Source organism: Ciconia boyciana, chromosome 6 (assembly GCF_034638445.1).
Source record: "Ciconia boyciana chromosome 6, ASM3463844v1, whole genome shotgun sequence".
NCBI lineage: Eukaryota > Metazoa > Chordata > Aves > Ciconiiformes > Ciconiidae > Ciconia > Ciconia boyciana.
This window is the reverse complement of record NC_132939.1, coordinates 55,498,316-55,642,494: the sequence shown is the minus strand read 5'-3', so window position 1 is coordinate 55,642,494 and position 144,179 is coordinate 55,498,316. Positions and strand designations below refer to the sequence as shown.

The 144,179-nt window shown below is 43.2% G+C and overlaps 2 protein-coding genes and 1 non-coding gene across 13 annotated transcripts; 2 read left to right on the top strand and 1 right to left on the bottom strand.

Annotated features, from left to right (window-relative positions):
* Nucleotides 1–34,334: 34,334 nt before the first annotated feature.
* On the bottom strand, nucleotides 34,335–41,682 carry GLRX5 (glutaredoxin 5). The gene is made up of 2 exons (XM_072865039.1): nucleotides 41,334–41,682; nucleotides 34,335–35,730 (listed from the first exon to the last, which is right to left on the bottom strand). The coding sequence occupies exons 1-2, from the start codon at nucleotides 41,644–41,646 to the stop codon at nucleotides 35,552–35,554; spliced, it is 492 nt and encodes a 163-aa protein (XP_072721140.1). The 5' UTR covers nucleotides 41,647–41,682; the 3' UTR covers nucleotides 34,335–35,551.
* Nucleotides 41,683–41,956: 274 nt separating this feature from the next.
* Nucleotides 41,957–127,330, top strand: SYNE3 (spectrin repeat containing nuclear envelope family member 3). Of its 11 annotated transcripts, none has more exons than XM_072865032.1 (19): nucleotides 41,957–41,974; nucleotides 42,814–43,134; nucleotides 80,934–81,091; nucleotides 84,023–84,195; nucleotides 84,636–84,945; nucleotides 90,078–90,239; nucleotides 90,985–91,329; nucleotides 92,501–92,637; nucleotides 94,562–94,709; nucleotides 95,464–95,646; nucleotides 95,914–96,057; nucleotides 97,036–97,170; nucleotides 98,155–98,316; nucleotides 99,037–99,200; nucleotides 100,190–100,304; nucleotides 100,480–100,635; nucleotides 101,305–101,454; nucleotides 102,831–102,869; nucleotides 116,111–127,154. In XM_072865032.1, exons 2-19 carry the CDS (start codon nucleotides 43,068–43,070, stop codon nucleotides 116,306–116,308), a joined length of 2,946 nt encoding a protein of 981 aa, XP_072721133.1. In that variant the 5' UTR covers nucleotides 41,957–41,974; nucleotides 42,814–43,067; the 3' UTR covers nucleotides 116,309–127,154. The 11 variants fall into 11 exon arrangements, with proteins under 11 accessions (XP_072721133.1, XP_072721131.1, XP_072721132.1 ...); XM_072865030.1 differs by lacking the exon at nucleotides 41,957–41,974 and adding an exon at nucleotides 127,177–127,330 and having other exon boundaries at nucleotides 42,005–43,134; nucleotides 116,111–116,327; XM_072865031.1 differs by lacking the exon at nucleotides 41,957–41,974 and adding an exon at nucleotides 42,005–42,248.
* LOC140653783 (small Cajal body-specific RNA 13) lies at nucleotides 44,251–44,523 on the top strand. Its single transcript, XR_012043222.1, has one exon.
* Nucleotides 127,331–144,179: the final 16,849 nt, after the last annotated feature.

Below are 144,179 nucleotides of genomic sequence, written 5' to 3'. Positions count from 1 at the left end.
CTGCTTATCAGTTGAGAACAACAGCATCAATAATGAATTCTCAGTATTAATAAATCCTGCCTCCAGAGTTTTCCCAGAAAGCTTAATAAATATTTCATTGTCTTTCATTGTGAGAAGTAACCTAAAAGAAGACTCTGAAAATCTTGAGGAAAGGCGAAGGAACTGTTTAAAGTGTAATTTTTTGAAATGCTAATATCTATAAGGAAGCATTAGTGCAGTTTAGCTTTGATTGCATCAGGAGTGGAAGAGCTACAAGAGAGATTTAATGAGGAAGACATCCAGCATAGTGCTATTAAATGCTTCTCAAGCATAATAGGGTAATATTCCAAAAACACTGCAACCACCACACCATAGTCTTCAGCAGAAAGAGCATTGCCTCAGTGGGATTTCCACCCACCCCCCTCCCAACATGGGTAAATTAGAACTCAAAATACCACACACACACCATGTTCACCTGAGGAAACCTCGTACCATGGAAAATGTCTCACTCCTCGAGCACAAAACAAAAGGCCACACACCAGGGCAGAACAAAAAGCCGAGAAAAGCATCTTACAATCTGGAAAGTTTAAAAAGTGAGGGTAAACCTCATTTGAAGTTGTAATGAAAAGCTCAGTCTCTAAAGGCTTTAAATGAATAAGCTAACACACACTAGTAAACATTTTAAATATGTATTCAAAGCCCTGTTAGATTCTAATGCTCCTCTGATGATTAAAGCTGATTCTCCTCCTCAGTAAATAATTCAGTAGCAAAGAATTGCTTGGCCTGAAAAAGAGCTGAACAATGGGCCAAGACTTTAGAGCGTTGCTCTTTTCTGAGAGATTTTGGCCTGAATTTTGACTTTGTGAGGAGAGGTTTCTGCAAAAGAAGAAGTCCTGCAAAAAAGTTGAAGTGTTTGTATTCACAACTGCAATTTAGAATCAGCATTTTCTGACCTTTATTCTGTTAGTGGAAGAAGAAATAGCTGATGACATGAAAAGAGAACCCCGCAACATAGTTTATATAATCCACTGCCACAGGAGAGCAATTTTCTTATTCAAGGGAAAAGTACTGTTTTGTTCTAGTTGTGGTCAGAGAGGTTCTTCCTTTGATACAGCATGCTGCTATTATATACTTGGGAGCGCAGATATCTAGGAATCTCGTCTCAAGTAGACTCCAGAAAGCAAAATACAATTCTGTGTTGGGGGGCAGTTTTTGTTTATTTAATGCTAGCACAAAGATGCATCTCTCCAAGCACCAAAGATCAACCTGATTAGGAGTGACACTAACACTAATAAAGCGCTCCTGAAAAAACAGGCAACTCGAGTTTCCTCCCCACTAGAAGCAAACATTTTTAAACCAGAGACTTTAAAGCTGTGTAAAACCTTTCCCAAGTTAATTCAATTAACTCTGATGGGTCAGAACATGGTTTGTCCTAACACACTACTAGGCCTGGTCCAAACCCCACGGGAACCTTTTCAATCAGACCCTAATAAGGGACACACTGGACAAACACATACACACACAAAAGATATTGGTTCTTTATATTAAAAAAATGCAGGAACTTGACCCACACATATTTGCAATATTGCTTTTGTCAGATAATTATATAGATCAAGGAAAGACACCACTGAGTCTGAAACAACAGTCACAAAGCAGAAACCTCTTAGAGTGCACCTGAGCCTTCCTTTCCAGGCAGCAAAACCCCAACCCAACCAGCCTCTCTGAAAAACGGAGCTATTCACAGGCATTTGCAAACTATTAGCACGATACCGCAAAACATTCAAGCCACCCTAAGAGACGTATACACACAGACCAAAAGAGAATTGCTCTAACAACAGAAACGAGATGCACTTTGAAAGAGAGATAACTATGAGCAGCCAGTTTGGAACTACACTTTAAATCTTCCCCAAAAAAGGAAGCTTTGGGTACCTGCAAAGTGAGGAGGAAACCAGAGGCAAGATATCCCAGAGCCTCACCTCATTCATGGTTCGTGGGGTTTTTTTCAAGTTTAAGAGTGTTTGGATCCAGCTTGTCCCTAACCAACTTTAGGAAAAAACTTATTTCTAGACAGCATTTTCCACAAATAACTCTTTAAAAAAAACCAAGAAATTTAATTTTGTAGTACTTCACAAAGAATTTACTATCCACATCAGGAGAACAAAACTACATACATATAACTGACCTGTTTCGTTCAGAGCTTTCTCTGCAACCAGCTTGCCTAGCTGCACAGAGAAGTCTTCATTGGTGACTCCCTTTTGACTGTGATCTTGGCACTAGAAACAAAGAGTGACACAACAAAATGCTTCAATCTGGAGGCATAATACTTAACACTTAAAGTCTAAAACAGATCTGTTCAAGAACCATAAGTGCAGAAAAAGACTTTAAAAAAGAGTAAATAAAAAGCAGCAGTCGCTACAGAGTATCTTCTAATGAAACAATTTTGCACAGGGGAAGACTGCACGCAGTTACTCACAAGCTGTTGCATTTTGTAAACAGAAGCCATCACCAGTTAAAGCCCAGAAGTATCAGCCATGTCTAACCCCCCATTTGAAAAGTCTTGTCCCTAACATCTTCCCTTTATCCCAGCTCCACATCACATCACAAGCAAGTTGGGCCATACTTGTCTCCCAGGAACTAGAGAAAATCTTGTTTGTTCCAGACCAGAACTACTATAGGCTGCCACATTAATTGCATTTAAATGCATCACCTATGGTTTCCCCATGGCACAGCACCCTCACTCAGCCGAAGTAACTTAGTACAGCTGCCCTGAGCCTTGTGGAAGGGCAGCACTTTGCACCAGCTGAACCTCCCTCCTAGCTCCTCTTTGGCAGCAGCAACCTCCTTTCATGTGCTTGCCCTTGTGACTGCCAGGATGCCATGAAGGGGTGCTCCTGCCGGCCGCAGGACCCCAGGTTGGGCTAGTTTTGCCTCTACCAGCTGCTCTTCTTGTAGCCAGCAGCTGCGAGAGGGCAGAGCGTGGACAGGAGGACAGGGGCAGAGGGGCTGGAGATCCAGGGGAGAGTCAGGGTGCCCCATGCCCAACGCACATATGGTCTCAAGCATTTTCTTGCTTAACATTCTTATTAAAACATAGCTATACAGCAGCTCCTTTTTTTTTTTTTCATTGCCATATTGTTTGATTTTATACTGTACTCAGACAGGCTTTCCCCCAGGAAATACTGATTTTTCACCTGGACCTTCCTTGTGTGTTGGGGGGTGGAGGAGAGAGTGACAGACATGGTCTTGGGATACTGCAAGTACATGTGTCTTTGTCCGATGTATTGTAATGAGTGAACAGGCTCTGAAAGATTCCTGCATTTTTGAGGGGACAAGCATTTCTGCAAAATTTCGTGCTGGAACTTCGTATACAAAACACTAGAGAAATCCCATCTGGATACTGTATGCAAGAACTCACATCAAAACAGAGGCATGGAGGAGCTTATGGAGGTGATCAGAGGAGCATTTTTTCCATGACAGAAGGCTAGAAACCTTGTCTTGCACAGTAAAACACAGAATGAAAGAGGAGACAATTGCAGTCTGTAAGGTATCCAAGAACTAAGTACCAGGAGAGAAAAAGAACTATTTAATTTAATAGAGAGATTGACATAAAGATATCGGATGCAAACTTACCATAAACACATCCATCCTGGAAACTAGAAGAAGGATTCCAGTTATTAGGAGGATGAAGTCTGGGAACTCTTTTCCCAAAAGTCATCTTTTACAAAGAGGTAAATGAGGCACAAAAAATTAAGTCCTCTATTCAAGATCATATATAAAGTTTGTGTCAGAGATGGGAATCAGATACTGGACACTTAAATGCCAGGCCAGGTCCTTTAAAACAAAATCAATGTTCTTATCAGTGAGGGTCAAGTGTGTTGAAAAGGTGGTTTGCTGAGCCAAATTTTGCAATCCAATATAGGTTAAGTGAGAAAAGGAAACTAATACGAGAAAACAGAGTAGATTTTTATAATAGTAATGAACTGTTAATAAATAATAAACAAATTGTTAGTGGTAAATCAGTACCACTAATCTTTGGAGTGATTAAAAAAAGATTTTCATTTAAAGAAAAGATTTGCATGTCTGACACCAGGCATTACCTCAGGATGCTACAGAATTAATCAAGATGCTCATGGGCAGTCTTTTCCTTCTTTTGCATGGCAGAGCAAATAATTTATTGATACCTCAGTGTAACCTGTTCTTCTCAGTTGTTTTTTTTTTTTCCTTTTAAATTTTATTGTTGAAATTATCAATACAGTCATGTCCTCAGGGAATAACATCCATGCTTGTAAAGTTCAGTTATAAACAAACAAGCTTAGACAGATCTTTCTTCTGAACTCCTTTTGATTTGGGATTATTGCCTGACTGTAATTTACTTTTTTCCCTCACACAGTTCTTGTCAATCTGTTGACCTGGCTTTTTCTTTCTCAGCGTCATAAGAAATCAATGAGAATTTCCATTTGGAGATTCCCAAGGGTGTCTCCCTTATTATCAATTTTATTTTGTCTCAAGCCCTATACCCTACTTGCTTCATCAGGTTTCTCTAAATCCTAATTCCACTACCAAAATCCCATATTTGTTATTTCTTAGTTAATCCTCAGATGCTCGCTTTATGCAAAGAGAGAGATGTATTTGCTGTTCAGGAGTGAAGATTTTTAAAAGTGGTGTTTGTTTGGTTCCTCAGGTCCCTGTTGCCTCTCCCTGCCCCAGGAACAGGGGCTGTGTTCCAGCTATAAACATGTTGTCACCATCTCCAGGAGGGAGACGGTGACACAGGGTCACGCACTCTCCCCAGTGCTCACCAGGATGTACATTGCCTGTCTTGGGGACCTGGATTCCCAAACAGTATTAAAAATGCAGTCCCAACCTTCTTTTCCCCTCGGCCTTACATGAGGCAGAACCTTTCACATTTTCGGGTAGCTCTAACTTTGTAAAATGTCACCATTCTTCTTGGCTTCTGATTCACACTTCAGTTAGTTAGAAAGTTACCTTCGGTAAGAGCAAGCAACTCCGCGCTCTCGTCCTGACCTCCCAAAACTGGAACCAGGGGTGCACTTGCTTCATCCAGTCATCAACGTGCTGGACAATACTTGAAAGAGAAGTGAGAGGGTGTGCAGGCTGCTTTTACAGGAAAGGTTCGTCCTCGATGGCCACAACCACGCTATTTATATTCCTAGCTTCTCCGCAGCCATTTCTGCCCTCTGGCAGCTCCTGCCAGCAACGTTTCCAGCCTCCAACAAGAGTTTGATCTGAATGATGCCATCTTACTGCTTTTTCTCTGTTTTTTCATACAACATCAAGACCCTTCATTTTTCCCTTTTCCAGCAAAATTGAAAGACCAGCTTCTTACATTCAGTCACTGGGATTGGAATGGCAATTCCTCAACATAACACAGTCGTAAAACAAGTTGTGCAAGGATGCAGAGGTGATGGTTATTCCTTTCTTCCGACAGTTGCAGAGTTGGTGAGTTCCCCTATCTCCTTGGAAACATGTTTACAACTTCTCTCTCTCCCTGCTTGTCTATCAAAGTGCTGCTGTTGACACCCAAATGCCCTGCCTCGGCACCTCATGAACTCCAATGAAACCACAGCAGCTTTGCAGAGAAAAACACTTGAGTAGAAATACAACAATAAAACTTAAAGGCTCAGGCTTTCACGAGGTGTTTAAGTGGCCTGAGCCATGGAAAGATACCAGTGTGACTTCCACATCACCCACCTGCATCACTATAAACCTACATAGCTTGCATACGTTTCTGCCTAAATACCTTCAGAAAGCTGGAGCAGAAAGGATTTAAGTATGTCTTGCATTAAGTTCTTGGGTGATTTGGGGCATTTCTCCAATACAGGGATGCTGAACTTGGCCTTTCCAAGTTAACCCATGGAACTGTCAGAGCATCCTCGCATGCTGCACAGCTTTGTCCCAGCGCAGGGCACAAGCTCCCGGGGACTGCTCAGGGCCTCCAGCGCAGGAGCTGCCAGCATCTTCTGGAGAGGCAGACTGCACTGGGAAGTACACGACTCATGTGTGTACATGATGACAGGGGTAACAACAGGAGCAGCTTGTCCTAGGCACCAAGACGAGGGGGGGTCCCACATCCTCTGCGGGTCCCTGAGCCCTGCAAGCTGTGAAGGCACCAGCATGTTGTTCTCACAAGTATGTTGTGCAAGGGTGGAGGCTAATTTTGCATCGCTGCCTGCAAAACCTGGTGTCACGTTGGTGCAGTACCACAGAGGTAGAGCTCTGCTGCTCGGCTTGAACTGAGAATTAAACGCCGTGTTGGGAGCTGCCACCGGGCGTGCTGAGCTGTCGCTCTTCAAAGGGCTTGGGTTGTGTAAGCGGACCAAGGGAATCGCTAAACCACTGACAATGAAAACAACTTTAAATGAGAGACTAAATGAAAGGAAAAAAGTTGTCAAAATGTCAAGGTTAATGTTTTCATAAAACTAACCAGGGAATGGCTAGACGGTATGAGTGTAAACTTTAAACTTAATTAAAACTTTTAAAGTGTGAATACAAAACTAACTTCAGTCTAGACAGTCAATAAATCTATCCTCCTTAATGAAATACTGGTCCTTTTGGTATTTCTGGTCAATTTTTTTCCTCATCCCTGCAGCTATGTGTAACACTGAAATGGATTCCCGTCTGTCAAAACCAGAGGAGCGGTGTGGAGCGGGACCACAGCCTCCTGCAGCTCCTGCTCCACGTCCTCCTGCAGCCCTGGCTGGGCCAGCGGCTCTGCCCCAGCCCGGCTATGGCTCTGGGATGGGCAGCAGCCTGTGAACACACACGCCGAGCCAGGGAGTGACAAATCCGTGCCCCCACCCCTTAACTGGACCATGATGGTTTCTGCAGAGGACCTCAGAGGCAGTTTCCTCCATCTGCAAAGTGCCGCAGCTCTGCCCGGGGCTGTAGAGACAGCCCAAAGGAAAGGGACCTCCTTGTCTTACGGCCTGGCAGTGGCTCTGCTATTTGGACAGGCAGAGACAGCAGAGATGGAGTCTGCAGTGCCTCTGAGACAGCCTGGCCCCAGCAGGTCCCTGGCAGTTTTTAAGAGATCTGTTTAAAGAGCTCCGAGATCTTGTTTTCTTGCATTTTGTTGCTAGTCTGCATCATCATCCAGAGTTATCTATAAATTATCTACTTAGGCATTTTCCTGATCTTTCAGGCAGTTTTGTTCTTGAAATAAAACCACTTTTTAATTGATTTTAAGAAAGAAAAGGGAAATGGTAGGAACTCCCCATGATCTCAAATTGTTTGGTTATTACTGGCTCAGTGCATACCATACTTTTACATGCTATCCCTCCTGGTGAATCCTAGAAGGAATGTATGTGTGCTCTGAAAACATACAGGGCAGTTGTTCTTCCTTCCTTCTTTCCTTCCAGATGTTGCTCATACTTACTTGTGTGCACAAGCAGAGTTTGGTTAAATTGTCAAGAATTTAGTGGAATCACCACACTTTTTGCTTAGACATTCAAACCTCCCTAGACAGCCCCTTTTTCTTCACCTTTCTAACCTCCAGCATGCCTATTATTGTCTTCCTTAAACAAAAATTTCAATTTTGTGACCAACAGGTATCTTTTGTTTCCTCTTTTTTTAAAATACACCTTGTTCAGACACACTGTTTGGAGCTTGTGCTGCCAGCGCACTGCGGCGTTCCCTGGGGCAGGATCTGGCCTTGCACTGTGCTAAAAAATGATGGAGTTGGGAAAAGGTGCGGGGATGATCAGCATGTTCATAACCAAGACTGAAATCACTGGCTCTGCCATCTGCTCCACCTTATAGTCTTAAACTTGGATTGATATTTGCCTTCATTTGCCTGACTCTACCTCAGCATGAACTCCACAGCTTTACTCCTAATAAGTCCATCAATATCAGCTCAGAGTTGTGAATAACAGCACGCTAAACTAGTATTATGGCTCCGTAACAAAATAAGGATATTGGAATCTTACATCAAAGCCATTTTATTAGGGAGCCATAATACTAATTTAGCGTTCTGTTGTTCACGGTGCTGAAGCAATGCTATTTCACGTGGTTCGATCCACAGAGAGCAAACAGACATAACCAGCACTTCAGCTGCACATGAGCAAATGTGATTCTGGATATTCAGTAAGAATAATTATAACCAAGAAGAGTATAGCACTGAAAGTTTTCTTCAGGAAGGTCACTAACCAAACAGATTAGGTTGGAAGCTCATGTTTTTTCTATACAGAAGACAATCTGAAGTTTAATTTCATTTTAGTAAGACAAAACAAAAAAGTTAACACAGCATATAAAGCCAAGAGCATATTGCAAATATTCCAACTGAAGAAAAGCATAAGCTAAGAGCCAGGATACTTCAGATGAATGTCAAGGTGTTTTGACTTACGTATAGTTTTTAAGTTACCAAAGCTGCCCCCATTAAAACAATGTAAAGATCTTACTTTCTTCCCAAAGAGACTTCAACACAAGCCATTATTTTTTTCCTCTAGTACCTAAAATAATAGACTTAATGCAAGTAAATCCTCTCTGCTTTTTTGCAGTTACTGGTGAGGAATCTCAGACATGCAAGAATGTGTGACAGAGCAGTAAAGAAAAATAATAATCTAACTGTACAGGAGATATGTCCTGGCATAGTAAATAAGCACTGGATGTTCCCAGGGCTACTGCCTGCATTCATGGCTTTCTTTTATTTTACAGTGTTTTGTTAAATTGAAACCTAATTATGTTTTTTAATGAAGACCTTTGCTCAAAAAGATCTTTTTTTTTCCCTTCTTGTTTTTAAAGATAAAGATATGCTTTTCCTAGCTCTGATGGCAATTCTGTACCATATAAACTGCCTGGATCTGTAGGGTTGAAAATTTTACCCCTGCCACTGAGACATGTTTCTGAAGAAAGGGATGCAGAGGTGACTGTGAGGGTGACCTACTCCAGCCCAAGCACATTGCTTTAAAGGAGAGAGCAGTCTCAGAAATACAGAAATACCAACAGCTCCTAGAAATTTCGGCCAGAAGGAAACAGGATGGGGAACCTATACTCCAGTGAGGGACACCCAGCAAAACTCGGGCACATGTACAGCTTTGGGCAGGAGGCAACCTGAGGGGACACGGTCACTGGTTTGCTGCCTTTGGCACGGCGTGGGAGCTCACCCTAGAGAGGAGATTAGAGCACTAATGCGGATGATCACCACCCCAAGCCTCCACACGGCAGCAGATCCCCAGTGCCTGACAGTGCTATTGCAGTGCATGGTCTATCACCACGTGCAGCAGGACAGGTTTCAGAGCCCTGCCCTCTGACCCCAGCATCCCCATCCCCAAGGCTGACTGTCAGTTTAACAATGGGGTTTAACCATTAAAAGCAACTGCAGCTTCCTCAGGAACTGCTGCTTCAGTAAGAAAATATCAGAAAGCAGCACTTTGGACCCAACCTAGTGTGAGCTCAGCTTCTTTACCAGAAGAGCGAGCAGCAGAGCAGTAAAAGACCATGGACATCTGAGGGACTGGAAGCTCTTGACTCCTCATCATTGAAACCCAGCAGGACTTGGCCGTGGAGGTGGCTGTCAGCTCAGCTTTTGGGGCTCACATATACACAAAGCCATCGCCAGACCAGTCTGGGCTGTAGGCAAGACTCAGTGTTACCCTCCTGAAGGAGAACAGTGTTAACTCAGTGTTAACCTCCTGATGGTTAGTGACCTGCTGCGCCACTTAGACACTCACAAGTCTATGGGGCCTGATGAGATCCACCCGAGAGTACTGAAGGAACTGGCAGAAGTGCTCACCAAGCCCCTTTCCATCATTTACCAGCACTCCTGGCTAACTGGGGAGGTCCCTGCTGACTGGAAGTTAGCGAATGTGACACCCATCTTCAAGAAGGGCCGGAAGGAGGACCCGGGGAACTACAGGCCTGTCAGCCTGACCTCGGTACCGGGGAAGCTGATGGAGCAGATCATCCTGAGTGCTATCACACGGCATGTAGAGGATAACCAAGGGATCAAGCCCAGCCAGCATGGGTTCAGGAAAGGCAGGTCCTGCTTGACCAACCTGATCTCCTTCTACAACAAGGTGACCCGCCTAATGGATGAGGGAAAGGCTGTGGATGTTGTCTATCTAGACTTCAGTAAAGCCTTTGACACGGTTTCCCACAGCATTCTCCTGGAGAAACTGGCTGCTCATGGCTTGGACGGGTGTACCCTTTGCTGGGTAAAGAACTGGCTGCATGGCCAGGCCCAAAGAGTGGTGGTGAATGGAGTTTACTCCAGTTGGCGGCCGGTCACAAGTGGTGTTCCCCAGGGCTCTGTGTTGGGGCCAGTTCTGTTTAATATCTTTATCAATGATCTGGATGGGGGGATGGAGTGCACCCTCAGTAAGTTTGCAGATGACACCAAGTTGTGCGGGAGTGCTGATCTGCTTGAGGGTAGGAAGGCTCTGCAGAGGGACCTGGACAGGCTGGATCGATGGGCCGAGGTCAATTGTATGGGGTTCAACAAGGCCAAGTGCCAGGTCCTGCACTTGGGCCACAGCAACCCCATGCAACGCTACAGGCTTGGGGAAGAGTGGCTGGGAAGCTGCCCAGCAGAGAAGGACCTGGGGGTGTTGGTTGACAGCCGCCTGAATATGAGCCAGCAGTGTGCCCAGGTGGCCAAGAAAGCCAATGGCATCCTGGCTTGTATCAAAAATAGTGTGGCCAGCAGGAGTAGGGAAGTGATCGTGCCCCTGTACTCAGCACTGGTGAGGCCGTACCTCGAATACTGTGTTCAGTTTTGGGCCCCTCACTACAAGAGAGACATTGAGGGGCTGGAGCGTGTCCAGAGAAGGGCAACGAAGCTGGTGAAGGGTCTAGAGCACAAGTCTGATGAGGAGCAGCTGAGGGAACTGGGGTTGTTTAGCCTGGAGAGCAGGAGGCTGAGGGGAGACCTTATCGCTCTCTACAACTACCTGAAAGGAGGTTGTAGAGAGGTGGGGGTCGGTCTCTTTTCCCAGGTAACAAGTGATAGGACAAGAGGAAATGGCCTCAAGTTGCACCAGGGGAGGTTTAGACTGGATATTAGGAAATTTTACTTCACTGAAAGGGTTCTCAAGCATTGGAACAGGCTGCCCAGGGAAGTGGTTGAGTCGCCATCCCTGGAGGTATTTAAAAGACGTTTGGATGAGGTGCTTAGGGACATGGTGTAGTGGTGGTCTTGGTAGTGTTAGGTTTACGGTTGGACTCGATCTTAAAGGTCTTTTCCAACCTATGCGATTCTGTGATTCTGTGACTCTGTGATTCTGAGAAGGACCAGGCAGAGAAAGGGAGGTGGTGGCAAGTCAGCAAGTGAGGGAGAGCCCAGGGGAGCTGTCCTGATGCAGCCTGAGGCAGGGGAGAAAACGCCTGCAAGAGACACCCCAGCCGGTCTCTGCCTCCTGGCAGAGGTGAGGCCATCAGGGCTGTTTCACCACCTCCAGCATCCTGCCATCCAAAAACTGCCTGTGCTGAGAGCTGACCTGGGATATGTAATCACTTGTTGGAGTGAGTTTTGCATTTTGTTTTACTAAGAATTGCTCGACTTGGGAGAATTTATACTTGGATATTAGAGAGACATAAACAGCCATAAAAATTCCAGCTCTGCTTGTATGAATGATCCACTGATGTGTGTTAAATGCACTCTATTGCCGCACTAAAGTCAATTTGCAATTGATCATATTGCATTTCTAGTGTCAGCAGATATGAAAACATGTCATTTACCAATGCTTAATGAACCTCTGTGCTGACAAGACATAAATATCAATAAGCAGCTCTCCAGTTAAGGAGGTTAACCAGCAAAGTACTCAGTGAAAACATTAAAGAGGTAATCATCTGGCAATTGCTGTATAGATGGAGCAGTTGCCCTCAAGGATGACTAAACCTATGTAAAGGACCATTACAGGAAAAAAGGAGAAAGAAAAAGAGGCAATTAACTCCATGTTATAAGATGAAAAATTCCATCTGAATGAAAAAAATAATTGCCCCTCTGGATTGCACTTTTACTCTTTTCCACAAGTACTTGAGTATCTTGAGATTACTACAAGTAATCTCCTTAGCAGGGCTCTTTGACCATGTTGGATATTTGGAAAGGAGAAGGCAAAGCAGCAAGGTGCTCCGATGTTGTTCCTCTTAATTCTTCCTGGCAATGCTGATCCTTCCTTCTCTCTTTTTTGAATCTTTGCATTGCTTTCACGGGTATTTTAATCTTAAGATCTTCCCTTTTTTTTTTTTAGGACAAAGCTTTCAGTTTCCTGTAAAGTTAAAGGAACGCAACAAAGGGAACATTACCAGTGCTTAGAAGCACTTCAGGAAAGTAAAACACAGCAGATTAAACTTTGCTTTATAGTTAATGGAGCAATTTAACAGCAGCTACATTCACCACTGGACTGAACATAAATTTCAAGTTCAGTTCAGATTTTAAGCAGATGTAAATGGTGTTTATATTTAATCTATGAAGCCCAAGGCAGCGAGAGTTTTCTGAGCAACCACAGGAGTCCAAAAGCGTTTAACCTCTCACAGCTCAGATATACGTGCTACTCGCAGGACAGAGTATGCACGATACCCCTTTTGCAGTCAGCTCTGACCGTGAAATGGGCCTGTTCTGCACGGGCAAGGAAAAGGACAGTGCAATTGAGGGTGATGCTACGGAGTGCTGTTGGCAGAAATCACATCCCCTGTGTGAGATCCCCTGACCTGGGCATCCTTCCCCCATTTTACAACCATTTGCCACCCCAGGCAGATACCAACCATCCTCTGCCTGCAGCAATCACTAACGCGTACCCCAGCCACGCCGAGGCCAGCAGTCCCTCTCCTTGCAAGCCGCTTTCCCTTGCCCAGACGACCCCAGCAGCCGCCTCGCCGCACCCCTGCGTGCTCTGCCCCCCTCCACTCTGCCCGAGTAGCATCTCGCCCCCGGATCAGGCTCCGAGCTGACATCCCAGCCATGAAGCCTCTTTCTGTAAAAGTCAGAGGGCCACATCAAGCCCACGGGTGGCCAGACCAACCCTGCTTATGTAGGCAGGAAAGGCTGACGCCTCTCAGAGGCCAAAAGCTTCTGGTTTTGCCAGTGCCCGATGCCTGAAGTATGTGAATTAAGCATCTTAAAAAAAAAAAAAAGAAAAGAAAATAACAAACAGAAAAAAGCAGTTATATATTGCGATTAAATAGTAGCAGGCCAGCAGGTTTCAGCAGTGTGTCATTCTGAACTAGCACCTCACAACTTGCAGCTGCTTTGGAAAACTGCTGCGTGGTCACGTTATAAACAGTTACCCGAGGCAAAAGGACAACGGTAGTAAAGCTGGAGGAAGAAAGGGAATATTCCCTTTCCGCAGAAGAAACACAGGGATGTTCAGTGATAGCAGGCATTTAAGGAAGTTGCTGCCTTTTATATATTCAGTAACAACTGACTATTCTAGTGACAAAAACTCCCTGATATTTTAATGTATTGCAATGCTAGCTGTGCAAAATCAACACAGGTATGAGAGAGGAAAAAGGGTTTGTACATCAGAAGAAATGCAATTGGCAGGAAATTGTTTATGCTGTGGTATAGCCTTTGCCATACACACTGATGGTACCATGTAAATCCTTCTCATTCCAGGCATGCTCTCCAGCAAAAAACTCATCACGCAGACCCAGTCCTCCTCTCTCCTGTATACATCCTATCCTATTTCAATGCAAATATGTTGCCCCTTGATAATAACAATCACCCACAGCTCTCATATCACATTTTTCATCAGTAACTGTAAAAGCAAACACCAGACCAACAGAGGTCAGTTCATTAACCTCATTTTGGAGCTTCAGAGAGTGAGGAATGGGAGACGTCCCTCCCTGCAGGCTGAAACAGAATCAGGGCTTCAGTGCCCAGGGATGCTCCCCTGGGATCCTTAACCTCTGTGCTTGCAGTCCAGGCTGGACACACCGTCAAATTTAAATGGCACAGCTGTATTACGCATGTTCTGGGGGAAACCTCTCAGGGCACTCAGCACGGCTTCCCTGTTTAGGCACTAGTATTCCTACGCGTGCTCGGAGGAGCTTGTCTGGTTTTCCTCTGTTTACTGCCAGCGTCCACAGAAAGTTGCACTGATTTGCCTCTACTTGCACCTCTCAACATGCTAATGCCAGTTTTCCATACACAATTAAAGTGAAAATCTTCCAAAATGGAGTAAAAACTCAAATAATTTGCATGGCTACTTTTAAACTATGATTTACATTTTTTTAAGCATTCTGATAACTTCATGATGGCCAAGCTCCAAACCTCAAGTACCAAACATAAGATGTAAGGGAGATGAGACAGACGTTTCCGACACCCCTATTACTGTACGCATTAACTGTTGGTGATGAAATTCAGTAGGTATGATTGTAGAAATGCTTCTCAAAGGGTTTCAAAATGTGCTGAAGAATGCAGTATACAATAAAACAGAATGTCACAGAAGCCTTGATTTCCATTGCTAACAGTTAATTGGATCCCAGCTACTGTTTGGCGAACTACAATTTGAACCAAACATGAAGAATGACAGAATTGCGATCAGTAGCACAATCTTAATATTGAATTAAATATATCCTCCACATCAACCACGGTTATGCACAAACAACTCGGGAGCATTCCGTGTCACACACAGTACTCTAAAAATACATTTGCTTTCAGATAGGATTATAGATGGCCGAGCAGTTTCTTCTTAACTCACACCTGAACTTCAGAGTCTTTGCCCACTACAGTAAGCTTTAATCAAATTAAAAATTTGCTCCCAGGTATGATTATATCTCAACTTTATAGAGATGATATTATTGCTGCTTTGTGTAGAGGAAAAAAAAGGCTTTACGTAACTCCGTGCTTGATTTTTCAGAAATGAAATAAAAGAGGAGGTTTCGTTTGCACTGAAGGATGAGATTTCCCTCTGGATTTGCTGCCCTCTAGATATCTTTCACTATAAAACTGCTGTGCTTTTTAAATGGATTTTGCAATAATCTGCTTTAGCTGAGGATGCAATGGGGAGGGGATAAATGAGTACAAAGGCAGGGAAGAGGCAGTGTTTGAATAGTTTGTCAAGATGCTTTTTACAAAGATAAGGTGTCTTCAGATGATGCCAGTTGTCCAAAGGAAGGGGGGCGGTTATATGTGTCTATGGGGGAGACAAATCAGTGCTAAAGAAGTGCTGGGTAGTTGCTGTTATGGGACAACATGCTCCATTTGCTCTACAGAAGGAGCAGTGAGATTATCAGCACATCATTCCCACATACTGCTCTGCCAATGGGTGTTAGTGCTGATCTGAGAAAACTGATGTGAAGAGGCGTATTTCTTCCCCAAAACCCCCTCGCTATGTGTCTCTTGGATAATACAGCTCTGCAAAGCTTTTGCAGCGATGCCAAGCTCTGGGTTGATAGTGCCACTCCAGACATTCCAGATTCATTTGGTTTTCTCTGCAGCAGAGAATGAAAATGTTTCGGAGACTTTAACAGAATCATATTTGCTAAATTCTCCATTTCCAGCCTAGTGGTGGTTCTGATCTTTCTGGTAGGGATCTCAACAGAAAATTTTTTAGTAGAGGGATGTGCACAAGTGCACAGGTACATAGCGCAATAGGACTTTAAGAGAAAAATGTCATACAAAACAAGAGCAGTACTGCTGATTCATTGTAAGATAATACTAATAAGATGGGGATTAGGTAAGCAGGGCAGCCTGTAAGTAAAAGGTAACCATAGCTGAATTTTTCAGTTTGTTCAGAGCCAATCGGGAAAAAGTTGTTGTTCAGACTACTTACAGCAAAAAGCCCTCTAAAGGTGCCTCCAAATGAGACGAGACAAATAAATTGTTTCAATTATCTCTCTATTTTGTGTCTTAACCAGGGTGTTTACTTCAGGAAAGACTTCAGGAAAAAAACCCACTTTATTATTAAATGGAGAAAAGAACTACTTCATTATTGGATGGAGAAAATAAAGCCCAGCTTTTGGAGCCCCAGATCTTTACACATGTATCCTACCCAGCTTTCAAGTAATTTGAGTCATACACAAACATTTGTGTAGACTTCCCTCCAGACCAAATCCTGTAAAAAAAGTACTTTTTTCCTGAGCCTAGACTTAAATATTCCTATTGATCCCAAAGAAACAGTCATTGCAGCAAGCGCTGCTTGCATTTCAGTGTCTGCAGGATCAGACCCTGTGATCTGACAGCTTGACAAAATTATACAAAGTTGGCATGCAGAAAGCACCATTCCTCAAGGGAAACTAAGGGAAAAACCAGTTATTAACTCTCAAGGTCAATGTAGGGTGATCAATATTATTAATTGCATGTGAATAAGTTGAGACAGCAGTTCAGCACTTTAGCAATTATCTGAGATTCTATACAAGTATTAAATACTAACAGTATTTAATCATGTGTGGTTAAGAAAAGAAGCTCCTAATTCTGCTCACCTTTGGCAGGTGAAAGAAGAGCTCCTTCAGACTAAAGTATTGCTGGATACCCTCAGCCCTGTGCTCAGGCTGTGCTGTGATACCCTGTGCTCAGACCAAGTCTGTACTGGAGTCAGAAAGGTAACATTTTGCCTGTCTTGTCTTTCTTGACACTGGAAACAGAAATCTCCAACTAACACAAAATACCTTGCCTTGGTGACATTTCCAGCCTTACCAGAAGCTGAAAATTCCCAAATTCACCCAGACAGCCTGTTGCCAAGAGATTACAGCATGACTTTATCTGTGTTGGAACAGGAATCAGCAAATAGACAAGAAAACAGGCATGCAGGGAAGAGCAGACTGAAAGGACATACTTGCTTACACAGCACATGGCACCACAGACACTTCTAACTAGGGTCCTACCAATTACTCAGAAGAAAATCCCCTCTGAGTTTCCTAACTTTATCATGTATCCAATCCCAAATCCATCCTTTCACTTATCTGTTCAATGTCAGTTCTAAATCTTATGTTTTTCTACTCAGGTGGGAAGAAAACAAAAATTTCTAATTTTAAAATGCATTAGCCTTTTCTCACAATTTTATCATAACTAAAGTGTTATTCCTGTCCTATTGTCATGCCTTCAGCTGTTTTCATACTCTAATTTACCTGATTTAATCACTCCATTCCTGGGCACCAGCTTCTATGGCTAAACACTTTGTTATGGACACTCGCTCACTCTGCGGCTTTGGGGAATAGAAAGGATGCTGAACCTGCACCCCGTATTTGATTAACCTGGGCCAGCCAAGAGCAGACAAATTCCCAAAGAAAGGTAATTTGTATTACATTTTGCAAGTGTCCTCAAAAACATTAAACGCCTTTTTAAGTCCTTAGCCTGAAGGGCCAGACCTTGGCTGTTCTCACCAAAACTGCTGGGAAGAAAGAATAAGCTCTATATGGTTGTTAGTCGAGCCACTTGTTGCTTGCCTGAAAAGTGCTCATTTGCTATGGTGATAAGCAGACATGAGGAACCTGAACAGAATAAAAGTCTTGCTCTTGCTTTGGACCAGAATCTCAGGTGGATATTAGTATTTATAAATTCAAAGACTGCCACTGGTTCGGAGCTAAATTTCAGGCACTCATCCAAATTGAACCCAAAGCTTAAACCTTTAGACATGAGCTTTCCTCTCCACCAACCATTTGTGTAATTAATACATCTTTTTTTTAAACCCTTAAAAAACCAAACCACAAAACTGTATCAAATGAGCTGGAAAAGTACAGGGAAAAGGAGGCGTTCAGTGAGAGCCCAGAAGCCAGAGCTCTGACTTACATAAGTGAAGGACAAGCTGTGTCTTCTATATAGGACAGTTTATTTTCCTGTCATGATCCAAACTAATAGTGAAGGTGGGTTCACTTGTCAGATGTATTATTCCAAAAGAGGGATGATGTTTCCTAGTGACAGAGTTAGCCACCCGCAATGTGCACGGGGCCATGATTTTCCTCCAGTTCCACTGCCAACATCAACTGTTCTTCCCACCAGCCTAACCTGAGTGAAATCGCTCCTTCCAGCGAACGCCTGCTAAGGCACCTGCTGCCCTGAGGCAGGAGGACCGATCGACGAGGTTGCCTAAGCTTTGTGCTGACGTATGAAAGCTGTGACAGCATCTGGAGGAGTGAAGCGTTGGTGAAATCAACTCAAAGAATTACAAGAAGTGGTAAAAGTGGATGTGAAGGCAGAGGTGTTTTATTTCTTATCTATTTTAATCCAATTCTGCCTATGGAAATTTGCAAGTAAGAGATTTGTGCTGGTTTAAAGAAAGAAAGATGTACAGAGGGCTAAGCTGAGGGAGGCACAGACGTGGAGGGGGAGAAGGGAAACAATTGGTACGGATTCATTAGAAGTATCACATATTCAGCTACACTGCACAACCCAGTTATGTTATCTCCCACTTCAGGATGCCAAAAGTATCCCTGTTGCTTTCTCTCTGTGCGCTTACCTTCAGCAGCTTCTCTAGGATGTGACATCCTCCCAGGCGTTCCTGCAGGGCACACTGGGAGCTATTCAGCCAGCACAACATCCTCTGCTCTGTTCCAACCTCCAGACCATGGCAATAAGTTAGAGCTAGGGAAGACAGCTGGGCCCATACTACGTGTGGCTGACCACCGGGTGCCAGGGTACCTCCCAACAGCGCAAGGCACCCAACAGGAGAGTACTCCTCAGCTGGACACGAGCCCAGTAGCTTGGTGGCCCCAGATGAGAGGAGTTCAGTTATGGGCTCATGCTGCAATCATACCCTATTAACCCAGCAGACCTCCAGACCATCAAGTAGTGATGGCATCACAGTTTATTTGCACAGCACAAACCTTGATAATAGCTTTAGCAGACAGCACTCTGGACTACAGTGACCGGCACGTGTAGAGGGAAACCTGGACTGCCTTAGGTGACTCTGCTACAGAGAGCCTTGTCTTTGTGGTGTAAAGCTGAGACCTAGGAATCTCAGCTCTGTTCTTGCTTTTGCCAGAGAGCTCCTGTGCAAATCCCCTGCCAGTGCTGCAGCACTGCAGCACTTCAGCAGCCTGGCACTGTTCCTGGCATTGTATTTGTTGTGACCCTCTTTTCATTACAACTTGTAAGATCATTCAGGATCTTTTATAAATGAGGCACCACAGGAATACAGACAGCAAATTGTCAGTGTCATGTTGTTGTTTGGTTTACTTAGAAGTCCATACAAATACATAGGCCCCTCTGCATGGATCTAAGCACAGAATAGTGACCATTAGGAAACTGCTAGCTGCCAGGATCTGCTTGGCTCTTTCAGCCCAATAGCTCTATGCACTCTACTTGATAAATAAATGTGCATTTTTCTATGTATATGTAAATCAAGAATAAGTAAGGGGGATCTGTTTAAAGTTCCAGTCATTCTCATCATCTATATACAGATAAAAAGGTAAACTAATCAAAGCACCTGCAAAACATTACATTCTGGGCAATTATGGAGGCAAAATAATATTGTTTAATGATATATCGAGCTGACACTACCGCCTTCTCACCAGAGCCATCAGCCCACACTGGTGAGAGTTGGATTCTTATTGGTATAAGTGAAATGAATCCCACTGGAGTTAACTCAGTTTACACCCATTGAGGATTTACCTATTACTTTGCTGCAATTAATTCCACTTCCCCATGTCTCCAGGGTGATCAGTGAATTGTGGATTTGTACAGTCCCTATGGCACTTTTCAGACATTCATTGTTGCTGCATTTTTTCAGTTGTCCCAGTTTTTCCCTTCCCACCTCCTTTTAAAACTTTGACCATGTAATTCACTTACACTTCTAAATGACCTATGTCTATAAAGAGCATCTGGGTCAGCCAGCCTTAATTTGAAAATGTCGTTACTCCCCCATCAATCCCACAGCAGCCATCACAGTTTGTATGTCTCCCAGACCAACCTTAGTGAAGTTGTGGTCTTTTTGTCTTTCAAAAAGGAGGAAAATAGGGGGAGGAGATAAGAAATCATCACCCAGAGCAGTAAAGGCTGGAATCGTCCAGGGAAACAGAGCAAAGAAGTATTCTCATTTCCACAGATTTTTTTGGGCTGCAAAGGTGTAAAGTTTTATCTGGAGAAAGGAAAACAGGAAGCTTTTAGCTTATGCTTAGCTCAATTCCAACTATCTTTAAGTCAATTTCATTTTGCAAAGTTCAGAAATATTCAAGATGCTCCTGAGGTTCAGAATATCATTACCAGGTCTCCTGCATGGCCTTTCCTGCGGGTAACTGAAGAAAGCTGTTTCTGGGTCAGTGGAGTTAAAAGGATTACATCTGAACTAAAGGTGGGATGCTTTTCACTTTCTTAACCTGAAAGTCAAACAGCTAATATGCCTAGTCTCTCTCTCTAGTCGGTTTGATGAAAGGCACTTTCAGAGGACAATTCATTTCATCCCATAAGAGGTATTAAAAATAGGCTGAATATATTGCCCTTTGGAGCTGCTTGCCTAGATATTTAAATGTCTCCAGGAGCTGGATCTGTATCTTTAGCCATAAGGGACTCGATTCAGTTGGAGGTGAAGATGCCTCCATCCAGGTGTCTATGTGCAAGCGATGTGTTCAGGTTGCCATCGCTGGGAGATTTTGCCAATTCAGTACGCAGAGCCTTGAGAGCAATTCAGCTCACCCTCAAGCAGACAGATAGGTTTGATTGTGTAAATTGACAGCTGGAGGTATCTAATGTGGCCTGCAGCTGCCACTTCAGAACAGCAAAAGTCCTGTGCCAAATCTTCAGCTCTCTATGGATGTCCCACTTACTCCAGGGCATCTCAAATGGTACCAGACACCTATGTCTAAGCAACTGAGCTGAGCCCCAGGTGCTTTCACACCTCTGTGGACCCCTCTGGCAGTACTGACTGACCATCATTGACTGCGATCAGAGCACAGACAGCTGTTTCACATGTAGACACCTCCATGCAGATGCCAGTGTTTGCCTAGCTCTCATGTTAAAACCTGCCCAGGTTTTACACACCAGTTGTGACACAGCAACACCACAGCAAAGTGCTTTTTAGCCTGTGTATTCCACCACACACAGCCCACAGCCCAATTTTCCCAAGGAGGACAGAGAGACAGCACAAACAAACCTAGCGTCATTTGTCACTGGCACTGCAGAAACAGGCTCAAGGACAAAGCATCTTGTCTTTGGAGAAAGCTTGGAGATGCTTGGAGAAAGCATCTTGAGCAGAGTCAGTAACGAAGCCTAAAGAGACTCACGATTCCTGCTCTGGCGTCATGACCACAGCCCCCGTACAAACTGCTGTAAGAGGTCAGGGTCTCCTCCTGAACTATTTGCTCTGCCCTAATTACAAGCCAAAGAGAACGCAAATGCCTCTTTGAATTTCATCAGAAAGTGTACAGGCTTGTATTGTCATGGTAATAAAAGTAATACACATTTGTTGAGCTCCAGTGAGGCGTATCAACAAAAGCATCAGTATGTTTTGAAAAACAGTAAATCACTTTCTTAACAGCTACACCAAACTTTGGATGCTTTCAGCTACACTTCAATGTGGTAAAGAAAATAGGTACTTTGGGTTCAAACTTATTATCATTCAACTGCCTGTTTATAAAGGAATGGCAGGAGATGTTTAAAATATGAGTGCAAGCAAGGGCTCTTCAATCTCATGAGCCAATCTAAAGTTAAGTGAGTGAATCGCTCATCTGTGGTCAACTAATAGGAGGAGAAAATCAACTCTGAGAAACCAATTATAGTTCTATACCTCCATCCTCTAGGATGTGATCTCAAAGTCAAGTAAGTCCCCAGAAACCAGTCTCCAGGACTCGCTGGGAATGTTCTGCATGCCAGAATAGGGTAAGCTTGTTTTCAGAAGATCTAAATGGAGACATCCAGACTGAAAAAGCAAGATGGCAACATAGCGTGGTCAACTGGAAGCAGAAGTATAAAAACCAGAAGGTAAAATTACAGGGATCAGATTGGCTTCAGTATTTGAAATTCCAACCAAAGCAGGACAGTGAACAGAATGAAGTATTAACCCAACTACTGATACAGTGAAACAAGGATTTGCCTACCAAATAAAATTCAAACTGATAGGTTCCTGTCATCCTCTCAGGATACCAGCTCCCAGTACTCTTTAGGGGAGATGTAGAGCTCCATCATGCACTCTTTATGATCTCCACAAGAAAAATGAAGTGTCAAATAATAATCTAGAGGGGACTCAGATGCAGTGTCCTATTTGGGGCTCCATCATTTTGTGCTGAACTTGAGGATTGCACTTCCTTGAGGAATTCAGATACCTCAAAGTGGAAAGGATTTTAAACAGCAAGGTTTCAGTACTTACAATCCCTGAAGTCTGTGAAGTAAGAGGGTCCCTCTGAAAGGGAGAGCCTCTATTTTATCCTCAGTGCCAGAATTACTACATAAACCATCATGGCCCTTTGCCTGGATTTGGAAAACCTAGGCATGATTTTCAAAGTGACCAAGCACCTAAAGTTCCAGCTGAACTCAGCAGTTCTGGAAAACAAACTCACAATAACTGACCAGACAAAATAATACATCTCTTCTGAGAAAAATTTGCTTTAATTTTCCTTTAACTTTGGCTTCTTCAAGTAGAAAACTAGACAGCAATTTCTCCTAGACAAAAGATCTGAAGTTTCACTCTCCCACTCCAGTTTTTTGGGAGGTAAAAAATGAAAACTTGTCCACCAACTCAAAGACCCTACCTTAAGCCATGAAGCGGGGGCGGGGGGGGCAGAGAGAAAATCACAAACTGCTTAGTTACAATTTGCCTTATTCTGGCAGGATGATCAGAAAACATCTATGTTTTTCTGCTAGCTGGAGCCAAGTCAAACATTCACAACTTGGACATCTTAGAAGAGTTCACAAGATGTTATTGATAATTAACTCAAAGCTTTTCCCCAAGACTGTGCCTATAATCTCTATTTCCCACTCCATAGTTCTGCTACTGAGGAGGAAAATTTTCTTTGTCTTAATGAGGAATAAAGTGGTTTTGAGAATTGCTTTAGGCGACCATCACCAACACCGTGTTATCTAGCCCAGAGTAGTTTTGGGTATTGGAAGAGATGTCAGAGCTCTCTGCTATTCTGCTGGTGTAGAAGTAACAAGATCACTGCATGTTGGTCTGAGACTCAGACATGGAAACTAGCTCTAAAGAAACATTTGATGATGGCATTGATGTAAAAGTGGTTCAAGTTTTTTGTAGGGTCTTAGTTCTCTTGAGCTTTGACAGTTATTGGTGTTTTTATAAACAGAAAGGAAGGACCCAAACCTACTGACCCTGAAGTGTTAGCAATTCAACTCTACTGTGGATCTTGCATCTGGAACAGCCCACAAGCCTGCATATCATCAAACTGTCACATCAAGCAGCTGAATTACTGTGTGACAACATGAGCCACAGCATCCCACGGCATTAGAGAGGGGAGACTTTTCTCCTAGAAGAGCAGTGAAAAAGCTGAGCAGCAGAACCCTCGGGACTGTTGGGGAGCTGAGTGAATCAGCCATGCTGCTCTGCTCCATGCTGCCATGGCTAAACCGATTTTGCATCTAAATTAGCTAATTTAAAGGTATCCTGGGCATCTCTGCACCATCCTTTCCTCCCTTCTGTGACTGCACAGAAAATTTAAAGGAAAAGGTGAAACACAGTCTTTCTAAAATCTACATTCTAGTTTATCACCCATAAATATTGAGCTTCTTCAGGCATCTTGTGGCTGAAGCTGCTGCAGATACCCAGTGAAACTCTAGAAATGCTGTATACTGGAGCTTACTGATATGAAAATAATTGTACAGAATAGAGAAGAGAGAAAACCAGCAGGGCTATTCCAGAAGCCCCTAAATCAATTTTTCTTTTCTTTTTACTTTGTATCATTTAATGTTACTATAAATCAGTATTTTCTAATAAGCAGAGCACACTGTGATGTTCAGAGGTACAGATCTCAAGAATGAGGCATAGCATCCTATGCCTTCTAATTAGCTGTGCTGGCATAATTGACTCTGGCTGGGCACCAGAATCAGTCCAGCTGTGAGCTGACAATGCTGTGAGGAGGCAGCAGCAGGGACAGAGGAAGATGAGCAACAGCAGCATCACGTGCCTGGGAAAGGGAGGCAAGGAAGGGGAGAACCTAGGAACGAGGGAAGAATACATGGAAGGAGAGATCAGAAGAAATGGAGGAGGACTGACAAGCAAAAACAAAGGATAAAGGAGAAGTGGAAACAAGGAGGTAGTAGTTCTGTTGTCTGTATAAAAGAGGGAAGAACCACTGGTTGAAGTTTATGAAAACTGCTGATTTCTACTAACAAAGGGTCTGGGCATGAAATATTTGTTAATGTGTTTTGGTTTTTTTCTTAAAACTGTTCCCTGTTCCACAGAATCCTACTGAGATTTTTTTTTCCAGGTAACATGGGCAGTTTGTCAGCCTTCGCTGGCAGCATGGAAGCAGGTGGGTACCTTTGCAGCAGCACATGGGAACAAAGAACACAATGAGGAGGCCACAAATCATCCCAATTTGCATAAAATTAAGATAGAAAAAACCACATTGTTAAGGGTAAAGGTATGGATTCCGATGACATTTTCCTCTCAGCTCATCCAGAGTATTCACTATAAACATACAGGGATGTTGTTAAATGATGTTGATGTTGAAACTGTATCTAATTAATTCATGCATGGCATTTGGGGGGAAAATTAATACATTCCTTTTTCCTTCTTCTTCGGAAGTTAGATTCTTTGCCATGTTCATTTTCTGTTTCCCTTATACCAAATTCCTCCTGTTACATAGCTAATTCAAGATCTCTTTTTTAAAGAAATAGTACTATATGTACCTCTAGTGAGTGACATGACAGTGGTAAAGAGAATTCAGCCAGCCAGCCCCTGGCTTTACCTAACAAGTTGAAGGGTCTTAACTTCAACTTATATTTAATTAATATTTTTCTTTCCCTATGTATGCATCCACCACAAAGCTGCTATCTTGGTGCTACCTGCAGGGAGATCCCCCCACCACAGCTGCCACTGATGCTCCTCAACTCCCAGTTTCTGCCCTCCTGCAGTTCCCCGGAACAGCCTTTACATCCTCTGTAGGACTTAAAATTTAAAAGCAGTGTGTCGTCTTTCTCAACAATATTCACCTTTTCAGACTCGTAAACATAACAGACATACAGAAACAACCTGCGGCTAACCTCTCTCAGAAGCTGAAAACAGATCACTCATCCCCTTTCTTGGTTTCTCACCTCCCAAGGCAGCTGAAAGCAGGGCTTGGTGTCACTTGGGTGGGATCACGCCATCACAGAGTGGGGTCAGGGCTTTTTGGACATGCAGCCTGGCACGGTCACATCATCCAAGAGATATGCAGCAAGCTTCCACTCTTTGATTCACAGTATCCTACTTAGGCCAAAGGTCCTTGAAGTTTATCTAAATTACAGTGGTTGTTTCTTCTTTCTGCATGACGAGACTGGTCCAGATGGAGTTATAACAGATTAATTATGAGGCATGATTTTTCTCTGCAGAAACCTTGCTCTTTAGATGCTGTCATGACACCATCTTCCCTTTTTTGGTTTGTTTTCCTACTTTACATTCTGTTTTCAACCAGTTTATAAAACAGAAATGTATGCCTGGGTAAAGAGAGGCCTTCCTCTAAATTATCTCAATCCTGTTTTTAACTTCTAATATAATTGTTACCCTCCACTTCTCCAATGAAAGAGCTGTTTTTAATTAGGGAAAGCATACTTTTGCTGCAGATCAGCTATTTCACACTAAGCTCCTTCAGAACTTTTCAATGTACCATCTGGAGCTGATGATTTGCTGCTTTTTAAATTATCGATTTGTTCCAGCTCTTCTTCTGACACATCTTGATTACCAGAAAAGAGCAAGTCCCAGTAGGTATTGCTCTGATATTCTCTGTGCTGAAGTGATGCAAAGAAATAATTTAGATTCTCAGCAACGTCTTTATCTTCTTTAATTTTTGCCTTTAATCTTCAGTGATCCAGTTTCTGAACTACCAATTAATTATTCCTACTCTTCTGACTGATAAACCTGAAGCATTCTTATTCTATAACTTTAGCTGTTTGCAGTCCACTGTATTTCCTTTTAATTTCCCTTTCATCTAGTCTTTACATGAATTAATGCGCCAATGTTTTGGTATGCTAAGGTTAGACTTTCAAATTTCGAAAGATTCCCGTTTGACTCAAAAAAGCTCTCCAGCCCTGCCATTCAGTTGCACTGGTTTACTCTTTGCCTGCCTAGTATTATGTTCTTTAGCAGCATACATGCCCTCCAGACTCTATTATTGTTCTTAAGTGGAATTCATGGCATCTTTCAGGATTTTTCTTCCTGTACTACTTTTTCTTCCCGTACTTCCTTTTCTTCTTTCCTCAGAAGCTTTCTTGACTAGCCCTTTCCACGTGACCAAAACCCAGATATTCTGAAGTTCAAATTGCAGTCACTTTTCTGTACTTTATTTCCCACTAAGCTACTGCACCATATTGCATTAATATGTCTGTTAGCAGCTTTAGTTGCAATCTTGTCTTGAATTCCTTCCTGCATGTTGCTTAAGATCAAGAACCCAAAATCAGAATATCAGGATTTAGGCACCTAAAAAAGGGAAATTTTGGTCTGGAATTCCATAGCTACTTATGTCTCTGGCCCAGGCTGAAAAAAAAGGCACCTACCCCCTGTTGTAGACCTGCCGAAGGCAGAAACCAGGCAGTAACTCGCAAACCTGGAGTGTGTAGTCCGTACCAGTAACAACCAGTGGTGGAAGCTGCCTTTCTGCAACAGCACAGTGACTATAGTACTTGCTTCTGGGCATGGAAAGGCTGCACGCGAGAGAGGTCAAGCCAGCATTGCCCATCTCAGATGAAACACCTGGCCACCAGGCAGGGCACCAGGTGCTGGGAGAGAAGAGAGCACATGCTCTCCCACTTGTTGGGGCACAGCTCAGAAAGGACGGCAAAGCTTCTGGGGTGAAAGGAAGCCTGATGCTATAGCTTGGGGGTTTGGGATCTCAGGGGAGAGAGGTCTCCTAGGTTTGAGTCATTGTGCTGATCCTTAGCACTTTATTTTATCCAAGAGTTCAGTGCAAAAGGGTCCCTAAAACCAAACGTGTAACTTACCAACTCTCCTCACCAACCGCTTTGCCACTGGCGGCCACGCTCACTTCAACCACAGAGTGCAACAACCTCAAATATGTAACTGGTGCCCGCTGAGGCTCCCCTTTAATACATAGCAATACATACATATCTTTCCAAGACAGAGATGTGCAGGGCCACGTTGATGGCATTAAAATTGTGGCCTGAGCCCTAAACCAGCTCCTGCTTACCATCTCCACTCACTCCTGAGGCCTGGGTTTGAGCAACATCCAGTCCTAGCCCTAAAACTTGACCGTTCTTCAGTGGAGCAAGCTGAATTGTACCTCAAGTCCACATGAAAAGCAACGATATTTGAACAGCCTTGCTTTGGGCTGCTTTATTTCTGTTATGCTCCTTCCTAAATTGTTAGAAGCTTCTTCAGTAGTTTCTTCTGGTTTCCTGCTGCTGACACACGTAATTACCGCTGGACAACAGAGTTCCTCGACCCCTTCCCTACCCAGCTCCCTCCCCGTGCCTTGCCAAATGATTTGTCAGGCAGTAAAAGCCCCCACAATGTGTCAGCTGAGCTTTAAATCATTTATTGTTAGCAAGTAGTTGAAAAAAAAAAATTCAAAAAGTCAGCCTACCTCTGGCCATGGAAAAGACAACAAGAATTAGTACTGCTCTGCCTGCCACAACCCCTGGCAAGGCTAAACACCGAATTATTGTTGATGGTTTAGGAAGAGAGGAGATGAAATGCAGCACAACAGACATAATCCTCACATCCTTTACTGGCCTCCCTGGTGGGTCCACACCACGTGTGGTTTGGCCATCCTCCCCGTGGATGGCTCTCTCCCCACCAACCGCTTTGCCACTGGTGGCCACGCTCACTTCAACCACAGAGTACTGGGTGCAACAACCTCAAAATGACTTCATAGCAGAACGGCAGCTGCATTTAGTGAGACCTTGTAAACCACCCAAATACCTGCAGTAGGCTTGCTGTCTGCCTCTGCGCCTGAACGTAAGAAGACCTAATTTTGGTAATACCCGTTCAGACAGAAAACAGCCCAGGTAGAAGACTGGGGGAATTAGAGCCACTGATTTATATCACGCATAGAACCCCGGTCACTGCCTGGTTACGCATGCAGAAACACTCAGAGACATAAGCCCTCCTGCAACTGGGGAAAAGGCCTTTACTGAACTTTTCCATTAAATATGTTGTAAATACCCAGTCTGGTGACTTCATGCTGCTACAGCCACTACCGGGGCATCCACTGACCTGATCCAGCTCCTGCTGCTCTTGTCTGGCCAAATTTGAAGCCTCTGAACCCAATGAGAGGACACTAATAAAATAACAAATCAACAGAAAACTTCACCACAATCATCTGACCTCCTGCCACTGCCTGCTGAGACACCCTGGGCTGATAGAAACCCAAATTCCCCATTGCCACCTCAAATTTTCCCATCCCGAACCGGCTGCAGACCCATGTGCTCGCTGCGGCCCGCCCGCACAGGAGGGAGGTGGATGCCTCGTGCTCCGAGACATGGGGTGAGGGTGCCCCGGAGCTGCACGCCCCATCGGGTGCTTGCTGCACCTCTGCTCTGCGCATCCTGCACCCGCCGCGCACCGGAGGCAAAATGGCATCGCGCCCCATGCTCGGCCCCGCTCGAGTCCTCGCCGCGGAGCAACAGAGATGCCCTTGCCCTTACCTTTCCCAGACAAGTGTATTTGGGGACAGGCCACCTCAGAGGCCGGCGGAGGGAAGCTGGCAGGCGGCGGGTCCCCAAGGAGCCCCTGCAAGCGGGCGCGCTGCTCCCCACCCCTCGCCGCGATGCAGCGGGCACCCGGCAAACGGTTGGCGTTGGCACGGCACTGCTCAGGCGGTTGCTCCGATGAGGGCAATGAGCTGTGAAGCTGCTCCCCGCCTCGGTGTTACCATCTCGCCAGCCACGCAGTCCAAGGAAAAAACATCGCCTTCAAGCTCTAGCATCATCTCCATCGAGGGCGTAGGGTTGTCGGTCTGGGAACGGCATCACCTACCAGACCGGGATACGCTCCGGGTTCAACACTGACACCTTCTTCTCCCAAAAGAAAACAAGGACCCCAAAGAATAACATGCAACACAGATGGAAAACAGGGAGGACCGCATTGAGAGATGCTGCTGGGTCAGGGCTGCGCCGCTTCCCCGGTCCGACAGCACCATCTCCTGGGTGGCCCCGGCCACTCCGCCCGGCTGCCGGCAGCGCACCCCGAGAGCCTCTCCCCAGGGAGACCCGCGCAACCTTCCCCTGGAGCCACCCGAAATGTTCAGTTTCTTTCCTTTCCGACGGTATCAGTCGTCTTGCACCTGTTTCCTTTCACGTATTACTGCTTCTCTCTCCGGGAGCATCGCAGACGGATGAGTAAATACATTAAACGCTGCAGGAAAGCACGTCCTAGATTCTGCGTATTTCTAAAATCAGCAGTACGAGACATTCTTGAATACCAGCCCTAAAACTGATCTCTTCCAAGCTGTGAAGGTTTGAATATGTACCCAGTCTTCATGGACCACATCCTCTTTGAAGTAATGAAAAGGCACCACTTTTCAGAGAATACCTGAATTTTCCTTAAGCAAAAAAAAAATCCCAAAACAAAAAACCAAAAAACAACAAAACAAAACAAAAAAAACCCCAACCCCAAACCAAAAACCCAAACCTAAATCTACTTGCAGAGCGGTTTCGATTTTTTAGACGAGTGAAATTGTGGATAAGAACAGAAAAGTTAGGTTTCATAGTATTACCATTCAACTGGGAAATCTTGTTTGACAAGTAGTATTTCGAAGCTACTCACTGTAGTGTGTATTTGAAAGCTCTCAAATGCTTGCTGAGATACCCCTGTAAAAGCATGTGTTTCTTCACTCACTAGATCATAGGTTTAAGACTAAAGGTTCCAAAACTTTATTGTCTCTGTAGCTGTTATAGTACAAGTAGCAAATCACTTCTCTGTATTTCAGTTTATATTAGTCTGCAAAATGAAGATTTGAGTGCCCTACTTCACTGTTTTGAGGCTAAATTGTACATAAATTCCTTCAGGCTTTGAAGAATGTGCTTATATAACAAGCAAAAAAGTGTAGTTCAATGATTTTTTTTTTTCTAATTCAGCACTCCTCCAAAGCCCCTTTTGACTCAATTCACTGTTAAACGTCAAGTACAATTTTACAGAAGCTTATCTTTAAGAGATGCTAAGTAAGCCCCCTGTGCAAGCTTTATGTTAGAAGGGACAACATATAACTACCAAAACATAGACATACATGCCAGCATCTCAGTGTGTGCGTAGGAGCAGACTCATGGCTTTTTATGTAGAACAGCTGCAACAATTTAAAAAAAAAAATAATTGTCCCTCCATTGCTTGTTGGAATTAACTTCTTTAATTAGCAAAGCTGTTTCAAAATTAATATTGAGCTTGGCCCTTGGATTCTTCTTAGGTCCCTACAAACCATCACCACCTGCACATATTCAAGGTAAACAAGGTACTTTGGAAATCACAGCACGTATTTCAACAGCTAGAGAAAAGTTTCTAGTGACTCCCTCTGTCTTTAAGGAAGTCTAGTTTGTTTATTTACTCTGGTTCAAAAGGTCTTAAAACAAAAGGTCTAAAATCATTTGAGAATAAAAGTCACCCTTGAAAGGTTTTCTTTCTTCTTGAGAGGGGAGCACAAGCCAGCAGCCTGCTGCTCTGCAAGCATTTCTGGGGTCTGATCTTTGAAACTGTAAAGATGTGAATGCTTGCTCAGTATAGACAGCACTGCACGTTCCTCTCAGCCACACCCTATGACTACCACGAATTTTTATACAGTACGATGGTCTTTCTAAGTAAAACCACCTTTGGTCCTGGCCTACTCCCTTATTTCCAGTGAAACAAGGCATGTGCAAGAAGCTGGATGATAAGGGAAAGTTTATAAATCAGGATCTTAGCTACTTCAGTCCTATTTTCTGTGCAGCTAAACCCTGTTTTTCTTAAAAGGTATGTTAGGATAGGCCTCAAGTAGTTAAACCAGTCAGGAGTTTCTATAGCCATGATCAGGCCACATAAGAGACAGCAGTGCTGTAAGACAGAACTATCCAAAGAAACAAGCAGCATCCCAACAATAAAGTCAAAACCAAAGAATGAAAAACAGCCTCTTCCAGAGCAGTGTTTTCATCTCGACCCTTTCAGACAAAAAGCAAGCTCAACCCACCACCCAGCACAATAAACAACCCAAAACCTTCAAAGTCTCTTTAGCTTTCCTCATTGTCTTTCCACTTTTGCTCACAGAGACTCTTTAACAGGTAATGCATATCTTGTAACTAATAAGCGTTTTTTTTCTTACACAATCCTGTAATTACAAAACCCTGTGTAAGAAGATCTGGTTTCTGCAGAAGGCACATGCAAACCGGATTAGAGAGGGATTTATTGCTAAGGCTGCAAGCTCTGTCCTTAGATGCAGGCACGGACAGGGCCTTGATGGGATTCTTGGTGCCAGCTCAGGAGAGATTTTCCTTGGTACAGTTCTGCAATTTCACGTTCCCACACTTGATTGTTTTCTATGCACTTTGTTAGCATTGACTGACTCCTGGAAAAATCCTGCCAAAGGTTTCTAGACAAGCAAAGGAGAATATGGCCACATCCAAACATTTGCTAGCAAAATTAAGGCAAGGAAAATGTCACTGGGGCTGAGAAACACACTTGCCATGTAACCCATTAGGATGTCCTGAGCTATTAACAGCTCATTTTCTCAAGGAAACAACTTTTGGTTTAACTGATTTGAGTTCGCCCAAATGAACACTAGCAGCACAATAACAATTGTTTGTAACCTGCTTCCTTCTGCTTCCTGCCAGGACCAGTTCAAGAGCAAAGAAAGCCTACCTCCTCTTTGGTGAAGGTTTAGGACACCAGATCGGTTTTGGAATCTCATTTGCTTAAATCAGATGACCTTGCTTCATATGTAAGAGGCAAGAAGTGTTAGAAGACGCAGAGGATTAGCTTAATTTATGATCTGGTGAACAGGTTGGGCCACTCAGCTCAGCCTTTTACCACAGCAGCAGCACCAAGGGCATCCTCAGAATAAAATGCAAATAGTTATGATAATGGTTTCCAGTTTGGCAAGCATTCATACTACAATCCTATAATAATAGAATAACAATCATAGATAATAGTTTACATGCATTCATCTCATTGTAAGCCCTCAGCAGTGCAATACAGCCAAAATGAGTCCAGAAGCATCTCACTGGATGAGCAGCCAGCCAGAACGCCTGCCCAGCACAACACACTAGAACACAATAGCAGGAATGGGACTACGCGGTATTTTGGAGGTGGTAGCTCCATACAACCAACCTTGATCTGTAGAAGCCCTGCAGGTGACAACGCTCATGCACAGCCCTGACACCCGCCTTGTTCTTATCCCAGCAGACCAAGCTCAAGGCAGCTTTGGTTCTTTCTTCACCAAAGATGGCAAGGGCAGCTCCCCATCTTTGCTCTTGGCTGTCCTTCTCAGCAACTTCAGCCAGCCTTCCCAAGCCATGTTCCTGAGCACTATTACCTCTTCAGTCTCGTTTTACTGCAGTGTGATCAGGGCAGCACAAGCATCAGCACCAGTGTTTTGTCCCCATCATTCCCCTCGCCTCCTGTGACAAGCTGCTCCTCCTGGGGGGGAAAAAGTCACCCTTTCCCCCACAGAACCCTTTGCGTCCTCCTGATCAGGGACCCCTCATGGACCTTTCCAGCTAGCACCAGCCGCCCAGTATCAGCTCAGCACATCCACTGATTGTCACCCTAGACTCCAATATTATCAGTTGCCTTCTCTCATTGCCAAAGAGCATGAGAAAAGCAGGTGCAAATCTCTCATGAATGAGAGGCATGATTTTTTCTCAAAAAACCCAGCTCATTTGCAGCAGCATCCCTTTTGGATTGGAAGCACATGCTCCCTTTTGCCTCTAGTCTGAGGGACAACAAAAGTTGATGAGCAGAGTGCAGGATACTGCCCATCTTCTAAAATGGTCAACCTAACTGAGAACTAGTTTCTGGGGGAAAATACTCTGAGTCAACTCCCAAAATAAGCCTCTTTGTGAGCATCTGAAGTTTTACTATTTAAGTAGACTGTGATTTTTTTATTGCAGTTGGATTAACATGAGCGTGTATATAGATGTAATACGTAGAACAACTGCTCATACACACAGAGCTTGGAAAGATATGGCTTGTATGGGAACGCAGGCAGAAGTCACATTTTATAGTCCCACTCTTGTGGCTTTGTCACACACGCTGTACGGTATCACTGTTGCTTTTACTTGCTCATTCACAACACATTCCAATTGGGCAAAGGATTGATATAAACACTACTATGTATGTTATGCAAAATTTTAACCAAGTAATTAAAAACTAAAAAGTCTAAGGGGAAGGAAATAGAGAAAGTAGAAAAACTTTCACAGTTTTGGTAAAAGCAAGAACTCATGCTGGGAGAAAAAATTTGCTGCTTAGAGGAAAAAGACGACCTGACAATGCTTAAGTTACCTTTATGTTAAACTAGTAGCAGATAGTACTGAAAAATATTCAGCTTTCACAGAAGAATAAAGCTCTATGAAACAGCAGATTTAGGGGTTTGTTTTTTAACAGATTGATTTAGTAGCCAGACTAAAAGTTAACCAATGAAGCAGAAAATAATTTCATTCTCATTACCTTATTCTTTGTTTACTGCGTACATCCATTTCAATAGGTCTTTTGAAACGAATAACCAAAGACTTTTGAAATTCACTTATTTTTCTAAACATTTTACATTCCGAATGGCAAAAGCTACTTGTGAAAGATTAGCCATAAGAAAGCTGAATTAATTAGAATTCAAAGAGAGGCAGCACTAAAATGCTCAGAACTAACCTTCATCTATACCTAAAGCTTTGCATTTCATGAATGCGATGTGGTATATGAACAAAAAAGTCTTGCACTTGTATCTCCATGCCTAACAGTCACAAGTGACTGCCTCCGAGCGTAACTTATTCATACTCAGTGGTAATTCAGTCACCTCTACTGGTACTGGGCAGCTGTCCCAAACAAGTGAATACATAGAGCATGTACACACTGTATTTAATCCTGGTGATACTGATTGCATTAAAACTATACAGTAAGCTTACTGTAACCAGTTTGGCAAATTCTGTGAAGAATGTACCAGTATAGTTTCTCCACTGGACAGATTGCTCAAGTGGACAGGAGAGATTTAGAACTGGAACTTCCATCAAATCTCTCTTGTCTACAAGTTCCAGTCCTGACTTCCTCTTCCACTGACCATTCATAATTTTTCCTTTCTCTAAAACACATTTTCTATTCTATGCAGTGGGAAACATTTTAGGTTTCAAATCAAGATTAGTAACAATTTCATTAGTCATTTAAAATAAAGAGGAACTATTGTAGACAATCAACATAAAATACAGTTTATTTCCAATCATTTGCCTAATTCACATGCAAACTGGTTTATATTAATAAAAGTAAACTGCATTTAGAAACAGCTTGGTTAGCCTTTAACCTTAGCAGTATTGCTGTACAGCTGAAGCTACACTGATTAATATAATTTAACTTAGGGAAATGTGTTTAGATAGGTATTGAAGTCTTCAGGGACTTTCCACAAAGAAATATTTATCTATTCAGTAGCCTCTCTACTGCACTCATGTACATGAAACATTTCATCTGTTAATCCCATGTTTGAAGACCATATTCTTCAAAGCACAGCAGTCAGAACATACTTGGAAATACAACAAATATAAAAAGATAACTTAGTAACGGGCAAATAATACAAGATTACAGTAGTAACTGAAGTATTCTCCCGTACTATTTCAAGCTAGAATACTGAAGCCTTAAACAATTCCCACATTTTAGCACCGACACAGAACTGCAATACAAAGTATATAAGCAGGGGGGAAAAGCTGCTTTGCAAGAGGTAGAAAAGGTTTTATAAAATCTTTAGGCACAATTCTTTGCAATCTTTTAAAAGCCATCAGAATGTTACAAAGTAATAATGACAATTATACATGTATTTGTACAAGTCTGTTTATTTTTACCCTTTGGAATAAAAGTATATTTCATGCACTCTCATATAATCTTTTTTCCTTCTATATTGTTTGAAGACTATTTTTCTCCTACATCATATGCAATTACAGAAGTTTTACAGGCTCTCAAGAAGTCTTATCACCAGGAGTTATACAGCAAAACTGATGCACTATTACTTAACACTTTTTCAAGAGGAGCAAGGGAATACAAACACTGTTTGCATGGGTTTGTGTATCAAAGAACAGAGAAACACACACTCAAAACCCATAAAAATATTATTAATCCTTTTGGTTTACTCCCTCCTCAATCAAGAAGTCAATGCTTTTAGAAGTGAACTTTTTTTTTTTAAACACAATCTCCACAAATGTGTGCTTTACAGTGCAGTGGTTATACTCAAATTTTCACAATATCGATAAATCAAAATACCAAGATCACTACATTTACCATGAGCTAACAGACATTCACAGATAAATCTTAGTGTCAGTTCAAAAAGATGCCGTCTTTGAGCAAAAGTACATAAGGCTTTATTGGTAACAAGTTCTTATCAAAGATTTGCTTTATTCCTGTCACAGCATCTTTTTTTGCTCATTTTACTTTTTGTCTTGGTCTTTTTCTGCATCCAGAAGTGCTGAACGGATTCCTAGCTTCTTCAGCTCTTCTACGAGATCCCCATTCTGATGCATCTGGAGGAGTATGTCACAGCCACCAACGAATTCACCATTGAGGTATACTTGTGGGATGGTAGGCCAGTTAGAGTAGTTTTTTATTCCTGCATAAGAAAAAAATAACAGCATTAAAGGTTTTCCCCCCCTCTCCAAATAGAATGGGTTTTTAAACAGAATACATTGCTTCAGCCTGACAGAACTATTGATATTTTCATTTCTTCCCCACTGAAGCAAAAATGTATCTATATAACAGAAGCACTATCAGAAAAACTACATTAAAGTTAGGTTTGTTTCTCATTCCAACTCAAAGATGTGGGTTGAAAGATATGGAGTCAGCTCCTATACCGACAAACAGGAGCTGGAAAAATGTAGCGTGTCTTTTCCCTCCCAGGAAACAAGCAAACGTGATTTTTCAATCAATTAATGAGAGTCTTGGAAAACACTGAGAACTGTTTACATTCAGTTATCCTTTATATTTCCCAAAGGGACTTTAAAATATTTTATGTTTTTACTGAATTCACGCAGGCATACTTACTACTGCAATTTCAATTGCAGGATACATTCGCCCCTCTAGAAGCCTTATGAATTTCAAATTGCTTTATCTTTCATTGCCAGACCTTACAGCCCATGGGAGGGGCACAAAGGCTGAAGTCTCTTAAAGTATTCACAAAACAAAACAGAGCTCAGGTCACAATTATGAAGTACAGAATTAAAGTTTAAAACTATACTTCATAGAAGACAAGTGTAAGACCATCCAAAAATATTAACTGATCAGCTGGTATAAATTGAATCCCAACTTGCACTTACAGACATCACACAAAAAAATTATACGGAAGAATCATTATATCTAATTTGCCACTTTTTAAATGACCCTTCACAGAAAGCCATTATTTCTGTAGCAGAGGAAACAGTTAAATTCTACATCTGTATGCTCTTATACCAAGTCCACCAGCACTTCCTTAGATACCAAGTTTTGAATTCAACATTTTTATACATTTTCAATATGCAATGCCTGGAATTTTTCTACCAAAGGCACAAAAGCCCATATAGCAAATCTAAGCCTACAGACAACAGAGGTGCCTTTTCAGATCATCAGAGCCCATTCACCTTGGAAGTCAACCCTCTAAACAAGCCTGTGTGAGCTTTAGCACAGGCTGTCAAAGTACTAACAGCAAATATTAGACCTGTGTAGCAAAAAATACAAGGGAATTTGCTTTGCCCTTGGAAAACATTTTAACCTCTAAAGACTGTAAAGGTAAAATCAAAATATTTGAAGTAAAAAAATAACCATATAAGCAAATTATGCTTACTTTATTGGAACTTAAAACACTTTCTTTTTTAATAAATATGCATAAGTGCATAAATATGCAATTACAATTATGATTTTAATGCATAAAAGATGAAAAAGAGCTAATAATTCCCCTTACTCAAATACCAGTGTGTTTAAAAAAAAATCCACTAAAATAACAGTAATCTAGAAAAAACTTTTTGTTGTGACAAAGTTTTCGTAACCATGAAGTACAACATCAGCTAGGAGATTTTATTTTGACTTACGATTTTGTGCATGGACAACCAATGCTTCAAAAGTCCAAAATTTAGCATATAAATTTCAGCATATAAATCAAGGCCAATGGGAACCCAAAACCATCTAACCTAACCTCCAGCATCGCCACCTGTAACTTCTCTAGTGTTTCATTAAAACCTCTCAATTGTTTAGATACAGTTTGCAGAAATTAGTAGTTTTGATGTGAACTTGGGTTTAGCAGTACTTTTCTTAAACACTCCTTGGTCTTTGAGCACTCAAGAGTGGTCTGTCCTAAAAATCTTTTAACCCAGTCGCAATGAAAAATGGAGTCCCAATGCTAAGGAACACTCAAGGATAACCCTATTCAAAGGAGCCACTGCAGATACAAAATAGGGTTTGTTTTTGTTAAGGTATTGTAATGCTAAACATTAATTGAGAACCAAGGGCTCTGCATAATAAACCTACTGCCAGTAAGCATTCCATGGTAATATTACACCAATTACTCTCTCACAGAAATATTTTCTTCAAGGACCCAATTGCACATCCATACAAGCACTGATAGTACTTTCAAGGATCTATCCAACTTCAGATAAAAATACGCATACAAACAAGCTTAGCTGCTCTGTATCAGCGTTTCATGTATTGGACAAGCTGCTTTAAATGCCTGCATGCACGAGGCTCAACCAGATTACAAACTGAACACCTCCTGAAGCGGCTAACCAACTCCTAGCTTACTAGAGCAGTTACTGATACTATTTCAGTAGTGTTAAAGCTGGTTAGCCCGGTCTACACTTGCTGCACTTGGGATGTGCTTTTGGGATGAATCCTCGGGCAGTACAGACACTCCAAGGGATCTCCTTCCCCCTCCCTGAAGCCAGACTTCCCACTGGCTTCAGAAGCTGCAGCTTCTGCTTTGAACCACTGTTTGCTCTGTAAAACCATACTCCACAGATCAGGTTTACAGTTTGACAGCTGAGCTAACACACTTTAAAATGACTGTGAAACCAGCATCGGTGCAAAGTGCTACTAAAAAGGGTACCTAGTGCACTCCCACCCCACTTCCCCAACCTCAGTTACCAATTCTCAGCCTCTCCCTTGCCAGCATTAGCACTAATGAATGATGGGCCACATCAAGGAGATGACAAGCAACCACTCTCACTCCTACCACACCTTCTTCAGAAAAGCAACACATTTTCATGGAGATCGTTAGTACTGGTGCAAGCAGGATTGAGGGAAGGCTAGCCCGAGGCTGGGAGGAAGGATCAAGACCACCCTCTTGGCAGCATCCCATGCTTAGGTAATGTAAAGCAACAATTAAAATCATCTGAGGGTGAACTACCACAACAGTTCAAACCAGTTTAAACCACCGCTTTTCCAGTATGTCATCCCAAGCTTCTCTGCCACCTTAGTGACCTGAACCAGCCTAATGCTGTCCCTCAGCTGAGAGCAGGATCACTTCTGGAAGAGCCAACTTAGAGAAACTTGAATTGCCATGGAGTCCAAGAGAGTGCCAAGGTCTCTTAAACCAGCTTTAATAATGAAGGATGTGTGTCAGGGAAGCATATCCTCAGCTCAAGTTCAGATAAATCACATGAAGTACCAATAACTATTTAGTTGCACATATCTGAGTGTGCTTTTAGGTGAAGAGGCAAGCAGGGGAGTTGTTTTGGTTTTACACCTTGCCATATTTTAGCACAAGGCAAGTTTCAGCAGTTGAACTGTAACAACCTGAAAATAAGGTGTTTCAATAGGTACAGGGAAAAAATCAACCAGCACTTCAAACATGCCTGAACCTGTTTGCAACAGCCTGTTTTGCAACAGCCTGTCTGCAACAGCCTGCTCTTACTACAAATGGTATAAGCATACATATATGCAAGCATTAAATTATGTTCAGCTGACTACGAAGCTGGTGACCAGCTCACATACACTAATCTCCTTGCAGATCAATCTTTAGTTGACAGATGTTTTCATAGCTAAAGGCTCAGCATCCCCTTGCTAACCCCACATGCATACAGTGCAAATTATGTTCACAGAGAGGGCTTAGGAAAGCGTCACATGCTGCATATCTATAACTTTTCAGCACCTGAGGCCAGCTCTGGGAGGAGACTAAGAGGGCGTTCAGGCAGCCACTGCTGAATCACATTTGGCAACTTACAGAGCTACAGCTTCCAGCAGCCCTACCCTCTCCTCTGTCAGAGACTGCCATCCACAGAAGCAGGCATACACGGGCTCTTTAGGGTGCAGCAGGTAATACAGTTGAAGCAATATGACAGTCTGCTGGCCTTGAAAGCAGCAGTGTTGTTCCCCAACTCTTCACTTCAAGGCTCCATGCCTGGTGCTGGCTCTGGCACTCACCTCACAGTACAACAAGCTAGTTCAACTTGCACGCCCAGTGATCCAGTTAATAAACTGAGCTGGCTCTCCATGCAGTCCGACAAGTGCCAAAGCTGGTTCATGAAAGGGAACAGAACAACTTCTTTAAGCACCTGAGAACCAGCAGGATATTGTGCAAGTGTATGCTCCATTACTGCATTCAGTGCGGCTTAGCCAAACAGTCCGGATCAAACCACTAATTTCAATTTAAAGCTCAGGTAGCCAGGAGGACAATAACCTCTCGGATCACCTAGCACAAGCCATTTACTATGCGCAGAAGGGAGATGTTCCTGTTACATAGGAAGAAAATACTATATATTCACATGGTCAAGGCCCAGAGATTCTAAATGACAAAAGCATTGCCCATTCAAGGACTCGCAAAAGCCCTCTCAACCAAAAGTGAAATGCTGATAGTTTGATTTCAAGGTTTTGTTTCCTCCTTTTTAGTTTATGAGTTTGTTCTAGTAAACCGTAAGTTTAATAAATTTAGATATGTAAATAAAGTTTAGAAAACTACCACAATTTGCTCACCCGCCAAAGGCAGTAGAAGGTTTACCTGAACAAAACCAACATTCATTAACAAAAAACGTCATCACGCCCAAATGCCAGTGTTTAAGCTTTTATACTATACCAACTATTATACCTGTGAACTGAAAAGCAAGGAAGGATTGGAAAAATCAGCCTTTTGGCTAAAAGCTAATGAAAAACTTAATTAGTCAGATGACACCAAAAACACAGGAGAAGGAAGTCACCTGATACGTGCCAGCATGTGGATTTAAAGCACATTTTAGTGTATTCTGGACAAGAACTGTTAATGCCATGCACCTGCAAGACTAATTACTACATACTTTTATTTTTTGTTTTAAAACTTTCTCAAATAACCACATAAAACCTTAACAGTCAGTTATGCACACTGAAGAAGGAAAGAAGGAAGAAAAGCATTATGAGAACAGAATACTAGCCTTCTTCAATTAGCAAAAAACCTTACATAGAATAGCTCCTACCACTCAGGGAGTAACGGTGAAACTATTACTAAATATTTCTTGTGCAAATGATTAGCATAGTTTTGTACTTTATCAAAAGAACCCCAGCAGGCAGTGCCAGCAGGGAATACAGCGGTGTAAGCCCAAGCCATTCATGAAGTTTCACCATACTGTTCACAGGGAACAAAAACATCTGACTGGATAGTGAAGCATTTTAGGGGTCTTCTAGTGGAGCTTTGTATCTCTTCACTAGGCGAGGGAGTGTGGCACGAGAAGCCCGATCTCCACGAGTCACCCCGTGAGCATAACTGTGTTCTGCAGATAACTAAGACGCCCTTGGACGCAGAAAGGGCTACCGAAACCAAGCGCGGACGTCCAGGCAAAGCAACCTCAATGGCGCATCTCTGTGACACGCTTCAAATTCCACAAACCCCCAAGCCCCGGGACGTCGGCCTGCTTACGAAACACCACCACAAACCCCAGGAAAGCGAGCAAAGCAAGTTACACCCGTGAGAAGCCAGCAGGGCCCGGCGGTGCCCTGCCACACGGTGCCCGGCGGGGTGCTCCAGCACCCCCGGGCCGGCCAGAGGCCGCAGGGCAGCCCCGACTCCCAGCGCAGCTGCACACCCCGCGGCCTCCCGAGGGCCCTTCCACGGGGAAACCGGTACTCGGGGGCTCTGGCGCTGCCCCGTCAGAGCGGCGTTTCGCGAAGAGAAGCGCGGGACAGGCTCAGGCTACGTGCAAGCGCCGGCAGCGGGGCAGGCGGCGCCCAAAGGTGACCCCCGGCAGCCGCCGCGCCCGGCCCCGGCCCCGGCCCGCCGCTGACCTTGGCGGAGGTCGGGGTCCTGCAGGACGTCGTGGGCGCGGTAGTCCTCCACGCCGTGCAGGCGCAGGATCTGCACGACGGCGTTGCTGAAGCCGCAGAGGGGCTGCGCCGGGCTGCCCTTCATGAACACCACCACCGGGTGCGCCCGCACCAGCCGCTCCACCGCCTCCCGCGACCCCGAGCCCGAGCTGCTGCCGCCCTCGGCCCCGCCGCCCTCGGCCCCCCCGGCGGCCGCCTGGCTCAGCGGCCGCCCGGCCCGGCCCCGCGCGGCGGCGGCGCCCCACCGCCAGGCCGCGCGCACGACGCCGCTCATGCTGCCCGCCGCCGCCCGCGCCCACTGCCGGCCCCGCCGCGCTCCGCCGGCCCCAGCCAGCGCCGAGAGCCTATTGGCGGAGAGCGGGAAAGGCCGCGGGGGAGCGTCTCCTCCGCATAGGCGCAGCTCCCCGCCAATCAGCGCCGGCAGCCAGTGGCCTGGCGATACAGAGAGCCTTGTCCCACCCAGCAACCCCGAGGGTACCTCGTCTTCCTATTTGTAGAGGGAACGGCGCCGCTGCATTTGTATTGGGAGAAGCACCTGTCAATCCGACATGATTTGGTGAATCCCCACCCACTCCGCGGACGCGATTGGTCAGGCCTCCCCGGTGCGTTGTTTTGCTCGGGAAGCCCCGGGGGCGCGTGATTAGCGTGTAGCTCCTTCCGCTTCCGGGTAGCGGCCGCGTTCCTGGCGGCGGGGCCCGGCGCGCCTCAGCCGCCTTCTGCTCGCCCGGCGGCGGGGATGGATGTGCCGCTCCCCCCTCTACCTCCTCTCCCCACCGCTGGCTCCGCGGGGCGGCCGGGGCGCAGGCCGAGCGGCGCGGCGGGGAGGCCCGTCGGGCGGCCGCCGCCGTGCTCAGGCGCTCCCTTCGGGCTTGGCGTGTGAGCAGGGCTCGGGGGCTTCACGGGCTGAGCGGAGCCGTGAGGGTGGTGAGCCGGGGGATATGCCGAGGGATGTGCGGACGCCGCCTGCCCCGGGGTGGGGTTTGGGTTTCGTCCTGCCGGCCCTCTGGTGGTGCAGGCTGCGGTAGACCTCCCTGGGGCGGGGGGGGCGAGCCGGGAGTCAAAGCAGTGTTAACGGCTGAATGAAGTCCAGGGAGAACGGGGCTGCGGAGGGACAGGCGGGTCCGGTGTGTCGGCTGCCTGCGCTGAGGGAAACTGCTGGGCCGTGAAGCGTGTACAAACGTGTGCGCGTCGCAGCGGTGGAAGCGTGTCCTCGGAAGAGCAGCGCCCTTGAGCCCGCACCGTAGGCAGGCGGAGGAGGCAGCGGAGGCTTTATGCGGGCAGCTGACTGTGCTGGATGGGTCTGTCTCCTTGGTAGCTTTGGCTGTGTCTAGTGGCCTGCCTGGCTGCATTCACTTGTTCGGTTTTGGTTGGTTTTTAACGGGATGAAGCTGGCGGTTTATATCACTGAGAGACTAGCAGTTCTTTGCATGCTTTGCTTTAGCACTAGGAGAGGAGACCTGAGTAGCTGGTAGGTGTGTGCGGCTTGGTCTGTCGCTGGAACAGCTGGCGGGGTGGCAGCAAGATGGAGAGGTGGGAGCAAGATTGGGCTGGCTGGCTTCGTGGGCAAAAGGGTTGGTTCAGTTGGTGCTGGACGACATGCAGAACTGCCCTGCATCAGCTAGAGAAGCGCTGAATTTGGAACATGTCCTGGAAACGGCCATGTGTGCAGCCAGCTTCACTTGAGCTCCTGGACAGATGCCGGATTCTTTCCAAGAACTTGGAGCAGAGCGTGGAGGTTTCCTACAGCAGCCAGATCCATCCTGTAAGTAGAAGAAAGTGCTAAAAAGTTTTGCTCTGTACTAAACCACAATCTCTCGCAAATAACAAATCAAAGTGTATTTCTGGGTATCAACGTACATTGCAGCTCTGGCATCTGGGCCTTTGGAATATTAATGGCCATTTGTATTACTTGCATTTTAAGGAAAAGAATTTTTTTCCACCCAGTTCTGCTCGTCTGAGAGCTTTACAAACAAGACCAGCTTGTCTTCAGCATTCAGAAGAGTGTTTGCTTGTTCTTGTTTTTTTGTGGAATCCAGTTGATGCTTGAGTAACCACTCATTTTTCATTTGCTATGAAACCATGGTCAGGCATCACTTCCATTGCTTTTTATTTAAATTTAATTAGAAGGGAGCTGTGGCAAACTTGCAGTTTGTCGTCCCATGTGAACAGCTTATGAATAAAAAAAAGTGTTGCTGCAGTATTTGAAAGTATATATATTTATGAAGAAATACTTTCTATTATGAATCTAAAGGCAAAGCTCACGTATTGTTAATGAACATTGTGGATTTTGTGTGTTGGTGTGTTTTGTTTTCAACAGAACATCGGAAGCCAGGCGCAGTCATGCTGATCAAGACACAGAAAAGCTATGGCTTTCTGTGGTTTATAGGTTGTGATTAACTTGGTGCAAGGTTGTGCAATATGGGAAAAAAAATATTATCCAGTTCGTGCTAGATGAAATTTCAGTAAATTCTGCAAAGCAGAAATACGCTTTTCTGTTTGTTGAACTGGTATGATAGACAGAGGCTTAACAAGTGTAAAGTGTTACAGCCCAAGTGGTCTAGTTTGTCTTTTTAATCTAGCAGGAAGACTCCTGCCACTTTAAGGTCCTGGGGAGTCAGAGGGGAATTAAGTGAAAATTGAGTAAAAAGAAAGAGATCTTTCTATTCTTAAAGATTCTTAAATGTCTTCTTTCAAAAAAAAGTTGGTCTGTGAACAGAACTTAATAGTATTTGCCTTCCTGAATTTCATTCTAGCTAGTTCTACAAGGAGGTGGTTCATTAGACACGATAAGTGAAATAAGGACATCAAACTGAAGTGTAATAAATCCTTGTGAGGATATACTCCTTCCAGAATAACATAACCACAGTTGTAGTTTAGTCCTCTGTAGTCCAAGAGATGCCCTTGGTTGTTAGTACTCTGGGCATACCAGGCTTGCAGAGAGAGCACCTGTGTGAGGAAGCCGAGGCATGCCTGTAAGAGTCGCAGCAGCAACATGCGCAATATTCCTCTAACAGTTATAATTCTGTTGCCACGGAGATAATGACTTATCCCATGTCATTATTGATCTGTCAACAGTAAGAGCAATTTTGCAGTCTGATATTGTTTAGCAAATAGAGTAACATCTGCTGAACACTGAAAAACTGCTATAAATGTTAGAAAGCTTCTCTGAATTCTGTGTACTGGGTTAAATAAAAGTACCCTTAATTTATAGTTATTCACTGTAGTTTTGTCAGACTGGCCTGTGAGATAATATTAAGCTTAACAGAATGCATTTTAATAAAATATTTAGTATGGTCAAATGCTTTTGGATTATGCAATATGCAGCACTCTATTTGTGGATAAACACTTTGCCCTGCTGATAAGACTTCGAACAATTAGTCCACTCTAGAAACAGAGAGATAATTATTTGTTACATGGTCCAGTCTTCTATCAGTCTAAGTGAAACTTCTTGTATTTTCCAGATAATGATTTAAATCATCTGTTCAGAAGAAATATTAATGGGACTCCCATAAGACTCCTGACATTTTGCTGATGTTCCTGTTAGAAGACCTATCACCTCACTTTGAAAGCAGTAATAAAAGCGCCAGTATTCAAACTGCAGGGCTTAAATGCTCACAGTTAGTCACAACTTAAGTTACTTCCAGGCATTCTGCTGCTGAACAGCATTGCTAGTTATGAATTGGTGGTTTGAGGTTTTTATACAGTGCACAAGAAGGTAGACATCTAAGAATGATACTGTCAGCAGAAAGGGGGTTTTTTTGTTTTGTTTTTAAAAAGGGGAGGGCTAAACTAGCTGGTGAGAAAGATCACAAGAAAAGTCTCATTTCAGCTTATCGGAACAGGACACCTCTTCATGTCCAAGTCAGATATCTGTGTGTCTTTCTGACTTGTGATAGTGCCTGGAAATGAAGTCCCTCATTGTGCCTTAACAAGTGAGCTCTACTTAGGCAGTTTTATTGTCTCTTGAAGCTTTTTAGTGGGATGGCTTGAGCTCCAGTTGTTCTGCATGCTGGGTAAATAATTTCAGCATACCATCAAGGCAACATCTGGCAGCACCAACATATCCTCGGTTTTGAGAGCACTAAGAATGCTTAAAATGTACCTACAGTTCTGGACTGCACAGTTAAAATTTGTGTGGGATGCCTAAATTGTGAACGCTGAAGAAACATCTGTGAAAAGTTCCTGGTTATCTTGAAGATGTGCTAGTTTGAAAAAGTTGTGCAACAAGCAGCAGAAATGTAGAAGTGCTATGCGGGTTTTATTGGCCTAGAAACTCAGGTCCCATGGGAAATCGACATTTTGGAATCTGAACTGTATCTAACTTCCTGGTTTGGATCTAACCTGGAGACCTATAAGCAAGTTTGTTTCTGAACGAGATGGGTAATTAAATAATATTTATGGATTTATAGCATAATCCCAAGAGGGTGTTTGCATTGGCTTTAAAATACAACAGTCCATTCATAAATGACAGATGAAGAATATGCATGAAATTACGTAAGTTGGTTTAACTGATGGGTGGTCTACGTGATCTAAGGCAGTTTTTTTACTTAGATCGTGTAAGGATGCCTTTGGCAGAGAGGTCATGCTAAAAATCAAAGGGAAACTGTCTGAGCCCCACATTCAACAAATAGAATGGAAGATCATGTTCGAGCTTGAATGTGGACCTTTAAATGAGATACTCTTCGGACTTCAAGCTTGCTTCTTAATGACACTGATCTCAATATACACCTTTTTGTAGTAACACTCTGCTGTGAATTGTGAAGCTGTCCTGGAGCAAGGACCATATAGTATGGCCTTTGTAATAGAGGAGTAGACTTATTCTTTGGGATAAGCAAGCTTCTTGCAACTATTCTGCCTGACCGCGGAGCCTGTTAGACCCTTGTTCCTTATTTGCAGAGGGTAGTGGTGCTTGAGTCTTTCAGTATTAGAGACGAAGCATAATTTTATATGCATCTAACTTACATGCAGTGCTGACAAATGTTACCTCTAATGAAAAGACCTCTTGCCTCTTTTCACCCAGGAGTTACGAATGCCAGAATCTTTCATGGGCCTGAAAAAAGACTGGGCAAACGCAAGCAAGTAAAACTGATCTGCTAAATACAAAGATACTGTTACTGGATCAGGTCCTGAGCCATAGAAAGCTAGGGACTGGGATTATAACTATATACATGTCCTGTTCTTTGTTTCTTGTGCATTCACTTTTGACCAGTGTTGCAGAAACAGGGTCCTGAGTTTCTTACTTAACTTGGTGTGGTAATTCGTACAAATTGTAATTTACTTAAAATGCTGGAAATGTCTTCTGGTCTTTCATAATTGTGGGAAAACCCCAGGGCACTCTGCCTGTAAGAAAGATTCTTGCGCCCCAGTTAAGTTCCACTGGCATACTCTGGGCACAGCTATGACGACAGTAGTGCTTTTGTTGGCTTAGCTCGTTTTAAGAACGTGCAGTTGCAGTGAGGCAAGAAAAGCTAAGATTAGCGTGTATTTCGTGTCCACGAGGGGGCTCTGACAGCTCTGGTCTCAGCTGGTCTGCCCCGAGTTACACACCGCACTAAAATGGCAGGTTGTAGCTGAACGCTTGTTGCCTCAGAGTGATTACATCTGTTCTTGTTCAGCACTTCTGAATTCCTTTATCTCTTCTATATAAAGTTTAAAAAAAAAATACAGTAAGGTATTTTTCTGTCTCATTTTGAGAAATGCATCTCATGTTACGAAAACTTGCCTCGACTTTAGTAAACAGCACTGGCCATTTGATCCCCTCTGTGGCAGAAGACAGATAGTGCCAAGCATGTGTCATCACACGTGAGTTTCAACTGTATGAGCTATTTCTCCAAGTAAAAGTTCGAGTTTTGCACACATCAGTGTATTTGTAAAGTAGATGGAATTGTTATGGAGAATCTTAATTATATATTTTTAAAATCTTAGTATTTTTAAACTTGGTACTACAATATTTCAATAAAGATTTTATTTTTTTCATCACGCACCTTTTAGTCTTTCAGTTTTTTCTAGGAATGTGTGTGCATGTTTTAACACATTTTTAAGTTCTCATAATGTTCCTTGGAGAAGGAACTATAGTCTAGCCAATGCTATGACCCTAAATAGCATGAATTGCTGTTGTTTAATCTTTGCTTGACAAATCTATATTAAAGTCATTCTGGGGAGCCTGGAAGCTTTTTGTTAAAACATTAGTCTTCAGTTGTTTGTGTTATCAATGTAATTTTATATTAGATATAGTATAAACAAGCTGTCAGTACTGTAAAAATGTTCAGGGTAATTTTCAGCTATATACTGCATGCTTGTGGAAGTGCAGAAGTGATATGTTAAAGCAGGGATGAAGAAGAGCTTAAGTGAGTAACTCAACTAAAATTAATCATTACAATCAATGATATCTGTTGTAAAAAGATGTTCCTAGTCCCACCATTATATAAAGTGTTGTGCAGAATAGCATGACCGTCATCTCACTTGCTTACATCTTTTCATATGCATTGAAGCTTTCAAGTTTTTATGCCGATTGGAGTTGTTTTCACTAAAATTTCCCACAGGAGTTGCACAATGGTTTATGCTCTGCTAAAGAGAACTTGAATTTGGATGAGGCAGATGTAAAGTGTGATGCCTCTCAGAAGACAGCAGTGGTGTGGAATTTGAGGGCTTGAAACTTTACTGAGAACTGATCTTTGACAGGAATGCGCATGTAAATCTGCCCATGTTTAGCTGTGATACGAGGTTCTGCAAACTCTTATTTGTATATGTACAAACTAAATCGAGTTTAAGTTGGGGGTTTTTTCCCACTGTATGTGATACTGTCCCTGTATTTCTGAATTTTTGTGGACTGGGCTGGAGTCTGTTTCCAGTAATTAAGGAGAGGGTGTACAAAGGTCTGGGAAGCTGGGACTCAGACAGGCAAAGGGGAACTGTACTTCTCCTCTGATGTAGATAGCTATGCTGGTTGCTCCTAGAGATGGATGGGACAGTGTCTTCATTCCAAGCCTATTGCAGTCATTGTCTGTCTCCCTTCAGAGTGGGGAGATTCTCAGACCAAATGTGTAACCTCACAAGGCACACTGGGAGTATGGAGGGGAGGGAGAATTGGTCTGACTAGGAACATAGAATCATAGAATCGTTTAGGTTGGAAAAGACCTTTTAAGATCGAGTCCAACTGTTAACCTAGCATGCCCAAGTCCACCACTAAACCATGTCCCTGAGTGCCCCATCTACACATCTTTTAAATAACTATAGGGATGGTGACTCAGCCACTTCCCTGGGCAGCCTGTTCCAATGCTTCACAACCCTTTTGGTGAATAAATTTTTCCTAATACCCAATCTAAACCTCCCCTGGTGCAACTCGAGGCCGTTTCCACTTGTCCTATGGCTTGTTACTTGGGAGAAGAGACCGACCCCCACCTCTCTACAACCTCCTTTCAGGTAGTTGTGGAGAGCGATAAGGTCTCCCCTCAGCCTCCTTTTCTCCAGACTAAACAACCCCAGTTCCTTAAGCCATTTCTCATCAAACTTATGCTCTAGACCCTTCACCAGCTTCGTTAAGCTTCATTACATGGGTACGGCTGTTGCAACTAGGTCTGATGGCACAGACAGCAGAAACTGCTAAGGCGGTGCTGGATAAAATTAAGAATAGAAGAGCTCTAGGTAAAAAAAAAAAATAATAATATAAATTGGGCTCTGCCATGAACAAGATGGAGGGGGATAGGACTGAAAGGGCTAAAGTTGAGTGGCACATGCAAAATAGGCTTTCCCAAGAGCACAGAAATGAAACCTCAAAGCTTTTGGATGAGAATCTAGTGGCAGCGTCTCAGCCTTCTGTGCCACTAGTCACCTTAGTGACTACCAACTAGCTTGTGATCTTTCAGTCACTCCTTGCATAAGTTACCAGAGTCACATTCTGATCCAAGATGGTTTGTGCAAGGCTCAGTGTGAATTTGCATTGTGAAGATTTTTGTTGATTGACTTCTCAGGAAATAAGCATGGATGCAGGTTGTTAAAGGAATGCTCTTAAAATTGCAAAGTCAAGATACTCAAGAAATGTTAGATATAGGATGAAGAACTTTCAAAAGCATGTGCATGGCAGGTCAAACCAAGATGTTGTTTATGATATGACATCTTTTTCTACAGAAACCCTGCATATTCAATGCATAGGCACTGGTTTTCTTGGTGTGCCCTGAGGTTCAAACAAAGGAAGGCTGCTTGCAGGAGGACAGTATTGAAGCCTTTAACATGCCCTCCTTAGATGGATGTTATTTCAATCTCTGCTATGGCTCTTTGAGTGTTTATGGTGATGTAGTTTGAAGGCTGACTTGGAAGAGTTCTCAGCCTTTGCAGTTGTAATTAGAATCAATAGAGCAGAGAGTATGTGAAGTTGGAAAATAAGTACTGCAAAAACTGTTGTGAAAAGTTATGTGTCTTAAACTGGGTTCCTGAAATCAACGGGTGCTTTGAACTTGCTGTGTTTTAAATCCCTGCCTGCTAACCACAGATATTGATGGTGCAGATAAATTGTGAGCTCCTGTATGTTAAGCTCTTTGAAAAAGTGTCCATGAGTGTGGTAGGAATATTTTGGATCACTTGGTTTTCAGAGGAGTTTTTATCTGATGTGAAGAAAATTAGACCCAAAGTACTAACAAAAACTTTAAATGGGAGAGGAGGATTGTGTGTTGGCATACTTGCATTTGTAATACACAGACTAAAAGCTCAAGAACAGACTCAGAAGTATAGCTTGTGGAAAGTAAAAATGCAAATTTTTAAAGGGGAGGCCAGAAACTTGAGTTTTTAGATCTCTACATTTTGCCTATTAAAAACAAACAAACAACCCCCAACCACTTGTAAACCCAGAAATATCAGTATAAAGATGAAGGAAGTCTGGGGGTCTTGGGGGTTTTATATTCTAAAGTGTTTTTTCTCTCCTTTTTTGAAGTATGAAAACCTGTATCTCTTGAAAATCTGACTGTTCTAAGAACAGGTGAGCTAATTGAGAGAGCACTGCCAAATGCCCCATATGGATACTGTGATTGTCTTGATTCTGACTGTTCACACGCAGTGTTTTTAATGCTCATAACTGCATGACAAAAACATACAGGTTGGTTTGGTGGTGGTTACTAACCACTCACTTTTAGAGGGCAAGCAGTTCTTTCACAGAATAGGCAGCTTCTTCACAAATACAAGTTTATGCACCTTTCCTAAATTTGTATTAAAATAATTGCATGGAAGGTCTCTCTAATTTTAATGCTTACTTTTAAGTTAATTTCTTGCAATTCAGTGATTGAAGTTTCAGTGCTGTAGTACTCTAAGCTTTTCCTCTGAAGTTTGTAGTAGCTTTCCTCCCTTGCTGATGTCCATGGCAGCTGAGATTGCTCAGCAGCCTCCTTGGACATAGCTAGCAACTCGCACAGTAAAGAACTTGTACTGCAAAGTTCTGTGCCATTTAATTGTAGCACTTGTTGGGCTTGTACAAAGGCCTGTTTTATAATCAGCTTGACTTCATTTAAAAAAAAAAAAGGCATTTGCACCCTGTGAACAAAAGCCTGGGAAAAAGCTCTGCATTTAAGAACAATCACTTTTCTTGTGACAGTGGGGCACAGATCACTCTGAATCATCCTTGGACTCCCTTCCCCATCAGTAGCCCTTTTGCTCTTTGTCCAGAGATTTGTTCGGATCCTAGTTTTCAATTGCTGCTAGTCCTGGGAGGCACGAGGAGGCAAAGGTACATCCTAGCAGCTGCTTTCTTTCACTGTACTTTAGTTTGAGACACTCGATCGGAGGAAGCAAATCTGCTCTGTTGTGGTTTCATGCTAGACTACTGTGGTGAATGATTTAAGGTCCATGTGCTATGGAAGGAGGAAACTAAAACTAAAGACTTCTTCTAGAACTATAGTCTTTTAAACACTGGCATACAAGAGTTGTTTTGTGTAGCATGTGTTTCCCATCCCTTAAAAGACTAGATGCAAATAAATAAATTGTTTCACGAAGCTGGCATATCTAGAAGCAAGGAGACTAGTATAAATGAAAGTGTAGCTCCAGACTACTGAGTCTCAGGGAAATCAAAATAGCAAAACTGCATTCATGGTGTGAAGGGAAGCAAGGAGAGCCACATGTAGTCACGTGTGATTAATTTTAGTGATAGAAAGTTTATGGAATGTTATATTTCAACAGTTGTCTTTGCTATTTTTCCAGAGGACTCCAGATAATATTTTTTTTAAACCAGCTTCTGGCATCTCCTTCTGTAACTTTAAAAAAAAAAAGTATGTGGAGAAGAACAAGGAAAAAACACAATCCACACTTCAAAAGCAGAAGTCAATGTACCCCTTCCCTCACATGCTTTCCGGTGCAGCTAGATTGTTGCTGCTCCAGAACATCTAGTCGTTTTTTCTAGGCACATTCAGACTCCCTAGCAAACCATGTGTCTGTCTGCAGTTGGAGGTCTCTGGGTGCTACTGTAATACAGCCATTAAACTTTTTTTGGTCCACAGAGAGTTTGCAGCATAAATCAATAATTGCATAAAATCTGAGACTTCTTCAGCTGCTGTCTTAAAAAAGATATGAAAATGCTGCTTATATATAGGATTATTCATAAACCAAATTAATTTTCATACATTTATTTTAAAAAAGTGGATGAGTATTGATTTTTTTTCCCCCTGTTTAAATAGAGTATAAAACACATGCAAAATGGAGAATATCTCTCATTTCAAAATGTGGGGAGATATTTGGACTTGTCTTTATTCCTATACCAGTTTACTATGGATGTCAAGTCTGTGTTCTTTAATTCACTTTTAATATTAATTAATCAAATTCTTGTAGATGAAGAACATGAAGATTTACAGGTGAGAAATGGTTTCTGGTTTTAATATGCCAGCTATAATTAATTCAATTTTTAGACTACCTTTCTCGTCATTTGTAGGCTTGCATAGGATTCATAAGTGGTGTGTGCTCCATAAGTGCAGTGCCCCAAACCACACAATCCTCAGCAATCCCACTGTTTTATCTCATCTGAAGGGAGACATGTTGTATGAGCAAGCATCTCTATTTACAACTGGAGAAACAATTCCGCCCCCCCCCCCCCCCAAAGATACTTTTACACTCTCCTCCAGTTTGCAGCCTCCTTCTATTTCCATGTTAACTTATCTTCCTAACTTAAATAGGTCACTGAGGACTGTAAAGACACTTGGGAAGAGAGAGCTATGCAGAACAGTGTACTTTAAAATACATTGTGAAGAAGGTAGCTGAAAGCAGGGGAGATTTCTCAAAGAAACTAAATAAATTCAATATTTTGTTGTAGTTATGGTTTCCTACTTGTCTGCATGTTGCATTTCCTGCATAGCTGCTAACCTTGCTGATGCCTAAATGTCACAGACAACTTGCATTCAAAAAAGCCTCAAGTTGGCCTGGGGATGGGGGGCACAGGAGAGCAAACTGTGGGACTTCACAGCCCGTGAAGTGCTCCCTGGGGGCAAGGAGAGTCATGTCTCGGGGTTCTGCTCCTACCCCATCTCTGCCTCTGACTTGGTCTATGTTCAGTTGTTCTCTGGTTGACACTTCTGCCTGAAGAATATTTTTTAAAACAAAATAATTGTATTGGTACTCAGATAGTCTTAGATTTTTTCCATATAGAAGCAGTGTAAAAAAAGCTTCCTTTTAATAAAGCCAATATAAGGACTTGCACTACTGCAGATGCATCAGGAAAACTGCACCAGTGTAGTTAAGTGTACAACAACCTTTTTCTCTTGTTTTTCTGTTCACTAGGTGTGAAGTGATACTGTCTCCAAAGTTTGAGTCTGCTCCCTTTATCAGCTTTCAACACCCCTAGTGTATTCTTTTGGGCACTGAGTGTTGTTTCTTATATTTAGGGAGAAAATAAAAGCTTTCTGAGTGCCTTCAGACTGTTAAAGATGTGTAGGCACCAGAGTGAGAACAAACAAGAGCAGAGCCTGCAAGAACCTACCAAGAAAATAGCTAGAAGAAATAATGATGCTCGGGAGGGTTGCTGCTTTGCTCTCAAGACAAAAATTGTTTGATATCAACAGGGAAGTTGAATGTTTTTATGAACATTTTGATAGCGCTGGAGGACTCAAGTATCATCAGTGACAACTGTTCCTTTAGAGCATATGTTCCAAATAATACGGTGTGATTCAAGCAAGTGTTGTTCACATGAAGAATGCTGAGGTCTAGTGCCTGTGATGCAAACAGTCTGTTTTGCTCATAAATAAATGGAGCAGTGCCTCAGCTGGTTTATACTGGCTTAACTCTCTTTGAATTCAGTGGACTTAATGTCAGTTTTTGTCTGCTAACCTTGCTCCCACAATCTTTTCACTGTTCGGCTTGTTTCTATCAATTGCAGAAGCTGCAGAGATCTGAGGCTTCCTTGGCAGTATCTTGCACCTAACGGAAAACATGAAACAAATTTCCTCTGTTCCTAATTGCATATGCTTACTGCAGTTCTGGGAATGATATTGGAAGTAGTAAGTCCAGATTTAAATATCTTATGTGCTGAAGGCCCCTATTCTCAGAAGGGTATATGGGTGTAAAGGACTTGGTTTACAACAACTGATCTAATGGATGTTAAATACAAATACTTTGTGTATTTAACATTGTGCAAACTCCATTTTGACTGCAGAGTCTTCTGTGATATTTGCTAACTTCCAGTTTGAGACGAAATTCTGAATTTAAAAGCTAATGAATAAGGGGCACCAAGTATCACTTTTCTTCTGTTTACATGGAAGCACACTGGCACAAAAAAAATCCAAAAATCTATTCATTTGGAATCTGTCTTGTAGAATCTGTGCTTAAATTTCAAGTGTCCTTGGAGTGTTAAAATAGCCAAGCCTGCCCATGAGTCTGAACTCAGGTGAATAGTAAATGTTTAACTATGGGAGAGTATTTGGTCCAGCAGCATCAGAACTGATGCTGTAGCACAAGGTCCCACTTCCCTGCAGAGGTGGTCAGTCTGTGTCCAGGATGTGGAGCCTAATTAAACAAAAGGTAAATTTCAAAATATGCAGCAGGGAGAATGTGAAATGCCAGGTTAAGTCCGGATGGTCTCCACATGAATACAGGGTAGGAAGTTAGCCTGGTTCACTGATGTGGTCCTTGCCCTAGTGCTCCTGAAGATACACTGTTTTGACATTAGCATTTAGAGTTTATGACTCTTCATTCCTCACTTACTGACGAGAGAGTTCTTCTGTAGCAACTCCTACCACCACCCACGGAAGCTTTCTGTCAAGCAATGTGCAACTTCTAGTAGCTATAAAACAACAAAAAAGAAAAACCTGAGGAGCCCCAATATGGAAACCTGTCATGCCAAAGACATATGTCACTGGTATGCTGCACACAAATGTTACTTTGCCAACAAATGCTGTTCCTCCCACCCCAAGACTGCCATGTGACTCATTATTTGAATAACAATGTTACATTGCTGTACCCAAGCAAACATAAAGGGAAACATCTTAATATCTTGTAATACTTGTTTGTCATCAGTTATGAATGTGAATAAATGGGTGTGTTACGCTAATAAGAGAGAGCAGCTACCCTGCAGCATTACAAGTGCTTCTCTATTGCGCTAGAGACGACATGCAGGTCCTCCTGTGGAGTAAACCATGCCAACACCATTGTTGCTTCTGCAGTATTCGGTGCTTTCCACCCAGTCTCTTGGGTATTCTGCTCATCACAGGAAATGTCTGAAAACGCTGTGTATTCACTGACAAATACTCGTGGTTTGGTTTAGAGGCTGAGCCAAGTGCTTCTAAAAATATACTCCTTTCTTCCAAGGAAAGAGAGCAAGAGCTGCTGCTCTTTCCTTGGAAGAAGCTCCTCCACCCTTCCACACTGCTTGCTGTCATTCTAACCTCTCCTTTGTTGTTTAGGTGTGGTGTGTGGGCAGCTTTATATTGTTTGGGCAATGCATTGAATGCTCATTTACTTAATGCTTGCTGTTTGCCTGTGTACATTGGTTTTTCTAACTCGGCATGTACAAAGCTGTTTGAGGTATTAAGATCAGAGCCATGACAGCCTCCGCATAGGGAAACGCAGAAGAGGAATTTAATGCAAGCAATTTTTAGATATAGCGATGCATTGTCCAACACCAGCAAGCTGTCTGAATACAAGGGGCTGTTTTTACTTTGGACTTAAAAGGTGTAGGTATACAAAGTCATTTCCTAGGGCGTGGTTTCATAAGGCATTAATCGCTGCCAGTGAGGGCTGCTCATATACTCACTGTGATGACTGAGCCAGTTTTCCCAATGCAGATTCACAGATAAGATTTTCTGTTCTCTATCACCTACCTATTCTAGACACATGCTTTTGGAGCCCAGCCCTTTTGGGTTGTATCCTGTTCCTCACACTATTCCAAAGGTCAATCAGCTCTGAATTACTATGGGGCAAGAGCAGTTACATAGGAATAGATTCACTTTTACACATTGGTGAGATAAACTTTACTCCAAGTAAATAGTCTGTCAAAACCATGCTAGTGAATAAATTAGATTTTCCAAGTTAGATGATAGGCTTGTCCACAGAGGGAGATTACAGCGTTCGGTTTCCCTCTCAGTGACAACTTAAAAGGTCATAGTCACCCCGAATTGTGCCACTACAGGACCCACCATGGCATTCAGAACTTCAAGGTCAGAACCAGCTACAAAAGTATGCTCCTCACCATTAAGTTCTGACAAAATTTCCATTTACCCTTTCCACTGCTGGTGAGGGATGGTGATTCCTGACGGTTTGGGAGCAATTTAAATACAGAACTATTCCAAGTAAGGCTGTGTTGGCACATGGATGGCAGATCGTCCTGACTACCTGGCAGAAGTGAGCCCTGTGAAGGCTGCCCTGGCTGATGCAGCCAGGTAACACGATGGATGTGGGGCAGCCCACCCCACCCGGCATGAGAGGGCGGAGAGCTGTCGTCCCCTGCCCCTCCCGGGCTCCGGGAGCTCAGCCTCTTCGCTTCAGAACTACGTATCTCGAGGCTCTTGGCTGTGTGCTCAGGACTTTTATCGCAAAAGGCCCGTTTTTCTGCTCCTTAGGCGGATGAACTGCGCAAGTTCCCAGCAGCAGAGGGCAGCAATCTAACCTCTGCCAAAGAGCACGTTTTTGTGCCTTAGGAAATACTGACAAACTTCTTCACATGCTCATGCAGTTTGTTTACATTATATTATTGTTCAAGTATGAAGAAGCTGTTCATTCTTTCCTCCTTCCCTCCCTGTGGCTCAACCCACTGGCTTTCGTGTGCTTATAACTTTCTGATGCCGCAGATGGAGCACAAGACGTTGACGGCTCTCTGGCATCCCTTGCTGGGCTACAGAACCGACGCTGTGGCTAGCAACACACCGCTGCTGCTGCTCCTTTTGTTTCTAACTGATTTTTCCCGAATAACCTGAGTATACGCTGTAGACTTTTTGCTTGGATAGGTTACAGAGGAAAGAATCGCCTGAATCAGACTACAGCAGAAACAGGTTTTGTTTCCTAAGTTCTTGGTTGTTTTTTTTTCCCCAAGTATCACTTACAACGCTCCATGCATCCAAATGAATTCCTGTTCGTACTAACTGCGATGACCTGGAGTTGTTTCATTCACATGTAACTGCTGAAATGCAGGCCATGTTCTGGCTTTCTGAGCATTCAAAAGAAACATTAAGAAACTTGCCCACGTGTTGGCACGGATCACTGGGGCTACCGGCACGTCTAAAGATCCTCTGTGCTTTGTCGCACATCTCCTGGTGTTTGTTGACTCTCACAGCTCCAAGTCCCCCCAAAACGTGATATTGTGAGAAACTCAGCTTTTTCTCTTCTAGTGCATTTTACTCTGCTAGAAACAGCGGAGTGCCGGTCTTCACCTGGTGCCTGTGGCCACGGCCACCCGCCTGCCGCCGCGCAAGGACTGCCCGCAGCGCGCCGGGCCACGCCGCCGGCCGTGCCAGCACGGCCCCTGATCCCGGCCCCCGGGCAGGGACGGGGCCTGCCGGGACGCCTGCCCGCGCCCCCGCCGCCGCTGCCCTCAGAGGGGCTCCTCTCACGGCGGCTCCTCGCAGGGCGGGACGGCGGCGCCGGCCGCGGCCCGGGTTACATAACGCCGCCCGCCGGGCCGGGCCGCGGCGGCGGGGGCGGGCCCTCCGCGCCGCCCCGGGAGCGGCGGGGCCGCCCGGCACCGGCCCCGGCACCGGCCCCGGCACCGGCACCGGCACCGCCGAGGGTGGGCGAGCGCCCGAGCGAGCGAGCAGCCGCAGCGCGCGGGGGAAGAGGCACCGCGGCCTCTTGGGCTGCCCGCGGGGGAAAGGGCGGCGGCGGGTGCCGCGGCGGTGAGTGGGGCGCCGGCCCGCGGGAAGGGGCCTGCGGCGCTGCCGGGGGCGCTGCTCGGGGCCCGTTGCCCGGGGAGCTGGAGGGGGAATACCGGGGAGGCGGCGGCGCCCTGGGACTGCGGCGTCCCGTCCCGTCCCGTCCCGTCCCGCTGGGGAAGGAGGGCGGCTCGCCTCACTGACAGCCCGCCCGGCGCCCAGACCCGCCTCCTGTTGCTCGGCGCTGCCCCCCAGCCCCGGCCCGCGCCTCTCCGCCTCCGGGATCGGCGAGGCGGGGTGAAACGCCGCCACGGCAGCGGGCGCCCGGCCCCCGCTCGGCCCGTCCGCCGCCCGCCTGGCAGCCGCCGCGCCTCGGCTTGTCCCCGAGCTGGCCGCCCCGGTGCCGTCCCCCGCCGCGCAGGTTTGTGGTGCCGCCGCACGGTATAACGGTTGCAACGGGTACGGCCGGAGCCGCTCAGCAGGAGCGGAGGCAGGGCTTATCCTTGCCAAGGTAGCTCGCTGGGGAGTATGAGAGCTCCGTATGTACTACTAATATACATAATAACGTAGCTGCAGTAATTGCGACATACCTCCCTAAATAATATAAGCTAAAGGGGTAAAACCTTTTATTGAACTTCTTTGTAAAAAATCTCGTCTGTGAATGAGTACCAGCCTGGTGGAAGCGTTCAGCTGCATTCTGCAACTTTTCCTTCCAGATGTCAGGCTCTTGCCAAAGCCGGTTGCTCAGCGTTACTGTCACATTTCTTCATCTCTCGGTCCCCGCTGCCAGGACTCGACTGCAGTTTGCAAGCTCCTTGTTTCTGTTCTCCTTCCCCAGCCTCTCTCCCCTTCAAATCTATTAAATATATCCCAGCTCGGCTCTGATTCCCCTTAAGCAGGTCTGACCTTATCTGCCTTTTCCTTCCTAAACAGTTAGAAAGGTTCCCAGTTGTTCTATGATAAGAGCCGCTACTCTCATTTTTAGACTCTGTACAACTTCTGTATGTGAACACCCCCCACCCCAAGGTGTAGTAAGGCTTCAGTTTCTCATATGTTTGTTTCTGCCATCTCTTTTATTCCCAAATCCTTATTGGTTTGACCTGTGTGAATTCAGGTCTTTGTCCACGAAAACTTTATTCCTAGAAATAGCTCTACTCAAATAGGTTAACAGACTGAAATCTGCAGGAATTATGGATGTACATGATGATTAACTATGAAAATGATAGTTGCAAGACACTGCTTTCTTTTGCAAGTTCATCAGAGGAGGATGTCTGCCTTCTCCTTTGCCTCAAATCTAAGCCTGGCTATCTTAATGAAAAATAATTTCAATAATAAATTAACGAAAAATAATATCACTATGCTACTCTTACCAGCTCCTTGCTGCTACTTTTGGATGTTATTTTTAAGCCCTTGGCGTGCAGCATGCCATTTGAAAATCTTGGTACACAGTGGTTGTTTTCTGGGGAAAGAATTTTAAAAATGCAACAAAACTTTAAAAGCTGATTGGTTGCCTACAAGGGTTTTCCTTCTTTTTCTAAAAGTGTCTCAGATCTGTGGGTTGTTGAAATGCACATCAGCTTGGCACAGCCTCCATGGTTGCCAAGTGTGTGAGCCAGTTGGATCTCAAGGAAATGTAACTCGCTGCAGTCAGTCCCCTGGCGACTTTTAATTCAACAAGAAGCAAACATCTTTTGGTGAGTCACGGGGCATTGTTCCCTGCAAACTATCTGTCAGGAAGTGGAGTCTGACAAAGCTGATGGGGTCTGTAGAAAAACAGTTTCCCCTACACTCAGTGCTGTTTTCACGTTCTTCGTGAATCATCAGATCCAGAGTCCTCTCAAGTTCCCAATGAAGGCAGAATTAGCTAGGGTACGATCCTGTGGTGCTTGCCTCTCTTCTTGTATTCCTTCTTCTGATAGTTCCACTTCTTTCCTTCAGCCATGTATTTCACTGCTTCTCCTTTCCCTCTCATCCCGGTCAAGACTTTTACTGTGCTTCCAAGTCAGTTCCTGGTATGTATGCCCTCTGTGTGGCCTTCGTGCACTGACCTCATTGAAAAGAGTGTCTAGCTTTTCCTCTTCTGTAAGCCGTTTTTCTGTGCCCCTCCAGTTATCTGTGGCTCCCAAATCATCCTGAAAACCTCTGCGTACACTTGCGGATGCTCGGCCTCGGGATATGGCTGTACCTGCATCCACGTGACTTTGAAGAGCAGTGCCGCTGCCTAAGGGGGTGCTCCAAACCTAGCACCTGCATCGCAGCTTCAAAAAGATAACTAGCCTTCATCTTTTAGCATAGCTTCTGTTGGAAACAAGGTTTATGCCATCCTTTAATATGTGTATGCACATGCATCTTGATATTTGTCCTTTAAATAATATTTTATTTCCATTTCCCAGTTTCAACCAAGTATGACATAAGAATAACAGCTCCAAGGTAATTAAGTTCTTGCAAATTTTGTAGAAACAAACCAACAGCGAAAAACAAGTCTAGAGTCAAACGCTTGCCAGTTTTCTCCAGTTTTTAGCTTAGTAACTGAGTGATACATTCATATGTGACTGCCTCCATTTGGCAATAAGATATTCAGTGTAAATTCAGTGTAAAAGCTGTAAAGAGAAGAGGAGAAGGATTTTCAGGGTGAATGCCCCTGGACTGGCATCTCCCTCAAAACTTCAAAGGAGATAAATAACTCTGATTTGATGCATTGAATTTTGAACATGGAAACAGAAAATCTTAGTATAGTTCAGTGTAAACATTTAATCAACTAAGGAAAACAGTTCTGTAGGAGATCTGATTTCCTGAGTTGTGCTGGTCACAAAGCGCTTTGTTTTCATTTTGCTGCCTCTCCAGGGCACAGCTCCTGTCTTTGTTCTGCCAGGCACACATTTGCGCAAGTACGTCAAGTACAGAAGGGCTATGATCTCAACTAATGTCTTTAGATTTATTTTATTTTGACAAAACTGGCCAACAGTTTCAAGACTCACTGAATGTTATCATATAAGCATAATTACCTTGAAACCAAGCAAAAGTGATGATCACTCATCGTGACACAGAATTATGTATTCCTTGATGCGGCTGGTAGGGCAAATCCCAGATCATTTGTAGCAATGACAAAATATTGGATTTTTGTTCTGGTTTGGGGTTTTTTTTTATCTCTTAGTCCTTGTCAACTGTAGATGGGGTTTCGTGGCACAGCTATGACCTGTCCTGGCAGACTTGTTCTGGGGTAGCATATATAGGTAGCATATACAGATGCGATGATGTCCTTAGAAAGGGTCCCTTTACAACTGCATTGCACATGTCCACTTAAGGACTGTGGGCCAAGTGTGAATCCTGGCAATTCTGGCATGTGAAAGGGAAAAGCCACATGGTAACAGGAAGAATTCTTGAGTTCCAGGAATGTTCATAGAGAGTGTAACTGGCAAGGGAATTTTTTACTTGGCATGGTTATATGAAGACAAAGGTATTCAGGCACCTGAAATCAACAGGAATAAATACCAGGTTCCTAAATACCTCTTTGAGCCTGGCTAAAAACCTCTCTGCTGTCTTTGGAGCATAGGCAGAGGAATACTTTTATTCTTCAGGGACAGTATCTCTTAAGGTAAATGCTTACTGATGGTCAATAATGTCTCAGCTTTCTCAGGCTTCATTTGATGGCAATTCTGTGAAATTTAAAAATGCAAAGCAAGTATTCAGGGTCTTCTTTGATCATGCAGATCTGCTCTGCAAACAACTGAATGGTAAGATTTGTGCCTTTAATATTGATTAAATAAAAGTACACTGAAATGACACGAGAAGAATTGAAAAGTATTTAAAACTCGGTGTTTAAACTTTAAAACTCTGCGTTTAAAACTCAGCCTGATACTGATTAGTGTTAGACCTCAAACTACACATCCTTGAATTTTGCTAAAGTTTTGGTCTGAAATATAATTCCGTTGCCTGTAGCTGATATTGGCATATGCATTTAGGAAGGTAGAATTTTTTAATAACAATTCTTCCATGACCAGCTGCAGTATTGTCAGGATCAACTTAAATACAATTTTGTTCTTTTGTTTGAAAATTTACTTTTCTTGTTTGTTCTCTAGTGTTTGACTGTTTAGGGCGTAACAGTCAGAGTTTTAAAGAAATAGAGTCTTTTTAAAGGAAGGTGGAGATCCTTACATAAGGATTGCTCCTTACACACTCTTCTCCAGAGCTGGAGCTTCGAGTTGGTCCTTGCCTTCCATGAGAATTGATGACTCTGCAACATCCTGACTTGCGACTGGATGAAGCCAGGGCAAGCAGTAAACATGCTGTCTGTTAGACATTGCTGTTGGATTCACCGCTTCTTAGACTCAAAGTAGCGTGAACTGTTGCTTATCATGGTATGTCCCTGTATTGCTAATAAATTGAATCACAAGATGGTACCGCCTGTATTACAGAAAGAATGACTCGCGGAGTTGTGAGCCCTGGGGTATTTAACTTCGGCTATCTGAAGTGGTCCTACCTCAATGCTGAGATAAAGATGGCAGATCTGACAAGGAAGGGCATTCTCATTGACACCACATGTCAGGTTAACAAGCAATCTTTGATGTCTCTGTCTGTGCACACAGCTTAATTGTATTCTAAGGAAAAATGCATTGATTTTAAAGATTATGTGGACTCATTTGTTTCCCTTTGGCAGAACTAACTTTTCATGTCTCTGTTGGTACAAGCATCTTTTCTATGTTGATGATATGTTGAACTCTATCTGTTCTATGTTGATATGAAGTCCTTCATATCAAGGAATTCCAACAGGATTTCTGCTTTGACTGTAATAGGCTGAGGATTAAGTGGCAATCTCAGCCTTGGGATCTCACTGAACAGATGCATGAAATAATGTACTGGAAGAAATTAAAGGAGATAGCAAGAAACAAGGAGAACCATGAAACTGTAGTTTGCTTGGAGTTCAGATATCAAGCTGTGGCTTGCCTGTTTTGTTCTTGATTAGTGTTTGTTTAGTGGTATTAAAAGGTGAAATAACTGTTGTTACAGTTGTGCTATACAGAAGGCCTTTTTGGAAATGTGACAGTAATACTTGGGAGCACAAGATGAATGAGAGGCCCATGTGGGTTAGCTGGTGCTGGGGGACTTACTGTTATACTTAGTAGATATAGTGCCTGTCACCAGGGAATCCTAGGAACACTTTACATAGGGCTACTTGCTGCTTCCCTTGCAGTTGATGATGATGATGATGATAATAATAAAACCCCACTGGCTTTACTAGAAGAGCAGTCAGACCCACAAAAACCTTTGGGTTCCTTTGAGGCAGGTGAATATTACTGTATCTGTGGGATAGCTGAGCAAAGTGAGGCATGTGATTCTGTGGTGTTTGCCCAGGTGATGCAGAAATTCATTGTCAGAGTCAGCAACAGCAAGAGAAGTCTGACCGGTAGCCCAATTTGCAGGCTTCTCACAGGCATGTTCCTTCCACTGTTGGAGAGTAACAGCACCTTGTAACCTCTTTCAGTATCATGCCTTGTAGGACTAAATAACAGAATATTGAGCAAGTTGCTGTCTTTGATGGAGTGAGACATGTCCTTCAAGGCTCCTTGAAAAAACTTGATTTTGAAGAACGAGTGTACCTGTAAGTATTGTTTTGATCCAGGCTGGCACATACAACCAGAGTTCGCATGAATTCTCCTGAAACTGTTTGCAGAGTTCTGCTGAGTAAACAGCATAGTCGTCAAGGCCTTAATCCCTGACTCCCAAACAACATACAAGTTGAGTGTGTGTTGTTGAGCACATGGTCATCTTTCTTCTTTTCATGCATTGGACTGATTCAGAAGAGCCGTGTTCTCTGCCACAGGTTTGCTCTGTGATGTTGAAGGAGCATGTACAATCAGAGGTTTAAAATGGGACCAGTCATGTCACGTGCTTCATGTGCTGTTGAGTCTGGCACCGTCTGTTGGAGGCTACGTTTGAAAGAGAGATGCTGCTGAGAGCATCAGTGTCTCCATCTGTGAAATGGGGACACTAGCATCTCACCTCATAGGGTACACTCGATGTATGTGGCAACTGTGTTGTACTAGGTTGGAGGGTGTCATGGGTGAGACAGAGTAAACCACCCATAGTGGATCTGGATACTTGGGTTTATTTGAAAACCAAGAGGATTGGAGCTTTTACCCTACCAGATTATCTCACACACTGACTCACCTACTCGCTCAGCTGGACTGACACAACAGCAATAAAAAAATTAAGCTGTGAAAAAAGCTTAGGGTTACTTTTGGCTGTGTTTTCTCTCCACCTTACATAGAAGTGATATGTGATTTGAAGCATTGCATGCTTGTCTTTTGTTTTCCTGCCAGTGAGGCAATCCTAGCAGAAAAACATGTGTTGCCTCTGACTGAGGCGTAGTTTAAGAGATGTAACAGCTGGTCTTTATGCAGGCTTTGTACCCCATTGTCCGTACAGCCTGAAGAAGTTCAGGGAAGCTGAAGGTGGGAAGTGTAGAGGCACTGATGTACCCGCTGCATTTTCAAGTCAGTTAGATGGGAAGGCAGGGTCATGTGAGGAAATATGCCTGTGCCTTGAAGGTTCTGCGAGTAAGTAAGTAAGATAAACCAATCTTTGGAGCTGTCAGTTCTTCCCCAGGCTGTGCATTTCCTTCAGCCTAGATGGCTGATTTTTCTTAATGCAAAAGGCTCTTTGCATGAGCGCTCTTGAGTCTCTGTGGGAACGTGGTAGTGGTTGTATGAATGGCAGATGACAGTGGTTGACAAATGTAGGTGATGTTTCTTATGTAAGTCAGCAGAAATGGTCTATAGCTGCAGCAGGTTAAGCACAGGCTTTGTGTGAAGTACATAGCTAATAACGCTGGCTCAGTAAACACCAGAGAAGCGTTCGGGTTAATTTAGATCTCCAGATAAAGAGAGCACCCAAGGAAAAATTTCTTGTTACCTTGTCTTTTAAGTCCATAGGAGTCAGGGTAGAAATCCTGGCTCTGTGACAATACTGCCCTTGGCTTCACCAGAGCCTGGGATTTTTCCCTTGTATTCTCAGATTATAGGCCTGCTGACTCCATTAGTTGTTCTGTCAGTGGGTGCATACTGCTGGTGTGAGAGAACAATCTACAGAAAATATCTTCAACCTAAAAGAAGGGAAAAAATGTCAAGCCTCTCTGTTATTTTCTAATTTTTTTTAACATACAAGCTTCAAATCCCTGTGTTGTAGAACTTTGCCCTCCTCGTGTCCTTGTTCCCTAGTTACTACTTAATTTTTTAAGGCACTTTCAGTGTAGAATTAATTTATTTACCCAGATTTTTTCAAATCCGACCCCAGGTATGACTGCTTCTCCTCTGAAGCACTTCAGCTGGAAGACAGTGCCATTGCCACTGAGCTCTTGGTCCAGAACTAAAGGTCCTTGTCTGAAAAATGGCCCCATTATGGACATCCCCAAAATGATTGTTCCCTGCCCTGAGAGAAGCTCACGTCTAAGAGTAGAATCAATAAAACAATAATTAGGGAGACAAAGAAGAAGGAAGAAAGAGAATGATGGTTCAGCAGTGAGAAGAGTTACTTCAGGGAGGTGAGGGGGCAGGAGCGTGTCCCTGGCAGCTGCCTGCACCCTGGGTTGTGTGAGGCAATAATAGCCGTGCTGCCTCCGGCTGTCCGCAGTACAGCTGGCTTTCATCACCGCCCCTCAGCCTAGACCTCACTGCCCACATCTCTGTTTTGCCTGCAACACCGTGTACCTTCTCCAGTGCTGCAGAAGATGGGTAAGAACATCCATCCATTTGCAAAATACCCTTTCTTCAGGCACTCTGTTGGAGGCATCCCTTGTCGCGATGCTGGTAAAAACCTTAACCACCTGATTGCATTTACCTAGGGGTGCTTAGGACAGGGCTACCCGCAACCCTAAAGATATTCTTGCCTTCAATATTACTTTATTTCTCACCTCAGCTGTTTGCTTGTCCAGCTGTTTTGTATTGTGAGAGTACGTAATGATGGAGGAGGGCTGGTACTGTCATTCTGGTCTGCAGAGTGAAGTAGCATTTGCTGTCTGATCAAAGAGCTGAAGGTGTTTATAAGAAACACTTTTGTAAGTAATTACATGAACACATTTAATCCCAGTACGTTATATGTCATAGCTTTTTTTTTTTTTTTTTTTAAAGCCCTGCTAGTGTTGAATAGTTGCAGTTGGTCAGTGCTGAGGAATTTACCTGGATGTTAACAGGCTGTTTTAGTGCTCCACATGTAATTATTTTTTATAGTGCGCCCTTCCCGTGTCATCCATCATTCTGGTATTTGTGAAGTGCTTTTAGGTTATTGCTACTAGCATGCTACACCTTAGTTTGGGGATTTGCAAATAGGTTTTTTTTTCAGTTAAGCTAATATAGCGGCAGCTAACCCACATCTTGGTTCTTTTAGTCTTGCTCAAATCAGATCCGACATTTTTCAGGGTTTGGTTTTGTGTGTGAGTTGGGTTTTTTTGGGTTTTGTTTTGTTTTTTATGCTAACTGGTAAAGTCAAAATAGTTTTTTTCTTGTTGAATGGGACAGAGCATAATGACTGCCTTAGCCTGATCTTTCAGATGCTCAGCTTGCACGTGGGACACCTGAATCATTCTGCTCTGCCTAATGATTAGGTTCTGCATAATGATTCATTATTTAACACAGTGTGAAATTGTACCAGAAAGAGAGACCAAGAACTTGATGCCTGTCTGTGTCTGTGCCACCCCCACCAGTACCTCCAAGCCCAGTACTTAGGACAACTTGAATGCTTGGTGTGGGTGTTCCTTTTCTGAAAAGTCCTTTCACAGCATTTCCAAACCACTTTCTTTGGGGAGTAGCAACTGCATGGAGAGACCTTTTACACCAATGTTATTCTAATTCAGAATTAAAATATAGTTAGAAATGCGATCTTTCCCAGAAGACGGAAATTTTGATTCCCATATATCACCGTGCTGCATTTCATTTGTTATTGAGAGAGCAGCTTCCACCTCTGGCCAGCCTATGGTACCAACCTGCGCTAATGCTTGGTAGACTTTAACCTGAGCACTTTCATGCTTTTTCTCCCAGTCTTGTCCTCACATGTAATCCGTCCCAAATCCACATCATGACCATCCCACAGATTCCTCCTTAAAACTCTTTTGCTGCAATGGCTATGGAAATTTGACCGTGGCTAGGCAGCTGCTGCTCTGCCTGTGGCTTTGCATGCTGACTTATACTGCGTTGTTGCTCCCCTGTGATCCCCCTCTCTCTGTATCCATATTCTGCTGCTTCTCTTCTGCCTCAGCAGTAACCTCGGTGAACTGGGGATGCCACTGCTGCTCTACACGTGCTACCTGCAGCATGGTGGAGTGCTGGTTCACAGCTAGGACCTGAGCCTCTGCAGAGTAGTAAGAATACATAACACAGTCGTAATGATCTTCTTGGAAGAAAATTTTTTATACTGCTGCTCTGTTTCCTACCTGAGGGGTTTCATAGCTCTTTGTCAGAGCTCAGGCAGTGCTTTATAACCCTTGTAACCCTACTGGGGTGACAATTTCTGTCTCTTAAACAGTCAGCAGTCTGGTACATCAATGGCTGGTCAAAGATGCAGATGATTAGTGGGCAGTGAGGCCAGTCTGTTGCCACTCTGTCCAGAGTATCACTTAAGTACAGTAGGTTAATCAGTGGGGCAATGTAGTCATTTAACTCCATGGGCTGCACTGGGTTTGCAGCAGTATGTTTCCTTTGCAGTGCCTACAGACTGTCAGGTAATCTAAGATCATTCAAGTGGTTTTCTTTTCTTACAGATGTAATTGAATCCATATTTGAACACAGAGATGTCAGGCTAAAGAAGGGACCATTCAAATGCTTTCTACTACCACAATAGAAATGATAGTTGGCCTGAAGAGTGGGAAAAACACTGTTCCATCCCTCACTGAAACTGAAAATAGTATTCTTTGTATGGGAAGGAAGGGAATGGCAGGTCAGATGTTGTGGGAACATTTGGAATATTTTGCTGAAACTGCAGTTTCCTTTTAAAATATAGAAAAATGTAAAATCAAATTTGGTCTAAAGGGAATTATGCTCAAGTGGTAATCTAGGATTTATATATTTAAAATAAGTTTTGATACTAACTTACTGCAAGTTTTATGGGGAATGCTGCATTTCTGACTGTTAGTTTGATCCTTTCATTGTTGCCCCCAGGTTGTGGCTGGCTGTTCTCACCAGGGTAGCTGCTGGGCTCCTTTGCTTTCTAGGTTAGTCATCCAAAGAGACCGCTTCTTACTGTGTTTTAGAAGCTGCTGTGTATAGCTGATGTTAGCCATATATGTTCTGCTTCCTCACTACTAGTAGTTTCAGTCCTTTTTTTTTTTTTAAACAGGATTATGACAAATTTACAGTGACTATGGGATTTAGCACAGGAGAGAGAACAGAGGAAAAGCGTGTGAAGGGGTTCATTTATAGGCATTTTAAACTCCACCGTTCAAACAGCAACACAATCCTAAAACAACCCTGATTTGACTTTCAGATAAATGGACCACTCTCCAGTTTGCATTCCCCCAGGCATCATATATTTTAGTCTGCAGGCTGATGTGTTTTGAGATGTTCTTATCATTTCTGAGGATTATTCATGTTAGCAAAAAGCTAACAAGACAGTTGGAAAATAGCTGGTATATCAGTTCCCTCTCTAGAGGCGCTGACAGCATTGCTAACTCCTAAGACATTCCTCCTCTTCTGTCCCTTGTTTTTTTTCGCCATTGGTGGTAAAATTCTGTGTTCAGTTGGCTGCATTGGGGTCACCATTGCACACGGGGATCACAGCCCAGCTAAGGCTACTGGTCTTCAGTTAATCCTCTGTATTGGCAACTTCACAGGGTTGGCTTGATCGACAGTTTCTATCCCATTGTTGTTCTTCCACCTAGATTCTCATCCCATCTTTGTTCCTCTCTTCAGTTTTTCCCCATGCCGTTCACTTGTGTTGCCTGATCCTGTTCCTGAAGTGGGTGGAGATGTTCATAGTTTTATCCCTGTTTGTATCTGTAACTTCTAATTTGGAAGTAGAATTTGAGCCAACTTTTTTCCCCATGTTTTGTTTTCACTGATTTCTCCATCTTTCCTCCTTACTTTTATTGTAATCCTGGAAATGCTGCTTAGTGTAGTACAAATTATGACACACAGCAACTGTAAAACTGGAGAGATTTGTTGGCCATATGGACTTGCTTTGGATTTACACTGGCTTCAGTGTAAGTGGGATCTGGTTTGGTCCTGGAGTATATTAACTAGACTTACACCATTAGGATGATGCAAACGGCAGTGGGTGGGTAGACCAAACCAGTGGGTTTCACTTCATTGAATGTCTAACAGCAGGCGTACCCAGAGGGATTGTAATTAATTGAGGGAAAATGCTGCTTTATGTTTTCCAATAGTTTGGGGGAATCAGGAATGGAGACTTCATCATGTGCTCCATCACAAGAGAGAGCTAACACCTACAAAGTGTATTCCACTCAGCCAAATTGTGCAGCAGTGGTATTGTCTGAAAATACCGGCTAACCTCTTCTTCACATTGCTCAGTTGTAACTGAGAGCAGAATCTAGATTAGTGTGTCAGTCTGTGAAGGGAATCTCCTGCTAGGGAGGCAAGAGTAAAAAAGAAGCAGAAGATAAAGTGGGTAGAAAGGAAAATTATAATTATGTTAGAAGTTGACCTAATACTTTCTAAAAATCTCACCTCTAGCATGTACCTGTCTGCACTTTTGCTTCTTGCTGGTTTTCATGCTGCATATTCTGGACTAATTCCTTTTCAGCAAACATCTGCCAGGCATAATAATTTCAAGCATTAATCCTTACAGGAATTAACCAGCTTGTTAGTTGATGACCTGAACTAGATAGTTTCTGGGGATTATTGCTATTTAAATCTTACCTACCTTTCAAAGAGTGGCAGCATGCTGCGCTGGTTTTCTTTTCTTTCTTTTTTTTTCTGGTCTGATATGTCTTTAGACTGTCATCCCCTCTTTCACTCCTACCATGTCGTAGGAGGCAAAGAGGAAATCCTGTGCTGCCTCCGACATGAGTAAGGAGGAAGCCGCTGGTTTCTCTTCGCGCCAGACTTGCTCGTGCTGCCAGCCGTGTCGAACCGCTGTCGTAACGCCCCGCGGGGGCCAGGCTGGATTGCACTTGCTGTGCTGGAAACCCAGCAGGGAACTTTGATAAAATCACCGCAGACTTTTACCTGCCCTTTCTTCCAGAATTCCCACGATTTTGGTAAGGTTTTTGCAAGGTTTGTTACTTTTGTTTCATAAGGAAGTGAGATGGTCAAGACCCTGTGGTGTGTCTGTATCTTTTGGCTCCTAAGAACTTTTTGAACTAATTTTCCACTTCCCGTTAAATTTGCCAGAGAGTTAGAAGTGTCAAAGATATTAAATTCCTTGAAATTTCAAGGATTTGAATTATAATGAAAAGGAGATAGAAATAAGTGGCTGCTCCGGCAGCACCCGCCTGGTTGCTGGTGTCACACACAGAGACCAGCCCACTCGGGCGCTTGTCTCCAGAGAAAGCCCACACCTCGCCTCTGCTTGCTGCGAGTGCCGCAGGGTGCCGGCGGAGAGGGCGGGAGGATCCGAGGGCCAGGGCCCTGTGCGACAAATTAAGGCCTGATGAACTGTTTTGTGAGCAGGAGGCCAGGATGGGGAACTCCTTCACGTAAGGCGGGGAAAAAGAAGTGAAAATATCCCTCCCATGGTGTTCACCACAAGGGTTGGAGATAAGGGGCAGCCAGTGAAGTTGATAGAAAGAGTATCTGTTGGAAGTGTTGCTGGCACTCAAGACACGATATCAGCTTTTACAGCCCCAAAATGTTCACCAAGTTGGGACAGCTGAGATCCCTTTCCTGAAGTTTGTTAAATAGTGTGGGTTTAAAGTCCCATATACAACTGTTGAAATATGACCTGGGTGTATGCAATAAGTTAAAAAGAGATTAAAGAAATTCAGTATTTTTTTTTTTAATTAGGGAGTACAATTTGCATCTAGCATTGTCGCTCATATTGTGCTCATTGAGCCCTTCACACAAAACATCTGATTATTGGAGGCTCTGTTGTGCTGTGCTTTGGCAGCGGTCCCCTGTCACCGACTCAAATGCGTTTTCCTCCAGGAAGGTGATAACCTGGCTTCGCCTGTTTTCTGAGTCAACCTTTAGCAAGGTACCTGCTGAGCCCTGATCTGTGAATTCAAAGGTAATAGCAGGGGAAAATTCCAGTAACATGAAATGCCTTTAAAATATAACAAGTGTTTGTGGTATCTTTAAAAGATGGCCTTGGACACTACTTAGGAAAGCTTATTATTTCTTTTAGATTGAAGTTAAGTTTGTGCCATGATGTATATTACTCCTTGTAGAAGAATTATATATTACTTGGGTTATGAAAATCTATGTCTCTATGCCTTTTCCTTATTTCAGGTGTTTGAGAATTGTTAGTGCTATGACACGTTTGTCAGGAAATGTTTGTCAAATATGCCAGCCTGTGCGTGCAAATCCTCAGCTTAACGTTGGGTTAGCTCTCTGGCAACCGGCAGCCCCAGAGCTGTGTCCCATAATATTTCGGGTGGGATTTTCAAAGTTGCTGCGAAGAAGTAGGCCCTGAGGTCCCACTGGGGTCTAAATAGAGCTGAGCTGGCTCATCTTTTTGGATGTCCACAGAAAAAAAAAGAGCTTTGGTTTGTTGTAGTATTCTATTTCTAAAAGGTAATTAAAAGTGGATGATGTAAGAGTGAGAAGAATAAGCATCGGCTTTACTCTTGCTGCTCAGCACGGTAATTATCTGTGATCACAGCTTTAAATAACTCTCTGGTCCTCCTCACTGGAGGTGGACTGCTGACAAACGCGGCTCACTGCTGGGTCCTGCTGACACTGTCCTCTTGGTTTTGGTTTTGATTAATCGCAGTAGGAGGAGATTCAAATCCCCTTTAGGTTTATAAACGGTAGGACTTCAGTCCTCAGTCAGGCTACAAAGACTACTAAAAGGGCAGTGCTGCTTCACGTGGGAGGCATTCTTCATCGCTGTTGTGAAATCCTGGGCTATGCAGAGCACTGGCGTTGCGGCGATGCTGGTCTCTTTACAGAGCCGAGAGCTGCTCTGCTCCAGCGGCTGCTGGGAGGGATCTTTGCAGTCGAAAGCAGAGATGTGATCTTGCTCTTTAACCCACAGTGCCTGGCGAGCACGCACGGTGGGAGGGTGACGAAGATGTGGAAACTGCAATAGTTCAGGCAAAAATGAGTCACGAGAAAGCAGCCTGTTTTATTCAATTCCAGAAATGTTCTCAACCACTCACAGTTAATTTAGACCCACCGTTTTGCAGTGGTCTACTTTGTTTCTGAGCTTGGGGATGCGGTTGCTGGCGTCCACAGGACGTTGCAGGAGTGTATTTTGTTGGGGACACAGGCAGGCCTTCTTTGCCCACGGGTTTGTGTGAACACAAACCAGTGCTGTTTTGCAAAATAAAGCCTGGCATTATCAGCTTAGCACATTACTAATTACTAATCATTACTTTAAATTATGTCCAGAGTGCTGGCTGTTTAAGTCTAGCTTTACTTACCCTGCTGTATGTTTTTGACAGCATTTCAAGGGTTTAGCTCTTGTAGTGGTCATTTTTCTCTTTCTTTGTGTAAACAGATCTTCCTGTTCCCTACAAATTAAAATTGCTAATTTTTCCATAATCATGTGCTTTGATCCCATGAAAATCACTAATTTATTTTAAGCAACAGCTTCAGTATTTAAAATTAGTATTGTCCTACTCGCTAACTATTTTTTTTTTTAATTCCAATGAGTTTCACTTTTTCCATATAAATATCTCATTAGCCTCACCCTATTGATAATGTCTTGAAAGATATATCTGAGAAATCTTATGTTTTGGGGAATTAGTCCTTCAGTTGCTCTTCTAAAGGGGACAAAAGATATTGTGCCCTTAGAGTATACTTGTAAAGTACTTGCAAGGGACTATTTCTAACAAATATTTCTAGTAAATACTTGACTTACAAGGATTATTAGTTTAAAAGCTGTGTGCTTAGTGCTCCCAGGTTGTACAAAATTGCTCAGAGGCAGAGGCATTTGACTGATGGTCAAATAAAATTTAACACCGATTTTGTAAGAGGAAAAAAATTGTATATGCAAAAACCCCTAGATCCAAATGTGGAACAGTTACGTGGAAGAAGAAAGGATGTGGAAGAGGAAAGGATGCTGACTTGTAGGCAGATTGACATCCCATAGCCCTGAGCAGCCACATTACGATGGTTGGCCTCTTCAGGACATGGGATTCCTGCAGAAGGCAAGTTGTCCCACCTCTGGCATGGATCCTTGCTTGGAAGTGCCCCCCTCTCGCACTGAGTCCCCAGGGAATCGCCAGGCTCCTAGCTCAAGGTGTCCCACCGACAGCCTGAGGTTCAGTGCATGAATCCTCTCGCGGGGTGTGGGGGACACGTCTGAGCCCCAGCGTGTTTGCAGGCCCCATACTGAGGCCAGGTGCTCGAGCAGGGCTTGAGGATCTCTCTGAGTATGTCTGGCTTCAAGGGGTGGGCGGAGGACGTGGGTGGTGGAACCACCAGAGCTTGCACAGAGCACTGGGAATGCAGCTGCAGTCTCTAACGGCCCTTTCTTCCGTCCACCGCTCTGTGTCCCTAAGTACACGCTGATGCCCTGCTTTCGTTGCTGAACCCCTTCTGATGTGTCATCTGTAATCTCTTGGGGACAGAGGTATCATCCCTTTAACTGTAGGGCACTTCTGCTCACCGCAGGGCGCTGTGAACGCACACTCTTTGTATGTGGCTGAACACATTGGGGTCCTGATTATGAAAATGGCCCTCGGGAGTTACCGTGTGACAAACTGCACACAAACGAGAGGAGCCGCTGCCAGCCAGCCAGGGAAGACAGACAATTTCTTACTAGGGTTGTGATGCCAAATCAGAATTAAACAGCGCAGCTGGGGTATTAAGAATCACAAGGAAGGATTACTTGTGAATAGTCTACAGAGCACAACTAATTTGCAGAATATGTTTGGCAAATAGTTAGGAATAACCACACCTTGGAGAAAATGAGATTGTCCGTACACAATATATGACCAGCAAAAGAGGAACGGTTTATCAGATACATTATTCACTCTGAGTTTGTCACTGATCTCTAGCCAAGAGGCAGATACCACAGAGGTTGATTAGTCAGTATATCAGTGCTGTGACTGGCACCCAGTACTGAGGCATCATACAGTCTGTGGAGGACAAGTGGGAGGTAATTAAATACATAAATTCTAGCCTCCAGAGACCATGAGACTAATACTGTTGGCTTGCAGTGCTTTTTCGTTGGCTGACTGATGATAAAACTCTTAGGAAGCAGAGCAAAGCTGAAAGCTAGCCTACTTCAGCAGCTGGGGACAAGTTCACAAGATGTAGATTGCTGGTAAGCCTGCAGGTACCCTCCAGGGGCAGTTTCCAAAGCAGATACCCTGGATCTGAAGAATCTCGGCTGAAGTTTTAAACTAGAGGTGTTTAACCTGTGATTTCCCAGACGAAAGAGTCTGTGAACAGTAACTAGGAAAAGCAGGCCTGTTGTCATTAAGTTTAAAGTCACTGAACAGAGATGTGCATCTCTGTAGAGACACTTGAAGGTATACCTATTAGAAAAGGTTCAAAATCACTGTCTGCAGTGTTTATTACTTGAATTACCAATTTTATTCGTGTCCTTTCAAGTATTTCCTTATTGCCTAGAGGCAAGAAACAAAGTGCCTTTGAACCTGAGGTGTTACCTATAAAAGGGATAGAGATAGGCTTAATCCCTGGTGTGGCTGAATAAATAAATGCTCTAAAGATTGTTTAATACCTCAATAATGTGGGGAAAGAAGATCAAAATCTAAACCAGACAGATATCCAATACAGGTATGCTGTCCCCCTGGGGGTAAAAAGGAATTCTAGACCGGTACTAAACCCTGCATTTTACTTATCTAGTTGAATCATGGTAGAGCAGCCTGTCTCCTAGAGTGACCTGGGAATGCAGAAGTGTGTGTGTGGAGTGTATGGAGTGGGGAGAGATTTGTAATTAAGAGTCCTCAGCTATACTTTTTACTTCCAAATGACTTGAAGATTAAAATATCAAAACTAAAAATGCTGTGGTCAGATCTACTGATTGTCATTCCTGATACTAAAAGGGAAGGTAGCCCCAGGACCCAGCTCTGCCTTACTTGCATATGATGATTCCATTCAGAAATAGAACTATTCTAAAATTTTGATTTCTTTTTTAGGGAATTCTTTTTTTAGACCTGGGAATTATGTATTTTCCACAGCATTCTTATAAGGCAAAAAGATACCCCATTTGCACTGGCTCTTACCAAAGTCTGAAATTAATCTGTAAAGAAATGGTTAAAAAAGTTAGGCTTTTTCAGAGGTAGCCTGCGCAAAACATGTCTGACAAACAATTTTTTCTCTCTGCTTTTCAGGGTTTTTTAAATCAAATAGGTAGAAAACTGTCAGGTGCGATCATGTTGTGGCAGAATGTCTTGCATTAGCCATAGGCCTCCTATGGATTGTTTTGTAAGGGAAAGGAAATGGTTATGATATGCATGAGTGCTGTTAGGTGCTCATGATGTTAGCATTCCTTGGTTGAAGGGGATGCTTGTAACTCGGATATGGATGTGTTTATTCAAAAAAACTATTTATTCTCTAGCTCATTAATTAGGGCAAACAATCGCTGACTGTCATAAACATTCACTGCAAATAACACAGGAAAAGGCTGTGTTGGAAGATGGCCGAAGTGATAGGATTAATGTTTTGAGCCTCTAAAAGATTATGCTGGAAATAACTACACCTTTTATTTGCAACCTTGAGGGCTTCTGCACCTACTCAGGCGGTTTAACTCTTCTGTACGTGGGTGCGGCTCCCTGGAGGCTTTCAGTCCCTCTGCTGGCAAGGCGTCAGCTACTGGTAACGTGATTCAAAACAGCTCCTTGTGGAGCAGACCAAGAATATTCAGCTTTGGAAAGACAACGGTCAGTGCTTCGCCGCTCTGTGATCTGTGCCAGCAACTGACCCTCTGCTCCAGCCTGAAGCAGATGGGTCAGAGCTCCCCAGCTCTGCTCCTTCTCAGAGCTCTCTTTAGAGTATCCAGGAAAGCTGAATAGTTATTAAATTATCCCAGATACAATTCCCAGAACCAAAATTGCTTCCACACTCATGCATTTGTATAAAATTTGACACAGTCCAGTGTTTTTTTAAATTATTTTTTCACGTTCAATCCCAGAACCAAATGGAAAGGGTTATGAAAAGTTTGAAGGATTTCAGTAATTGGAAAACGGTCTCCCTAATGGTGAGTGATTTGAATTTCCTGGAGCATTTTTGTACTTTTATTTTCATAAGAACTGAATTCTGGAAACTAGTCAAGTAGTACATGAATATAGGAATCCAAGACATATTGAAACCATTTTAAAGTCTGTGTTTTATAAATGTAGGGTTTACATTTATTTATTTATTTATAAAGAATGTTTAAAATGGGAGTGGTTGTGAGAAACATTTTAAGAAGTTGGTTTTTTAAAAAAAAAAAGGCATGACTTGGCAGAGAGAAAATAGTGCGTTAAGAAACATTGCAAAATAACAGGATAATCCTAACAAAAAGACACTACACTTGCAAAATAACTTTAAAAGCTCTCAGTAGTGCATTACAAATATTAAACAAGTAAATCTCACAATACCCTAGTGAGAGTTATTAGATGCACTAGAAAGATTGCTGAAATAGCTGTACTTACGGAAGAAGTGCTTAGAGAAATTTGGCCCCATAAGTGCTGGGTGGATCACATGGAGGATGACCTGTGCCTTTCGCTGTGTCAGGTCTTCTGTGGAGACCCAAGCATCTCCATGTCCCTCAGTGCCCCTACATGGCACTGCTACCACGTAGTGGCTCCAAGAACTATAACACAGAGCAGTCAGCTAATTAATTTATCTGCTCTTTCAGCGAGACAGCTCCAAGACCAGAGCTGATGCAAGGCTGCCTCTGTATCTCTTGTCTGCAGCCCAGCCCAACACAAATAGGGCACAGCTCAAGAGCTGAGCAGATTTTATAAGCAAAACCCAGCTTGCTGTTGCTTTGGATCTCATTAATTCATGTCAGGGTATTGAGCCTGTGGCCCGTGGGCAAGCTAGGGGACAGCACGTGTGCCCCCAGTGCCCTGCCACCTGCCCCTTCTCCTCAGGGAGTTTGGGAACAGGCGGTGGGTCACAGTCCTCTGACTTCTCTCCTGGCTGAATAAATGGTTTTGTGCCTGGATGAGAGAGGGGGAGAGGAGCGATGCTGCCTTGAGACAGGTGTGTGTTGCCACAGGAGTTCATCTTTCCCTCTTCCAAAGGTGCAGATATCCTGTGCGTGGTAACCGAGGTGCGGGTGGCCCAGTACAAGCCCTGCTTGTGCTGTGGATGTGCAGTGGGTCTGGCAGAGCAACTGGGCGAGGGCTGAGGCGTCGTGCTCTCTGTGGCACTGAAACACATGTGCCTACCCAGACACTGCCAGCCAGTGTTTTGGGGGCCATGGAGGGTGATTCGGAGAAGGTAGGAAGACTAGTGGTGTGGGAGAGGTTCAGCTAAAGGATTCTGGAGCTAATCTGTGTCTTACATTTTCCTGTTCCTGAAACGTGCTTTTTATAACCACTGGACATGCTGCAGGAGCTGTCCTGGGTCAGTTATGCTCAGCACCCTGAAATACGCTTCTTCCTTACCTCTACTAAGTAACCATGTTATTGCATTTGGACAAATAAAACTTGGTTTTGCTCAGCATCTCATTATCTGTGCCAGAATTTCTTAGGCATAGTTATTACCCTCATTTAGTAACATATGTATAGAGATGCTAAACACTTTCTGCAGTATAAATACGCCTTCCACGGTATGAATTAATACACCGATTCAAGTGGCATTAAAATGATAAGCTGTTTTGAACAGCTACATGCATTTGAAAATGACTATGATAAAAATAATTTTGTACAAATTGCTCAGAGGATCGCACCTGTGATTAAGGGGAGGCTCTCCCTGGCGCAGTGGGTCCTAGCGACTGAGCCTGCGGCCTGGAACAGGGCCTGTCGCACCACGGTACAGGTGGCCCTAATGGTCTGCTGCCATTGCAGGCTGGTCTGTGAATGCTGGCGTTGCACAGCTGAACAGCTCAGGTCTGTTCCAGGAGCTGCTATGTCTCCTTTGTATTTCTTGTACTGATCAGAGCCCTGTATTTCATGTCCGGAAGTATTGCTCAATCATTCAGTCCCAATGATGCAGCAGAAATGGGGTAAATACTGTTGATTCATTAACACTTATCCAGTAATCTTTTATCCCAGCTGTAGGAGCAGTTGCAAAAAAATTACAGATATTGCCAAATATCAGATAGAGTCAACAGCTGTTCTTCCTCTCAAGCAGAAAATAAATCAGAAAACATACTTTTTCCTTGCAGATATCAACCCATGCCTTTAATGTCTGGGAAGGGTGAGCAGGTTCCAGAACAAAAGGCTCTGGGACACTGTAGCTGATTGCTTCAGCCAGGGTCTGGCTGCCCACTGTGGAGGAAGGAGGGAGAACAGGACACAGTTGGTCTCAACAGGCAGCCCAAACCCATGTCAGGTATTGCAGGTCATAAGGTTACCATGAAATCCACCTGGGCACTGGGTCAGAGTCCGTGCTAAATTTAATCATCTTTACGGTGCTAGGTGTAGGAGTTACTTGATCAAAATCAGTCAACAATGTTATGCAGGCAGTTGGAGTAACGAAGTGTTTCTCTTCCTTTGCAAACTGGTGATCTTAATATTGAAATAACATTTTTCATGGCTTCCTGCGTTGGCTGCTTACGTGGAATGCCTGTGTGTGGGATGGGGGTCTGTGTATCTGTGGATTTTGGACAGAAAATCCTTGTGCTCAGAGGAGAGCAGCATGAGGGCAGAGTGTGAGTCGGGTTTTTTTCATGTTAGATGATGGTAGGTTTTCCACTGCTTCTTAACCATGTTTGATCGCCCTCTACTTTTTGTAAGAAATAGGACTAGCGTAACATAATGTTCTGTATTCGCTACTCCATGGCTGAAGTTCTGAAGCCAGGTTTAAATATGATATGGATGTTGCCAGGAGTAGAAACCTCGCCTAGGAAATGAATGCCACTCCTCATCAGAGACTATCCAGCAAATGTACCATGAGTTTTTATTTCACAACAGCATAACTGGAATCGCCACAGCTTACACTCGCACATTCAGAAACTATTTGCCCAGAAATGTATGTATGTAACAGGGAAAGTTGTAGGGGACAGTTCCTCTATGGCTGCTGGATATAATGAGAAATGTTAATGTGAAAATGAGTTGATCAGTTAGCTGCAAAAAGATCTGTGCTTTTTTCTGAGGGTTGTATTATTATAGTTCAGAAACGTCAGTTCTGGACCAGTCATAGTTGGAAAATGATACAGCTATCTAGCAATCTACTGAAAACAACATTACTCCTTTAGCCGGCTTCATCCTTAGGATGCTTGTGATGCAAGTCAGTGATTTTAGCTTTAATTATATGTCCTGTCATATTTTTTATATTTGAGAGAGGGAGTAGCTGCCCCGTGCCACACCACCCTCACTAAATCCAGTACATCCTGTTCTCTTCTTTAATCTTTTCAAGGGGAGGTCACACTTTTTAAAACTGCCCTCTAGCTTTGAGAGTTACAGCTTTGGATTCTGCTCCATCTGACATCTCCCACTTCGGGAGGAATTCCCTCTTCCACGCAAATGCTGCTCTGCTTGTCTGCGCATGGAGGTCTGACCTGTCCTCTGCTCCAGTAATCCCCGTGGGTAGGGCAGTAGCTGCTCTGCGGGTGCAGTTCTCTCACTCTGTTCTGGGACCCGTTGAGCATAAAGCCTGCTGAAAGCTGGGAAGCAACAATTTAGACTGTTTCTGTTGCCAGACATCAGTGTTGTGAACACTAACGTCTTGTTTCCTCTGGTCTAATGTGGAAGAAAATGCACTGGGAGCTATGGGGGAGGACATCATATTGCATGAATCCTTTTACCTCATGCAGGAACATCATCAGGATGGTGGGAAGCTTTCTGCCAGTGGGCAGAAGCAGGATGGCTCTCCCCTGTAAAGACGAAGCTGCCGAGAGTTAAAGTGGTTACAAAACACCATTGGTCCAGCTTCAGCAAGAGCCATGCTCTGCTTCTCACAGCAAGCACTTTCTTCCACATGAATTGTCTCATGGAAACTGAGGGGTCTGTTGTGGAACTGAATTCTGCACAACAAATTTGGATTCAGTAATTAATCCTCAAACTTGGTGCTGCAAAAATATTTCAGTGATCCATAACAAAGAGGAAGAATATTTTAGTTTACAGGAGACACTGACTGCTTGGCTGGCAGTAGCTGTAGGATGTGATCCAAAACCATTTAATGTCGATGGCTATTTCTCTGTTCACTTCAGTGGAGCTGACCTACAGGGGCCTTTGTTATGATTCATCATTATTAGTCAAGTTGAGTATGGCAGTGCCTAAGGGCAAGCGTAGGATGGCTCTCCTCTATTGTACAGGCACAAAGGAGGCCGTCTGGGCAGCAGAGAGCCTGTGCTCTAAACAGAGAAGACACAAGAGCACGTCAACAGAGCGAGCAACCATCACACCCACCCACTGATCAGGAAGGGGCAACAAGAGAGAGGGAGGGGAAAATGAAAAGCTCAGAGCCTGGTATGGAATACAAGAGGTGGCAAAAGAAGAAATCCATAAGTGTTGATATTCCCATGTGATGGCTTGTGAGTTGTTTCTCTTGGTGGTTGCTGGCCAATTCCCGTTGTGTCTGTATATCCCAGACTCACTGCATGTGCATTCGGATAACTTCATGGTCTCAGCAGGACAAGTTAACTGAAGGCTGAAGCATCTAATCCTGATCTCACCAGCTTTAAAGGGTTTATATACCTCTAAGTTAAGCATGTGCTGAAGTGCTCTGGAAGGACATAGGGAGAGTTTTGTACTGCCTAGGCTCTGGGAAGAGACAGAAAGTGTTTGTGATTGGTGTAGCCAATCTGGAATACACCACAAACACCAGATTAATCTAATTTGAAAGCTTTGAATTGAATCTGTTTACTGTAATGGAGCCTCCCACAGTTCTCCACCTTCTTTTTGTTTCCTGGTATATTTTCATTTGGGAAAGCTGCAGAGTGAATGTGTTCTCTGTGCTCAACTGAATCGCGATACTGCTACATTCTTTGGTACTATCATTAAAAAGGAAAGCCACAACATCATTAGCTTTTCTCCCTTGCTCCTTTAGATTGCCTTGAATGCATTCGTGTTTAGGTCTTAACCAAAATCTGCTTACTTCCCTGTTTCTTATCCTTTCAGCTTCTTCGAATGCAATGACTCAGCAGCTACAGGATGAATTTGACAGTAGCGTGGAGAATGCAGAAGCTTGGATGAAGGCCATCCAAGAGAGACTGAGGATCAATGACAACACCAAGGGACCTCGATCTGCCCTAGAAGCCAGACTGAGAGAAACTGAGGTAAGGGAAGAGTGATGTACGAGTTCAGAGGTGGCTGTCACTGCTGCCATTGTTACAGCAGTTATTACTGTGAGCTCTGGAGTTTTCCGTTAGGAAACTATCAGCTGCCCCTGCTTGCTGGAATATTGGTCCTATGTGGATGGGTTTGCATCAGTATTCTGTCTAATTTTTCCATATGGAAAATGTTTACAGACATTGTAGAAAAATGGCAATTTGATATCACAGGCTTCCAAGCTTTTCAGACTGATTTGGAAGACTAGCAGCAGGTTTGTCAGGTTAAATTGTTTACACTCTCCTATGAGCATGCTCAAACCTGACACAATTGAGTCGCTGCTTGAAATAAGCAGATAGTGATTTGCAGAAGGCCAGCATGTAGTATGAGAGAATCAGGTCACACTAGTGTTCTGTCTCCCCTAGGACTCTGGCACTGATAGAGAAAGATTGCAGTGTCCTAGTAATGGACTGTTCTAGAGTAATCCCCTTCTTCTTTTCCATCAGCCCTGATGATAAGATGGTTTACAGCTCCCCTTTATAATCTGTCTAATGAAAAGGTAAATGTTTTCACTTTTTTCTATTCTTACTTAATCTTTTGTATAACTCTTCTCACAGAGATCCCATTGCAGATTGTGCCTGCTTTCTTACTGTGATTTCACATTCATTAACTTCAGTTTCATTAGATGTTATCTTGTTCTTGTAATCTTGGAGAATGAAACACTCCTGTTTGTCCCATCTCTACCGCTCATGATTAGAGGGAGTGGTGGTATTTCTATGATTAACATTGAAACTATTTTTATACTTGTATTGCCTTTAATTCCAACTAGTCTGTTCTGTAAATTAAATGGCCAAATCTTTCCCATCATTATTTACCCAAAAGTCTTTCTGTGTGTCTACTTATGTTTGGACTGCCTCTTCTGAAGTTTAACAGCTCCAAAGAAAAAACATTGCAGGCTTACATGGAGGACGAGGTAGTTTACATGATGGTACAGCGATGTCTTCAGGCTTTTTCCTTAACTGTGGCTCATTGGAGGCTGGATCTTGCCTCTGGCATAATATAGAGACTGTTCATGGAGTGATGGATGATGGCTAGACTTGCACGTCAGTCATGAAAATCTAAAGTATTTCCTCTTGGTCTATAGATTTATTTCTGCCCTTAAATTATTTTCACCCTTTCTTTTTGTCTGGGAAACATGATATGTTTCAAAAAACACACAAGAAACGCAGGAACTTGAGTAGGGCGAGTGGTAGTTTGGCAAAAGGGGTGCATTCATGGCAAAGACAACAAGATGTAAGGTTTAGAGGTTTGTGGTGATTTAATATGGCCTGAACTGAAGGCTGTTGACTTCTGTGGGCTTTGGAGGAGGTCTATAACATGCACAAAATAATGTTAGAATATTTTTTTTCAATTCAGATTTTGGAAATTCATCATTCTAAAGAATAACAAGTGTCTGTTCTCTCTTCCTGTGTGTATCTCATCCACCTCCTGCTCCCTCATCCTGCCTCCTTTCTGGGCCTGGCTTCCCTATCTAGCTCATGTCTCCTTGTGATGTGCTTGCTGCTTCACCTATTGGCTGTTTTCAAATCCAGTGATCATTTTTCAGTTCCTTTTTTGCATCTGGCCTGCATTTTTTTTCATGCTTCCTTCCTGTGGTTTATTTTCTGTTAATTTGTTAAAGAAAATGCCAGCCAAAGATAGCAATCATTTAAAAAACAGATTTGAAAAAGAAAAATGCCTGTACAGCCACTGCTTGCTCTCTGGCTGTTGTTTGCTTTTACTTGCTGGAAAAATGTCAGGTTTAGAATACAGCTTTACTCTTAAATTTTTCCTGGCGGGTGATAGCTGTGGCTTTTATTTTCTTTCTCTGCCCTACCCTTTGCCCTGCTTTCCTGGATTCTTTTAATCACACTTTTCATAGTAGATAGTTCGTCCAAACACCTGTTTGTACATCACATGCAGATGTGCTGTGTACATGCCAAAAGAACAGTTTTTTCCCAGAATGTGAGACTGGAAATCCAAAGGCCTGTGATTTGGTCTCACCTTTGCAATAAATGGCATGATTTTTTTGAACAAATCCCATGGGCCTAATCTTTCCAAAAGTAGTTGCTGATTTTGAACCTCTCAGCGTTTTCATTATAGAAGCCTTTTCCTTCAAACTTGAGAGCCTGCAGTTTGCCAGGAGTTTGTGGAAGAACAGCAAGAAAAGCTAATCTGATGGTGTCAGAAATTTGGATAAAGTGATGCTGATAGCTGACATCCAAATCGGGACATAATTAATCTGTTACATTTTACAGAAGTTGTGCTGATTTTCCTCTTTGGGTAGAGGAAGAGAATCTACTTAAAATTAGGTGGCTTAACTTTCAGTTCCTGGCATTCCAATTTGTGTAAGATACACATTTTCACCAATTCATAACTTAGCAATTTAGGGTCAAAGCAAAAGTTGGTAGCAGGCAGAAAATTCCACTAGTTAATTTCTCTTGGCTTGTGTACTGAGCCAACTTTTATTTGCAATAGGAAGCCTTTTTAATATGCTTCATGATTTCTTATAGTAGAGCTTAAAATTGAGATGTTGCAGTGTACCCTGTGGAGATTGCCTCTACACTCTTTGGCAGGTGGAGGAGAACAACTGGCATGTGGCAACATAGTGCTATTAACTTTATAACCGCAATGGAAACACAGCTGCAGATATTTGATAGAAGATGATCTGGTTTTTGTAGCTAACTTAAAATGTTTTTCAATTGCTACGTGGTTTTCAATTCAATTCAGTCCTTTGGGAAGTTTAAGAATAAACAAATCTGAAGAGAAGTTCATATTTTCTGTTCAGGAGAGGCTTTGCAGCAGGGACTTCATGATTCCTGGGTAAAAACAAAGTTTAAATGGCAACAATTATGCTTGCTTTCTTTTCGTGCTTTCAGTCTCATTTGTTTTTCTCATAGAAAATACGTGCACTGGAACCAGAAGGCAGCTTGAAAATGGACTTGATTCTTGTGAAGGCAGATGCTGCTCTTCGCAGCATCGGTGAGGATAAGAAGCACGAGGTACTATCTAAACTGAAAGACATTAAAGCCTTGTGGGAAGAGACAGCCATATACATTACTCACTGTCACAGGTAAGACAAATGTACTTTTTGCACAAGACTGCTATTTGGTGTGTTGAGGCAGTTGTCTCATCCAGTGCTTTCATAAAGTGCTTCCTGCCTTTGTCTGCTGTCTGGACTGTAGATGGCAATCAGTGCTAATCCCAGTCCCCTGAGCATGTGGAGGACTGTGTGGGGAGAGAGGGTTGGTGGGACCTCAGTGCTCTGTCCCGTCACAGCCAGCCCATCTCATGGGCTTGAGGGATGAGTTCTGCCAGGCGCAGGGACGTTGTACAGAATATTTCCTCCCTGAGCAGGGAGGGCCTGGGAAGTGAATCCTGAGCTTCTGAAGTCAGAGCAGCTTAAAATTGCTGAGAACCTTGTCCTTTGCTTTGAAAGCCGTCTGAGCTTGCCAGTCTCCACTGCTCCCATCGTAATTTAATCTAACTCATCTCTCTTGCTCTCCCCAACAGCCGTATTGAGTGGGTCTGGCTGCACTGGAGTGAGTACCTGAAAGCCCAAGATGAGTTTTACGCATGGATTCACAACATGAGGGTGACCTTGGAGCCTGACATTGAGTTGCAGCTTGGCTTAAAGGAGAAGCAGTGGCAGCTGAGCCATGCTCAGGTTCTGCTGAATGATGTCTTAAATCAGTCAGTCCTGCTGGAAAGGCTGCTAGAGGAAGCTGCTTCCTTGTTCAACAGGATAGGTGACCCCAGCGTTGATGAGGATGTTCAGAAGAAAATGAGGGTGGAATATGAAGGAATCAAGGAAGAAGCTCAGGTACACCTATAAAGAATGGGAGGTGTTCACATTTCACCAATATACAGTATTGTTTGCTATCTGCTTCTTGAGTGATGGGGCTTACCTGGTAGGGCTGGAAAAAGAAATGGAGCCGAGGACCCCTGTTCTTTCAGTCAGTGGACTGTTTGCAGCAGTCATCATGTCCCAGGATAAGCTGTTAATTGGGATGCTCTCACACTGTACTTTATAGTAAGTTGTTGTAAAGTAACTGCAAGCTGCTTGCTATGATCTAGTGAATATTGGTGTAGATCATCCCTGTATAAAGTTTGAATTGTTCCTCATCTTTCAGTGCATTAGCGATCCTTGTATAACCAGATGCAAAGTACTCATTCCCAGAGCCAGGGAATTTTACATACATGCACCCTTGCTGGAGGGTGTAGCATTGGTCCAGATCCGGAGCTATGCTCCCTGCCTGCAGAACTGGGAAACACGGATGTGGGACTCAACTGTGGCCCAACACTGAACTCAACTAGCCAGTTCCAGTGTCTGAAAGATTTTCACTGCACACAGATACTAATCCTTGCCTGATGGTAATCTTCCAGCTTGAACAGTTGTTAGATAGTCTGGTGTAAGACATCCTAGTTCATCTTTCAGTGTCAGTGATTTCCTTTGACCCTATTCCTGGGTAAAGATTTCAGATAAGGCTCATACTTTTAACTTGTAAAACTCGGGTAAAGACAGGGCTGGATCATGTGGCATGGCTGAGGGGCAGACATCTGCAGGTGAGTGGAAGAATTCAGTTTCTTACTAGCCTGTATCAATAGAAATACTCAAAGGGATATTTGAAATACAGACAGACACATCTATCCGAAGCATATAGAGACTAAAATCTAGTCTTTGTCTCACAGTGGCTTCCAGGAATTCCATAGGCTGGAACTACCTGGTGCAAATACAAATCATTTTCATTGCATTGGCTCTGTTATCTGCTCTGTCATAATGTTGCCTTCTGTTTCTTCCCACACTTCTGTCCCAGCCCAGAACTGGAGCCCGATAGTGATGTATGCTCTCCTGCTCTGGGTGCTGTCATACAAAGTTAACTTCAGATCACACTGGAAGAACAACGCTATTGAGATGCTCATGCCATTGCTCTGCCTGCTCTTCAGATACTTTTTCTGTTTTTAAAAAAAACCCCAAAACCAAAAACAACAAAAAAAATGTCAAGCTGGCACCTTTTGTGAGCATGAAATTCAGATATTTTTTATCCATAAAGATAAAACTGCTACTAATAAGTCTCTCCAAAAACCAGAGCATATTTGGAAATTCTGTAACTGCAGCTACCACAGAGAGGTTATAAAGCCACCAACAGACTTGTGCCTCAACATTGATTATTTATTTTTAAAGGTCTCATTACATATCTCTTCATTACAAGGCAACTGGATTTATGAATAGAAGGTTCCTGGGAATTCAGGTGTTGTCTATCTAGATTGCCATTTAAAATTCTCATTCACTCCCTTCTAACCAAGATTTGCCTTTGGTTTTGAAGCAGGAGACAGTCATTAGCTATTTTAATAAGGCAGTTCTTTCAAACAAGTCATTTGAATACTCAAAGCCAGAATGTGACCTCTCTGAGACTGGTTTTACATAGTGTAATTTCTCTAACTGGCTTGGATATGTGCTGGTGTAAATGAGATCAGGAAGTGGCTCATAGTACTTGGACAAAATATGTCTTTATGTCTCCAGCCAACTGAGATGCTAGAAAAAGCTTTTCTTTGGCATTGGTTACAAATACCACATTTCATAGAAGGATGGAGTGAGAGAATCCAGCTAAGAAATGCCTCTTTCAGGAGGTATGGAACAAAGAAGGGAGTTGGGAATTTTGGATTTTGCAACTGAAGTAAATGCAGAGTTCATTAGCTAATGCCAAGGTTACAGGCACCTTGGGAATCACGTTGGAAAGTATAGCACTAGTTAGAGAAACCCTGCCACCTCTTCCAACAGGAGGGAGGAATGAATGAAAGAGATGCAGGAGTTGCAAGGGGATTGTTCCGGCCCCTCGCCTGATGAGAGGCCAGGCTAAATGTGACTTGCCAGCTGAATGCCAGCTGAATGCCTGAGCTGCCTCCCAGAGGAGGCTCACGGGTGTTTGTAGATAACACTTGTGTTTGAAGAGCATTTTTAGATCCCATGCAGTTGTGCAGCTCTATCAGAAGGCAAGCTCTTGGATGGTGTTTCTTAAATGGTTTGCCTGTGACATTGCTTCTCTGGTATGAGCAAGTGGTGGGTTTTTTTTTTCTTTCTTAGTGCTAACATGTGTCCTTATCATTCCCAAATTTTAAAAGCACATAATTTTCTTTTAATGACATTGGCAGGGATATTTTTAGATGTGGCAGCCATTTCCTACCTGCTTTCCCTTGCCTAGTAAAATAACAATATGCGTAGGTAGATGATTCTGGGTTTTAGCATAAATGATGACTGAACGTGGTAAGAAAAATTATGATATACAGTGTGTTAATAATTAGTCAAATATATCAAATATGTCTGAGGACATCAAACGAATTTCAGTCCATGTTGTCTCTGTTAACGGAAACCTAGATATTTATAATGCCAACCCCTCACGTACCCTAGAGCTAAGACGAAAAGCACCAGGAAGGGCTACAGGAGCTTTCTGTACTCTACTTGAGATGCCACAGAGGGATTTAAAGCAGAAGCTTCCTTTATGTGCTCTAGATTGCCTTCCAGAGGAGGCTCATTTGCCTTTGCTGACTGTAAGGGGAGCTTAGGGGAGAGGGTTTCCTATGCCTCTGTCCACCCTCTTGAGTACCCAGGGCTGGGCGTACCCTGCCCAGACACATCTCTTCCTCTGCAGCCCATGGCAAACCTGTTCTTTTCTTGTCGGTGCTCTCACTCTTTCCAGGATCATGTCCTTGCTTAATGTCTCCTCACATTAACCAAGTGCATGTGGAGATGGAGTTTAATGTTCTCCTGCTCCCCGAATGGCTAACCTAACAAACAGAAACAAGTGCTACCATATTTTCCATCATTAGAAAGTTTCCCTGCCTAACCTCTTGCGGGGGTGGGGGCTCAGCCAGCTCTTTGTAAGCCTTTTGTTTGACAGCTAGCACAGTCTGTCCAGATCCATGGCATCTCTTCCTTGACCTCACAGACCAGCAGGAGTATCCAAACTGTGTGCTCCTTTGTTTTGGCTGAATAGCCTGGCCAGGGTGGGTCATTTCAACTTCCTTTTTAACTCTCTATATATTAGTGTAAGACTTTTGAGTTTAATAATAGCTTTGCTTTGTTATTCTGACTTGCTCCCTTTGGAGCTTCTGTCAGTGCAACAAATTAGCCTAATTCCTTGGAATCAATAAGCTTGGGCTGACTTGTTTCACTTTGATGTTTAGCCCATTTACATCACTTGAAGATTGCATTCTTCAAGTCCCTCACTTGAGGTCAAGGTGAAAATCATTTAACCTGTATGCACCTCTGCAGATTTGAGAATCAAGGCAAGGGGATTTAGCAAACAAGTGAGGTGTTCTGCTGGATACATCTTGGCCACAGAAGTCCACGGTCACAATTCCGCTTTTTGGTCTCATCCAAACCCATGTTTGCATAGGCGGTGCTATTAAAGGTCCTGCCCTAATAAGCGGGCAGTATTTCATCCTCCATGGGAAACAGTTGTCCCTTAGCTGTCCCTCTCTTGTCCCAAAGCAAGTCAACTGACTTTAGGGGAGTCACTCTTGATTTGCACAAGTCAGCAGGGATTGCAGTGGCAGGGTGGAAAATGCAGACTGGTGTGGTGCCACCTGGAGAGTGGTGGCTTTGTACGGCACCATGGGCATAACCTGTCCCAAAGGTGAAGGGCGAAGTCCCAGAGGGACCACCACCCCACAGCACATGGGAGATCCCATGGTGACTGATGCTCATGCCACCCTTCTGCTGGCCTGGCTGGAGAAAGGCTGACAGGATGGCGATGGCCCACTGCCACCTCAGGCGGGTCGACGGGTGTGGAACCATGCCCAGAGCCTCACAGAGACAAGGGAAACGCAGAGGGGACTCTGAAACTCTGCCCACCACTGCAGCTATCACCTTACTCTCTGTGGAGGGCAGCTGGGATGAAGCTCTGCTCAGAGGCATGGGATGTGTCCCGTATTATGCAAAATGAAACTCAGCCCGTTGTCTGTGACAGCAAAGCCTTTCAAGGGGCTGCAAGCACTAAATGGATTGCACAAGGAACAAATTTTTTCTAATGTAACCATAGCGTACGTCAGTTGCTCTCCATGCCAAATGGTGAAGGGCAACAAGAAATCAGTCTGATTTTGTAGGAAATAATACTTAGGTTGAGGATTACACTAGTGAAACAACAGAGCAGGATTCCTCGTGATCTGTGTAAAATTTCTTTCAGCAAGGCCTAAACTTCTGCTGACAAACAAGGATAGTCGGCGCAAATATGACTGCCTTGTTTTGAGGGGTGCCAGACTGGATCGGCGGGAAGCAACTTTTGATGTGTAGGTCCCTGTAAGTTCAGGGATTGTTGGTTATAGGGTGCACACACAGTAACTCAGAAAATGAAACCTGCTTTCCATAGGCTTACATTTGCTTCCAGGGTCTGCAATACCACCACAGGATAGTTTGTGATCTGCTAATTGAATAAGTATGAAAGTTCCTGGGCTGCATGACTGAAGGTGATGGTGACTTTCTGTACAGCCTACTTAAATAATGAACACTTTAAAACAATTTGCATGCCCCTAGCACAGCCTCTCTTATTCTCATTTTGACAGATAGGCAAAGTCAATCTTTATTTTTAACCAGCGTGAGGAACATAACTGCTTGTCTCCCAAAGTCAAAACCAGAAACAGTCTTCTCTCTCTTTTCTTTTTCTAATGAGAGAAAAGGAAGTTTTAGAAAGGGGAGGCTAGAAATTCACCTGAGCGGACCTTGCAGTTCGTCTCCTCGGAGATTAGCCACTGAGAGCCTGCAGCACGACTGAGCCGGTGACAAGCCTTTATGTTCTTCTGTGTCCTGTTTCTTGAGGTGAACTGTGAATTCCTCTGGAGGCCAGCTGCACTCGGGGCTTGCGGGAAGGGACTCGTCTTTATGAATTCTGGGTTAGTGTAAAGGAAAAAGAGCCGAATAAGCACTGCCCTCATGGCTTCTGATGTCTCTTGTTACAGAGCAGAGTGAAGCTGCTTGAAAAGATAACCGAGGAACATGAGCGGTACAGCGCTAACGTCAACCAGTTTCAATCGTGGCTGAATGGTGTGACAGAAAGATTAAACTTCTGCATTGGAGAAGCAACCAAGCCTTCAGCAGAGGACAAGTTAAAGGCACTGAAGGTCCTTAAACAATATAATTCTGACAAGGAGCCAGGATTGTGGGATCTCTATGCCTATACATGTTTCTCAAACCACGCAAGGGCGTACTCGAGAAAAGAATTACACAAACAAAATAAGGTGGTGATTGTAACATGGCCTAGGGGAGAAGAGTTGTATCAGGTCCTAAAAGTGTTAGTACATATCGTTCTCCCAGCTGTAGCATGAGTCACAGGCTGGTCTGCTTTGTTTTTCTTAAAACCTGATCTATGGTTATGTGATTCTTTGAGAATCTTGCCCTTTAAACTTGTTTAAATGAATGATATTTAGTAAACATGATCCAAATAGAGCCTGAAGGCTCACAAGTTTTGAGCATTTAGAGCTGGTGATAAAAATACCAGTTTTGAGAACAGTATCCAGTATTTTGCTGCCACTGCTTAAACTGTCCAGCTTTAAATCTCTCAGAGATCTGATTATTAGTATTTCTTACTGCCTGCAGCTCCTGTTTTCTTTGTCAGGGACCTCAGGTGACAAGCATTTCTGAAAATCAAGCCAATATTTTCAGAATCGTGGCAGTTAGTATTACTCAGAAGGCAGTCAAATGACCAACCCTGGCTTCTGGTCACTTGAAGAAAGACATACTTTGAAATAAGAAGTGAAGAAGAAAATATGTACAACCAGGAGAGGTGGTTTTATTTTCCTACTGCTTTCACCTTTTTCCCCAACTTCCCATTCCTGCAGCTAATCTTTATTTAACTTCGTTCTGCAGGAAATTGCCAAAAACATTAGAAGCGGTGGAAAGAAATGGAAGCACCTTGAAAATCAGTGTGCAGAGGTGATTCAGAATACCTCCCCGCTCGGAGCTGAGAGAATGAAGGATGAACTCGAAGAGCTAAGAAAAGCCTTGGAGAAGTTGAAACTGCTGAGTAGTGAGGAGGAGGAGAGATTGCTCAAGATCCAACAGTCAGAAAGTGCCTACAAGTCCCAAGCCAGACAATTAGAATCAGATATCCAGGAGCTGAAAAAAGATCTACAGAGACTAGAAGATGACCTGAACCCTGGGGAAGGGGAAAGGACTGAAGATGAGTTTGTAACTCTGTGGAGAAAATGCAATGTGAGTTGTTACCCTTTGTATACCTAAAACCAGCAGCCGTAGATTGAATACGCGTAGTCACATCCAACAGGTGCCTGTCCCATTGGTTAAAGGTGGTATGGAAAAAGTGTGAGTGTGTATAAAACGGACTAAGGAAAATGTGAATAGCAACAATGGAATCAACTATTCTAACCTTTATCTCGCTCTGCACAGAGGGAGCAGGGTTGGAGGATGTGTTGGAGTTTGCGTCTCGAGAGCAAAGCGACCATATGCAAAAAGAGCACAATAGAAAGCAAAAAAACCAATTTGCTCTACTTAAAAAGAAGCAGGAAAAATAATGCCTCACTGTATATACAAATACATACATACACACACACAAATACACATATTTCTGGGGTATTTAGTAAGACCATTTCTATATTACATCCTTCATCTGTGTAAGGTGGGTACCTGTATTCCTTTACCATCAGACACACCTTCATTCCTAAGAAGTCCCAAGTTTGTAGCAATCCAGAATTTACACCAAAATCAATCTGTTGCAAAAATGGGTGCAAAAAGTTTGTCACACGTAAAGCAGATAAGAATCTTTACCACTCATTTCCTCTTGAGGGTTGGTTTTGCGTTTATTATCTCTTCTCAAAATACCTTTCATTGCTATTTGTATGTCTAGAACTCAGCAGGACTAGCTGGGAAAAGTATATGCAAAAAGGATCCACAAAATACAGACTGGTTCAATCCAGCTACATTTGCATGGGTTTTTTGTTGTTTTTGTTTCCCTACATCACCCTAGAATTAACTTTCTGTATATATGAGTGTTTGAGAAAGATCTGTTCATGCAAACAGACATGGTTAAGACTGCTCCAAAAATGCATCTCGTTATATACTGCAATCAGTGAACTGAAACTGGGCCTGTTTGTCATTCTCTGTTCAAACAGTGAACCCTGCAGATGAGATGCAGAGGCGAGGAGAGGCGAGGCGAGGCGAGGAGAGGAGAGGCGAGGAGAGGGAGCCTGCAGGAACAAAACTGTTCCCAAGAATGTTTTCTGCCTTAGTAAAGTCCATATTCATTACAACAGGGAAAAAAGGCAGCAGAAAGGGGACTTGTGAATACCTTGAGAGACAGCCTTATCTCTTCATTTCATGTGCCAGACACTACATGAGGTGTGATCTGTTCATTATTTTTATGATTAAGGCAACAAGAGCAGCTCTGGCTGCAGAAGAGTCCAAGGTTGAGAGGCTGAAGGCTCAGCTTAAGGAACTGCTGCGGTTTTCCCAAGATGTGCAGCCACATGCTGAGAGTGTTGTCGCTGCAATACAGCAGTATCAAAGGTAGTGGGAAGTCTGATTATGTCGGGAGGGTGGGGGATATCTTCTCTCAGACACTGAAGGGATTGACAAGGGCCTAAGAAAAAAGTGATATGCCATCTGATTGTAGGTGACGGGTAGAAAAGAAAGGCTTTTGCTAATTACATCCGCCTCCACATTTCAGTAAACCTGTAATTTTAATCAATTGCTAGGAGCTGTAGGCTGCTGGCCATTTTCAAACACCAATCTTGCATCATTAATGTTGTGTATGGTTTGAAGAAAATTAGATTGTTGGCAGCTAATTTGATCTTCTTAGCATTTAATAATAATAATTTACGTATTTTGCTTGCCTTTCATGACAGCAACTAGAAAATCAGAACAGGAGCTGTAGTAGTAAACGGTTCAGAAGAGTTATGGCCCTCTTGTTGAGTTTGTTGTGATGACTCATCAGCCTTAGCAATTACTTGGCAGAGTTTATTCCCCTTCTCCTGGCGGCATATATGCATGATTCCTGTTTTCAACTTGCCTTGGGTTGGAAACTCTGAAAGTTTAGCCTCTCCCCAGACTTCAGTGTTTCCGTTTCCAGGCTGCCTGGAATCAGGAAGTAAAGAAGCTGCAGCAAATTTTGCAAACTAGAAGAAAGGAGCATTTTTAAAGGGAAAAGAAAGGTCAGTTTTTTTACTGTATCCAAGCTTATTTTCCTCTGTCCAGTGAACAGTATGCTGTCCTGCTGGAAAGGTTATAGGTCATTATGGGAAAGAATTTCAGTTTAAAAACTAACAAGTAAACGATGTCGAAAGAGGAGCAGAGAAGGCAGGAGAACTTGCCTCTGAGTAGAAAATGGCAGCTGCTCTTTTGCCAGCTTCTCTCCAAAGCTTCTTTGCGAAGTCTGGCAGCTTCACGCTGAGCCTGGCAGGGGCAGCAGAGTAAATGGCAAAGGACATGTAATGTCAGAACTATTTCCGGAGCTTTTGGCCTCTGCAAGCTTGCCTTTGTTTAGCTCCGTAACGTCCCAGTGACACAGGTAAGATTATTGTTTCTGTTTTTATAGAAAGGCAGTATTAATTTTGATTGGCATTGCTCTTGCTTGCCTGTCTTGTGAATTTGCAGGATACCGTTCCCATATGAACATATAGTTTGGGCTCCATTCTGCCATAGCAAATAGGTCAGGAAAGCTGAGAAAAACAGGAGACAGCTGCATGGGGTGTGTCACTGCTAGGCCTTGTTACTCAACTGTATTTTGGATAAGCTTTTATAAGAGAAGCCTGGATATTTAGTGAATGTGTGCTGATTTATTTTGTCCAGTATATATATGCACATACATATATATAGCTGTGCGTGTATATGTATACCTATATATATAAATACAAAGCTTTTATCAGAATCCCTATATATAATTATAAATACAAGTGGTTCTGCAAAATCTTACATATTTTTTTCCGATATAAATTTTTATTTTCCTCTTTCTATAGGTAACATAGGGTGATCAAAGATTTCTTAAAGTAATTTTTTAAAGGAACAAAAACTCAGTAATATGTAAAACAATACAGGCAACTGCAGTTAAATTCTAGACACTCTTGACTTGTTCCTCCCATCAGTCAGTGAGACTGCTCTGATAGTATGATTTGTTAAATCATGCTGGTGATAGCAGCCAAGAAAGATCACATACAAGAGAAGACTGCTGGCTGCTAGAAAGGCAAAGTAATTCCTGATACCCAGTTGCACAAGAGACAAATGTGTCTTACAGTGTCTAAATAAAGTTTTGTCGGATGTCTCTGACAGAGCAGCTGTCAGTACGCCACACCAGTCTCAGACAGCAAAAAAGACTGAGGCTTTGTGTTGGATACAGTTTACACGAGTATTGTGTTAATTCATGCCTTGATGAATAGGATGTTGGGACTTGGATTTCTTCATAATCCTTCTCTCGGCCGTCGCTTTATCCTTGCAGTGTTAGAGGCAAGACATCTAAAATGAGCACTGATACAGAAACCCAACTGAGAAGACTCTTTCAAAATCCCCTGCAAGATTTTGAACAGTGGAAGCCATCGGTCCAGATGCTCCTGGAGACTCCAGAGCCAGCACTGGCTCACATTGAGGTAGCAAACCTGTTACTAAGTTCAGAAACAGATACTTGGTTTGTGTTTGCCCAAGCTATGCCAGCAGCTGCCTGCATACAGCTGCCAGACAGCAGCTGGAAGGGCCTTTCCAGTACGGCAGGAAACCCCACAGTACGGAGTCGATACTTAGCTCTAGCTGTAGCAGAATGTCTTACTTTCTGCCCTCCATTTGGTTAACTGGAGTTGTCAACTGAATAGGCTGAATTAAAGTGCTGGATACCTTTAACAATGATGATAATTTTGTTTAGCATTAGGATAGGAAGTCTGTGGACTCTGTTAAGAAGTATGTAGTAATATAGTCATGGGATTATAATGCATGATTTCTGCATGAGCCCAGGAAGGTGTGTTTGTTACTTTGTCATCCCTGTGATCTCCAGAATAAATGTGTCTGTGAACAGGGATGGAGTTTATCCTCGGGATGAGCATTCAAGCTGTCCTTTCTGTTGGTTGTTTAGGCCTCTCCTCTGCACAGACAACTCTTTCCATAGTACAGCTTTCCTCTATTTCTGTTCACAAAATGGATGCAGCCCTGGTGCTTCTAACATTATCAGGAAGACTTTTCCTTTAACTGGGCACTGTCCAGGTACCTTCTGTTACCCCTTGTCGGCCCAGCATGCTGTTTTTACCTGCCTTTGTCATACTGCTTTGGTTGTGTGACTTGTGTGAGAATGATACGGTTATATGATTTTTATTTTTTTGGTATGATTTCACTGGAATAATTTTTCTCCTTTAGGCTGCTCTAGCTGAAAGCTCCCAGTTCAAAGAGAAGTTGATGACATTACAGCTGAAGAAAGATTTGCTAAACAATATCCTTGGTGAGGAAAAAGCAAAGTCTTTCCTGCAAGAAGTAGCTGAAGCTTCAAAGGAGAGAGAAATTCTACACAAAAGTCTGCTGCAAAGCAAGAGCAAACTCCAGGTGAGCTTCAAAGCCCATATGGTCTTTGCCTGTGACAAAGACAATGATCAATCTCTTACTAAGCCAGTTTTATAGATGAAGATTTAGTAGTAACCAGCTGTGCCCAATCCCTTTTTCTAGATTGATCAAATATTCAAATAAATTTGTGGTCTGTTGCATAGTGTGGCTTGGAGTTTGTTCTGAGTATGAAATGGATGTTGACAAAAGATAATCCCAAGGGATACATGTTGAATGCTGAATTTTTTTTCGTCTTCTTTCTCCATCTAGAATTTGATATCACAACATAAGGACTTTGATGCTGGTTTCGCACCTTTGCAGAAGAAATTATCTGCCATCAAAGCCAAATTAGATCTAGAGAAGGAACCACGGCCTGACCTCTTGGGTAAAAAGACACAACTCCAGAGACTCCAGGTACATTACAGTAATGTTTGACTGTGATATCCTCAGTTAATTGTGTTTCTGTTTGTTCATATTTTATTAGCATTAGGAATTCATTACCTTGTCCCCTCAATTGATTGTGTGTTAGACAATTTCATTTGGTCCAGTTTATAGCATGGAGTAGATGAAATTGAAGCAGTGCAGCTGAAAAACTGGCAAACTGGGCTTGAGGGAAGGAACAAGCAGCTGGAAGCTGTTCATGCAACACCTTCTTGGGCTAGTTTTATTGCTAAAGAAAATGTATCCTGATACTTCCCACTTGGAGTGAAACTGCACAAGATAACCTGAACCAATCTAACACCCTCCAAAAGCAGGGAGTTCCCATTGTCCCACCTCCTTCTGCATCCTTCTGCCCTGTACCTTGGCGCAGCTTTGACACGTGCTGAATTTACTCCACGGGCTAATTCAGCTGGCCAAGATAAGAAAAAAATAATCAAGAGAAAAAGATTATAATTTTCCACTTGGCTAATGTTTTGAACTGGTTCAGCAAAGGGTGCAATATGCAGCAGAGACTGCTCAAGGTGTGCAGTGGGACTACGTAGCTTGGAGAGGGGAGAGAAGAGCAGGAGGGGAAGAGAGAGGGCATGTGACACTTCCTTTTCGCCATGGTGAGCTATGGTGATTGAGCTATAAGATGCCACTTCACCCTTGGTGACCACAAGGGTGTTATCACCATAGTTCTTTGCAGTACTTAGCTAATTCTACTATGTCTCCTCTAGCAGCTTCTCAGCAACTTTGTTATCAACTGGTAACATGTAAGACTATCCAACTATTTCTTTCAGAACCATTTACTTCTACACATCAAAAAAATTAATTTTCTTAATGACAGTGATTATTCCTTTTTTTTTCCCCCTCATGCTGTCAAATGAAACTACTTCTAGTGTGTGTTTTATGGAGGTCCATGCCACATCTAGCACATTACCCATATGGAATCTGTTTTTTCCTCTGCAGATGATCCAAGATGACTTGGCAGAGCTTCTGATTCAAATGGAAGCTGTAGAGAAGCTTGTTCAGTCAAATACCACACACAGGCATGAAATGAACCAACTTTCATCTGACTCTCAGGCCCTGAAGAGATCATTGGAGGTAACATAAGGAAGAGTTTTTAGTTGCCTGAGGAATTGTCAGTTGCCACTATTTAAAAATATATTAAAAAACCAACTTTGAGCATATGAGATTATATGCTTTGAGCAACAGATATTTTCATTTCAGGGGAAGAAAGCACTGAATTCTTATGACTTTGTTAACTCTTCCAGGATTCTCTGATTATGTGTAATGTGATTTCCCTTTGGGATAGGATACCATCCACACAGATTTTATATCTATATAAATTATTTCTGGAGTGAGCCTGAGATTTCTGACCAAAAGACCTCATACTTATATTATCATGGAGGTGCTTGGACTTCTTCACAGATTCCTGGATAGAGTTTTTGTATCAAACTGTTTGTTTTTTTATATTTTTGTGACCTAAAAGTTAATGAGACAAAAGTGTTGCAATTGCATAATTACTTGTTTTGACCTGAGGCATTTTGTAGCTTGTAAACATAGCTACAAAAGGACCTTCCAAAGCAGTCTCAGAAGAAGAGCTTATAAAATTACCATAGTTATGCAGGTCACCATGAAAATATGTATGATAAAGTGTTACCCTAATATGCACTGTGGAATTCTAGTTTCGATCTCAGTAATCCCATTTATCGCTGAACTGGACTTTTTTGAAAAAAGTCTGTCCAGTCATTTCTGATTTAGGGAGTATAAGATGTATTTAGTATTGACTAGGTTATTAAAAAAAAAACAACAAACAACATACTCTTTATTCTGTTTCAGCTAAAAAGAAAGGGAGCTATTCTAGTGCTTAATGCCCCCCTCATGTGGTTGAATTCAGGCCTGCAGGAGCTTGTAGGTGTTCTCTATATCACTGATCCTAAAGGGTAAAGTTTTTTGTGTCTCATTAACAGCTGTTTTTTTCCTTTTTGCCCACGAGATTCTGTGCCAGTAGTCACAAAGTTAGATCCAGTAATGAAACTGCTTTTTGTCTGTGTTTAGTTGCTGACATATTGTTATCATTTGTAGATGATGATACAGCAGAGCGAAGAGCACGTTCAGAAGCATTGGGCATATAATGACAAACTCTCTGACCTCCAGCAGTGGATCACAGTAACCACAGAGAAGATTGACTCCTACCAGTGTGCTGTTGGGGAGCAGAACAATGAGGGCAGGATGGCAGACCTTGAGGTGAGAAAAGCATCTTAGTGTAAGAAGTTAATTATTCACTTTGCAGCATTCAGACATGAAGGGCGAGGGTTTCCTGGTTGGGGAGAGTAATGATGGTTTGTTCCTCCTGCAATAACTGTTGGTTGCTGCTGCCTCCCTGCTTTGCCCTGTGCTGTGGGATGTGGAGCTAGGCAAAAGACGAGAACAGTGAGAAATGGCTGTGAACTGTTGAGACGGATAAAGTATTATCAAAGGATAAGTGGTTTTAAAAAGAGCTCTTCCTGCCAGGGTGATCTCTCTGGACAATACCTGCCTTTGCCTGTATGTACTCATCAATACATTGAACATCATTACCCTGTTAGCTAACCTTATACTGTGTTGAACTGAGCTGTTCCACAGCTGCTAGCTTTTCCCTATGTAGCAGTATTTTGCATGCTAGATTCACCCTGGCAGCTTACTTCAGCTGGCAGCTTTTGCCTTCATATGGGAAACCAAGACATCTCATGGGAAGGCTACAGAAGGGGTGCATTGACAGCTTGCACTCTTTAAGTTTGTCCATCAGCTCTTTGACCTACGTTGGCTCTTTGCAAGAATCCACAGCATATTTTTTTTCCTGATAGGTATGTTCTAGCTAGTGCCACAGAACCAGCATAGTCCTGGGCTGAACATGGCCTTCAGTCTGACATAGCTTCTGCTTTACCCAGGATACCTAGAAGTAACTGTAAGGGCTTTATGTTTCAGAGATGGCTAGCTGAGTTTCCGGATAAGGAGATCCAGCTGCACCTTGTGGAAGCTCATGGCCAGCTGGTCATGGAGAATTCTTCCCCAGAGGAGTCTGCCCATGTCCAGGCAGAGCTGGATCAGCTGAAGGAGTCGTGGAGATCACTGAAGGAGATGGCAACTGGGTAAGTGTTCATGTATGTCTTCCTCGTGTCCCTTCAAGGGGATGCTCTCTACTGCTATATGACCAGCACACACTTATGCTCTGTGCTGTGAAAGTGAACAGCTATGTTACAATGCTAGGAGAAAGATGAGATTTTATTTAATCGTTTGTAAACTGGAAATCATTACTTTCAAGAAAACCATTTTAGAGAATCCAGGGACCAGAGCAGTCTATGAAGCTGCCTTTACATCACGGTTGGGGTAGGCAGTGTCTCCTGAGGACCTGGCTCACCCTTGTACTGCCAGTCTGTATTAGAGGAAACAGGACATAGACTGGGTGACTTCTGCTGTTCTGCCTCACCTTCCTGTTCTCCTTGCTGTCTGATCTGGAGATATCTCCAAGGAGGCTATATCTGCACTGGGACTTGTGCCTTTTGCAAACTTGCAAGAGTATAAACAGAGCTAAAATCCTCTCTTAGCTGCCAAATGTGGACTTAATTTATTTTGCCCTCACTGTGCAGTGTCAAACTGCTGCTTGTATATGTTAGTCTGTATTAAAATATAATACCATGCTACATGTGTGAGTATATTAATACATAGCATCAGAATAGGCATAAAAATGGAATGACTAAATTGAGGAAGGCTTGATTGTACTGCCTGCTGTTACCAGACTGGAAGGTATATTGTCAAGGCAGGTTTTTTTGGTTGGGTTTTTTTTGTTTTTTTTTTTTGTCCCTCACTCCTCTGAATAAAAAGAAAACAAAACACTTGGAAATGTTAGAACTAGAGGACTGGTGCTGCTTTGAGACACTCCTGTCTTGACCTTATTTTGTTAAAAAGATGTTGGAAATAACTTTAATAGTAGTAGTGCTATTAATAGTAATAATAGTATAATAATATTAATAATAATGCTATTTCACCAGAGGTGTCCCCCATATCCCCAGTCAAAATGTGGATGTCTCATCATTAGATGTTTTCACTACACTGATGTCTCTGGTTTTGTGTTTTCAAGTCTTCTCAAAAAGTGGCAGTTAAGTAGACCAGTGGCTGATAAGAAGAAGAAAATAGCATTTGTGGACAGCAGATGGATGTCTGGACTTGTAGATGTAGATCCCAACCATAAGCAGGTGAGAGGGGGACTCTGTATCTGCCTTCCTATCAGCTTCACAAGAACAATTTTATTGGCTTCATCTGATACTATGGGTTACAAAGTTGGAGGTTAAGATCTTGCAATCAGGCCTTCAGAGGAAACATCTGACATAACAGTAAGGGCTTTTTTGTTCCTGTTGTTCTGTAACCTAGGAGGGGATAGGAGAAGGGCAAAATATGAGCAGCCACTTGAAGCTCCTGCACGACTTTGAAGAGTGGTTACAAGGAGAAAACACCAAACTGACCAAAATTCTTGCTGTGACTTCATCTTCCACAGAAGAAATTAAGGCACGCCAGAGCAAACTGGAGGTTAGTTTTCAAGGGATGAAGATGGAGACAAAGATTGCAATAAGTGCAAATTCTTTCAGAATTAAAAAAAAAAACCCAAAAAACCAAAAACCCACACACCCCCAACCAACCAGAAAAAAACAACACCACCACCCCCCCCCCCCAACCAAACAAAAAAACCAAACCAAACCAAAAAACCTCAAACGCTACACTCTCTGCTTTAGGAGACTCTAGAGTAGATGAAGCTCAGGAATTTAGGACAAATATTTCATCCCTTCTACGAAGAAAGGTCTGCAAAAGCTAGAGTGGTAGAAGGGAAGGGAGCAGCCTGGCATCTAGCTGTTGGGCTGGACATTTCTAGTGTGGTATGGCAAAGGTGTTCATTAAAAGAAGCTGATTAAAATTAGTGTCTGGTATTTGGCCTTACTCTTTCTGTTGAATATAGCCAGATGCAATGACAATGGATGCTGTAAGAAATTAACAAACAGAAATATCCAAGGCTACAGGAGTCCTGCAGATGAGTGGACCCTTTTATATCATTTCAGGCCAAAAAAGCGATAACAAAAATAAATGCTCTATTCCAGAGTACCCAGTAGTTTGATTTAGTACCACTGTTCTTTCAAATGCTAGATTTAAAAAGTGGGGCCTTCTTGAATTCTGAGCTGCTGCTGACCTTGTCTTTGCTTGCAGGAGCTGCAGTCTCGTGTGCCTGATAGTCAGCGTCTCTTTGAGGACCTTCTTCATCTTCATCCTGTCATGGGAAACTCTGAAGATCTGGAGGACCTGCGTTACCGATGGATGCTCTACAAATCTAAACTGAAAGAGTCCCTGAGTTCACCGGTAGGTGACAGCACTCGGTCCACGGTTGCTGATCTCTGCCATTGCTCTTTTAGGTTGCTTCACATTGCTAGTCATAATTCAACAGTACCTGTGTGTGTCTGCTTAATTAAAACCTCCCTTAGTAAATGCCATTAAAGACAGAACAAACATAGCCATGTATTTATAAATATAAGCACAAATATTCTCGTATTAAAATAAGAGTTGTGCACTATCTTTTTCCCTTTGTAAGCAATGCTCAGAATATTTCTCAAAATGGAAGGTTCAAAACAGAACGACAATTGGCTGTTGTCAAAGATGCACGCAGTTGGGGACTGTGAGATGTTTGTGAGTGTGAATATTTTGGATATATACCTAGTTCTGGGCACATGGATTTCTAGCTTTTTGCCCTTTCTCCACACAACATTCTCCATTGAATTATTTTTTTTAACAGTTCCTGCAGTAATAGTACATTCACTGTTCATTATTTGTGTCTCCTGCTGTGAGACAGATCGATCAGAATAACCACTGACTGAACTGACTCAGAAAGTAACTTGTGCACAGAAGGACCTAGTCCTTTTTGAAACTGTCTTTACGGGCTAAGATTTTGGAATGGAATAAAGAGGAGGTATTTTAATGCAAGAACCACAAGATTAAAGAAGTTATCGAGTTGTTAAGTATAAGACATGCTAAGAATGGCAGAATTTATCCCCATATATAAGATATTCCACGGCATGCTAAAGATATTCCCATGTTCTTAGTGTAAACATACATAATTATTAATTAAGATTTTTCTAGCTTAACTACTTACATTATGTGTTCAACTTCAAGATACCTTAATTGGAGGATTAGACTTTACAAGTGTGCATTTGGTACTTTCTGTATGCAAGTGCTTTGGAAGGTATCTGAACTCGAACACCTAAAATTTGAGGTACCTGAAAATTTTCTGCTTTGGGGAACCTTGTCTACAACTCCAAAGCTTACTTAGAATACAAATCCTTTAAAGTGCATGGAAGGTAAGCATGACCTCTGTTAATAAAGAACACGTTTCTAAGAATTGTTTGCCATTGATTGTAATGAATTATGCTTTCTTGACCAAAACCTTGTGTAAGCATAAATATGGTCAATAGGTGTCAGTAAAGTCAAAGCTATTGCTGGGAGAACTGCTCATCTGATTCAAACGGTCAGGAACCTGAAAACATTTCAGCTTTCAGCTTTAATGTGTGTGTTAAAAAGCTCATTAAAAAAATTCTGCTGCTGGTTCACTCTATCCAGGTGATCATGAATTTGAAAGAAACATCCCCTGTGAGGTGAATACTCATTTCTAAGCTCCACTGGGATCTTAAGTTCATGCTGCTTCTTTCTTTTTCTTTTCTTTTTTTTTTTTTTCTTTTAAACAGGGTCCTGGATCTTCAGAAGAAACAGACAGATTCAGAAAGGTATGACAGTTTCCTATCATTAAGCAAAAAAATGTTTGATCAGACATTTTGCAGATAATTATTTTAAATTAAACTTTTCTAAAGATTCTTGAGATTAATTTGATAATTAAGAGCCTCTCTTAAAAAAAGAAGTTTATTTTCTTCAGATTTTAAAAGGAAAAATATTACAGAGTTTTTACTCTTGAGCTATGCTTACTGTATCTCTAGAAGCTAAATATCCATCTCCTGGGAGAGTAGGGGAACTCAATTTTTATACATCTACATGCTATATGAACTTAATTCATTTTTCAAAAGAGACTAAGGAAGAGCCCAAATCTCTCTCTAAAGGTTTTAGGGTCAAAGTGCCTAAAATAATTTTGAAAATGGGACTTCTAATTGTTTAGACACTTCTGAAAAAATTGCTTTGGGTCATTCAGCCCACCTTTTTTCTAATGCAGAGAAACAGAGACAGTCAAGAGATTTGTCTAATGTTATTAGACTAAATCCTTATTCTAAGCAGCAGAATTCCTCCTGTGAAGGATTTTCTTTTGGAAGTGATGACATAAGAAACAGAAGCAGTACAGGAGATGATAAGGAGAAGCTTAAAGAAAACAAAATGCTGCCAGTTTCTTATTAAACCCAAGAAGCATTTCTGATCCCATTTTCATGAAGTCAGCAAGTTTTTCTGTTGAACTGAGCAGTGTTGAACTGAGCTTTTTCTGTCTGTCACAATTTGCTTTGCCTGTAGACAGTTAGCTTGTACTTTGTACTGTCATCTCACTTTCCCTTTGTTTTCAGAAGGAATAGAATAAGGCTTTATTTGCCCAACACAAAGTAGATTGGAGGAATAATGTGTTGCAGGAACATAATCACATAATCATTTTAAGCTCAATCAAACCCTTGATTTCTCCTGTTGCAACATCTCTTTAGAAGAGACCAATATTTAAAGGGTACAGTACAGTGCACTTCTAGTATGGCCAGAAATCAAGACTTCCTCATTCAGATGAGATATTCCTCTGGTACTCAAATGTGGAGTAGCATCTCCAATATTTTTCCCCACTGAAATTCTGAACAATTTAAGGTAGTTTTCACACATCCCCTGAATAGTTTTGGCCACAGTTCAGCCTTGCTGAAAACCCCAAAAGAGTTTCTGTTCTTGCCTGTCTGGCTCAGCCTTAATTGTTCAGTACTGTTGGTCATACAGTAAGGTCACCAGAATTTTTCAGGCTGGAAAAGCAATGTGACATTGTAATACTTAGTGTAGAGGGAGTAGTGCCGCTTTTCCTTAGAAGAGGCCTAAAGGGATAGTCCAGAAGACTGACCCATGAATTCTTTCGTATGATTTGGTCAGGTCAAGTTGTTTGTAGGGGAAAACAAAACAAAAGCTTTAGGCATAAGCATATCTCCACTGTGCAATTAGATATCATTTTTTAATTCGTCTGTCCCACCTGCCTCGGGGTAGGTGGTATTTGTTTCTCCTTAACTTCTCTGAAGGAGACTAAAGTCTTCAGTTAATTTTCAAGGATACTGCAATAACATAATGTCAGGCAGCAAACGTTTGTCAATTAGGCCTACAGCAAGAGCACAAAAAAAGCATTCCATGAGTTTTTAATAGCTACTGAACACAAACAAAGAGAAACAGCTTGGGGTGGGAGGGAATGAGGAACTGAAATACCTCATAAGCATGAAGGAAATGGCTCCCATTGCACCAACAAGTGATTTGCAGTTTCCTTCCAGCCAGTACAAATGTTGCAGTAACTTACACCTTGCTCACTTCAGTGTGATTTTGCTGACTTCAGGGCATTCATCTTAGATTTAAACAGTGTCACTACAATGAGAATCCAAGTGCTGTAAGCAGAGGTGTCTTTTCCATTCAGGCTAAGGCTTTTATCAGGATATGAGCCTGTGTTGCCATAAGATTGTTGAGCATCACTTAAGAGAACCACAAAATAATGTTGATCCCTTTTGGGTGCATCGCTGTTCAGGCTGAGAGAAGGGGAAAAACAAACCAACTGCAGAATTTGTGGCTTTGCAGTTTATTTTAAATTCAAATTTAACACCTAAAGTGTGACTAGAAAGGAAAGAAAGATAAGGCAAAACATTTTTGTGTGTTTTGAATATCTTTTCAAAACCATGGTGAAGGAGAGAATGGCTGATCTCAGGAGTTAATATCTGCAGAAGGTACACATGGTTGGGGGCTGCATCACTGTACTTGCAACCTTCAGTGAGTTTGCATGCAATAGGATTGGGTTATGTCTGATTTGTCAGCTCCCTCATGCTTTTGGGTCACGCAAAATCAGCAGAGGTGGCAGATTTTCAGGTATTTTGGACTGATCTCTGCTTTCTGAAAGTCCCCAGTGACTTGTTGCTTGTCTCTCCTGTTTGAACTGTGAATATTTTGCAGCAACAGCAGCAGATCAACCTGGAGAAGGGGAAGACCCAGCTGCAGCCAGTCTAATTCTATTGCCTTCTGTTTTTATTCCATTTCTAGCCTGCATGGCAAAATGTTAGGCAGAATAGAGCCTGCTCCATGTATATTAACGTGCTTTTTTTCTCATCATTCATCCTTTGCTGAGGACATGCCCCTAGCCACTGGTGCCCTTAGGAACAGTATGGGCTAATGATTCCGATGTGAGCGACTTCTTGTTGATTAACAAAAAACAGTTGCAGGAAATTGCACTGGCTGCAGTGAATTTTTAGCAGGTGCCAGTGACAGGGCAATGTAGATGGATATTTCTACAGGGCACCTAGCACACCCAAGGATATAATCAAGCAAATGCTCAATAATAACTATGATAAATGTTACTTTCAAAGGTTGGCTCCCAGCTACCTGAAAATATTCCATGAGTGTTCTTAGCATAAATAGGAAGTCAAAGGCTCATTATTTACAGGTCTAAGTAGCGCTGTTTGATTTATTTTCTCAAGTGCTCACAGTAATTACACTTCCTTGCTAAACAAATGATTCTGGCTTTATTGTTTGTACAAACAAAATAATTAGGATTCATTACATCAGTGATCAGCTAATTGCTTCCTTTGAGATTCTGCTAAGAGTAATCTCCTGTAACACACAGACAGAAGGAACGTGTAATTTAATCTTATTTAGAGACACCATTGATCTGGAGTCAATCAAATTAATGCAGTCATTCAGGAAACTGTGCAAAGCAAGAGCTGCCACAGCTTGCCAGGAAGAAAACAGTAATGTGCTCTGCTCTGCCCAAGTGCAGATACGACAGGAATTCTTCACGGCAGAAAGTCACGTTACAGAAATGCACAGCATCGTGTGTACATGCCTGTGTTAGCGGTCCCTTTCTATTGAAAGTATGTATGTGGCCCATTTGTTTTCCTGAAGTCCTGCTCGGTGTTAGCCACTTGAAATCTGTACAATTACATTCTTAGTAAAATGGAAAAGACTCATTAAAAGGTATCTTTCCCTCAGTTTTCAATATAACTTTCATAGATAGAGATAATATCTCTCCATATTTTTTCCATCACTGTGCCTGTAAGCCTGTGCCTACATGCTTTGGGAATTATACCATGGCCCAAGGAAGAAGGGCATCTTACCATCAAAAATGAGCAGATAGACTTATTTTCCCTCAGCAGTGATGTTTACTCAGAAAGAAAACTTAGGCAAAAAAAAAAAAAAAAGCTGAAAAATCCTGACTGTCTCTTCCTAACTCTGACCCACTGTTAAGTATGCTGTGCCAGATAGCATCATCCCCTTCCTTCTCCGGCAGGCTCACGAGCTTCCCTTTGTGTTACTGCACCTGTGAGGCTGCCTGCCTGTCTGCTCTTATTTCTGTAGGTTTCATGTTGTTTACCAATCTACATTACAGGTTTCCCAAATGCTAGAAAACAGGAACTCTTTGTTTGTCTTTTATCTGTTTCTGACACTTCTGTGCCTTGCCGATGATCTGCCTCTAAAGCAGTGCTGGTGCAAGACGGAGAAGACATCTTGCTTCCCAGGACACCTGGTTCTACTTTCTGTTAATGTTAACGTGGTATTAGCTAGGTATGTGGTTGGTGGCCCCTGTTTTCTGTGGTGAAAAGATGCGTCCTTTAGTAGCCTACCATCTTGTGAAGTATTTGCAGATTTTCACCAAGGAGATACCTTAGAATGATTTTCGCAGCAGATATAATTTTACCTCCTAACTGAGAGGTAACGAGATTTGTTGGCCAATAGCAGAATGAAACAAATTTCCAGTATATACTTGAAAAAGGTGTTTAACGCTACTGTAAAAAGCATGGTAGGAAATATTCTTGTAATCAATACCTCAAAGTAAGCCGTCACATTTTTAAATTATGTAAATAAAATGCGAATAATATTCAAATTATGTATGGTGACTGCTGAAGTTTAAGAAAAGTTTAATCCTGAGTTGAGAGAAGTCACAGGGCTCGGGTGGTTTCTGGCTCGTTTATGATTTCAGTCTCTTCCCCCTCCTTTTCTTGTGACTGCTCTGCTGCAGAACAGTCTGTCTCTTCTGAGTCTTCCTCCTGCTCTCACCTACAAGAAGCTTCTTCCTCCCTTACTAAACGAGTTGACTTCTGCTTCCATTGTTTCTTCTTGACTATACAGGTGACTGATACAGGTGAGGGCTGGGTCTCTGGTTTATCCCTAGTGTCTGTCTGCATGTCTTCAGATCCTTCTTCCCCTTGAGAGTGCTGAGCAGTGTTCAGTGGTGCTTGGTAGGCAGAGGCCAGGCCCCAGCACAGTGCCATACGTTGTGTCTCTTTGGCACAGCTAGGGCAGAGCATCCTTTTTTCAAACATTGTCAGTTTATCAGGATCTCGCACTTGTTCAGGGGTGAAGTCCCAGACTATCAGAGGTGACAACTGTTCTACATACCTGCCTGTATTCTCCCACACACCTTGCCACCTATAACCACAGTGCCTTATCTCTGTGTGGCATATCTCACAGGGGCATATCTCTGTGTGATATTCCTAAATAGTTTTTTAACCTTAGGAAAAGCCAGAAACAGATTCCTGAAACATACCAATAGGAGCATTCTGATTATCCAAGGATGTTCAAGATACTAAAGAGTTATTTTAACAAGGCAGAAAACATCTACCACACAGGAGAAGGGGAAGGTGTCATTCTTTGTTTCTTCCACAAATGGGCTCTTGGAGGAGAAAAAGGAAAAAGTGTAATTGTTAATTGTCTCCATGAGATGGTTCCCGAGGTACAGGGATGGCAGCAATGCAAGGCCCAAACACCAGATTAGGCTCAAGGCCAGTGCTTTTATCATGGTTCTCCCAGGCAAAACACAACCAAGTGCTGCACAGCAGAGCACACTGCAAAAGCCAAAACCAGCCATTAACAAGCTCTCGAATTTGATATACACACAAAAAAGGGAGCGTGGCGCATATCAGATACAACAGAACAAATAAGGCAACATCGTGACCAGCAACTGTTAAACACATGTAATAATTATAAGTTCCCTCTAACATGCTATGGTCAAGTATGTCGTTATCTCAAACCCTTTGAGCCCCACGTTGGGCACCAAAAAGGACCGTTGTGTCACTCGCTCCCCCTGCAGTGTGATGGGGGAGAGAATTGGAAGGGTAAAAGTGAGAAAACTCATGGGTTGAGATAAAGACAGTTCAGTAAGTAAAAGAAGGAAACAAAGAAAAACAAAACCAAGAAAAACAAGTCATGGAAAAAAACTCAAGGGCTCACCACCAACTGACTGATGCCCAGCCAGGTCCCAAGCAACGGCAGCCCTGGCAAAACTCCCTCCCCAATTTTTATTGCTGAGCACAATGTCATATGGTAGGAAATAGCCCTTTGGTCAGCAGGGGTCAGCTGTCCCAGCTGTGTCCCCTCCCAGCTCCTTGTGCACCCCCAGCCCACTCGCTGGTGGGGTGGGGTGAGAAGTAGAAAAGGCCTTTACTCTGTGTAAGCACTGCTCAGCAATAACTAAAACATCAATGTGTTATCAAGGCTGTTTCCAGCACAAATCCAAAACATAGCCCCATACTAGCTACTGTGAAGAAAGCTAACTCTACCCCAGCCAAGACTGGTACAACGGATTTAAAAACCTCTTACCCTGTTCTGAACCTTTTGCAGAGACTTCACTTGTAATACTTAAGAAACTAAGTGTAACTCACTGCCTGCTGTTGGATATGAAAACGTGCTTCAAAATTACCTCACTGAAAGTTTGACCTTCCATATTCTTATAACATGGAACTAAGATATTTTTAGCAACCCATCCTACCTACCACTTTACTAATCTTCTACAGTGCTTCCTAACTTTTATCATATGTCAAACACTTTCCAGATAAAAAGAAAGTAGTTTCCACTGCTTATGTGCTGAAGATGGGACCAAACCAGGGACTTTTTCTGCTTGCTTAGACCTGCAGAATTGCAGAAATCAGTGCTACTTTACCAGATCAGGCTGTAGCCCTTGTCCTGTGGCATGCTTCTCCTAAAAGCATGTCACGTTGTATATGCACACAGAAGCTAACCTTTATAAGCCCGTTCGTGTCACAGTAGCATATGGCACAGTACTTAGTTCTAAGCGACTTTGCAGCATAAATTCTGAAATATCTGCCGTATGCGACTGCTGAAACCTCAGATACAAACTGCTGGCTTTTCTTTGTTTTCCATTTCTTTTAAATGAAGCCTTCATCAAAGATTCTAGCTTATCATCCCGCCATGTTGAGGTACTCCAGAATCTCCCCTAAGGGAGAAAACAAAGCCTGTAATTTGCCTGTATACGTACTTATTTACGTACATACACTTATGCTCTTCAGAATTGAAAAGAACGGTAAGGTTGCAAAGTCAAGCAATCTGAAGATAGAAGATGTCAGAGCTAAAATTGCTTGTGTGACCTCAGTTAACCTCCCTTCAGCACATTCATTCTGGTAGCTCTTTGTGAGATGGAGAATGATAAGCACAGGATTCAAAGGGGTTCCAGACGTCCTTACTCATTCCTCACGGCCGGTTGCCTAAGCTGGGCAGCGTTTGCAGTTAGGAAAGTACAGTTTTGAACCCTGTGGCTCACTGTCCTTTTGCAGAGGCCACATAACCTCTGATCAACAGTATTCAACTCTTAATTCTGCTGTGGTGTATGGGAATGAGCCACAGCTTTGCATGTGGGACGTGCAGTTCTATGGCGACAGTAGTATCCAACTCCCCCAAATTATTTCCCTCTTGAAAAGACCAGCTGTAATTTGCAATACGTTGCTTATCTTAGAGAGGGACGCTCATGGCTCTGAGTTGAGAACTGATGAGGAGCCCAGCTCCAAACTATCTCACATTGAGGGAAAAACCCAATTTGCCTTGGTTTGAGAGAGCAGCCTGTGCTCCCCCTGGAACTGATCTCTTCTTGTTGGCAATAACCTGCCTCTGTGAGTGGCAAGTGAATTAATACCCAGTGGCATCTCAAGTGGCAGAAACCCAGGGCCTCTCAGAGGCAAAATGTCACTGATGAGGTTACTGCTTTATCAAAAAAAGCAATGGTGCTTGATAATGGCATACTCCTATTCAGAATGAAAGGGATGTATGGTAAGCTGCTGTTATGGCCTTCCTGGCAGCTCTGCTTATTCTCAGAGGAATAATGAAGTGGTAGAATTCATACCTATGTAAGTGATCCTTTCCAAGGCCCATCTATTCTTCCTGTTAAGATGTACTTCCTCTGTACCTATTGCTATAGTTTAAGCCCATTATGTTGTGATCTGCCCACTGTGGAGGTAGGCATGGATTCATCCTGTCTAAGCATGTAACTCACGGGTTTACAAAATCATGCATGGTGCAGAGAGTGCAGATGGGGGTTGATTCTCCATCTCTTCCACAAGAAAGAACTAGGAGCGAGGTTCAAAACTAACACAGAGGATTTGTTCTTCATGCCAGTTGGTTGACCTGTGGAACTCCTTGCTAAAGGATATTGAAGACTTTTAAAGTTTGTATAGGTTCAAGGGGAAACTGGAATTATCTGGAAGAAAGATTCACTGAGTGTTAACTAGATGGGCAAGCTACGTCAGGCTCAGGAAACCACCTGAGCTGAAAGCAGTTGGAGGCTGAGAATATTAAGGAGAAATTATTTATGCTTGCCTTAGTACCTATGCATCTGCACCGACTGCTGTAGAATATAAGATATTTGAGCTGGGTACAGCACTGGCATGAAGCAGCATGGATGTTGGTGTCTTTGTCTGTGTAGTGTCTGTAGGACACTAGGGCATTGGTCCCTTTATCCGTGGGGAGAGCAGGAGTTTTCAGAGAGCAGTGCATTTCCCAGGATAGTCTGTCAGTGAAATGCTCTAAAGTAGGAGGAATGAATCCAAACTAAATCTTTATTCTCTGCTGGATCACTGATTCAGCGGTGCAAGTATGATTTTTGTCAGGCATGCTGGTGACATACAAGCAGCAGCAAAAACCCACTAATGAGCATGGTATAAGATGCTATATTCCTCTGCTCCCTCAAATAGCTAGATTAACTGTGTGTTTTCATATGTCCTGGAATGTGGTCAATAGCAAACCAGGGAGTGCACTGATTTTTAGCAAAACACTTCAGCAACTTACACAGGAATATTATGTAGCAAGTTCTAAAGTGCTTTTCTGCTGTTTCCCATCCAAGTGATTTTTCATGGTGCATTTGGTAAGGAGTTATTAACTGCAAACAGATTTAAGTGCTGAGGACTCCCTAGATCTAAACCGATGCTTGTCATTCAAACGCCCCAACATGAATCAAGTACAAATGTGAATGTTCACAGCCAGTGCAGTTCATTTGGTAACAAGCATGCATTTAGCATTACACAAAACACAGCCGTCTACCCCTTGACAGTCCTTGCTTGTCCTGGTATTTTGAGGGAGAAGGGGGAGGACATTTATCCTTGATGGTGAACTTTAAAAGTATATTTTCTTTTTAAATGTCAACCTATTCCTTTTGCATGTGTTTCAAAAATGTCTCTGACACTTTGGCTCGATACCCAGGTATTCCAGCTGTTATTCTAAGATGGTGGAAATTAAAGTTCTGTTGACTTCACTGGAGCTTTGCCAGTTTTCCTCAGAGGAAGATTTGGTTTCAGAATATTTTGTGGAACCTAGATCTGACACACACACTGCAGGCGCTGTGGGTGCTGGGTAGTAGCTGTACTGATGCCAGTAGCTGGAGTGATTAGGGAAGGGGAATTCCACTGTGTAGCAAGGGTTGTGGTTCCCACCTTTGATCTCGTATGGAAATGAAATGTTCAAACTGTCTTTTGCAAAGGTGGAACTGTGTCAGGCTGTCCTTTTCTAACCCAGAATGATGTGCTAAAGGGTTGGGAGTGTGGTGCTGACTCCAAGTAGACTCGTACAGGCCTGATCACTCTGAGCCCAGCAGAGCAGAGGTTTGAACCTTGGCCTCCTGAATTCCCTGTTGGTGCCATAGTCGCAGGTCACCACAGCCTGAAAGCATCTCTCTCTCACAGCACAGGCCTAAAAAAATACTTTGACTTAGTCTTAGTAAAATTGAAGTGCTGCTTTTTTCACACTCGGACAGGGAGTCAGTGCCTAAAACGTTCCCTGCTTTTTCCAGCTGTATCATCTCTCCTGTTAAAAATTACTGTGTCTCCTTCAAAATTTTTTGTCCTTTAACTGTAACACCTCTGGTAGTACTACCACCAAAAAAAAAGAAAATCATACCACCAATTGTTCCAGCAAGCACAAAGCAACAGAACTAATGTAGGTTTCATGTGCGCAAGAACCTGGGCATATAAGTAATGAATCCATTTGTAAGGGTATCTGCTGAACTCCATGAATAAGTAGTTCCCAATCCTGACTTTATTTAGTTGTCTCTGTGCATAATCCTGCTGCAGACACTGAAGTTAATGGTAAATCTCCCATGGATTTCCAGTGTGTGCAGGTTGGGGCCCTCATATATTAATGGCTTATGATTGCAAATTTGCTGAAAGCACCAAACCCTCACAGCTCCTGTGTGCCTCATCTTCAGTCCTGCAGAGACATCATAATACCATGTTTGTGATAGCAGAGTCATTCCCATGGCAACAAATGGAGTCAGAAATACAAGATTCTGACCTTGCTGTGTGATCAAACAAAACAGAGAAGCTGGGCAGCAAAGACAAATGCCTATGTTTATAGGCAAGCAGGTGGGAGAGAAGCAGCAGATAAAGACAAAATATTTCTCCTTCTCTGAAGTTCTGCCCCCAGGCAAATGTCCCTCCACAGATTTTTCTAATGCTAGGATCTGCTATGGTTAGCCTGAGTATCTTGCATTGCAGAAGGCTCCAAGGAGAGCAAACGATAGTTTGTTAATAAAGCCATTTCACATTAATTCTTTCTGGAGGATGAGCTTTGAAAAGCAATACTATTTTACAGCTCCTTCCAGTAGATCTAAGAGCAAGGCACTTAATAAATAACATTTCAGTCTCATCCCATTTCTTAGAGTTGCATTAATAGTCTTTGCTTTAGAGATCAGGGCAGAGTCAGTGACCTGCTCTGAATCAAATGCTGGATCGGTAAAAGAACTGGAGTAGGAACAACATGACTGGTTAATTGGCAGTGTGGTCATCAGAGGAAGCCAACGACAAACCTGAGCGACCATAAGACACCTGCTCCCTGGGCTGTGGCAGGAACAGAGATGGCGCACAACTGGAAAAGCCCACTGTTTCCCACCAGTTCATAGGCAGAAGGAGATAACTGGGAAGACAGGTGTTGCAGCTAGTCTGGCAATGCAAGAATAGTTTCAGAGTGCAGTAGCTTTCAAAACCAATGCTAAAGGATTGACAGCTGTAAAGCAAAAGTTTTAGGTACTGCTAGGAAGACTGGCAGTCCTTCTCACAACTGTGTCAGTGAGAGGTGGACTTCTAATTCCCAGTTTGAGTTTGTGAGAACATTTTTGAGACTTCCAGCCATAATGAACTATTGAACAGTCAGTCACAGGATCCTACCCTTTAACAACATCAGCATTAAGTCGTATTACATCTTAGTGGTAGAAGAAAGAGCATGGTTTAAATTGTCCCAAGGCAGAGGTAACTCTAATCTGATCTTCCACCAACAGAATTACACCTGTTAATACATACAAACAAACTTGTCCATGGCTTCTGCAACCTGGAAAGGGCCTTTTTCCTTATAGATGGGACACTATAATAAATGTATTTGTCATATTGCTGCATATTATGGATGCAATGGAGAATTAAGAATGAGAAATGGTCAATGAAAACAGAAGCTGTCAGTGACAGTCCATTGGTTTATACTGCTTACACCAAGGAGTGTCTGTTTCATGGCATTACAGAGACAAGCCCAGAAAGCTCTGACCAGGAGTTGTGGCTGCTGCCTTTACGCATAACAGTTTTAGCATTGACTATGAACACAGAAGCCCTGCAGGTTTTGTTCAGTCCATAGGCTGATGAAATCCAGGGGAGATGAAGGATTTCAGGACTGGACTCCAGGACTAGAGAAGGAAAAGTCCCGTTAGTACAGCTACTTACGCCTGGTACTTTGGCTAGTGTTTGAGAACAGGTCACAGTAGGAGCAGGTGACTCCTGTGATGCAGCCAGGTTTGTGAAGCTTTGATTTTGTGGGTAAATGCTAGCTGTACCCAGGGAAGTTGCCCAACACTGCTTAAAGTCAGAGTCCCACTTACACCCTGACATGTATTCATTGCCCACCAACTACTGACAGTTTCAGCATCCAGGGACCTGAGTTTTCATTGGCCTCAGTGAGCAAGTTACAACTCAGATAACTGCGGGCCAGAAATGATAGAGCAAGCAGCTGTTGCTCTGCTGCCTCTACATCTGCCTGACACAATAATTAAATCTCATCAGCCATTCAATGTAATGGAAGCAAACCAGCTACAACAGAAGGAGGATTTCCAGCACAACTGTCTCATGATCTGTAACTGCAACTATGTGTTTGCCTTCATAATTAATTCTGTAAGCATTTATATAGAGCTACGAGAGATTGAGAAATTTAGAAAGCAGTGGAAGGGATCCTTAAAAAATAGCAAAGGGTGTAATTACTTTCCTCAACCATCATTCTGCTCCTTATCTTCTCTGCTGGTGTTTCCCACGGACTATTCATGGCAGTGCTGTAGTGGGACAAAGACATTGCCTTTTAGTCAAGCATCCAGTAGAGGCCAGAAGCCCTAATTTTGCGGCAGCACTGACATCGTCTGTGGCTTGAACACAACAAATTAACTTCCTCTTGTGGAAAACGTGGGTCCCAATTCAGTGGATGTTCTGCATTGATATTTGTGATGTAGATTGGTATCTAAAGTTGTAGCCGCATTAAGTGATATTTCCATGTTCTGAGTATAAATCCATGTTTGATGAAATTAATGGATTATTGAGCCCTCTTTTTCAGGACTCTCTTACAGATAGTTGACTTGACCTTTTTTCTGTGAAACGCATATAGTTCAGCTCATGGGCAGGAGATACCCAGGAATCTTGCCAGTGGAAACCTCACTTCTTAATTAATCTTTTCTCAGTTCTGTAGCCCCAGTTATGTTCTCTCCTGGTTGTGCTAATCCAGATTAAATTCATGAGGTTAATTGAGCTACTCTAGATTTGCACCAGCATAAAGGAAAGTGTAATGGGACTTATTTGTGTGTCCCTCCCATGGCTGCTCAGCAATAAGTGTGACTTTAATGACTTCTTCACTGTCAGTGTTGTGTTTTCTCTCATTCTCTTGGCATCACATAAAAGTTTAAGATGGGCCTGGTAGGGTATAAAAGGTAAAAAGCTGCGCTGCAGGGCCTTTTTTCTGACCTCCAGCCTCATGGACCCCAAAGTCAGGATCCAAAGAGCATGTTGTAGCTGGGGAGATGACTGTGAGCTGGATGAGCTGCAAACAAAGCTCCTTTCTGCTGACAGAGAGCAAAAGGCTGGCTCCTCTCTTCCAGGCATCAGCACTCTCATTTTACTGACAGGAGAGTTACTAACGCAGACCTTCTGTGCCGTATGCTGACTGTGAGGAGACCCGTTGGCAGCTTTGGCGTGAGCATTTATAACCACCACTTTGTAATTGGAAAATGGACTCGGAGGCAATTGTTTTCTTCTGCTAGAAAGTCAGCAGTGTTTTCCTGCTAGAAGACAACAGTTTGCAGCAGGGAATTCTTTAAGAGAGTGAAATATTCTCCTAAAAGAAATGGTTTAAGCACCAGCTTCAGTCAGCTGCAGCATACCAAGCACCCAGTCTGGATCCCAGGACACATCGTGTTCTGGACAAGTTGGGTTGTTCTGCCCAAACCAGGCAGTTTGATGTACTTGAAATGCACCTCCCCAGGTCTTTATTTTTCTGAGTTGCTCTTCGGTTTGTCTTTCAGAAGCGCTCTGGAGGCGTTTGCTCATTCCTGCATCGAGTGTGCTGGGCAGCACTACCATTGCAACTGCTCCTCTTGCTCCTCCTGCTCCTGGCCTTCCTCCTGCCCCTGGCAGAGGAGACCCACAGCTGCACGCTGGCCAACAACTTTGCTCGGTCCTTCAACCTGATGCTGAGATACGAGGGCCCACCTCCAACCTAACTTCTTGGCGTGGCACAAGGTGACTCTCAGAAATATAGACTCTTTGGTTTTTTAACAACTGCAAGTATTGTAGATTTTAGGGCTTCTGACAAGGCCATCATATCAACTGGATAGGTCACATAAATGCAACATAAGATTAGTCCACTTTAATCAGGTATTTGGGCAAATTAATATTTTTACAATATTTTATTATAATATTTATAATATGTATATAGAGATCGTGTCTGTGTATGTATGTACATATATATATATAAAAATGCATATCTGTGGCCAAACTAACATCCACCATCCACTCATGCACTGTTTGGAGATAATCCTGCAATGTTGCTGTTTCTACCATCTTTCAGCAAGGAATATTGAATGATGGTTTGGTTGTGGGCTTTTTGGATGATTTTCTAAATCAGATTCTTGTTGTTTACAACCAAAGTCAGAGCAAGCATGAGAAGATGTGGGCATGCAGCAGAGTGCAAATTGGAGAGCAGGTAGAGTAGAATCATGTTGAATACAGTGGTTGACATTCAGCGCAAGGAATATTGCGACTATTCTGTTTGAAATCTTGAGCTGTTTTTTTCAGTATCTGGATGCAGGGATTGCAGAAGGTAATAGAAATGTTTCCACTGACTTCAGTAGGAGTGGGGGTGGGCCTCCTCTTGTTCTCATTTTTTACCAGATTTCTTTTCCAATTACTGTGTTCTCCAGCCCACCTGAATCAGGAGAGGTAGAATACAGTAGGAAGAAAGCTGGGAAAATATATGTTTTTGAACATCTCTGTAGCAGGAGGACTTTTAAAATCAGGTCATAATTTTCTGAACAAATTTGTGAGCACTGAACAAAACCTTGTATCAGTGGTCTTGTCTTTAAAAAGCAGTGGGGGTTTTTTGTTTGTGTTTTTTGGTTTGGGTTTTTTATTGTTGTTTGGTTTTTTTTACTTTATAAAGAGGCATTTGGTAATGGAACATAAAGCCTGAACAGTGGGATGCAGCCTGGCTCAGTGTCAGTGAAGCAAAAGTCAGAAGTACTTTAATAATACCATGCTGGAAACAAGATTCCTTCCTAGGATGTTTTTATATTAATGGTTTGTTAAACTGATGTAAACTGATTGTATCAAAGACAGTCAAGCCTAGACTTCTATATAGTCTAAACTCTAAGATTATGACAACTTGTCATTTATTTACCTAACATTATGCCTGATTTATCAAATTTTTGAATGTATGATGTTTTAGCATTGCCTTTTAATGTAAAAACAATTCTCACTTTACTGTGATGAAACCATTCTTAGTGGTGTTTTACCTGATTGGCTCCTGAGAGAAAAGGTAATTTCTAAAATTTTGTGCCATTTCTGAGAGCTATCTCTTATTGTCTCATCTTTTTAGCCACAGTAGTAATAATGCAAAAAAAATTTAACTGAAGAAATAGTTACTTTTCCCATCCCCGCTATCTTGTGGGAGGAGCTTGTCTTCTGGGTACCACTATGGTGTATTCAGTGTGATTTTCCAAATAAGTTCCAAAATAATATAAAAACTGTTGTGCAGGTAAATTAGTATCTGAGGGACTGAAGGAGGAAGTCATACTTCTTTAACAACACCGTGAAAGTTTTGCTAAAGAAGCAAACTTGGGTAGAATAGGGAGGTGTAGCAGCAAGGAGCTCGTTATAGGAACAGAATGAGGGAGAACAGGCAGATGTGAAAGAGGACTAGCTAAAGATAGAGAAGAGAGGTGTCCAACAATTTATGAAGCCTAAGACAAGGAGTCACGATGAACACAGAGAACAAGAGTACAGGCTCTGTGGAGGAAAAATCTCTGAATCTTTTTGGTTCCCTCTCCCTGCTACAGTATTGGTACTATTGCATATTAAACAGCTTTTCCTCAGTAAGGTTTAAAATGAGGCAAGTAACAGGGACTCTGCCAGTGTTCTGAGGAGACTCATGCACCACCAGGACTCTGTCACTGTCTTCCTAATAATGCTTCTGACTACACTGGGTTTGCTAGAGTTGGATAAAAATGCTAAAATTCTGCTAAAAGTGAAAAGGAGAGTGGAAATTAGAGGAAAGAGAGCAGGCATGGTGAAGGTAGTCAGGTAGAGTGCAAGGGGAGTGTGAGGAGGATCTGAACTGATGCGGATTAAAACCTGACTGTCAGGAGGTAGCAGAAGAGCTCTAGAGAGCAGGCAGAGGGGGGCTGAAAGCAGAAAGGTGAGGAGAGAGGATGTACGCTAAGCCATAAGACATTCACATCTAAATGGGAAGCGAAAGAAGGTAAGGCCTGTGATTTCTTTCATGAAGGAGCCAGATGGATAGGAGCTATAATTAATCAGAGAATGGGGCAAATTAATTCTTTCTTTGCAATGGTTCTTTCTGGTGGTGGAGGACGTACCTCCTTCTCTCCTCTGATTAGCTGTACAAGAGCCATGCACGTTCCTCCTGTACTCCTCTAAAAATTGCTGCCAGCCCTGAGGGAAGAAACCCTCCTGGCTGCACAGCAAGGAGCTAATCATCACACACATCTCCATGTCAAATTAAATGCTCCAGTAGAAAAGAAGTGTGGGGGAAGAGGGGCAGTAACAAAACCTGCTGTGTGTGGTTGTGTATATGTGTACTTGTGCTGCACTTTTCTGTGGCATAGCTACATTGCACTTCTCTGAATTTTGCTGAGCCATTCCAGGTGATGAAAGTAAAATGCCAGTGAGAAAGTAAAAATAATGAGGAAAAATATAGCCACAAGAGAAAATCAGTAGGGAGATAGACAAGTTTTTTCTATGAAAGCACAAAATCTCACATCAGATTTCTTTCTGCCGAGGCTTTCTGATCTGGATGATTTTTATGGGTTCACAAATGCGTTTGACACCACAGGAGTATGCCACTGGGGGTTGAAATTTCTACACAGAGGACCATAACAGAACAACTGCATCGTCACCTTGATTTTTCAGTGTTGTGTCAGGTTTAAAAAACGCACTAAATTAGAAACACACTTTTGCTGCTGGGTTTGCATTCAATTTATTCTATAAGTCCCCTGTCTGTAATCTTGTAATTTTTTGCTTTAAATCTCAATAAATCTATTCTCATTAATTTCAGTAATCTAAATTCTCAGATAAGTGATGAATCTCTCTACTTCTTTGCAATGGAAACTATCCAAAGAACAGGACTTTGATGTTCATCTCACTCAGAACAATTTCACTCTTCCATAATGTCATTGACCTCACCTGTCCAATGCAGGTGTGATTTTTCTAAGAAAGAAATAATTTTTTAAAAATCACAGAAGTAAGCTTGAAATGTAAATCCAAAATTTACTTTCTTTTTTATTCTCTTGTTTTTCTTCTGAAAAGTTTGTGATACTGATTTCTGGAAGTGTATGTAAGTATTAATCAAGTCAGTAGTTGGAATAATGAAAACAAACTGCCCAGTTCAACTTCCAGGAAACTGAACAAAGCTCAGATTCCTCAAAACACAAACTAAATCATACTGTTTCCAAATCAGTCCTTAAAATTTGAGCACTGTTCTTCATGCCTGAATCTTTGTTCACACATGATTTGAGGGCTGCACCCTCACTTTTGTGCCTATAAAATCCCCAGCTCATAGATCTCTGACATCCATACGTAACCGAGATGTGTTACAGCTCATCTTTGGATTGGGGCCTCTGCCTTGAAGACATCCCTTGCCAAAAACCTAGGATGCACAAAACAGAAGCATCCACAACTGAGGGCTTGCACTACTTTAATCCAGATCCAACCACTGTCAGAGGGTGCTAAAACCCTCTAAAACAGATTGAATTTGTTTGAGCTTGTAAATTGTTTGTGCAACTGGCTCAGGCCATGTAGCCTATACTGCATGCAGATACCCAGCCTGGTCACAGAGCAGAGCTCTTGTGCCTCTCTCCAAGCTCTTTGGCCTGCACTATTGGACCCAGTATTTGATTGACCACATTAATGACCCTTCAGTGTTGAAGGCAAAATCCTGCACTCCAGTGCCCATGCATTAAAGTAAGAATTCTGCACAGCCCCAAAGGCATACTTCAAACCCAGCCTTTGGAGTGAAAGCAAGCCTAATTTATAAATTGTCATTGATTTTGTAGCCAGATGCTTTCAACAGAATTTTCCATGACTGCAATGCAGTGAGGTAGAAAATTGCTATTGTGCCACATGTCTATTAATAACCCTTTCTCTGATTCCAGCTAGCAATTTAGATTGTATTAAATATTATTTATATATGCCCTCTCCAGAAACCTCTGTATGAAAAACATGTTCAGTTCTATGCACACACATTAAAACCGTTGTATTCCCCTGTTAGCACAGAATCCCCAGAGCAATCGTGATTTCTACCAAGTACTAGCTTATTTGCCCTGACTGAGATACTTACTAAACTCAAACATTTGGGGCTGAAAAGAAAGCTACTAGCCTAACTAATAAAAACACCTGATGATCACTGAATAATTTGGAGAGCTTTTAGAATGGCTTTCCGCTTCTCCTTAATCCTTTTCGTTGGGGTAGTTGAAGACCTCAGAGAGAAGAAATGTCTCCAAAAAATGGCCATCACTAGATAGGCAGATGGTAATCTCTGCACATAGAAGAAATAGTATGTGCTCTTTAGTTGCTCTAGGACCTCAGGAATTTTCTCCATCTGATCTCTTCTTCAGTATTAAATAGGAAATGTTTTACTTTGATGTGTGTGCATACACATCTTGTTAGCACTAAAGGGATTTGAAGAGTGAGTTCATATACATGAATTCTTTTAAATTGTGTTGACAAGAGAGTACATTGTCTTCTCAAGAAAAAATAAAACCACTGTATGGTAAAGATTCCCAGAGCAAACAAAACCTTTTGGAATAACTGAAGATTACAGACTGAAATTAAACTGGCAAAATAGTTTTGCCTTTCAAGAAATGCTGGTTATAAATACCCCAATGAAGATATCTTTGCCAGGTATCATAGGTGTCTTTCGGGTCCTAGGTTATGTACCCAGCTGGCTGTAAGAACTGCTTTTGGAGACTTTACTATCCCTTGGACAGTATCAGTTGCTAGTCTGCAGCTGAAAACTTGCTTGCCCAATGAACTATATCAGCTTCTTCCAGAGTCGCTGGGGGCTGTCGAGGATATTCTTAGTAGTGCTCAGATCATTGACCTGCTCTAAGCCATTACAAGTTTATTGCATTAATCTATCTGTCAGCAGTTGGCAACTCTCAGAAATCAGTATATTAAAATACTAAAGATAACATTGTTGGTACAGACATCATGATTCATTCAGAAACCAATCTTATTATTTTTGCCATATTTAAAGATAATTATCTATTGGTTATACTGGGTTATAAACAGATTAATCGTAGGTGTTGGGTAACTGTGTGGAATGTTTTAGGCACAAGGCTTTTTGACTTGCACATGTATGTTTAAGGATTGTGGGTTCATTTCACACTTGCTCAATGGTAAAACAAAACGAAACAAAGATTCTTGAATGTAGCATTTTCCCCAAAAAAATATAAAGCAGTATGGAATAATCTGTCACACAGTTGATTTTTTTATTACCTCTTGTCTATCCAATTTAAAATATGGATATGTGTCTACCAGAGAGATATCAGTAGATCTGGAAAGAAAAGGAATATCTATCAGGAATATACCAATTCAAGCAGTAGCCTAAATGGCACCTTTGTTACCTAACCTACTTCAGCAATTGCCAGATTTAGCTCATTGTATCTGTGAGCTAACCACCCTCCTCCTAGTAAACTGTGGGTGAGATGAAACTGCACAGGTGAAGGTATAACATCCCAGTGGAAGCAGCAGGAGACATCAGGTCTTCAAAAGGCAGCCTGATATCTCGATGCGAGAGATAAACATGTAGGTTTGGCATAATGAGAGCAACCCAGCACTAATAACACAGGAACAAGGGTTTCCCGTCCTGCTCTGCCAGACAAAATTTTGACAGTGGCTGTCAGCACTGTCCAGTTTCACATCCCTGACTGTGGAAGGAGGCTCCCCTCAGGGTGATTCACTCTAGCTGAGATTTGAGTCTTGGGAGTGCTTTTTTCTTTTCATTAAACACAGAAGAAACTGCTAAATCAAACCCCTCAGTGACAGATTAATGGTAGGTGGTAGGTGCTGATGCTCCAGGAAAAGATGCAGGATATGCTGTTGTAGGTAGAAAGATAGTCATGAAGGTCTCTGTTCAATCCTTAGGAATTAGAGCTTCATTACAGAACTGAAGCAGGAGGCTTTCTGTTCCTTTGCAAGTAAATGCCAGCTCTTGCCTTCAGTCTTCTGGATTTTGGGGGCGAGCCTGTTCAGTGCCTTACTGAATACTAGTGTCTTTCTGGCTTCAAAGCTGTTCACAGCAGTGAGTTCCACATTCTTCCTATGAGTTGTGTGAAAAAGGTATTCCCTGGAATTGGTATTGAATCAGAAACGTTTTGTTTGGGGGGTGGGGGTTGTTTGATTTTCCTTCTTTGGCCCCTGTGTGTTGAATCCAAGGAAGCAGAAAGACCAGCACTACCCTCTCCAGACCATGCTTTGTCTTTCCTTCTTTTGTCAGAGCAGAGGAGATTTGGCTTTGTCTCCTTCCTAAACTAAACTATCCCAGTATTCTCTGCTTCTTTTCATGTTACAGTTCTTCCACGCCTTTGATCATTCCTGTCACCTTTCTCTTAACTGTTTCCAGTGCCCGTTCTTCCTCCATACATAGAGCAAAAAACCTGGTCCTGTTTCAATAAATTGAAATCCAATAAATTTTTTCCCCATTGCAGTTCCTCCTGCAGATGCTCTGCCTTGTTTCTGCTGCCCCCTGTGTCAAAGCAGCCTTCATCTCTAGCTGAGGGGACTCTGGTCCTTGCCAGCCGTCTCTTCCAAGTCTCCTGGCCATGTCCTACCCTCATCTGCCTTGTGTTGGCTCAGGGACTGCCCTTAATAGTCACATCTGTAGATGGGAGTGTGAGGGTGTCGCTTAACAAACAATTATTAGTAATGAAAGCCTTGCCATTAGCATTGTTCACAGCCTGCCCAGGCCCTTTTCTCTTCTCCTCTCTAAGCAGGTTTTGATGGGTAATCCAAATTACTGCATGCAGAAAATTGCCCCTTAATCAGCAAGGAGGCTGGTGTTTCAGTTTCAGCTCTGTTATCCTCGTGCTGTCACTGCCTGTGTAAGCGCTCCCATGTGCTGCTGGGCGCGGGGCTAGGCGCTCCGGGGTGTGTGCCCTCGGGCTGCCGGGAGCGTCTGAATGTCACTGTTATACACCCTAATAAGCCAGGACCCTTTTTTTGTGAGCTGGAAAAAAAAAGAAGGAAAAAGAAAATGGTCACTTTTAACAAACTTATTTCACAACTCATTTATCAAGCCCTCTAGCAAACCATTTATTTTAGCTCCTTTTTGCTCCATCAAAAGCTGTATGTGAACAGGGAGAGGCAAATTTCGAGAGGCTGGGAACTGAAGGCAGGCTGCAGTGCCACCCGCCCTCACCAGCACTTTGCTGGGAGGTCTCCAGCTAGAATTCCATGGTAGGAGCTGTTATTTTTCCTGAAGTGACTCCCGCCTTCAAAACCAAATTATTTCTTTTGTCAAGTCCAATAAGCATTGAACACCACAGACTTGGTTTCACTACAGATATGAATGAATGCCTCTGTACAGTACTTTCCATTGCCATGAAATATATATATATGTATATATATGTAATGCAGAGTGTAATTATTGTTCTACTTAAAGAAAGGTGACATTCCACTTCAATGTAACTTTCAAGTGCAGCTTTTAAGAGAAACTGTGTCTTAAAGGGAAGCTGGAAGAGTTTAGAGGTATGTGTTTTAATGAGCTTTAATGAGCTTTAATAAGCTTTGAGTTAGGGCATCAGTCTCTGCGGCAAAAAGCACCCAAGATGATTTTCCCATCACCTTCCCAGATCAGTACCTGTAAGAGTTCAACCTTGAGCTTAAAGCTTGAGCACTGGCTATTCCTGAAGGTATTTGGATGCTGCACGTACTACATGCGTGTCTGTTCTCAAACACCAACCTCCATTTTGTACACGTGCTTGACTGGAAGGCAAAAGACACATCTTTGTCTTGCTCCGAGACCCTGAGTGTCGTTTTTGTCTCAGCGGATGTATTCCTTTTGATCAGTGCCACTCTTTCAATTTTTTTTTCCTTTTAGTTTGTACTTTGTCAGTTTATCAGGTGATTCCTGGAGGGCATACTCCACCTGCCCAGCCTCAGAGCTTCCCTTCCAGCAACATACCTTCTTCTCATTTGTTTACTTGGGTGTGCTGGACCACTGTGAAGCAATTACACAAGCAATAACACAGGTGTTGCATTTTTCTGTCATTGCCTTTTGTAAGACGTAACACTCCATTGACACTGAAAAGTGGTAGGAGACGCAGAAGCTGCATTGTTGTTTACTAGCAATATAACCGATGTACAGTGCTTCTGCAGGGGACCTGTCCTCACTTCTCAAAGCAGCTGGCTGTCTCAGGCCCAATTTAATTCACAAGGCTGGATTATAAACCATCTTGGATCCCTTCACCAACACTCCATCAATCTTGCTTCCATCAGTTTTTGTGCTTTTGTTTAGTTTCAAGCTAGAGGAAAGTTTAAAGAAATGTGCTAAGACTCCTGTATAGGGTGAGTAAATATCCTATATATTTCACAAAAATAACAACAAAATGAAGGGATTTACTCTCACATTGAACAGAATTAATAAGTTCTAACTGATGTATTAAAAAGTTATTAAGAACAGCCTGGAGTGAAGTTTCTGCAATCAAACTGTTCTCTGCTTTTAATTTAAAAATCAGCAAATATTGAGGTACATTTTGCCACCTTCTTTTAGAAGTGACCTGGAACTAAAATGTGAATCCTCTGGAATGGGAGGTTTAGTGATGCGGATCTAAATTTCACCAGTGTGCCCCATGTTAGATCACCGGCCTCTGTTGGTGATCACCATTCACAACCTCATATTGTGAATGGTTTTAAAATTCTTCAGAGCGCCTGTCCACTTCCAAATGTCAGTAATGGGGAGGATCAGAAACCTTCCTGTGAACCCTGTGCATTTTGCATGTTGAAATCCTGGCTTGAATTCAGGTCTCCACCTCAGCTTCTTGTAAATGTTAATATTGAAGTAGAACAAAAACGTTGAAGGCAATTACAGCATGAACATCTCTTCTTGTTTATGTATAGTAGCTGATAGCAGAGTCTGTAATAATAATCTGTGTTTATACATGTGCTGTTCAATGTAACAGTTGGGTACAAAATACCTTTTAACTGTCACAAGAAAATAACTGGATTGATGTCACTTTTTGCTTGTATGAATATAATTATTTGCATTGCAGGGACCAGTTCCACTTTCGTCATGTTATTTATGATTTTTAAATACATTTGTGATAAATTAGTCTCGTTTCTAAGGTAAACAATACTGGAGCCAAGCAGCTGTCTCTGTACATGTGTATGTTATCACAGCTGATATCAACTCCAAATCAGACTCCTTGTCTTGCTTGGACCTTTCCTTAACCTTTCTGGCTTATTCAGGGAAATGCGGACCAGTCTATTTTCTTATTAAAAATATAGCTTTTTGAAAAGCTGAACTTATTTTTTAAATCTTTTCTTTTTACAATTATTGATTCAGAAAGACTGTAACAATCCTATTTTTCTAAACTGCCAATTGCTTGTGTTGGGAAATGATATATAGATATATATTTTATTCTACAGATTTCCATGTAGTTTTGAAACTCTTTGTTTTCATAGCTATCCTCCTATTTGCTAGAATTATCTCAAAAAGCTGTAAGCTTCTGTATACTGACTCTATGAAATTGTATAAAAAAATGCAGCTGCATAAAAAGACTGACTTTGTTTTTTATTTAAGTTGTTAGAGCTAAGTCATCCTTAGTGTTATGCCACGCAAGATGTACGGAAAGAAATCAGGTCATTGTTTTGAAAGGCTGGACAGCGTTACCTGACACTTCCTAAAAAGTCTCGACTGAAAGTCAGGAGAATTTACCCTAGAAATGGTGCCATTTTGGGGCCTGATTCTGTAGTTTGTTCACACTGTTTAGGACCTTATTTCACAAGTACTCCCATGAAATTGCATGGGAAATATTAAAAATAAGAGCCTATGATGTGTGAACAGCAGTGATAGAATAAGGCCCTTTTCTAAGGAAGAACGGGGCCTTTTAACTAGTTAAGAGGCTGTATTTTGAGTATTTCAGGACAACTTTTTGTGTTCTTTTCTGCCAGATTTATTCCGTAGCTGAAATGCCAGATTAAATCGATTGAAGCCCCGTGCGCAGATGAACATAATAGAAAGCTGCAGTGAAATATTGCAGAAAATGGCCTGATTTCATTCTCCAGAACAATAGTTAAAGTAACGCACAGCCTTGGCTTCTGTGCACCTGTGAAGCAGAGGCCCTTGCTCTGTACCTTGGCTGTGGTGTAACATGGAAGGATTTCTGCTGTCTGCCTGGAAAATACTGTCTAGTCCTCAACCTTGTCAGAAGCATAATATTTTCTCAAGTAAAAAAAATCTGATTCTGCAAGACTCATCGGAGAGTTAAGGGGCAGCTGGGACCTTCTGCAATCTGGCCACATGATTCCAAAAGTTTGTCCCTCGATGACAAATAAAATATGATGTGGCTTTGCTGTTTGCAAGTAGGATAAAGAGACTGGAAATTCATCACCCCAAGCCCTAGCCTTGTGACTGTTGTGTGATGCTCCACTGTTACCAATGAACTATGTTGAATTGGATTATAAAATCAGAGTATTTTATTGCATGTGTCCTTTTTTGTAATGAAAATATAGTTGTATTTGATGTTGCAGTTATAATGCAGTAAATAAACACATATGTATTTCTTTTTAAGGACTTTTAAATTATTCTGGGGGGTGGTTTCACATTTTTGCTGTGCTTGTTTCTTACCATCAGAGTATTTGGGCTGACCTAGAAACACCCAGAACAAGTGAAGCAAGGATAAAATTTGCTGCTGCCTGCCTCTCTGCTCATGTACTACTGGAAGAAGGTTGTGCTGAATGCACCTACTTCACTCTAGCCCTGTAAGATTTAAAATAAAATGTTAGCTTTTCTATAAGACTGTGCAGTTGTTTGAATAGAATTCTACCGGACCCAAAGAAAATGTGAATTTGCTAAATCATATTACAATACAGTATGATTTCTTACGGCGTCGGCCTCTGACAGTCTCTGTGGGGTTCCCCTCAATTACAAACCTGCTAAGACAAAGGGGACTTTTTTGAAAACCTCAGATTTGAAGTTAACGCCAATCACATGTAGTGAGCGAGCAGTGTATTAGTTTAACCACCGCTGATTTATCTGAAGAGTAATCACTGCAGCATGTATGTGTGGATGCACAACTCTCATTAGCATCCAAGTAATTGGTGGTTTATTTTCTGAATCTTTATGAGACAGAGTCTGCCAGGACCTCCGACATCAAAGGGCTCCACGGGCAGTTACTTCTGGAGGAGTGGAAAACCACTACAACTTTTGGTGAATCTATGGGCTAGGTTCCCTGTTGCTTTTATGAACACACTGACCTTTATCCAGGTCTTTGACTTCTCTCAGGTATTTGGACCATGCAGTCCTGTGCCTTCCTATGAGCTGTCTCCCACTAAGCCCCCAAAAGTACAAATGCAAACACTTCAGCTGATCATAGCTGTGTCAAGATCAGAGCAGCAGCTCGAATCCAGAAGAGAACGGGGTAAAACAAGTCCAGGGCTATAGGAAGAGCAGACTATGATGGTGGGACAGTTACATTCCCATAAGGGCTACAATCAGTACACAAAAGAAATTTCTGTTCTTTTTTTTTTTCCTTTGCAATGCATTTTTTCATCTTGCAGTTTATTTTTTGTGGAGCCAGAAAGTAGGCTTCTTTGTGTATAGCAGGCCTCTTCTTCTGGAACCAGCAAAGAAACTTGGGACTTGATTTTGTCCCAGACACTGTACATAGACCAGGAAAGACTGTCGTCCAGCAGGGAGGAGAGAAAAGTGCCTAAAAATAGATAAAACAGCTCACACTTGTATGGTGAATGAATATTTTGTTGACCAGGTTCAGGCTGCAAACAACTCTACAGCTGATCGGTGGGAGTTGAGACAGTCAACGAGAATTATTATAAACACTTTCAGAGGACAATGAAATACTCTGGGCAGTTATAAATCTCTGAAGTCATATATTAGTTGAGAAACACCTGGTTTAGATAGCAACCCTGCTGCTTGAGGATGGAAGTATCTGTTTAGGCTGTAGCAGCAAAAGGTGGCAAGTTCAATAAATAAAAATAATAGGGTAAGACCCTCAAGTGGAGTAAATCAGTGTAGCTTCATTGAAGCTGTTGGAACTAAGTCAATTTACAGCAGTAAGAATCTGGCTTGTAGTCAACAGGGATTTTACAGAACGCTTAAAACCTCTCCATTTAGAGAGTTCTCCTCTGCCTTATGCCCATGCACTAAATCGTATCTGCGCAAAAGTCCTTGCCGGTATAATGAGGTCATTTCGGATGTGAGCATTCATTATATGCTTAGGTAAATTAAGGGGAAAAAAATATGTCATTAGCAAAGTCTTAAATAAAAAAGGATGGAGCAAGGTTACCGAGTGAGAACTATTTAAATAAAATCAATCTCGGCCCTGGAGAGTTAATGGGGAGTGGCTTTCTATGGAAAAGGGCTGATGGTGCGTTGGTGCTGCACGTAGAAGCTGAGCGCTACGGCCATGAGAGATTAAAAGCAGGGACTGAGGTTTTTTTCTAGGTTAATATTTCAAGCTTTCTAAATTTCATTCTGTGACATACCATGAATGCAGCCTTGGTTTCCAACTGCAGAAAAACGCTCTGATAAACACATATTGCTGGAGCAAATGAAACTGAAGGCTCATCCGGTTTTACCGTAGCACTCGTGGTATTAAGAGGGATTGTAATATAATCCTCTTCAATGAATAACCCTAACAGATGCTATCAGGGTTGCTCTGTAGAAGCCGTGGACCTCTTGCTAGAACTCCCTCTGTGGAAGTCCAGTTCATAAATTGTCCTAATGGGCTGCCTGCCTGGTCCCGCTGCTGCAGCAGCATGAAAGGGAGGTGGTTACCAGCCGCCTTGAAAGCCGGCATTATTCCCATCTGGTTTGCATTACAATACTGCTAAATATTTCATGCTTTTTGTTTTACAAACAAACAAGAGCAGAACTAATCTTTTTGTTTAATGTTCCTTGATTGACGTTGGAGTGGGGAAAAAAAGTCTGGGGTTTGTTTTGATTTTTTTTCCCTTACTTCAGATCTTAACGTGGCTCTGCAAAAGCTTTTAAGGGAAGATAGAGCAGATCGCCGTCAACTTTTCTGGTGGGCTTTTTATGGCACCATTCATACAGGAAAAGATACGGGGGAAATCCAGATGATGAATGTGCTGTTCAATCAGCTGGGATTTCTTTGCTTGCGAGGAGATAACTCGATGAAGTGCAAACAGAGACAGGGAGCAGACGTTGACTGCTTGTCAGCTATATACAGAACTATCTCTGGCTGGGGCTGCTGGAAAACACAGCGGCTATTAGTACCCCTTTGCCCTTTCGCAGCGCCCTGCCAGAGGGTCCCCAAGCACTGCAGCAAGAGCCATCCATTAAACGGCAGAGCAACCAGCCTGTGTAATCACCCCGGCCTTACAGGGAGGGGGACGGCAGCCCTGGCAGGCACCTCAACCTCCCGCCTCCCTGAGCTCCTGAGGCGGATGCGCGCGGGCGTGCCTGCGGCCTGTGGTGGCCGGTGCCGCCTCTGCCCCAGCCGGGCGCGGGCGACGGCAACCCACCTCCACGCTGGGCCCTTCCGCACTGGGCAGAGGTTGCGGGGCCGGGAGCCCCCCGGGAGGCGCAGCCGCCCCTCAGGCGCCCGCCTGTGGAGACGCCGAAGCTTTCGGGCGGCTTCCTTCCAGCCCACAGCGAGCCCCGGCGCAGAGTGGGGCCTCTCGGCCGAGACTTCTCGGCTCGAACGGCCGCGTGGGCTGGTTTACCTGGCGCTGGGACGAGTGTCTTCGCTAGGGCGCCCGTTGGGCTGTGCTAGCTGTGAGGCCTCATCGCAGGGCGGGATGAGAGGGATGAAATGCCACTCAGAGAGGGCTCGATACTGAGAAAAGGTAAATATTCACTCTCTCAGCCTGTTGCAGCCTGGCCCTGCGAGGCGTGACGGTGTGTCAGTGCGGATAGTTAAATCACCATACTACACTTGACCATGCAGTAATATTTTTTATATCATTGCACAAACAGAAACGGGTTGGTCTGATTCGCTCTTGGATGAATTCTCTGCAGTTACTGCGGGATGAATTTTTCCCCGATGGCTGATGCATCAGTCATCCCATCCCTCCCTCCTGTAACCACTGGCCTGAATTTGGAGGCAAAAGTGAGGCTCGGGGACTGACCCTAATGCTTGCCTGCAAACAGGCTTTATGACTTGCACTGGACAAGACACACAAGCAGTAAAATTATATACTGCGTTCTATATTATGTTTCTTATTTTTCTAGCATTTTCCTCCTGAGGATCTCAAGGCCTGCTGCAAGGCTTAACTAATTCTCAGCAGTCATCTGTGAATTAAGTTCTTTTTGCTAATTACAGCTGAAATACTATTGCCAGGGTGGAAGATTGCTGTTCTTGAGCATCCCTCTACAATAGCACACAATAGTTTCACTCAGGATTGTTAAAATAAATTGTAACTTGTAACTGCTGCAGTTCCTTGCATTCAATCATTTTCATTGTAGATTTTGACGTTCCACTTAAAAAATTTCAAATCCAGGAATAGTAAATGCCGAGTCATAAAAGCTTAGGAAATGGGTCGAATCCAGAGTGCAAGGCAGCATTACAGTGTCTGATCTGCTGTCTCTGATAATACCCTCACAAGACAAGGGTCTCTTTTTTTTTTTCATTCCTGAACAAATGAATTGCAGCATGTATGAAATCTCCAGAGGCCATCTGTGACTGTAATTCATTTACCCACCGTATTATGGAACAGATTTTCCAGTGAGTTCAAAACTCGGGAAAGGGGGGAAGGGAATAGTATGATGAGAAGGATCTGTGATCCATATCTAAAAATAAAAATATTTTTCAATTGTCATATTTGATGGATAAAGTGTCTGAGGCACCAGGCGAAGCCATAGCAACTAGATAAATATGTTTAAAACATTTAATTTTGATACATTAAGAATGAGTTGGAGCAGGGGCTTATCGACACTGAAATTAAGCAGACATTTCTAAGTTCCTAAAAGCCTCTGATTTTGTTTAGCTTGGAAGAAATTTTGCTGTAGATAACTCGAAAGTGTAAGGGGAAGTTGGGCCTGGTGCACAAAGGAGCAGCTCTGACAGGTCAGGACTAGCAATTACCTTTCTTCTTCATCTGTTATTTTCCAAGTGCCAGCAGCCCCTACCTGATTTGCGTTAGACCACACGAGGCCCCTCGGCAAACTTACAGACCCTTGGCTTCTGCTTTTAAATTGAAATTAGTAATTTCATTTATGACCTTAGCTGCTACAAAAATATTTTTATATATAGGGCGCTCTCAATATTTGTGTAGTGCTGTTAACATTCGGTAATTGTAATTAGTAACACATCCTCATGAACAGCCAATTGCTTATGTGGCTGTAAGCATCAGATTTCCTCCCTGAGTAATTCCAAGGATGTCACCGACGTTACAGCAGGAATGAACTCAGCCCACGGTGGCTGGCAGGGTTCGTGTTTACACTGCGTCTCATGTTGGTACCCACTGAAGGGTTTTATGTTCTGCACCAGGTCCTGTGTTTCTTCATAAAGTGATAACATGCAGAAGAGGAAAACGGTGCAAACGTCTACAAATCGTTTTCTGTAGACATCTGACCAAGGGTTATGGCTGAAGGAGGAGAATGTTCACTTCCATGCAGTACTTAGGGAGCTGTATCTGAGCAGAGAGCAGCGGAAAGGAAAGCAAGAGAAGGAGCAACGCCCAGGAGGAGCAATTCAGCCTGCCGTCAGTCTGAAATCAATGAGAGGTGCTGCACCGAGCCTTTCGCCCGCAGCCCCTGGCTCTTGTAAGCACCAGTATCAACTTTTTCCTCCTAACGGTTCAGGCCCTGAAATATCTTTCTTCTCAGCCAGTGCAGAAGTGAAGAAGACACACACAACCACTTTCTTTTCCCTCCTCTTCAAAGGATTGCAAACACACTCACCTAACTCACACAGGCGCTGTGGGGCATAAACTGAGAAGGGGCTGGGGAACAGCAGATACAGCTGAGCATTAACAGCCCAGCTTCAGCCTCTGGAGAAGGATTCACAGCTCCAGTTGTGCAAAGCAAGCCAAGTGTGCTTGCTTGGGGGCTGAATGTAGCCTAATACTGCTAATACTGCTACATTACTGCTTTCAACATGACTATCACAGCCCATTAAGGATGAAGTAGCTGCAGATTGTATTTCTTTTTTGCTCATGCCTTCACATCTAAAGCAGATAAAATACTTCACAGAGTGCCCATAATGCTGAGTGTAGCTTTTTGACTGGAATTTGACTGGCAGTCAAAAACATTCAGTGACAGGACATGGTTTACACCAGCAAAACTGCATCTTTTTAACAACATTATTTATTTTGCCAGTGGAGAACTGAGACATATTGGCAGAAATATGCTTTTACTGGTACAACTATATCTATGCAACAGGATTTTATTTTTTACATGCCTATACATATATACCGTGATATGCATGATCAGCAACATTTGTAGTGTCGGGCTTATCTTAGTGAATGCAGACTTTAGGCAAGAGTTAGTAAGTAAAAGCAGTTTAGGCTCCTCTCTGTCTCAGCTCTTCCCGTTATTCTTCAAAAAACTGGGGAAGATGATGAGAAACATGACGGCTTTTGCATTATCACGTAATTTACACAGGGTGGCAATTTGGTCCCAGAAAACTAAAATCAAATTCAAAGAAAACCAAAAATCATTCAAAACCCAAACTATCCAAGGCAAAACCAGGCAAATGGAAATAAAGGAAAGATGTGGCAGCAAGCTTAAAAAAAAAGAATAATAGCATTTACGTATGGAAAATAAAAAGGGTAAATGACAAATGAAGTGACAGCTTTCTAACAAAGGGAAGAGGAAAGCGGGGTGAGCTGCAGATGGAAACGCTGTGCCGGGGGGAAGAGGAGGGACCCGGCAGGGAGCAGGAGTGGGAGTGGGAGCTGGAGCGGGCAGGAAGGAGGGGGCTGCACACCATGCGCAGGGCTGGCCCAGCGGGAGGGTGACACAGAGGTAACAGCTCAGTGCCACAGCAGGCCTTTTGCAGAGGCACCGGACGGGGCTGAGATCTCTGTTCTGCCGCCGGCTGGGTCACGCTTGCCCTCCGATCACTGGGGGAACCAGGTGAAATCCTTCTGTCCCCAGGAAATCACTGCCAAAACTCCCCTTGGCTTTCATTGATTTCACAGTGCGATGGCGACTTCACACTTTGGGAATCTGGCTCACAAAAGTGGAGTGGAACTAGGGGAGGCTCGATGGTTTCCATCACCAGCTGTGGGTTCCTGACTCGCAGGAGACCCACAAGAGGCAGGACTCGGGGTCGGAGTGAAGGCACAGTGTCAGGCACAACCATGTGCCCCACTGGGCACAGGAGCTGCATCCTGCTGCTGCCAGGGGATGCCAGTGCCACCGCCCATCCAGCCCGGACAGCTGAGGTGTGGTGAGACCTCCAGGAGCCAGTCTGGAAAAAGGAGATAAGCAGGGTTCTGCAGTGCTTCCTATGGGTCTGGCGAAATCTGGGCCCCAGCTACGTGCCCTGAAGCAGTGCTGGGTTTCCCAAGGGGAGAGGAGGCAGCAGGGCAGCATCCTGGCTCCAGCCTGGGCAAAGCTGTCAGCCTGGAGGGGCACGGCCATGCCGGGGATCTGCTGCCCGCGCTTCAGCCTGTTTCCTTGGAGCCGAGCAGAAAAGCAAAATGCCTTCTGCTAAAAATCATGTCTAGAGATACTTTTTAATAACATTTCCAATCAGGAGTCTCTTTGCTTGTGGTACGAAATTCCAAACTGATCTTCTTCCACATTGTCGCTGTCTTGCCGTGTTTGGCTCTCCAGCTCTCTTTTGGCAGCTAACTGGAAGAGTGCTCCTGGCACAGGGGGATGCCCGATCCCCCTCAGAAGAGCCGGAGGCTGCACAGCAGCCGGCCCCGGTCCTGCTCATCACTGGCCGGCAGGCTGGCAGGGAACCAGCGAGGCTGGTCTCCATCAGATGTTTGGCAGAACTAACCCATACCCGCAGGATCCTTATAACCAGCAGTTTTCTAATGGCTCCATTTTCCCTCCAGAGCCTTCTCAACAGTGTTGTACTGCAAGGCTGTAGTACAGAAATCAGCTTCTGACCGTGTCCATTCCCACACGGCACCCACAAGTCTTTGCCTCCTGGGCTGTCTCCAGCTGTCTCGGACCGTCCCAGCCCTTCGTTCAGCCCCTGCCGTGGGGTGCTGGCGAGGGGCAGCACGGCTGCCCACCAGCAGCACGGTCCTCTCCAGAGGGCACCTGGCAAAGCTTGAGAAAAGCTAGAGGGAAAGGTTTGTTGGAGAGTAAGGTTAAATTTCTGCATGAACACAGTCAAGCTCTGCTAGTGCCTGCCTGCCATGCTGGAAGGGCAGCCAGTGAGTCTGGGTATCTGCTTTTGCTTCAGAGCAGCCCCAAAAGGTGAGGTTTCATCCCAGGATCAGCAAGCTTGGCCTCTCTTCTCTTCCTGGGACCAAATTTTGAGAAGAGCTGTTCTTGCTCTTGTACACAGTGCCCTTTCTAATGGAGATGAGTGGTTCATATTTGTCCTTGATAGAAGCCTTGCCTTGTCTGAATTATTTTTATGGTATTTTAACCACTAGTCATCCACCTTGGGTTTTGCTGTGTGAAGAGCTAAATGCAACAATTAGAACGAACTGGCACCGTGCCACAATATTTTGTGGTGTGTTTTGCAGTCCTGTCCCCTACCCGCCTGAGGCAGCAGAGATGTGAGCTGGCAGGGGTAATGCAGATGGGAATGGCCAATATGTGCATTGCTGGGAGATTCCTCCAGGACAGCAAAAAGGTGTTTAATTTCTTATGACAGAAAACAGGGTCAAGAGAAGAAGACTCGTGTTAAGCAGGAGGAAGAGAAATGTAAGCATTTCCTTTGGTGCCACTTTCTTCCCAGCCTCTGAAAATGGAAGTCAATGTCCTGGAGAGCTGTGTTGCATCAAGCTGGTAATCCAAGGTAGCAGACGCTACTGTGAACACAGGTTTCATGCTATCAGTATCTGGAGCTGGATGACACATTGCTCTGGCTGTCTTTGCCTAAACTTGGGGAAAAACTTGGGTTGAATAACAATCGAAACTAGTTGTGTTAGGGCACAGGCAGCTCTTGCTTGCATTTGTGCAAATCCATTGATATTGGAGAGAGGAGAAAACCAGAACATTTTTACCGGCACCTATCAAGTATCTAACATCTAACAAAAAACACTCAGGTGTGCGTGCCATGCTGCTCACTCTGCTCAGACGAGGGCAGGCAGAAGTGCCAGCAGCTGGCAGAAAAAGGATCACTTCTGTTTTTAAACCCATTTGTGTTAGCACCTTACCTGTGAGGAGCCTGGGCGCCCAGGCGGCAGCAAGAAAAGCTGGGCAGTTCTAAAGCAGAGAAGTCTGTGAGGTTTGTGGGCCATGGCTGCCCGCCCAGGAGCCCAGGACCCTCACAGAGAGGTGTATTCCCATAGTGCTGGACGCTCACTCAGTAGAAAGGTGCCACATGAGAGCGGCTGGGACTGAACTATGATCTACAGAATGAGAGATTATCATCTGGTTTATTTATTTTTTATTTTTTATTTTTTGTGGACTTAGCTGATAGGTCCCTCCTTGGAGAGCCCATGTGCTGACTTTGGATGCAATCAAGTTCCAAGTTTATATCTCCAGCTTGCACTGTTGCTATGGGAAGCTCTTTGGAGGGCACACGTGTGTGCACACACACACGAGGCTGTGCATGCTTCTCATGGGAAGGGGGCAGGCTCCATTACCTCTGCCCCTTTCATACCACAGCCTGAAACATTTGTGTTTAAATTCCATCACATCATGCAAAACCTCTTCTGTTTCAACTGGCCAAAACCAGCTGCTATTTCTTCTTTTGTTTGAAATAGCGAACCAGAACAGTGTTTACTTTAATTCTTAAGAGTGTCACAGATAATCTGTGGGATGGAGTCCTCATTTTCCATGCACTCCGAAACCACTGAGTGTCACGCACAGCTGTCGGTAGTACAAAAAAATGAAATCAAGTTGCTCAGCTCAGACAAAAGCAGATAAAAGTTTTGTGTGCATTTTCCTGTAAGAAAAAAAGGAGGAAGGGATGAGGAGAAGAATCTTAATATAAAAGAAATGTGAGGATTTGAGAGACTCACGGGAGGATAAAAGAATCTGAAATCTGCCAGTAAAGAGGGATCTGTTGCCTTCCTGAAGCATGGGGATCTAATTACTCTTTTTTTCCCCCCTTCATTATAAAGCAACTATTGCAGAACATAAATGACCTTGTAGACTCACTAGATATTCCTGCCAAAAAGCGTATCCATTATCAAGTAATACATTTTCTGCTTGTGTAGCTCCAGTGTGCTCTTTTTGAAAAGCAGTAAGTTCTCTTCTGACTCCCTTATCACATTTCAGGATGCCTTTAGTTATGGGACTCTGCTTATTCAGTAGTTCATGTCAAATTTACTTCAGTAAGCAAAACTTAGAGTTCTTTGAGAGTTGCTTTCCTGTTCCCCAGTGAGGGAGGTGTTGGGCTTGCTCCTTCTCTCACTAAAAAACGTTTGCGGTTTGCTGTTGATTTCATGGAGGCCACAAAGGGACAAAACAATACTTCTCAAGAGCAAGTCACTTTGGAGCTATGCTAATTCACACCATCTGAAGTGTCTTTTTGCAAGAAATCAGCAGCAAAAAGAAAATTGACATTGGGGACAAGCACTTCAAAAAGTTAGAAATGACTATGGAAGTGGGTCTGCAGAATTTTAAAATGCATCATAGTTCAAATCATCCTGACTGGCTGTATTGCTACACAACTTGCATGTCATGAAACCTGGGTCTCTAATAGGGAATAACTTTAGATTGAAGTTAGACAACAGTAATTCTTGATAAACAAAAAACCCAAACACTGGAAGCCATCTGAAACGGGGCAGCTGCCCCCCAGTGCCTTCGGGGGACAGTCGTGGCCAGCCCTCCCTCCTGAGCTGTTCCCAGCAGCAGCTCAGGACCATGCTGGTCAGCATGGGCTGCAACCCTACTGTGGACCATCCCAACAGGTCAGCCACAGAGATGACCACACAGGGGGAGTGGTCACTGCGGAAAGCAGTACTATAAATGCAGTTTAGAGTCGCAAGTTCAGGTAAGTACATTGGCCTCTGATGCCAAAACCTGGATTTGAGTGCTTTGCTTCATGATACATTGAGTGCCACAATAATAAAAGATTATGGTTTTGTTAAGAGTGAAAAAATACCCACTATTTTTGGCTTAGAGAGTGAGCCTTTTGTTTGCTCAAAATAACTCATAAATGGGAGTTGTGCTCTTAAGAATATAACTACTTGCTTGCATTTAAGAAAAATTAAAATTGCTATTGTTACTGTGTCCCACATTTTAGTCAACCATAATGGTACTCAGGTTTTTATTGTTATTGTAAAGCATTCGGGTATTTCAGTCCCACAGGGGGATGAAACACCAACCGTCCATGTGTGATGCATCTTCTAACTGCAGGTTTGCAACGAAAGAAAAAAAAAAAGGGGGGGTTGCAATAAAAGAGTCCCAGAAGTGCAGAAAACTTGTTAGGACCCGTCAGTTATGATAGCCTCCCCAGCCATGCTGAAATGCTGTGGTGTGTCCCACATTCACACCAGGGTCATTAATGGCTGTCCCACATGCTCCGTGCACCCAGAGGAAGGCACGTTATCTCTGTCATTTTGTGGTTTCCCTGAACTCTGGTGCGAAGCAAGATGGACTTCCTCTGTTCTGCATGTACACACGTTAGATATTTCAGGCTTTCTCAGCATAAGAAGTACAGCGTCATCACCAGGCTGAGGTTCATGGCTCTTCCCAACTCCAGTCTCACCTCCCACCCATCCTCTTGACACATGGAAAGAGGGCAACATCTGAGCATGCTTTAGTACCAGCCCAAGCCGTTGCTCAACAGGCTAGACCAATGAAGCTTGATGTGGATGAATAGTCCACTTCAGCAGCAAATACTTTGGCTTTGGCACGGTTATGGCTACTCTTAACTTCTTACGGCAGATGGGGCCAGAAAGTTCTTTTGCAGGATCTGGAGTGACCCATATCTAGCTCATTATGTTCCTGGAAATAACAATGAATACTTGAGAGAAGATCCCCTTCAAGGTTCACGTCGTTGTCCCCACTTACAGAGGGAAAAGGAGGGGCTGCAGGCTGCCTTGCACAGGGTTACCTGGCAAGGGCCTCAGGATGACAAGGCTGGTGTGGTGGGTCCTTCACAAGAAATACAGTTTTGGGGTGGGAGAGCTTTTCCTGAGCCCAGCATCACCCTTGAGCCAACGGTGCCCCAGGGAGCTGTGCAGTTCATGCTCTGGGGAGAGAGATGCCTGGGATACCGCATCCTCCTGCCCTCTGTGCTGTGCTGGAGCCCGCGGCTCTCCCAGCCACAGGCAAAATGAACCTGGCTTCTGGCTCACTTGAAGGAAGTAAGGGGCAACCCCCATCGCTTCTGCAGGAATGGGGCTTCTGGCAAAATGTTCAAGAGCCACTGATTTATTGGGCCAAGTAGTCTCTAACAGCTCATCACAAAGTTCTCTATGTTGACCTGAATAGAGTGGATAAAAACTAAGTATTTACATCTTCCGTTTTAATTTCTGTCAATCAGTTCAATTTTTTGTCTTCTTGTTTGCAAAATAGGCAAATGAATTCTTTTTAATTAGCTTTTTCCCTACTGGTAGTGTCCCAGTAGCTTCATCTGGGTGGATGTGACTCCTGGGATCCTTCCAGTCTCGCTGCTGACCTGGGAATGGTTCAGTCAGGTCGCCTGTAGACTCCAGGCAAGTCAAGGCTATCGGTCTCACTGTGCTCTAGTTTTCCCTTTCTGAAGTAAATTAGAGTGTAGCATTAGATAGTTCCACCTTTCTCTATTGCTGGAAAACAGCTTCATGCTGAAGGAGAAATGGTCTTCCAGGTAAGGCAGTGGATTTGTTTGATATGGACTGTTTTCATTGCTCTGCCATCAATTTCTTATGTGATCTGGGACAAATCCCCTGGTCCCAAAATACAAATTTTCCCTCTCATAAATAAGGATATTAATATGTGTGGCACATTAAATGGAAAAAAATATATTGATTTTTTGAGACTACTAATAAAATAAATGCCATAGAACAGCATTATAACTAGCTTTAAGCAAATATCCATATCTATCAGCATCAGAAGCAGCAGATCCCGGTTTCAAGTGAATCTGCATCTTGTAGTTGATTTTTTTTTTTAACTTGGTTAGGCTAAAGCTGCAGCATGTGTTTGTGAGAGGAGATAGGACTTTATGAATGCCCTTAGCACCGGAAAAACCTCAATCAGAATTACCTTTTATTACACACAGGATATGTTCTTCATCTGGGAAAGACAACTTGAATGATGGGTGGATTTTTATGGCTAATAAAGCATTAACAGTGATCTAAACTTTTCCTGCAGTTAAAGTATTTAGAATGGCTCTTTCCTGTGTGGGTTCTGTGATGTCTCCCTGCACTACCTGGCTGCTTATTTAACATAGAAATTGCAGGAGCATCCTATCTTTGTGATTTCTACTCCTCAATCAAATCTGGTTGAAACTGGTCCATGAGTTCAAAAGTTATTACTGCAAGGGCAGATAGAGATGCACAAACACACACAGAGTGTGATCACATAAGCCTTTTTATCCAAGCTAAAAATAGAAAACGAATGAAATAATACCCAAAAATGACTTTAAAAGATGAAGCTTGGTTTGGAGACACTTTTTCTCATCTCCAGGATTAACCATCAGTATTTTGCTGTCTGGCCTCAGCATGCCTATGGGGTGCGGGGTAACCCACTGGCCCTGGCAGCAGCTTCTGTGATGTGAATACTGCGCGATTGTACCACAACCTCCTTACCTGAAGGACTAGCACACGGGTGCCTTTGGGGAGGAAAAGCTGCTGGTCCTGCCCTGTGTAGCTGGGTTGCCAAATCACCCCTTCTACACGAGCCTCTCCAGGGAACGCCACTGCCCCCGACTTACATATTTTGATATCACAAATAACCATGGAAACAGGATTAAGCCAAGACTCAGATGGGAATTTCTGTTGAAATTTGGATCAAAATCCTCATGGTGGGGCCCCGGGAGTGCTGGGAGCCTGCAGCATCAGTACCTTGCTGACATGCCTGCAAGGGTATGCCACTCCTTCCCCATAGGACCTTCCCCAGGACAAGAAACACACCAGCCTGTAAGACACCAAATCCATCTCTTTTAATGAAGATGATGTACCCTGAGGTACCCCATCGGAGCATCGCTTACCCAAGCAAAAACCATCAGGTCAGTTTATCAAAGAGCAGCTTTTTGCAGGCATGCGACCTGCTTTTCTTTGTCTAGCCAAAGCCTAGGATTTCTCGGTTTTGCAGAGAACCGTTTCCATTCCACCTGCCGCCTGCCACAAAGGTGTAGTTGTGCTGCCACGCAAAACGGAGACGGCTGCAGAAAAGCACCCAGACTGCCTCGACAAAAGGCCCTAAACGTGAGGGAAACATCAAAAAAAAAAAAAGGCAGGAGATGTAGCTCAGCCAATGAAAACATGTAAGAAACTGTGCAAGGGCTCAGAAGAGAAACCAGATTGCTGTTGAAATAGCTGGTTAACATTTTGTCTGGAAGCACAGCTTCAATAAAATAGGTAAGGAAACCAGCTAAGGACCCCCAATGGCAAACATATTTATTGAGAATCCAATAAAAGTCTCAGAACAAATAGCCTGAAGGACCTGTAGACACAGCCTCTGCTGTAATAAAAATGCAATACAAGGCATCAGGGAAATGGTAAGGGAAAAGGGCTGCTCCATGAGAAAACCAAACAAGAATCCCAGAGCACAAGGCCTGGAGACACAGGCTGGGATGTAATAAAATAACTGCCATTGGGGAAAAAGAAAGAAAAACAAAACATCTAACAAAGACACAAAGAAGCCCCAGATACCCCAGCTAGTCTAGAAAATCAGCACAAGTTGCCATAAAAACACATGGGAAAATAGGAAAAGAATAATGGCTGCAAAGTGATCGACTCCTGCAGGTACCTAAAGGCAGCGCGTAGGCGAAAGTCCACAGGAAGCCATGTCAGCTGCAGTAAACTCTGAGGGTGCCTAGGAGACAAACCTGTAAAAGGTTACAAAACAGCGGCCTCGGAGGGGCTAAATCTCTGCACTGGAGACAGATTTACATTAAATGCAAACCCCCACATTGCACGGAGCTGCGATTTTTGTTTTATTTACCTTGGGCTGCAAAACTTTTCAGTAGGTACAAAAAGATGCTGAAGAATTTCTATTGCAAGGGCACAGGAGAAATTGGTTTTGGAGACATCTGTTGCCTCAAAGGGTTCAGTCTGTACCCGCTTATTGTAAATTATCATGTGCCGTAAAAGCAGCCAGAAAAATGGGCAATTATTTATCGTCAAAGTCATTGTCATGTTAAGTACTGTTAATGAAAATGACATAAAGTAAGGGTTCATAGGAATAAAAAAGATTTTTTATTACAGCAAATGAGTCAATTGAGAAAGAAGGTGATTTTCATTTCCTGGCTTCAGTCACACGCTGCAGGTCACGGCCATAAAAGAGCGGTTGCCTGTTGCAAGGCAAGGACCCGCATTCTCGGGCTGCACTGCTGCCTGGACCCCTGCCCTGCTAACAGAAAGCGTGTACGGACAGGACAGGTCCGGGCTGGCATCTCAGCAGCACATCCTCCTGACTGATGGCAATTTAGCATGCCTTGCTGCGGAGATGTTTCAATATAGGTAGGTCTGCCACAGACATTTCTCACCATTTCTCATGGTTTTACCACCATGAGCAAGGGCAGCGTGTGACAGTTCTGCCTGGGTTTGGGCAAGGATGCCCTCAGAACAATCCAAGGTGCAGACGTCACCTGCTTTTCTCCAGATAAATGCCAGCCTTGGAGGAGCCATGGCACACACTCGTGCTACAAATAACACAGCTCTGCAGTTGGGATCTTCGAGTCTCTTCAACAATTCATTCAACTCATGCCCAGAGGTTTTGCTTTTTTTTTTTTTAATATATATACTTCTCCTGGAACAACCGCAGAGTTAATTTGCTTAGAAATGTATTAGAAGTTGGCAGTAACAAAGTATTTTTTTGTTTACAAGCCTCTGAACTAGGAAACTTCCCACTGACGGTGCAAAGTTAGACCCATGAATCCGCTTGTCAAGTTTTACTTTACATTGCTGGCAAAGGAGTATGTGCTTTTTCAACAACCCTCCTTCCACTTGTTCGTCAGCTCTGTTCCTTGCACCAGTCCCTTTAAACTGCCTGCACTCCTGAAATAGTCCTTCCTGAACTGGGCTTCCTGGCCTACAACGGTCCTAGGCTTTGCTGGGCACATGGTTTAATGGTAGAGGATGGTATTTTTAAGATTTCTGAATGACTTTTCAGCCGAGCAGGTAGCAGGCTGTTCCTCACAGCCTAGATCTCTCCAGCTCCCATCGATTTTGCCCTCCTCGGGTTATTCAGTGTCACTCCCTGCCAAGGAGACTTCAAGTCATAGCCACTTCTTCCAGTTGTCAGGCCACCTTATGTGGATTTATCCGGCACTACCCAAGTAGCTTCCATCCGCTGCTATGCCACGAAGCGTTCCAAGGACACGGCGGTGTCTGCAGTTAGCAAAGCCATACGTGCAGGGGTGCTCTCATCACACGCAGGTCTGGAAGGAAGAAAACCTGAAAAGACCAGTTACAGCAAAAAGGTTAAGCTGTTATGTCTGTGGTCCAAAAGAGCGGTGAGCTGAGCTCATTCCACCAAGTCTCTTGCTAATCTGGTGCTCTCATGGGTGTGAAATATTATCAGCTGTTAGAGTTATTAAACAGTGTTAACCAGGTAGTGCGTGCACTGAGCTATGTTTAAGGTTAACTGTGCCATTAAGGGCTTACAAACTCAATTAAAGATTTTAGTGCTCAACAGTTAATGGTTAATTTCTGCAGATGTCCTGTTTCCAATTACTATTCTTATATAATGTAAGCAGCATGGCATCACACTTCAACTCAGACCGATTTTTTTTTAAATATATTTTATACCAGCAGAAGGTTTCACTTAATTGCGTAATACCCAATATTTAGTATTCCTGGAGTGTCTTTGAAATCACTCTTAGGTCCCCAGTATTTTCACCTTTCTTTTTCTCCTATTATCACCACTCCCTGCCTCACTTGTGCTCATCTGACCCCGCAAGGGTATGGAGGTGTTCTCCGCGTTGTGCTGCGACCCTGCTGCCCGATGGGCAGGAAGGCACACTGAGAAATGCACTCTCGCCCTCCTGGTCCCCACAGTCACAGGGAGACACTCATAGCTTTTCTTTTTTCTCTCTCATTGCAGATAACTTGGGAAGCTCACAACCCCTGAAGTGTACTGAGGAGCTCAAACGCAGACTTTTAAAGCTTATATTTGAGCCTGCTGACTTTGGAAAATTTTAAGCAACAATAACCCTCTTGTAAGACCAACTCTGATAAGGGAGCATTTGACTAAATCTGCAGATGGAGTTAACTGGAAAGTTCTGAGTCCTGGAGTCACACCCAGGTGGAAGGAAACCCCTGCTACTGTCAGTAAAGAGAAAGAGGGAATAAATCAGCTCCCCACTAATGAGACAAATAAATTCATAACTGGAAGCTACATTCTTACCAACTCACCCATTTGGAAAAATCAATTCCTTTCTATACACGCAATTGTGATATTCCTCCTGAGAA

Excerpts from the sequence above, each read along its gene's own strand:
- GLRX5 (XM_072865039.1), bottom strand. The coding sequence starts at position 41,646 with ATGAGCGGCGTCGTGCGCGCGGCCTGGCGGTGGGGCGCCGCCGCCGCG. Across the intron at positions 35,731-41,333 it reads GGACCCCGACCTCCGCCAAG|GAATAAAAAACTACTCTAAC; the intron begins GTCAGCGGCGGG and ends TTTCTTATGCAG.
- SYNE3 (XM_072865030.1), top strand. The coding sequence starts at position 43,068 with ATGCCGGATTCTTTCCAAGAACTTGGAGCAGAGCGTGGAGGTTTCCTA. Across the intron at positions 90,240-90,984 it reads ACAAGTTAAAGGCACTGAAG|GAAATTGCCAAAAACATTAG; the intron begins GTCCTTAAACAA and ends TTCGTTCTGCAG. Across the intron at positions 102,870-116,110 it reads AAACAGACAGATTCAGAAAG|AAGCGCTCTGGAGGCGTTTG; the intron begins GTATGACAGTTT and ends TTTGTCTTTCAG.